Below are 109,690 nucleotides of genomic sequence, written 5' to 3' on the forward strand. Positions count from 1 at the left end.
CGATCATGAAATGTACCAGATTTGGTTTCTGTAATTTGTCCCCTTAAGTTCTTCCGCAATTGCTGTATTGACAAAACTGAAATTTCTGCAGATTCCAAATCAGTGTTTCACTTTTTAGTTTGCAGCAAAAGTAGGTCTTCACTCTCCACCTTTTGTGCCTTGGCTAAAGGAGAGAAGGTTGCTCTTTCATTGTCTTGGTTTTGTGCTTTTTGGGCATGGGGTCTTGCAATTTGCTGTCTTGCTCTTAATTCTTCTGTTTCAAAATCTTTTTTTTTTCTTTTTCAGGTTAAAAATTATAGTCTCATCTAATCACTTTTATTTTATCGTTGAGTGACATACTAACAATAAATTGTTATATTTAAAATTAATACAACTTTTACCGAACAAAATTAATAAATCTAACAACTAATTATGGGAGTTCTTTATTTAATCAAAAAACATGTTTTGTTGGCATTGATGTGATTATTACAGGAGTAAAGAAAAATTGATTATAGTATATTCTTAGATTTATCTAAAAGGAAAAAATGCAAAGAAAGAAGAGTTTGCGTGTATTCCTTTAATGGCATGTGTGAAAAAGAAATTGCAGACATTATAATGAATATTATAAGCACTATCTGTGGCATTATTAAGTATTATATTCTTCAATCATCATCCATTATTTGTTCAAGGACTTATGAAGTCCCTGTATAACTTTAATAGTCTAAGAAATCCTCATTTGTATATATATATATATATATATATATATATATATATATATCCATTTTTTGGTTTTTTTTGGAAGGAAGAAACAAAATTTAGTTAGTCACAATTTTTTACTGTAATATTGGTAAGATGAATTTTTAAGTTTTTAGTAGAATAGAAAATGACATAAAGTTATATTTATTTTTGTTGTTTTGTCTCATTGTATAAAGACTACATATAATAACAAAGTATAAAAATTTGTAAAATATCGAAATTAAAAATATAGACTAACAAACGTAAAATGAGGTTTTTTCATTCCTTAGTATGTCAGGCTTTCCGGAAGGAAGGAAGGAATGAGTATTGATTTTTTAAAATATTTACTATTTTAATTGGATCTTCAAATTTCTGTAAACGTGTATTTGGGACATCGATTTTTTAAAATTTTTAAAATTGAATTCCGAGACTTGGTTTAAGATGACTTATACCATAAAAAAGAAAACAGAAGAGCATTTCCTAAATTTTACTCCTTTTATAAATGCACACCCAAACCTTAATATTGTTTTGATTGATCTCAAACATCATTCTATATATACAAAGATACCTTTAATTTTTTTTATTTTAAATTGTAATATTTTTATAAATAGACACCTAAAAGATTTACTTTCAATTTTAATCTAATTATTTTTTAAAACTTCTTATTTTTTTTATTAATAGATTTTTTTCTAGTAGTTTCGAATTTTATAATTTTTTTTGTTGGTCAATAATTCATTAATCTTTTTCTTTTGTTTTCTATAATTAATTTTTTACATAACATATAATAAAATAAGATTTTAGAAATAAATGACATAAATCAATTAACAACATGATTTCTTCCTAGAGTTTATTCTTTGGTATCACTTCCAGAGAGTGTTTTAACATGTTTTCAGATCAATGATGAAAAACCATATTAAATGACCTTATAGAATGAATATCACTATAATTTTTTTCCTATATCAGTGAGCTAATATAAATTTTTAAACATTAATACGATTCACATAAAATAACATAGTTATCTAATATAAAAGTAACAGAATATCCATTAATTAAATTTAATAAGTAGGAGTACAATCTTCCACCAATCAATTAAAATATCAATAATATGGTTTTAAAAATAATTATAATAAAATTATACATTTTTCCTTTTTAAGTCTAAAAAGTAGGATAAATTTATTTATTGCATCTTGGAAGAAAAAATATAATTTAATGAGATGGGATTATTGTGTTTGAAGTTTAAGGGAGATAATTTTGTTTTTGGGATATAGTCTCCTTAATTCATATCCACAGGCTTTAATGTAATTAAGTCTATCAATTTGTATTTTCAGTCCAAAAGTCAGCTTCGTGTTGAACATTGATTGGGTTGTTGTTTAAAGGAACCTGCCTATTCTTGCCTTATATTTAACAAGAAGAAGGGTTTTCGAGATATCTCTATCACTTCATATTTTAGGATCAAGTATTTTGAGGAAAATAGAAATATTGTTGAATTTGTATGTTATTAAGAAGAAGAATGATTTGATAGAAATATTGGAGATGAAAGAATACAAAGTGTAACCGTCTTGAATAAGAGTATATTGTCTTGTCTCTTGTTCTCCCTAACACAACCTCCATCCCAATTTGCAAAATAAAAAGTGCTGATATTGTTGGAAAAATATGAATGGATAGTGAATAAGCCAAAATAACAATAATATAGTCAACAAGTCAAATTAGTTTAAAATTATTTTTTGTTACTCCTAATATATATTTAGATGGAGATTTGACATTATTTATAATTTTTGTTTTGGATATTATGTTAAAATAATATCTTTATTTATAATCAAATACGACAACCAACTTCCATTAAAAAAATTTCATAACAACTTATTTTAATAATTTAAGCAAAGGCATCTCTAAAGTAAATAATAATATATTTATTGCTAAATTTAAAGATTGGATTTTATTTTCAATTACTATCAATGAAATATTTTCTTTTAAATTAAATTAATTAATTAATTACTTAGTCTTTTTATCTATTGATATAGGAACAGTTAATAATGATGGAGGTGCAGGAAGCAAAAGCCGAAATTGATCTCTATTTCTTTTGGGTCTGCGAATATTTGAATGGCTAAAAAAAAAGTATGACAATGTGTGACTATAATACATATAATACGAAGCCCTAATCCTCCTGCAATGTCATTACAGTTACATAGTTACATAGGAAACTGAATAAAATAGCAAGGGATACATACGTAAACCTTTTATGAGCCACAAAACTGGTTATCGACTATAATTTAATAGAACATGATCTAATACAGACTCCGCTACTTATCTTTCCCCCCTCGCTCATCCTTTATTTTCGTCTTTTATTATGTAAGATTAAGTGATCAAAATTATTGTACGCCGGGGAGATGACACACATACCTCATTCTTCTGTACGAGGCAAGAGCATGTTGCAAAGCAACATTGATGCTAGCACCTTCCCTGAACAATGAATCATACAAGTGGCAAACAAAATTTGACAGCTCCTCTTCATCATCGTCCCAAAAAGACAAAGTGCGGTCCCCATATCTCTCGGGGTCACTATCTTCCCAGTCACTTACTGGACTGTTGGGTACGGCCTCATCATCTGCTTCATCCTCTCCAATTTCAAATTTTCCATTTTCCACCGCATTCAACTCTTTGTAACCATCAACATTGCTCGTCTGAGACTCTGGAGGTTCATTTGAAGGACAAACAATAGCTTTGGCACCGGAGTCTAGAAAGGCCTTTATAAGAGCAGCAGTAGGTCCATGTGTCCCTGTGCATATTATGATCCTGTCTCTCCAAGCTCCAACCTAGGTAATTCAAGATACCAGCAAAAGGAGACATAGAATGAGTTAACAATTCCACGAATATGACAGGATTTGACTACAAATTTCTCTCCTCCATATCCCTACGACACCAGGAAAATTATTGTTGTAGCAGAGAACATGTCATATAAAATACACATATTTCCCCGTAACCCCCTCTGCCCTCCTCTATCCCTCCCTCCATCCGACCAAACACTGTATATATTGAAACAACCAATGAGGGAAAGCATGGCTCCGATTTATATTAAGAACCTATACCAAATGATTACACTGGGAATTGACAACTATGGAGTATACTCCAAAGACAGACCGCAAAAAGGTAAAATGAAGATTATTATAACTTGAACTTTATAGCCTGTTATAATATGTGTATTATTTTATTAGAATATCACACCACTGACTTTTTTATCACGTTATAACTCTGCACTTTATCTTCAAAAAAAATATTCACTCTACAGAAGTTAAATCCATAATTGTGAACTGCTCACTCTTATTCAACCCAATGGCATTACTTATTTCTCTTGATATGATAAAACAATTAAAATGCTTATCCCTTCTTTCACTAATAAAAATAGACACCAATGGCTGTATATGATCTTTAAATTTACAGTGCCTACACAGTTCAGATGCTTCAAAAATAAGCCAAACCTAGTGTCGTGTCACAGTAAAGGTCTAATTCAAATAGTGTGATTGCTCAAAATTCTTCAAGGGAAAAAAAGGGAAATGGACTCTTACTCCCTCCACATATTCATATTCTCCAAAATAAGGCATCATATACAAAACCAGATTGAAGAATCACTCACGAAAGAAAGTCAGCAACAGAAACGAATTAAGCCACATATAAAATGGACCAAGAGCAATACAAGGAGGTGATCATTCTTAGGACATGTACTACACAACTTCTTTCACTGTATAAAAGTGAATCATGTATAATCAAGTGACCAACACCCAATCACCATTCCATATCTTAAAACTCCCGGTCAGATGATGACAGTGAACATTGGGTAACAGCCAATTTGAAAGTTCTTAGCAGTTTGAGTGAAGCTATAAAATGTACATCCAAAGGACAGTAAAGTGGAATCAAAGCACACATACCATCCATCGTACATCCTCAGGAGATAGGTGCATAGAAGGGACAGTTCTACGAAACATATATGAAGCAATTTCTTGATCATCTTCCATAACCTATAGAGAAAAACCTTAAGTTTGTAATAGATATATAAATCTGATCAAAAAATGAATAAGAAAACACCAGGGAAAGAAGATATACTAGGGTTTGACGGCCTAGATATCGGTGGACAATGCCTCCAATTTGAAAATAAGGTTTAAAGGCAACTAAATCAGAAATAGTAGAAATATTTGCCAGGAGATTTGCACCCTTTCTGCGATGGCTCCTCATTGTTGACAACAAACTGAATTTAACATTTTGTAGAAATTTCTCGGCAAGCTCTCCAGGTTCAGCCACCACAAACACATCATTGTGCCAACTAAATATAAGGACAACAGCATCAAGCTTCTATGGGCACAGAAAAAAATAACTAGTGACAGCGAACAGAAATTCATGGAAGAAATTAATCATACTAGTAAATACCTAACTATTGACCCATCAGAGTCGTTTTGAAGAGACAAATGTATAACACCCACTTGTGGCGAATTCTGCAATTTCTCGTGCAATGATTTAATGGGAAAAGAGAGCTGTCTAAGTCCTCGAGGTGACACCGGAGGCGATGCAACTGTTTTTCCCAATTGACCATCCAAACTCAGTGGTGGGACCAGATCAATTCGTCCAATCCTCTGACCAAGATCAGGACTATACATGAGGGGACTTGAAGGGAAGCTTCCTGTAAACAAAGGCGATGCAAATGGAGTTGGGAATGTTGTTGATGGCAATGTCTTTACAATCCCAGACAAACCCTCTACGAGGGACAAACGTATGCCATTACGAGCACAAAATGACTCAAGTTCCCTGGCATGGTGGATCGCTTTTCCAGAATCTGGATTATGTGCAGCTTCAACAAGTAGTACATTACGCCTCCACCCTAAGGTTGGGCCATTGGCTCCTGATAAAATAAAACAGAAGAGCCATAATGTCTAAGGGGATCAATGAATGTGAAATTTTACAGTGAAGACAACATATAATCCACAATACCTTCAAGTGATTCCTTTGTCTTGGGTAATTTTTGTCTCATATTTTCTGACCACTTCTCCTCATGATGGAATGGAAGGAGTAACCTCTCACACGCATTTTCAAATGCTTGATGATTCTTTTGTATATACTCTTCAACTGCAGATTCCAACTTTAGCCAGTTAGTTGGATCTGTCTCATCAAGTTCCATATCACAACGTTCATCAACTGCAAGGAAAGACACCAAGAACACTAATTGAGAATTGAAGTTCTTTCCAAGAATATCTAACAAAGAAAATAAATGGAGCTAAAATTTAAAGAAAATAGGAAATTACTGAAAATTGAATCAAACAGAATTTAAAGGCAAAGAAAGATTCTTCATTCCCGAACTCAAAATCATAAACAATATACCTGGATTGAAACGAAAATATTGTATCTCAGGAAGCATAGGTAACAATGTACTTAAAGCTTCCTCCACCCGATCAACAGAACATGAACTTTCAATCAATACCTGCCCCGTATCCAGATACCGCCAACCTCCTTTTCGTGGCTACAGAAGTATTAATGTACAACAGTAAAAAAATTAACTTACAAACTTTGGTAGTCAGCGAGACATCTCCAAAAATAAAAATTACTTATCACATTTATTAGAGTATATGGATTATGCAAATATCCAAAATTATCTAGTCATAACTTAGATTCTCGTCTAGAATAAGTTTCCTATTTCTGCATTTTAAGATAAGTTAACACATTTCCTTACCATGATTTATTTTTCTAATTAGTTAGGATTATGATCAGTATAAATAAGGGCTAGTACTTTAAATTTATAAACACGTCAAAAAATTGTGAAAGATCATAGTTAATATCAATACAGTATCTCATTCTCTTATATCACTATACCTCCTTCTATACTCAAAATTCCATAATTTCAATATCATTTTTTTTTAATATCATATTTACAGACCTGTGAAACAAGGGTTAGAATGAATAACTATCCAAACCCTTGATCTTCTTTTCCAAACACAGAATATTATTGTAGAGCAGAATTAAAACTGAGAAGATTACCTACCCTAGTTCGAACAGAACCGCATCCTACTGAAACCAGACAGTCAATTTTTGTGTCAGGCCACAGAAGTTGTGCTTCTCTTATGGCAAAAATTGTAGGATTGTTTGCCACTATTGCACCATCTTGCCAGCGATTAAGATCTTAAGGTACGTTGGAGCATGAAAGCAAATACATGTCAAAACAGTACAGAAATAGAAATAACTAAGACTTAAATACAGCAAATTTGATGCAAACAACAGCAGACAAATCAGTACCATCTGAGAAATCGTCTAGATAATATGGAGCAGCAGACGATGCTCTGATGGCCTTCCATACTTGATGCTTACAGCTTCCAATGAAAGCACTGCGCCTATAGCCAACCTGTTCACCTACAGTCGATGATAATACATTGATCCCTGAACCATCTGATGTTGTAAGAGCAACCTCAGGTGTTCCAGCAGGGTACTGCATTATAGATAGTAACAACATAAAGGCAGAGAGGAACAGAGAATTACACGTCATAAATAAAACCGCATAAAGAACAATGAACAAATGTGTTTTAACAGAATTTATAAACAACAACAAAAAATATGAACCTGATAATTGCGGAATATGAAAGGCTGTGCAGGCATCATGCTCACCAAGGTTGATACAACAAAGACTTTGGGTACATTTTTCACAGCAGAATCTATCATTAGATCTCCATCCTCATCAGCACACATTTCCTTCAATAGCCTCTCAAACTGTTCTGCACTGTGCTGCAAGTTAACAAGTCATAACACTCATCTTAGGTCAGAGAAAAATTACATACTTATACCATATCTTTGTCAAAATAACTAAAAGATCACAGAAAATTATATCTTTGTCAAAATTATATGTGTATTAGCAAGTGTTGGCAGGATATGCTAACGAACACCCACTTGTTTTTCAGAAGGAATGTGTTAGCAAACTAAGTACAGTTTACCTTAAAATATGCCGGGGTGTAACATTGATAACAGACTCTTATTAAAAATAACTGGGTGTATATTATGAGTCCCTATATAAGTCTGGGCGGGGAGGAGGATTCACTAATTTATACCCACTTGATTTTCAATGAATAAATTAGCAACCTACACCTTGGATATATTTTAAGAAATTTAAGTTATAGTTTGCTAACTTCATTTAAAAACAAAGTGGGTGTCAGCTAGTGAACCTCATGTATTTAATAACTTACATCCACTTGTTTTTCTAGAAAGAGTAAGGCGGAAGTCGCAATAATTTATTTACTTACTCCTAAGATTTGGTGAGTGAAAGTTGTCAAATGCCTATTATATACATATGACAAGTAAATGTCAATGCTAACATTTGGTTTGGTTCCCCCATGTTTTTTGTTTCTTCATTTTTTTTTTTTTAATAAATTTTCATGTAATGACAAATGATAGATGTCCTTTAGGGCATTAGTATAGCTGAAATGCCAAAGTACATAGTGATACCTAACATGAGTTTTATTAAACAAAAGTGTTAATGCAACAACATAAAGGAAAGAAATACATACTTTTGATCCATGAACAACAACCCTAAAGCTCTGTGATGAACTTTTATAAAGTTGATCCAATTTTTCTCGCCAAGTAGCAGCTTCATTGTCCTTGGGAACAGAGTCAGCGAAAACAAGCTTCCCTGATGCCAATTGTTTTGAATCAGTTCATCTAGAATTGTAAAAGTATGCAGATTGATAGAGAATAAATAAATGACATATACCATTCCTAAGCAACATCCTTACCGAGATTTTTGTATATATCTTCACATTCTTCCAAAGTCATTAACTTGATCCCAAGTGCAACAGCTAGCATTCCTCCTGTTGAAGTGCCGCAAATTAAATCAAACAACTCGTGTATTCGTTTTCCAGATCCCTTTTCAATTTCCTTTAGCATTTGTACAGTTGCTAGACCTTTCATTCCACCTCCATCCATTGCAAGTATGCGTAGTCCCTGCTTTGCCACTTGTCTCCCTTTAATTGCGCGCCTCAGGTTTTCATTTTCTCCTACAAAAGAAAAAAATGAAGAAGCCCATTCAGTGATCAAGACAAAACATCATAAGAAACAAAAGAATTTTATATACAAAGACAAACCAAGAATTGCCAAAGCACGAGCAGCAGCTTTATAAACACGTGGCTCAGTTGCAACAGTCAGGCGCAAGAGAAGTTCCCGTAAGCTTTCAGAAGTAACAAGTATGCGACGATTTTCCAGACAGAAGGCTAAATTCCCAACAGCTAACAAAGCTAGTCTTTGTACCTAATAGAAGGACAAACCTAAAACTTAAAGGACTATGCAATACAAGGAATCAATTAAATCATTATCTATGAAAAGAAACTAACTTGCCTCTGGATCTTTATGAGCACATAAGTTTTTCAATGATTTTAAAATATCCTTGGTCAACATCTTCTCAGCCACACTATCAGAAGTGAAAGCCAACTTGACCACAACTTGCAATACAGATATTACCTCTTCCAGACCACTAGATTTCAGAACTGTTCTAATTGGTTGCATGATGTCTGCTTTCATCAGATGCAATGCTACGGAATCACCAGATGCAAGGGATGAAAGAGCAGAGCAGGCTTGTTCAACCTGTAAAATATTAAGGACAATCACCAAATAGCAGCAGAAAAGGTTTTAAAAATTGTGATATCTAGACCCAGTAAAACATACCACATGACTGTTGTCACTACTTATCATGCTTATAAGTTGTCGCACTGCATTCTCATCTTTACCTATAAAGGCTCTATTTCCTTCGTCTTGCATTATCTTTCCCAGTGCAGATGCTAGTAAAGGATGATGACAAGAAGAAAAGCGGAATATAAGAGAGAAGAAGGCACTGAGTCTATGCCTAGAAGCACCAAAATAAGAACTGTTTTCCATCTGTACTGACAAGAAAAAACATGTTTAATTGAATGTGATAGGTTTTAAAAGGATAATGTGAGAAGTAGTTTAGTTAGTTTGTAAAGAGGTACCTCTATTTGCACGTTCACCGATCTCAAATTTTCATCTGCGACAATCCTAATATTTGCAAGAGAAAGGTGGCGAAGTTTATGGAGGGGCAAAATTTCAGGAAGAAACTCAAGAGGATTTCCAAATAGCCTAAGAACCCGTAGTTCAGCCATAGCCCTGCCATGAATGGTAACAATAAGACCAGAGGAATACGTGGAGTCTAGACTAGTTTATACAAAATCCTCTAAACCAAAAACCTGAAGTCAAGAAGTGGCCTAACAAGCTTGTTATGTTCCAGTGACAACTCCACCAACTGCATACACTGTCTCAGTTCCGCTGCTCAAAGAAATAAAAATCAGATACAAGGACTTATTTTATAAGAAACACTAATCTTAGTATCAGTTACTTAAGGAAATATCCCAAGTGTAGATACTGCACGGTTGAACATTGGGTGTGTTCCCCAACTCCATAAGGTTAAACAAGTATGCTGGTGCAGTAAATGGGGCTAGACTTCCCGTACCCAATGCAATCTTGTTTTCTAAGTTTTGTGTTAAGTTTGGAAGCTGCAAGTAATCTAACATTACTCATTACTTTCAAGTAGATCTATCTGAAAATGTTTACTCAGTATACTTATATATTAGAGGATATACAAATATTTCCACCACTGCTAGGCACACTTTAACACATTTAGTTTACTTCTATCATCTATGGTAGTAGTCAAACAATGAAAGCTTACCAGGCACCGAGACAACCATGTTGCTGTCAACCCTGAGCACTTTTAAGCTTCTTAGCACACCAAGCTCAGGCGGCAAAACACTTAGCCTGTTGTTATCAAGATAGAGTTTCTCAAGGTGGGGCAATAGTGTAAGCTCCACTGGAAATACCTGTACATAGTAACAACGTGCTCAAAACATCCCCGATCCAACTCAATGACATTTGACTTCAACTCCACCACAATTAAAAAATACAAAGCACTTCCTGAGCACCAAGGAGGGAAAAAGCAAGGCAAGAAAACATAATAATACAATACATGCAAGTGTATTTTTAGATGCTACTTGAATTCAGAAGTACTTTTGTTTCCAAAGAAACAAATTCTTCCTTCTTTATTTTGTACCTTGAAATTCGGGATCATGAATTAGAATTTACAAATGCATGTTCCTAACTTTTATCCAACGATAGCCTAAATCTTTCATATGTTACCATAGAATATAGCAGAGATCAAATGAAATCACTGATTAACTCTTCCAATTTCGGAAACTACACATATCACACAAACAACCAGCAGATTCAAGAAATTCACTTGTCTTGGCACAAGGTATAAACCACAGGAGTGAGAGTTCCATCAAAGAGTAAGCAACACTCACCGACAAGCCACAGCCACAGAGGCTTAGCACAGAGAGACTGGTCCAGTGGTTGCCGGAGCCGGCAACGGCGGCATCTGCAGCGACTGGCGGAGACGACGGCGGCGTCGGGGACGGCAAATCAGAGCGCAACAAGCGTATCAAAACGCCAGTGCCGTCGCTCTGCTGACCGGAGGCAACAACTTTGCTCATTGTGACCGCTCTGAGAGGCTCTCGTCGCTTGACAACCTTCATTTCCAAATCCACCACGTTCTCATCTTCGTCCCGAGGCGAGAGCTCAACCACCACCGTGTCCTGCGGCATCGGCAGCGCCACCATCAGCTGCGATTGAAGCTTCAACGCCACCTGATCCTCGTCTTCCGAAGCCGACCAATCCAATTCAATGCGAAACCCGAGGTCCTGATCCTGCGAGATGATTGAGGAAGTGGAAGCGGATGAAGACAACGAAGAAGTGGAGGAGGAGGAGGACCGGGAAGAGGATGAGGTGCGAGCGATATTCTCCGGCGGATCGTCGGTGCCATAGCTGAGAGTGAGGTGGAAGATCTCCGAAGGTCTCTTCCAACCCAAACCCCAAGACATTGTCGATTTTGGATCGAGAATTCACGATTCAGTTACGTAGTCACATTGAATTGTTGAGAATGACCTCTACGTTACGGTGCCGCATTCGGATCCGAATCGGATCGTGCGGTTGAATGTTGAATGCTGAATGATGAATGATGAATGCTGATTGATGTTTCAACAAATACCGGAAAACAGAATAATGTAATCAGCTTTAGCGCACACTAACTCAGAAGACGAACCCAAGCTGTGTTACCCGTCAACCCAAATACGCACCTATCCCATCAAATTCAGTGTTCTTTCTTTCTTTCCTTATTTCTTTTCTTAAAAGAAAAGGAAAAAGAAAGAAAGACACTGTTTTGGACAAATAAATGCTACGCATTAGTTAACGTTTGATTTTCAAGAATGTTCGATATTTATTATTTATTTATTTATTTTATAATACTGCAATTACAATATTTCGTAGATGTCGAGTTTGAAAAATATATTAGTTTATAAAATATTAAATTATTGAACGTAGGCAATAAGGCTGTTGAACTTTAATTTGGGTTAGAATTGCATTTTTTTAGTACATTTAAAGAAAGAAACCTTGGCCGGCTATTTGGTAGAAGATTCAAAAAGAACTTAACTAACTGGTTTCAAGATGAAAATGCATACAAAGCATTATTTTGCAGTGAAGTGGTGAGAAAAGTCTTATTTGAAATTTTGTAGATTTTATTTGGTTGAAGAAAATTATTAGTAGCGACTTAGGTTTAAGGGCTTGGATTCCCAAAAAAAAGAATAGTTTTTATTATTTTTTTTTTTTAAGTCTATCATTGGTGTAAAATGTTCTCGTTATCCTTGAATATCATAAGGCATATTACTAACGAATTTTTACACCCTATTGATGCATTCAAAAATTCGAAATCAAATTATTGATTTTAAAACTTATTTTTTCTGAACAACTTCAACTGTGACAAGCATATGTTTTTCCAAATAAGTTCAACACGACATGTCACGACTTTGACCATACTTAAGCATTCTTCCGCTAATGAAGGATTAAAAGCCGTGTGATTAGAAATTAACCAGAACTCTAGCGGTCAGAGTTTGGTATAGTGTTAGATATTTAGTTACTTAAACATAAAACACTATACATTTACGGAAATAAATGCAAACTTAATAATGATCATGAATGTAATGAAGTCCAAAAGATGCCGTGAGGGAGAAAAATCATAGTAGTCAATTTATGTTACCTTTCACATATGCCTATCTATCAACTTAACAGACAGGGTGGATTAATGCCTAAACTGTTTGGATTGAAGCCTCCAAAAAGGTATTTTGTTCGGTTGTCATGGTGGACTAGTTCATAGCCGCCCATTATTCCAACTGGTCAAATATAAAATTGGCTCAGAGGAGAGTCACTTCATCAACATATACCTAATAACATGACTATATCACTTCAGACTCTTAGCTTCTGATGCAAAAGTTTTTCTTAAAACCTCCTTCACTACATTATCTGCAAATATAAACTCGATGGAGTTCTTTGATAGCTCAAACATTTCCTTCTGTCCAAGGCCTAGATATTAGGCAAACCAAAAAACAATCAGCAGAAACCTTACCAAATGTGGAAGACAAAATTGAAACCTTACCAAATGTGGAAGCAGCAATCTTATATTCGCGGGTGAGACTGGTAGAAAATACGCCCGAGTCATCAGTACACAGAACTAAAGGATGCTTTGCATTGTATAAATCAACTGCATGAACAAACGCATCGTGGTAAGAGAGGTTGCCAAAAGTTGATTCCATAAAATCTCTTTAAAGTTGAACAAACACTAAGTTTCTTTTAGTTATCATCATCAACTTCAAAAATAAACAAATATCCTACCAAAATGATGTGCATCTATAGTTGGAACAGACAGTGTTCTAATGTTTGATGTCAAACAAATTTCAACCTGAAAATGAAATGAAAAACATGATGGATAAGTCATCTGTTTATAAGTTGTATAAAAAGACTGTATAATACAAATAATTCAAACTTGGCAGCAATCAGAAGCCCTGAAGGGGTAACCTTTTAATTGATTGAATACCAACAAATACATGTGGTTGTAACACTTAAACCATGACACTCTACCATTTTTGTTGCTTTAACATTAATATTACTAAAGTAACGGTCTAACCGGAATGTTAGACGACTTCAGCTTTCTCCAGTGTTCTTCCTCGAAGAAACAGGCATGTCCAATCCTCTGCGGAAGAAAGTCAAGCATATTGTGTATCTCCTTGGAATTTGATACCTGAAAACACAGTCAGAAAGAAAAAAAAGTACCATAGAAACACCAGGTAAAAGGTACAAAGAAAAGATTAATCACCTCTCCACAATGAAGAGTTATATAAAGACCTTGCTGTCGAGCAAACATCAATGCTGGCAGATATGTACTCCTACAAAAGATAAGACTGGTTCTAGCACCAATTTTTAAAACTTCAAATAAATCACTTCACTAGAGTCCAAGATCAATCTCATATACCATTCACCAACAGCTGGATTCCCAGAAAGGTCAATTCCAACAACACCGAAACGCCTCATTTCCAGTGCAAGCATGACCTGCAGCAGATAAATAAAGTGCTCCAAGTTAGTAACAAACAGACTTTACTTTGGCCAAAATAAATCTGCATAGAATCTCACCGTTTCCATTGCTGCTTCTGTTGTCTCCCTACGATCAATGCTCAAGAGAAGCCTAACAAATATTTTTTTTCTAGTGTTTCCATTACATTTATCACTCGCATCTGAGAGTACAGGGCTTGAAAGATTCACAGGCTCCTCGCTGTTAGGAATGAAAGCCACATCTACTGAACTGACAGCTCTTAGACCCTCCAGAACAGCTTCCACGTAAGAACGTTTGCTCATTCCTAGGGAATCATTTTTCTACACATAATTACGAAAACGCTTTCCTCATCCAGTCTATGAAACAAGAACAAACAAAATAACCAAACTAGCTCCACATGTTGTTACCTTTGGTGTGGTTCTCAGCTCCAGATATACAACATTCTCAGATGCAAAATCTTCAACAACCTGCTTGTATAAGTTGCTTGCATAAATGTAAAAGCAAAAAAGAAAATGGAATAATACAATACAGATGGTAGGTAGTGGGCACGAAGACAGTAACATACCTCTTTGGTAATTCTGGTAATACTCGAGTGATCGGTCGTAACAATGTGGATTAAGTCAAACAACTTGAATACCTCACTTAATGAACGATCATCTGTATTTAAATAACCGTAATCAAATCCAAGCTTTAAAACACAAATATGGGTATATATGGGGCTAAGTCCTGCTTGCAGCAGATTAAAAATAAAAATAAAAAATCAGGAACAGTCCATAAATTAAAAAATTTTGAATCTCTGGTTGTACCCCTTTTGCCTTTTTCATTCTGATATTCTTTTTCCTCTTTTATTGTCATGAATTTCGTACCCTTAAGAAAAATGAGGAACGCAGCAAGAAAACAACTTAAACGTGGAAGTGCAATTGGAAGTTAACATGAAGCACAAGAAGGATGTAGGAGAAGATAAAGGGGCATACTTTTAAGGATAACATGCTCGACCTGGGAGAAATCTATGAGACCCTTGTCACCCAAAGCTCTAGCGAGGTCTCTGTGGAAGAAAAATGGAAAATTTCAGAATGTTGGAGAATGGGAAAAGGCATAAAGAGTAAATGAAAATAAAAGAAAAGAAGTTACAGAAGTGTTAAGTCTCTGATGGATCCATTGAGGTGAGCATGTAGTTCTATCTTTGGCATTGAGACGCACCACTCCATTTCTCTCACTCAGCACTGGGGGAGTACCCTAGTAAATTAACTCTCACTTACCTGTATCTAATTGGTCGAAGTTCATCCTTCACATTTTCAAATATTAAAGGTTAAATCATTACATATCCCCATTTTTCTAGCGTCTCCATTTTTTAGTGAAAACTTAAGTAGGATTTTTCATCGGCACGTATTATGTTTTCGATTTTTTTAATTTTTATTTTATTTTTTTAATATTTTTTTAAATTTATTTTTAAATTTTTTAAGTTTTTTATAATTTAAAAAAAAATAAAAATTGTCAGGTGTCAATCTAATGTCACGTAGTAGAGACGGTGTGATGTGGTAGTGACAGTGTCACGTGTTATTATTAGATGTGAAAAGTCTCCATGTAATTTCTATATTTGTTATTTTGTCTCAATTTTGTCCCAATTTTTTTAAATTGAATCAATTGCATCCTTATATCAAATTTAATTTTTATATCAATTTTACAATGATATTTTTATTATAATTGATATTTTTAACAAAATTAAGTTTATTTAAAATTATATATTTGAATTTATAAAGTTTTTATTTTTAAAGCAACCTAACATTTATCTATAAATTATAAATTATAGATATATAAATATTTAAAATAAAATTTAAATAAATATCAGTGCAAAATATATATTTAAATAAACTTAATTTTGTTAAAAATATCAATTATAATAAAAATACCATTGTAAATTTATATTAAAATTAAATTTGATATAGGGATGCAATTGAATCAGTTTTAAAAAAATTGGAACCAAATTGAGACAAAATAATAAATACAGGGACTACATTGAAACTTTTCACATCCTACAATTTTAAATTTTTTTAAAATTATAAAAAAAATTAAAAAAATTAAACAAAATTAAAAAAAATCAAAAGAATCACGTGCTGACACGTGACACATAATTAATGCAACTAATGGACAAGAACTGATTGCAACAAATTTTCTAAAATAGGAACTCAATTTAGTGAAATAAAAATGGGGACCTACTTGAAATTTCCTTACACAAATGAAACCTCTAGAATGATCTAACCAATATTAAACCATCCAATTCATCTCTCTCGAATCAAGTATTCAATAAGTTGTTTAACTAAAAAAAAAAATAACTGTTGATCTGTTAAACATATTATATTTAAATAAATAAAAGTACTTTTCAAATAACTAAATTAGACAAACACATAAACTTAATTTATTAAAATAATTACTTATTTTTGAAAAGTAAACACAAAACATTAGTCTAATGATATGTGTTATTAAGTTTAGAAAATAATTTAAAGGATTTTTCAATATTTGTCAAAATTAGTTAGTATATTTTACAATAATTGAGATTATTTATATTTTTTATTTTCGAAATTAAATAAGAAAGAAAAGTAATACTTTAAGATTTAATGTTTTTCTAATATGAGATAAAAAGAATATAAGAGATAATATTGTTCGAATCAGATATAGTTTTTGTACAGGGAGAAGTCTTTATTTGAATAAAGATTTACATATTGTTTAAAATACCTGTAATGTAATAAAAAATGAAAAACACAAGTGAATATTTTATTTTAAATGACGTCTGAGCTCTGAAACTGAAACAAAAATGGAAACAATGTTTGCGAAATGCCGCCATAACTTTTTTTATATTTTTTATAAATACTAAGCTTATGTTTTGAAGGGAGTAAATTTGAGTGAATTTAAGAAATAATGATAATAATAATAATAATAATAATAATAATTTGGTTATTTAAATTAAAAAAAAGATTATAAGATTTGAATGAGAATGAAAAAAAAAGTTTATGGGTATTAGTAAGTAATGTGATAAATTGAAAAAATTAAATTGGTAAAAAAATAAAATTATTAGTGTACTTGTATATATAAAATTAATTTAAATTAAATTAATAACAGTGTATATTATATTATATCAAAATATCAATTATTATTTAAACTAGAAAAAAAATATATTTATAAAAACATGATTTTTAGAAATTAAGATGGAATAAAATTTTTTAGATTAGTTTAAAAATAATTAAGTAATAATTTGACATTATGAAATTATTTTAAATGAATATGTGTTAGTTTAAAATTAATATAAATTAAATAGAGTAATTTTGTTAAAAAAATTATACAAATAATTTAAATTGAAAATTATATATTTGAGATAAAATTTAAATACATTTAAAATGTAAAAAGAGTGTAAAATTGAAAAATTGAAAAAAATATAAAGATAAAATGATAATTACAGTAGGAGATCTCTAGTCTTCCACTCAAATCTTATCATTTTAGAAGATGTCTTTCTCTCCCCACTCTTCCAAATTTGTGCCTGCAAATTAGCTTAAATCAGTAAATAAAATAATAATTGCACCAAAAAGTATAAAAGTGAAAAACTGAAAAAAAAATATAAAAATAAAATGATAGTTGCACCAGGATTACTTGGTTTTTCACTCAAATCTTCTCATTCTAAAAAAGATCAGTCTCTCGTCCATTTCTTCAAATTTATCTTTACTAATCAACTCAAATCAATAGATTCAAACATCACACTCACCTTTATTTCCATCCTCTTCTACAATAAATAAGCAAAAATAAACAAAAAAGTTAAGTGAATTTTCTTATTACACATAACTTACTTATACTTTCTAAACTTAAAAATTATTGCGTGATAGTTGATTTCATACTTTTACATCTAAATTCGAAACACAATTTAAAGATATAAAAGATATATTCTTTGACTAATCATTTCTCATTTTTATAAGGAAAAATGGTTGATACTCTAAACTTTATCAGCTCTTGTGTTCATGATTGAGAGGATATTTCCACCATTCTTGATGGTTTACCTAATAAATATAATTCTATTGTTAATAAGTTAAAAAATTGCTGATTAATATTAGACTTCCCTGACAACTCTAGAACGAAGACTAGAAAGGTAAAAGAAAGAATAACGAGATGACCTTTTGGTGCATAATTAACAAACTAATTTTTTACATATTCAAAAGAATATAACCAGTTTGAAAAAATAAAAATAAAAAGACTAGAAAGGTAAAAGAAAGAATTACGAGATGACCTTGCGGTGTATAATTTACAAACTAATTTTTTACATATCCAAGAGAAATTGAGTAGAAAAAAAAATGATAAAGTTTCAAAGTCAAGGAAAAAAAACTAATTTCAAAGATCGTAATAAATGTTTTAGAAAATAAAAATCACAATGAACCATAATGTCTGGTATGTGACAACATGGGCTTAAAATTGTTGATCTTTTTGAGAGAAAATAATTACACTGATTTTATAAGTTTTCATTTTTGTATTATCTGCATTCAACTTTCTCAATTTTATTTAATATGAATTTAGATTTATACTTAATCCTCAACAATAATATTATCATAGATATAATCCTTGTTATGAAAAAAATGTCCAATCTAATACTCCATCTTCATATTCTAAAAGTCACGATATTATATTATATTATATTATAATATATATATATATATATATATATATATATAAATAATTCAATTTCATAGTAGAATATTTATACATTTATAACTATAACACTCTTTGTATTTGTGATTATATTTAATATAGTGTTACAAAGTTGAAAATAATCAATGACTAATCTTCTTTCTAAAGGGTCTGTTCACTTGAAGAGATGAGTTTGAGAGAAAAAGAATGTGGATGGTTTTGAGTAAGTATGAGAATGAATTGTGTGTTATTTTTTTAAAAGGGATTTAGAGATGATTATAAGTGAATTTGAGAATAATTTGATTGATGTGATAGTTAAAAAAATTATTTTAATAAATATAAAAGATAAATTACTATATTACCCTTCATTTAATTAGTATTTATATGAGTTTATATTATTGATATATTATTATTTAATTTTATTATTAATATAATTATTATTTTATTATTTTATTATTATTATTATTATTATTAAACTTCTTTCTACTGATCTCTTCTCATTTTTGCATTTCATGCTATTTACACATAATTCCAATATAATTTCAAATGATAACATGGCATTTAAGTAAAATAGATTTTATGAACTGTAAATACCATTCAATCTCTGAATTTGGGCGAGGATTCATCATATCCTCAATCCCTTAAATCCACTCTTTCAAACCTTGACAAATTAGCGCAAATGAACAAAGAAAATCATCGCCTTTCCATCCGCCGAAGAATCCATTCTTGAAAGTGAACATAGCCTAAGTAACATTGGTTAATCCTTTTTCTTTCTCTTTCTAAACAAATTATTACATGTTCATGAATACCAATAATTTGTTTAGTTTGTTAAGAAAAAATACAAATGTATGTTTAGTGCTACATATTGCAAATATATTTGAATTTTATAATACAATATAAGTCTCAAGATCCGTCATCCTTTACATAATTTAAGAAAATGGTTGAAAATGAAGTTGATTTAAAAATAAAATGGAGAAAAGTTCTTGGTGTGTGAACTAGGTAATGCATTTTATGATAAATGTATGTGTTATATAAGAAGATTAGGTAGTGGGAGAAAAGAAGAAAAAAGAAATTGATATTTGGTGGGAATGGATATGGTTGAGATATATCCAACTACCAATTTGAATCTGTTTATTTTGTTATCACTCTTTAAGGGTGATTCTATTTACTCCCCCCAACTACAAACACATCTTCCTCTTCATCAAATCAATTAACACAACCCTTCCTACACTTACTGCCACAACAACCACGTACACACCTCATCTATCCAAATTTATTATTTATATCAACTTTATATTTATGTCTTTTAAATCAAATATATGTGTATGGTGTGTGTGTGTGCTTTCTTTTATCTAGTTACTTTCTAATCAAATATCACACCTCAGTATTTTTCTTCTTTTCACCTTTTGTTGTTTTAATTTTTTAATTGGTAATTGTTTTCTACTATAAATTTTGTGTGCTAAGTAGAGAATTCTTTTGTGATTATTTTATTTACTTTGTAGGGAAATATATATATATATATATATATATATATATATATATATATATATATATATATATATATATATATATATATATATATATCAAAAAGTTAACTACCATAGTTAAATATAATTAAATTTAAAATTGAAAAAATATTTGTATCTATTAAACACCAAAATTTCACACAATAAATAAATCTATTAGTATTATTATTTTTACAATTTTAATATATATATATATATATAATATTATTATATATTTAATTTATATAGAATATTCCTTTTATTTTTATTAACTAAATAATTGTATTTTTATTTAAAAAATGAAATATTTAATATTATTTATTTTCAACAGTGGTATTTATCATTTATATAATTTTATTTAGAACTTTTATTATTTTTTTGCTGATTATATAATTTCATTGTGAATGATTTCAGAATTCGGCACTATTTATTAACTTTTTAATCATGATTAACTTAATTATGAAAAATATATAAATGTTATAAAATAAAGATAATAAGAGAGAGAGAAGAAGGAGAGGAAGAATAGATAATGAGAGAGTAGGAAGCAACTTCTGTTTGTATGTGTGTCTTGTTACTGATAGGACGAGTCCTAATCATAGATATAACATAGTATCCCAAAGACGATATAAAATCAAATAGTAAATACAAATATTACATAAAGAGTAATGAATGATGTGATTATCAAACATAATTGTATCACATCAATAGACAACCATTAATTCATAACAATAAATATTTTTTATTGTGATTAACTTATAAAAAAGTATACAATTTTTTTTATTGTGATTAATTTAATCATAAAAAACGGGTTGAGTTTCGATAACTTATATTTCATAAAAGAAACAAAATTCATCTTCATTCTTATATAAAAATTTGAAAAATATAAAATGTTAGTCTTATTTTCATCTCCACTAGATAAAAGATTTACATGTATCTCTATTTGTACTTATTTTCGTTGTTTTACTGTTTCAATATCAATTAATTATTTTTTACTAAATAATTAAAAATTATGACAAAAGAAACATAGTATTATCAAATAAATATCAAAAAGAAATATTCTCAGTTCTTCCATATCTAATAATTTAATGAGAACCAAAACATTTATTAAATTTGCAAAGGTTTATAAAACAAAGTTGATAAAATTTAAAATCATTTTTAAAAAACTATAAAAGGAAAATAATATTCAAATTAAAAAATATTTTAAATGTTTATTTACTTCAATCCATTAAATTTTAATTATTTTTTTATAAACAAATAAAAGTTATAATACAACAATTGAACATAGAGCATCATTAAAATAATAATAATTGAAAATTAACACAAATCTTTGGTCCCTATAAAAAGAAAATATTTTATAAAGTTTTAAAATAAAATATAAATAAAAGTACAAAAAATATATATAAATTAATTTTTAATTTTAAGGCTTAAATACACCCCTATTTTCTCTGTGTTTGTTCAATATGATCCTCATTTCGTGTTATGTTCAATTAGGTCCTTATTTAAATTTGATGAACTTGTGTTCAATTAGTTAACACTTTTGAATGATAAATCCCATGTGTTAGCTTTTGGTTTTTTAATTTTTTTAACCTTTTTTTTATTTTTTATTTTATTTTTAAAAAAATTTTCACGTGTCAAGTCACAATTGTGTCATGTCAATGTCAATGCCACAACTTACGATTTTATTGTTTCTTTTTGTTTAATTTAATCATGATATTCATTATTTTTATTCAATTATTTGTTTTTTTTAATTTAATCTCCTTTTTTTTTAAAATGAAACAATTTTTTCCCATTTATATTGGGACCAAAATTATTTTTTTATAAATGTTATATATTTATTTTAAAATTGACATTATTATTAATTATTTTTTAAATTCAATTATAAATTATTATATTTAATTATTATTTGAATATAATTCTCAGATGTTAAATAGAATATAATTATTTAAAATATTATTAAAATATATTTATTAAATGTTTTAAAAATATATATTAACATTTCAAATACAAAATACAAAAGATAATAATAAAATATCATCTCTTTTTAGTTTGCTAAAACATATTATAGATTACAAGATCCGTTAATTAAATTAAAATTTCTTGAAAGACACAGGTCCAATTCATGTTGAGTGTTTGAACATTCTATTTATCTTGAGTATCAAGTGGACCTCAAATGACCGGTCAATACAATACCTATATAATAAAGTATTGTCATTTCTTATTTTTAATTATAAAGAAGTGAATTAAATATGATAAAAGGAAGGAAATTTATATAATAGAATTATAAAGTTTACAGGCCCAATTCTTGAGCTATAAATTTTAGATCGATCTTTAAGCATTTTTTTTTATCTTCAAGTATTAGGTTAGATCTCAAATGACTAGGACAATACATTATCTATAATAAAACATGGTTATTTTTTATTTTGAATTATAAAGAAATGAAGTGAAAAATAAAAAATGAAAGAAATTCATATAATACAATTATAAAGAAACGAAGTGAAAAAACTATACTTATATGATAAAATGAAAGAAATTTATATAAAGTAATTACAGCTAAGAAAAATATAATTAAGAAAAGAAGAATAAGTAATAAGTAATGTTTTTTATTCAGTTTTTTTTTAATTCACAATGCAAAGCACGTCCAAAAACTTAAGGTGTGATATAAAAAATCATTTACACCTGTATTTATAAAGGATACATTTTTTTTTGTCCATATTTTTACTCTTTAAACAAAGTTTTTGTAAATTAAAAATCATTACTTTACCAATTTTATATTTTGAATTACTATATTTTTAATTTAACAGTTATTTTCAATTTAATCATTTCTTTTTAAATTTAATATTTTTTGATTAAAAATCATCTACAAAATTAATAAAAAGTTTTATAATTAAATTATAAAAATTATTTATATTTAATTTTATAATTATAACAATAATAATATTAATAATTTTATTATGATAGAAATAAGTAAATACCGGATTTATTTTCACTAGTAATTGTAATTGTTTTTGTTATCTTCCAATGCAAACATAACATATAATTAATGAGTGTAACACAAATAGTCAATCCCATGAAAATAATTTCTATAAAGAGGAAACAAATCATAAATGTGTAAACTAAACCCTTTCTAACTGTTTATACCTTTTACAAGCAGTTTTCTCAAACATTTGGCTACTTGAGACACTCTTTTATTGTGTTTTTTTTGGAAGTTTTATTTTTTCTAGGTTACAGAACAAATGCATACCATGTTTTTTAGAAGATCCCAACTGTTTTTATCTCTAACATAGGCATAGCCATTTTTATACGTGCTATGGTATGTCAAACACAGCCCCTTATCTCATCTCGCAAGACATGAAACAAGAAAATATTGTGCTGAGAACCGAAGACGAATTAAATAACCCTACTTTCAATTTTTTGACGAATTCACATGCAATTGCATTGCAGCATAAAAATTGGATACTATATCACATAGATATCACATTCACTACACACATTGGAAGCAGATCTTCTGCTCCTTTTACAACAAAATAGTGTAATATTTTACGCCATAAACTATCTATATGTATTAAAGAAGCAGCATATATTATATTATACGAGTGAAATGAGTAAGAAAAATGAGTAACAAAACGAAATGCGTGCAGGAGTGTTGATTAAATTAAATGGATCGTGGAACAATAACTGCCTTCAGAGGGTTCTTCATGACAACAGTGAAAGCAAATGTCTCAGCCGGGTCGGGTGGGGCGTTGGGATTGGGCAACCAGTGGAAAGCCTGCACCATCTTAGCCAATAACAAGTTTATATGCAACATGCCTAAACTCCACGCCGGACAGATCCTCCTCCCAATACCGAAGGGCATCATCCTCACACCTTTAGTTCCGGTCACGTCCACGTCAACCCCATCCCCGCTCAAAAACCTATCGGGTCGGAACTCATTCGGATCCTCCCACATATTCGGATCCTCCGTCAACCACGCCGTGTAAAACTCCACACTCGCGTTCTTCGGGACCGTATACCCTCCCAGCTTAGTATCCTCCGTCGCAGCGTGGGACAGCACGAAGTGGCTCGGCGGGTGACGCCGGAAAGTCTCCTTCACCACCGCGCTCAGGTAAGGCATCTTCTCCACGTGACTCTCCGTAACCACCCCGTCCTTCCCCACACACTCCACAATCTCCTTGTACAACCTCTCCTGAATCTCCTGATCCATCACCAGATGAAGCAGCGCCCACTCCACCGCGGTGGCGCTCGTGTCCGTCCCGGCGCTGATAACCTCCGACACGAGCGTCACGAGCTCCTCCTCCCCCAACCGCCCTCGTCCGGGAACCTCCAACCCGAACAACGAGTCCACGTAAGCAGCACCAACGGTACTCGCCATTTCATCGCCGGAGAATCTCCCCTCCACGTAGGCCTTTCTATTCCTTATCAACGGCGCCAGCAGTTCCACCTGTCTTTTCCTCAACTCCTTGGCTTCCTTCACCTGGCGGCGGAACAACGGCGTGAAGACGGGCAAAAAGTCTGGGAGCTTGGGGAGCGTGATGAGCATGACGTCCTTCAAAATGCTTTCTATGCTCTTGATCCGACTCTCCTCTATCTTGGCGCCGAAGCAGAGGCAGATGAGGATGCTGCAGATGGTGAGTCTGCAGTTGCTCATGACTTCCACGAAACCATGGAGACGGGCCTCCTGTTGGATCCTGCTCATGTGGGCCTCCATGGCCCATTTTCTTATCCAACTGCACTGCTTGATCCTGAGCGGGGTGATCATCTCGGTGACGAAGTTCTTCCGGAGGGTGCGCCAGAGAGGGCCGTACTCGGCGGAGTTGATGGCGCACTTCCCCATGCTGAAGATGAGACGGATGGGGGAGTCCTGGGGCCGGCTCGCGAACTGTGGGCCGCGCTGGATGAGGGCCTCGTGGATGAGGTCCGCGCTGGAGACGATGATCAACGTGCGCTGGCCCATCTGCATGGTGAAGATTGGGCCGTATTTCTTACGTAAGTCGCGGATTACGTAGATGAAGTGACGCCGCTGCAGCACCACTTGGAAGAGGTTCCCGACGATGGGCCAACCGGGCGGCCCAGGCGGGAGGTTTTTGGGCCCGCCCCCGGTGGCGGACCAGCGGCGCCACCACCAACGGAGGAAGAGGAGGGCGAAGGCGAAGAGAAAGACGTCCGTGAGGTGCATTGTTTGAGTGTGTTAAGAGCGATGCATTGGAAGTGGTTATATAAGAAGAGAAAGGTGGGGAGTGGAGTGAATGAATGTGGTCTACCATGGTAATTGTATTGAATGGTTTTGGCAGAAGTAATTAGTGAGTACGGATTGGTTCAGAATGATGGCAGAAGGAGGTGTGACTTTCACGAGGACTATGTTCCAATGGTAGTCTTAAATTCAACCCAACCGTCACTCAACAAAATTAATCTCTCTGTAACATTAACTCCCATCCCACCAAGTGGGAAATTTTTTCTACTACTTTATTTGATCTTGCTCCACAGCTGGTAGTTGAGCTATTGGTTGAGAATGCAGAGCTGCAATCAATTCCAAATTCATTCATTTTTCTAATTTCCATTTGCCCAATCAACTCACACTGCACACTGCATCGTCGTGTTTCCTTTCTTCACCATGCCCACCTTTAAGTAGGTCCACTTGGGCTGTGTTTTCCGTCACATCGTTTCATTACTTTTACAGTTTAATTCCTTTAAAATAACTATTTTAATTCATTCACTGCAATTCATCAACGTTAAACTCTGCAATATATGCTTCTATGCTTCTTCTGTCCCCACCCACATTTATTTGTAGTAACTCACATAGTTTCTAAGCTTAACCTAACATCGTAACATGCTCTAAACATCGTCGTCTGCATCCCAACAGCACCATTCTTCCCACACTTTCCTCATGTATGTCCCTCTTCCACCCCCTAATTTCTAATTAAGTTTTCTGCTTACATTCTAATACCTAATTTGTATAACCTCAGAGAGAGTAACAATACTACAAAATTAGGATATGAACGATGCCTCTCATCTACTCACCCATTTCTAGTTTTAAGGAACCCTTTATGGCAAACATTAAAAAAAAATAGTTGTGTTTATTATTATAATTATTATTTGGTGGTGCCAGCCACTGGACATTCAATAAATGATAACTATAAATATGTCAATTTTATGAGGAGTGAAAGTCAACAGAGTACTAATTAATTTTATTTTCCACCTGTAGTTGTGCTGGATTACTTCCTATTAGGCCTTCCATCAATGGTCACCTTAAAGTACTTCATTTTAGCTTCTTTTTTTTATTAAAAAATTGTTTTAAAATTATTAAACCTATTGAAAAATATATGTTAAAATTTACAAAAGCTTTATTCTAAGATGCTAAAGGAGGCTTTTAAATTAAACATATTCGTAGGTCCGGTAATACCTTTACAATTTTCTTGAGATACATATTTGTCAGATTCAGAAACTTTTTTTTGTGATAATGACATAGTCCTAGCAAAGTTTAGATCACGTCAACATATGGAAATTTTATTATTTTAATGTAATCATTTTGAATAAAGTATCATAATATTAGACTATTTGTAAATAAAAATATTGTTTTGGTATAAACAGATCGAACATCCACTTAAATAATTTGTAAATTTTCTAAATTTTTATTCATGTTGTTCTTTGGATGATTATGTTCGTTAGCCAATAAATGAGTACTTGTTAAAGGTGTTCCGATGATAAGTCAGTAAATAATTAATTTGTCAAAATAATAAATATTATAATTAACGTGAGACAAAATTTTCAATAACCATATTTTGATCTCTTTTTATAGTTTGGATTTTGCTAACCAGTACTAGTGCCTTAAGGACACTGGTTAAGGTAATTAATATGCATTGAATTTTATAACAAATACATAGGTAAGTTTAATATTAAATTAAATTTGACCTAATCACTATTAATGTAATTTTATTTTATTTAAAAGACATAAATGTCCATAATTGTTATACATATGTTTCATATTTTACTTAATGTTCATCAATAAAATTTAAAAAATAATTAAATAATAAAATAACTATGTTTTAATGTTGTTAAAAATTAAATATAAAGAAGTTTAAACTAACAATACAACCATAAAAAATAGTGTTAAATATCTACAAAATTTATAAAAAAAAAAACAAAAATAAAATGTTTTAGTAGAGATCTTAAAAATTATAAAGTCATTCTTCTGTATCAAAAGGTTATTGTCTGAAACTTTAAAAAGGTATTTTTGTCTTTATAAAATTTGTTATATGCATTTATACTATCTTAATTAATATATTTAATTATTTCAACTTTCAATGTAAAAATGAAGGAACCAATGCAAATTAATTATCTTTAACCAGTGTCCTAAAGACATTTGTTAACATTCTCCTTATAATTTTCTCCTTGAGTCCGTGCTCAGAATCCACATAATTACGACCTAATCGATTTTAATCACATATGTATAAATCTTCTTCAAAATAATCTCATACGAGCATCAATCAAGCATTCAATCACATATTTAGAGATCTTCAAAGTAATCTAAACTGGTTGGTCAATTCAGGCGTCCAACTAACCATACAATAAACAAATAATAAAAGTAGATAAGTTACATTTCAAAAACATAAATTTATCTCGACCAAATTGTATTTTACAAGCACAATTTTTACTATTTATATTTTACAAAAAATATATATATATATATATATATATATATATATATATATATATATATATATATATATATATATATATATTGTTCCGCACCTAGTCGACCTAAGCCGAATAATAGTAGGTGTACCACACCTGGTCGGCTTCCGCCGAATAATAAGTAAGCATCATATATATGCTAAAGGTACCCGGACCAAAATCACTAAGAAGCGACGTTGATTTAACAAGCCGAAAATAACTATAACGGCCTAAGCCGTTAAAGGGTAACCGGCTCAGGCCGACCACTCTATACAAACAACCAAGGACTTAGTAAAAAACATAACACTCCAATACAAGTCACGAGTCTCCTACAACCGAACTAAGGGCTTGGGCTAAGGCCCAGGCCCACCCATGGCCCAGCCCATGATGTGGCCAGACATAATTAATGATCTATAAATACACATGGACTCCACGAATTAAAGGTATGCATTCATTACTTCCTTAATCACTTGATTTGACTTTTTGAGAGCTTTGAGTAACTTGAGCTTCGAAGCTCCTGGTAACCCCTCCCGGGTCCAAACAGACATATGCCAACTGGAAAGAGGCCTACTGAGGAGACAGTGGACTATATGGGTAAGGTGATACTTGTGACTAACTTATCTTATTTGTTCTCTGCAGGAATATATATATATATATATATATATATATATATATATATATATATATATATATATATATATATATATATATATATATATATATCCTTAAATAATATTTGATAAACACAACTTTTGTTTATTTTTTTACACTAAACATACTTCCTAAACACAACTATGCAGACATAAAAATAAACATCACGACAATTTTAATAGAAAAAAAGTCATGTTTACTTATTCACGTAATAATTACACAACCTTAATAAACACATTACTTTTATACAATGCAAATATATTAACATTGATATATATATATATATATATATATATATATATATATATATATATATATATATATATATATAATTTATATACTTTTATAAAATGATACTGAAATTGTACATCTCACTCATATGTGGCATCCGATCTAATACTTGAGGATGAATATTACATCTAAATATCTATCTAAAGTTTATAGACCTAGAAATTGAGGCTAAGTTTATTACGTAACTAGATGTAATTTCATTAACAATTGTTGTAGCATAGAAAAAGTTTTAGCGAAAAAGAAAAGAATTTATATTTATTCATATTTTTTATTATTTTTATATTTTGTAATCGAAATATTATTTTCTAATTGAAAAATAAACCATTTGCAACGATTTTATTAATAAATGGAAGAACACTCTGTATTTTTGTTATTCAAGACACTCAGTTTTGTACGAAAATATAAATATTAGAACTTAAGAAAAAATATTTATTTAAAATTACAATAAGTTTTTGAAAATACTTTTAAATTAAAATATCCCCATTTAATATTTTTGAACCAGCATTGGCCTGGACATTGGATAGTGAAGAAAAGTCTAGAATCTATATAATGTAGATTTTCAGATTTTCATGGCCGGTTTACAATTGGCCTAGGTACGGATGCCTAACTTTTCGATAGAAATAAGAAGTATTTTTGAAGGTGAAGTACATTAATTTATATGATTAAAATTAATATATTAATACCTTGTGTATTAAATTTTAAATGTTGACAATTTATTTTTAAAAGTATTAACATTTATTCAAAATATTTAAATTCAGTAGCAAAAAATATTTAAAGTAAATAATATAAACCGGTTAATTTGTTATTTATTATTATGAGTAGTGCTAATGCATGAGATACTGATTAAGAGTAAACTTTATATTACTATTTGGATAAAATTACGACTAATTTTAAAACTTTTTTTTTAACACTGTGATGTAATCTATAACCATGAAGGTAATGCAATTTTACAAATATTTTATAGATTATACATATTTTACAGATTTACTGCTAACATTATAATGACTTTCTTTTTAATGTGATAATATTTTTTTCATAATTGTTTTCACTATTTTAATAGAAAAAATGTGAACACATGAAAATATCTATGTTGAGAAAACGAGTTAGTTAAATCTCTTAAGGGTTATCTCTTTATAGTTCATAAAAAACTGGTAAAGTTAGTTTGGTTTGATTAAGATATGTCAGAAGTTTTGGTTCGCTCCATCAATGAATAAGCCAACAGATCGGTCAAAATTTTCCTTGTGTTTTCATTACTATACCGTTATTTTTTACCTTTAATTTTTCTTTTTTATTTTTAAAGACGTGTTATCATCAGTTTTAAATTTGTATTATTTTGAATAACTACAAAGCACATATAGTCGTGTTATTTAATTTAAAATAAAAAATATAAAATTATGAAAACATTTTAAAATATTAGATTAAATATGTTTTGATTCCTCAAGTTTTAGTAAAATTTGGAATTAGTTCCTCCTCAAAAATTTTGACCAATTTAATCATTCATCATTAGAAATATGTGAATTTAGTTCTTTTAACCAAATTTTGTTAAGTTTATCTGACGATTATAGTATTTGAATTGCTTACACTTTGACACATTTCCATTTCAATATTAATTTAAATATTATCATAAAACGTGTTTAAAATGTCAAATAAACTTAATAAAATTGAGTTAGAAAGACTAAATTCACGTATTTCTAAAGATGAATGACTAAATTTGTCAAAGATTTTGAAGAGGAATTAATTCTAAATATCACTAAAACTTAATAGATAAAAACATATTTAATCTAAAATATTTTATGAAAAGATCAACAGTTATTTAAGAAAAAATGATTTATAATAAGTTAATGAATGAGTATAAAATTGCTGAGCGCATCTGTCTCATTTATTGCATTAAATATAAAGAATTCCAAATTTGTGTGGATGCATTCTCTATCACGCTTTTTCTCCATACTGTTTATCCAACCAAAAACTGAAAAGTGTTAATCAATGTTTAGGAATGCTAATTAACACAACTTTTGGAGAATTCGAACAGGTTGTTAGTTGCATGTCTTTCTAATTGATTTTGGCATAAATCAATTTTTTCGTCTATTTAATAAATGTCCATTTCCGACTTTAATTCTTCTCAACTTTCTGAAAAATCTTTTATTAGAGCCTTAAACATATTAGGTAAAACGAATGTTTGTGGACTTCAATTTTCATATATTTATTAAATTGATTTTTAATTAATTTTATTTAACTTTTGAATAATATAATAAGTTTATTTATAAAAGATTTATATAAGTGAAAAAAAAAACTAATATGTCTATTAAAGATAAATCAGACTATATACAAATTTTACTTTTTAAATCAATTTTATAAAAATAATTATTTTTTAATATCATATTAAAGTTTGTTTTAATAAAAAAATTATTAGACTTATTGTGACATATAACATTCTAAAAAATATTTTAAGTGAAAGATAATTTTTATAATAGACCCTCATTATTTTATTATTAAAATATTTAAGTGTAAATTAAAAATTATTTAAATCGAGTTTATTTTATAAAAATTATTATCTCTTTATAAAATATACTTTATTTTTTCTCTAATTTCTTTCTGACTTTACTTTTTTATCCGTTTATTTGAGTATTAGAACATATCATAAGATTTATGGAATCGAAGTCTATATAAATTTCTTATGATATACCAATATATTTACATATCATAAGAAAATAATATGTAAATATATTCTATTTTATTAATTTTTATTAAAATAATTATTTTTCCAATTTACTAGTTTAAATATTTTTTATTAAATAATTTTAACTCATCTAAATATAATTTTAAATAATTGTAACCTTTTTAGATTACTTTCAACCTCAAGGACAATTTGATAATCTTATTTTTCTTTCAATTCAACTTAGTTTTTAATCTATCAAATCAATTAAATCACTCATAAACTTTTACAAACTTTACTTCTAAAGTCACTCGGTTTCACATCAAAATTCCTTTAAAAAAACAACATAAACATCACCCTCTAATCCCCTCAAATGCATCCCCTCTTTCTCTCAAATCAATCTTCATCAGTGAACACACTCTTCCGGTCTTTTGGTCTTTGGTTTGCATGTAAAGTGCCTTGGATTTTCATGTTTAGTCTGAGAGTACTGAATGAATATTTGTTCAATTAAATTTTTTTGAGTATGATAAGATCATTGATTTAATTTTGAGTATGATAAGATCATTGATTTAAGCATTCCTCGTGCAAATATTATTTTCTTAGTGGTTATAAGCTCTTAAAGGCACAAGATAAATTATGTTGTGCTCGTAATTAGGTAAAGAAATAGATATTTAAAAAAACTAATTGAATTATTGAATGATATCGTTGTGAATTACTTATTAAAGTGATTGGATTTGATGTTCGATATGAAATTGTGATTTAGAAAATTGGTTGGATTAATGATTACATTAAATTTGATATGTATAATTTGAAACTTTGATGATGTGAAGTTTGTTTCATAAATTTTGTTCGACAGTTTTTATTTTATTTATTTTTAATTTAAACACAATTTCTTTTGCAAAATTTTATCTCAAAGTAATTGTTATTTTTTTGAAGAAAATTTTTATCGAAAGAAGTACACAGTACACCAGAAGGACATAAATATATAATTAAATCTAACAAAATATAGCAATACTTAAAAATTAAACATGTCATGTAATTCACACATGTGTGAGACCTTTATTTCTTGGATGTTTAACATTATGGATTTGAGCTCCAGGTTTCCTTGTAAAGAGGGTTTTCTCACGAGACCCAACTCTATTTGTTGTTGTGCTCAGTCAAAATGTCAAAATATGTTGTCTTGTCTTTTCTATTTCCATGGTTCACCTATTGTACTATGACTCAATTGCATAATTGATATTTTTTTCACTGCAAAACCACAAAATATCATTATAATTCATAAAACTCCAATTCTAAATACCTCATTATGTATCTAAGGAGGTTTGTTTTATCCACAAATAGGACCATTTCATACATGATAAATGCCAATTTCAAATGGAAAATTGACTTATTCTTGACGCTTATCATTAATCTAACATTTTATCTATTAAATTTTTTTAATATATCACATCAGTCAATTCGGTTACAAATTTTTACAAATTTCACTTCCTACTGAATCTCTTAAAAGGAACAACACCAACTTTATCATCTAATCCTTTGATCTCTTCCTCTCATTCTCCTTCAAATTATTATTTCCAAAAAGAACACAACCTTAATGTTGTTATGATTTAGATAAATTTAATATGAATATCGGTAGTAACGTGGCAAACAAAAAAAGTTACCCTTCTAAAATTCATCGCACTTTATCTCTTTTTCTTTAAAAAATTTGGATATTCTATCTTTCAAAAGATTAAATTAAAATTTATAAAAAAGAAAACTAGGAGTGTACTAAGGGAATGGCTGTGGTGTAAAAAGAGATCTCACTAACACAAATTAAATATTAAAGAAAAGTTATGTTATTTACGTCTTTAACTAATATAAAAGAGACGTGAAAAAGGAAGTTTACTACAAATATTTGATTTTTTTTTTTATAACGGATTATCTTTATTAATTAACATAGTTATAAATTTTTTTATGATAATTAAATATAAGACCACGCACAAAATTTATAATAATCACTACAAAAACTGTAAATAATATTGTTTGTGTAATTGAGTTTTGGTTGCTATTTTATTATTTCACATGTTATACTTTATTTTGTATTCAAAATTGTTACCTTTAGACTTCAGAGATGACAACGGGTCGGGTCGACTACGGATTGTGTCTATCACCGATCTGACTTGTAAAAAAAATTCACCCACCAACGGTATTCATTTAAAAAATATTTTCAGATTTTTTAAAAACTAGTGAATACCTGCAAATATTTTAAAATGATATATATATTTTTTATTTTTTTAAATAAAATTAAAATAAAATTATAAAAAAACAAAATATAAATTAAATTAAATTTTAATTTTAATTAAATTTAACATATAATAAAATATAATTTTAATTAAATTTAACTTAATAAAATATAATTAAAAAATTTTGTGGGTAACAGTGACTTGCAGGGGTAAAAATAATATGATATCCGCATCCAATCAGTTTATAAGTGGATATTAAAATACCTGCTACCGACAAATTATAAATATATGCCTATACTAATTACTCCTGTAGATACTCGCGAGCAGGTATATTTGCCATCCCCAATTAGCTTTTTATTTTTAAGTAAGAATTAAATATGTTTTTGATCCCTTATCTTGCAGCATTGAATTTTGGAATTAGTCAATTTCAAAATTTTGGATCAATTTAGTCATTCATCTTTCAAAATATGTGAATTTAGTCATTTTAATAAAATTTTGTTAGATTTATTTGATGTTTCGTACGCATTTCAGGATTGTATTTGAGTTGTTTATAGTGTTTGATACATTTTTGTTTTAATGTTAACTAAAATACTATGAAACATGCTTGAAATGTTAAATAAGCTCAACAAAATTTGATTAAAATGACTAAATTCACATATTTCAAGAGTTGAAAGACTAAATTGGTCTACAATTCTGAAATAGATTCATTTCAAATTTCACTAAAATTAAGGAATCAAAAATTTATTAAGTAATTATTATCTCGTCAAGTGTTTTTTTTTCCTGCATTCCCACAAAATGTCTTTCGCAGCTATTTTCAAATGTTAACAACAACCTTTTCAGGAAAACCACATGCTTTACATTCTCCAGTAAAAAAACAACAACAAACGGATACAGAAAAAGATTAACCGTGTGAATGGATATATGGAGACAAAGGTCTGCAAGGACAAAAAAAAAAACCGAGAAAAATGAAAAGAACTGTTTTGGTATCTTGGGTCGGCCGATCTCGTTCTCCAAGGTCAGTCATCCAATATTTCTCCAAGCACTTCTCCTATTCATTAACACGATCGGTACCTGCTATTTAGAAGTAATAAATGCCTAATCTACTATCTTATCATTTTTATTTATAGTTTTTATAATAAACTTTTCATTAAAACCGTCCTAATTACGGTTAAAATTCCTCTAATATTGATTAAAAATACAATCATAATAGTTATCTATTAAAAACCGTTTTACATTCAGTCTTTTAAATAAAAAGCGTCATATTTACAGATATTTATCGTTCGATTTAACTTACGGCACTACATCTTGCAAATTCTTAAACACCTTTTCTTCTTAGTGTCTTTTATACACATTTCTCAAGTATCTCTTGGTTTCAAGATTTGAAAGTTATTTCAGCATTTCTTATCACATTGGTATTACGACTGGTTTGGTGCATTTCATGAGAGAAGTGGAAAGAATGTGTCACATATAATAGGTGAGAGTAGAGGTATGAACCTTGTTGTTGCATATGAAGCTTTTATTAAGAAAAATGTTGTCTCAAGTGTTTTGCAGGAGCTTTTCTTGCCTTGTCATCTCCTTGTACTTAACAAGTAATTGTTTGTACCAAGTTGCTGACAATCTTGGAGTTCTTTTGAGGGTTGCAAAATCGACATGATGGAATCCATATCTTATTGTATATCCATATATCCACTCAAAGCTGTCGAGCAGGGACCAGGCAAGGTATCCCCTCACATCTGCTCCATTCCTACAACCAACACAGGGTTGGAGACAAATCAGACACAAATCTATTTGTTTTATGTCACAGTAAACACAAATAATGGTGTTCCTGCACTTGGCCATTCTATTACGATGCTATATGAATATACTAGATAACAATTTAAATACTTGATTGGTTTTTATCCATAAACTGCTGGGTTTTTTCTAATTGTCTTTTTTATCTTCTTACCTTATTGCCGCTACCATAGCCTCTATGTGATCCATCATGTACTTTATTCTTTTAGAATCATTAAGATGTTCTTCGAAAGTGGAATTTGGATCATCTTCTTGGGCATACCCTATAATTTTTTTTGCATTATCAGCAGCAATGGACAGAATGTGCGTAAAAGAAAACAATATGCTTACCATTTTCAGTTATGAACATTGGAGTATTGTTGTATCTATCTCTCACATATGTGAGTGCCTTTTCCATACCATCTGGGTAAATATTGAACCAACTAAATTTAGTCTGCAAAATATTAGAAGATTCAGAATTGGTTAAGCATGGAAGAGATTGTGATCATGATCTTTGAAAGAAGTTTGAGGACACGTACTGGTTCACCGATTGGGACACCATTTTTTGCTCCACTTTGAATGTATAAACCCTCTGTTCTGGAGTTCCCCTGTCCTGTCTGACACGTTGAGTACATGCAATCTTGGACATAGAAAGCCGTGTAGTAATTGACACCAATGAAATCCAATCCTTTCTTGAGTTTCTCTTTTTCTTTGCTGGAAAATTTGGGTAAGAGGCTTCCAACAAGATTCTCCATTTCTGTTGGGTACTTTCCCAATATGATTGGGTCCAAGAACCTGAATTATAAGCAAGTTTATACTCTGAAGCAGTTGAATGAGCAAGAATAGAAAAAACTGTTAAGGGAGAACAATACCAATTGAAGGTGAATGATCTTGCTCTTTCCGCAGCCAATTTGTCAGCTGTTGAATTGCTCAATGGTTCATACCATTCATGCTGAAGGACTATCCCAATGCTTCCTTTTTGCTCGGTCTAATGATCCATCCACAAAGTACATACAATTCTTTTGTAAGAAAATTGAAATGTGTAATCTCATGTTTTTGATCAAACGATTCGATTTCAAAAGTTTTGCAAATATTATCATAAATTTGATCTTGTCTTTTAGGATAGTGAAGTCATGATGCTGAGAAATGAGTCACATACCTGGTATTTGGTTCTGTAGATATCAACTGCAGCTGCATGTGCCAGGATGACGTTATGAGCTGCTACAAAGGGCTCCTTTTTTGAATCACCTTCACTGCATTGAGCAAGAGCTAATGGGCCAGAGCAACGGCATGGAGGATATATACCTGAACGGTAACCAAGTGGCACTTGGAAATTAGGTTCATTGAATGTAACCCAGTACTTAACTCTGTCACCAAAGGTCTTAAAACACAGGTCCGCATAAAAAGCAAAATCTTCCCTGTTCATACAAAACGTGAAAATATGACGGTATTTAAGAGTTCCTATGATCAATGTGGTATTGAAACATCTTCAGGTAAGCTAAAAAACTTGTTGCTTACTGTGATTGGGGACTTAACCAGCTCCCATATCTGTCTTCCAGTTCTTGGGGACTGTCATAGTGACTAAGAGTCACAAAGGGTTGGATCCCTGTTGAGAAAAGAAGATTCATTTCCAATTAATTTTTATAGAAAAGCTCACTAATTGTATATTTTGCTTACTGGTGAGGTTTGTGAGGAAACTACTCTGGGTACCTATCATGAATGAAAATAAATTTATTTTGTTACCTTTGAGTATTAGAACATCAATTAGTCTGTTGTAGAAGTCAATACCAGCATGGTTGGCTTCTCCAAATCTTCCCTCTGTTTAAAGTGATGCATACCATGAATCTATGATACATTCTTAGTTGGAATATTAATTTATTTCAATTTTATAATGCATAGGAGCATACTTGGTAGAATTCTTGCCCATGATATGGATAGCCGGTAGCTGTTTACTCCCAAAGCTTCCATTAGATCTATATCTTCCTGTGTTTTAAACCACAATGAATTAAAATTATAAAAGTTATAATAGGTTTTATGATGAATTGAAATGTTAAACATTTTGTTAATGTTTAAAACTATATAATTGTTATTTTTAAGATATACATCAGATATTCAAAAAATATTCTTTTTGTTATAAGTTCAGTCATAATCTAATTTATATACTAAAAGCATTTATCATAAAAATTTTCTACAGTGTAATACTATTTGAACCTTAATTTTTGGTAAATTGTCGAGTAATACCTTAAATCTTTGTTAAACACAGAGATAAAGTTATTTTTAGCAATTTAAGAATCTTGCCTTAAATTTTTTGGTTTCCTTGTTTTTTTTTTTTGTTTTTTAACAAAAATAGATTTTCAATTTTGGAGAGAAAGTGATATATTTGTGAAAAGTTTTTGAGACTTTTTGGTGGAAAATTTTAATCGATTAATATGACTTTTGAGTATTACAAAAGGCATAGTATCATATAGTCTAAATTACACATTTTTAAAAGATTTATATATCAATATATTTGTAACACTTTTAAATAATTGTTTAGAATTTAGGATTTAGCTTCATTTGACTTTGTTTTAAGCAATATCTAAATCTTGTCGATTCCCTCCGCCCTCTACGTGTGCGATTAAGTATATTATAGAACCTCATTTTTAATTAATTTCAAGTATGATAAAGTTGAGTGTCACCGACAATGAATCAATATAATAATTTAATTATAACTTTTTATTTAAAGATTAAAATTTTTTTTCTTTAATTTTTAATAAAAATTAAAATTAATCATTTTAATCAAGTTTAGAATCGTAAAGATTTAATTTCTCAAGTTTTAAATTGCGTGAATTTAGTTCATCAAGTTTAAAAGTTTTTTTAACCATAAAATTAATCATTTTAATAATTTTAATAATATTTTGTTAAATTTATTTGACATTTATTTCTTAATTAGTATGAAAGCAAAAATATGTTAAAAAATATATAAAACAGTCTAATGCTATAACTGAAAAATATTTGAAACGTTAAATAAAATTTTAACACAATCTAGTCAACAAAATTAAATTCAAACTCTAAATTAAAAAAAAAAACAAATTAAATCAAACTAATTCAAATTTTTACACTAAAATTAAAAAACAAACATCATATCTAACCCTTTATTTAAATATTTTTACATACTTTATTATGTCTTGTAATATTAATTAATTAATAATAATAAATAAACAAAATAGCCCGGTCATGTTAGGTGCTATTGTGTATACTAGTCGAGGGCGTAGATAGGAAAGACTAGGCTTTAGCTAATTAAATGCATATGCATGGCATCTCATCAAAGAGTTCAAAAATATAAAATAAAAATGAAAACTTTATCTTTCATTCAATTAAATTAAACCTATATGCATTTTTTTATTTGTAAATTTTATAATTAAATTTTGATATTTTTTTATAATTTAAGATGATATTTTTTAAATAATTTAAAAAAAAATTATTTAAAAGTATTATTTATAAAAAAATTGTAAAAAATTAGTTGTTAAAATTTATTTTGTTATGAAAAGTTGAAGGCTCCATTTCCTTTTTTATTTAATGGAATTTAATGTCCCTCCGTACAGTTCATTTAACTAGTCCAGGTCCAACTTTATCATTTTAAACTCCAAATATTTCAATCTGGGTCCATACAATCAACCAAAGTCTAACTTCACAATAAGAGGATTGGTCTAAATTCGTAAATCATTCTTACCTCAACGACTTGATTAATAATATAAAAGGATTGGTGTAAGTTCTTAAATGATTTTATTATTCTATCTTATTTCAAATTATAAAATTCAGAATTTGGTTGATACTTTGTCATAAGAATACTGTTCATGGAGCTGTTAAAATGGATTGTAATCTGCGAGCCAATCTGGTTCATCACGATTCGGGTTGGGTTAAAATTTTTTTACAGTTTTAATACGGGTTGATTTTTGACCTGAGTCATCTAGAACGCGGCTCACCCGGGTAACAACTCTAAGTAAAGTGACAAATGGTTAGAGCAGTCAAAACGGGTAACCCGACCCGATCCAGTTCGACCTATCACGGAGTGATCATTTAGTGAGTCAACTCAACCCGGCTCACTTCTTAGTGAGCCAAAAAAATTTGAATCCGGTCCGGCCCACCACGGATTGGCTTGTTAAATAAGTTAGCTCATGGGTTTACTTAATTAAAAAATCCAAATTTTTTATTTTTTTTTCAATCAAAACTAAATTATAATTCTAATTAAAATCTAAATAAACTTTAATACAATCCAAATACAAACCAAAATAAATAAAATACAAATTATTTATGTGTTGGCTAAAAAAAACAACCTAACATCACTCAAATGTAAAACACAACTTAATCAAAAAATACTTGTATTACCATTTTATTTACGGGTTGGTGAGTCAACCTGACTCACGACGAGTTCAGTTCAATCCAGGTGAGTCGGATCAAAAAATCAACTTTATTAAAATTTATAAAAAAATTTCAACCTAACCCAATCTAAATCCATAATGAATCGGATTAGTTCACGGGTTCCAACTCGTTTTAAGAGAAACTTTATTATATCAAAGTCTTTTTACTCCTTGGCTCGAGACTAGAGTTGGGTAGTGTCATAAGGGCGTAGGTCATCAATATATAATCTATCAATAACACATATCTAGACGAACAAAAACAAGTTAAGTTGGCGGGAGTAAAACTAATAATATTTAAACTAAATTAAATATTTTCGGAAAAAAGAGCAAGATTAAATTTAAAAAAAGTAAATAAATTGTGAGAGCAAGGAGGTGTCATAATACCAGATAGCGATGGTAATGATCATTCGCAATATCCCCATTTTTCCCACCGTATATTACATATCTACCTGCAAATACTCATCGTCGATAAGATTAATTGCAACTTCAGAAAGAACAGTGACAGAATTCAATTAAAATGAAGAAAAACTTGAACACCTGTTCCGTGAGTGAAGTTATCCCAGTTGCTCATCCCTTTGCCGTCGCTGTTGTAAGCTCCTTCATACTGTAAAACAGTATAATGTCATAATAATATTGAGAAGTGGATTGAAACTACCAAAATTAGGTTTCGTTATGCGTGTTGAGATCGAAGGTGGAGACGTGATACCTGGTAAGAGGAAGAAGCAGTGCCGAAGAGGAAACCAGTTGGCAAGGGCGAGAGATCCAGATCCAGTTCATTTGAAAGAACTGCAACTGAAAATGGTGCTAACAGATGCAGCAACAATATCACACCAAACAGAGCTTTTGCTAACATTTTGGAGCACAACCGTTGCTGTTCGTTGCGCTTCTTCGCGGATGTCAACCATCCATGGCTTTGCATCATTGTATATTGTTATGAACCCGCGCAACGCGTGGACAAAAAACTATTTTTTTAATAATTCTTTCTTTGTTAAACTATCACTTCCCTTGTTAAACATGTCCCCCGAAATTAAGTATAAAAAAAAAGTGGAAGAGACATGTTTCTGTATTTAAAAATTGAGATTTCATCACGATTTTCACACAAATAGACTATTTAAATTGAGACTATTATCTTGAACCGATTCAGAATCTTAATGGAATAGATACTGCATCTGATTATCCAATTAGAAGAAATAAGTTATGAACCGATAAAAATGTTTAAAAAGTTATGCGTTTATTATATACATATGGATATACGAGATAAATATAATGATAATATTTACATTGTTAGAAATTTAAGTGTAAGTTTAAGTCTTATATCGATTAGAAATGAGAAAATAAAGTACCATATAAGGATCAAGACTCATAAACCCATTACCTTAAAATCTTGGGTTGAGAGTGATATCTATGCATTATGTGGTTGAATTCAGGTTTCATTGGTGTTTGTTCTCCCCCTAAAACCAAGTTAAGAATTTAAAGAAGGACATCTAACGTCACAAGTAGCAGTAAAAGATACCGTTATTCAATTATAGTATGTTAAGAATATTTTTTGACAACTTTATTGTATACAGTGATAGATATTTTATGTGATTTATAATTCTTCTTGGATATTAAAGCATGTAAAGTAGCAAGCAGAATGATGAAAGTATTATTTTATGACTATTCAACCATGATGCTTTGCTTATTTACTGTATGCAATTTATATCTTTCTGAATTTATCACATGCTAGCCTTGTATGTAGCTAAATTTCAAACTGGAGCAATCACTTGATAGCTCAGAACGCACCTCGTACTGATACCAATCAAATACATTTTTTTGTTTTTTATACAATAGGGTAGAACAAGGAAAAGAGTGTAATACTTGTCTAATAACTACTGCTGTATTGGGTACGATGTAGTTGTATTATTCTCTTCCCCTGTTTTTCTGAGAATGCTTCTTTGTTTTGTGTTGTCTGCCATATACTTTTCAATGAAAAACTTGTACCAACTTGCTGATAGTTTTGGTGTTCTCTTCAGTGTGGCAAAATCGACGTGGTAAAGTCCAAATCTTACTGAAAACCCATAGATCCATTCAAAGTTATCCAGCAAGGACCAAACAAAGTAACCTCTCACATCTGCTCCTTCCCTGCTCACATGACCAAAACAGCAATACTCACGTATTTTACTTGTGTACAAGGTCAAGTGTAAAACATAACAAGAATGCGATGATTTATTTGTTTCTTTTTATATCAAAATATCACTCTACCTTATTGCTGCCATTACATTATCCAAGTGACCAGACATGAACTCTATTCTCTTATGATCATTCAGATATTCTTTCTCAGTAACATTTGGATCAGACAAAGTAGCATATCCTACAAAAGTTTGGGTGGTTAGAAACACTCGGAGACTTTAATATAAGGTGTTAACATGCCTTGCTTACCATTTTCCACAATGAACATGGGAGTGTTGTTATATCTGTCTTTTAGATACATAAGCATTTTCTTCATGCCTTGTGGGTGAACATTGAGCCATTCAAATGGAGTCTACATAACAATAGAGGTTTCAGAAGAATCAGCAAGGTTTCGATGAAGATCATAAAAAAGGGTGAAGTACTTACAAGCTCTCCAATTGGGACACCATTTTTTAGTGCAGTTTGCTCATATAAGCCCTCTGTTCTGGAGACTCCTCTCCCATGTCCACACACAGATGATATGCAATCTCGGACATAATAACTTGCGTAGTGGTTGATGCCGATAAAATCCAGTCCTCTCCTCAGTTTTACTTTGTCATTACTGGAAAATTTAGGTAAGAGGGTTCCTAGAATTATCTCCATCTCTTTTGGGTACTTACCGAATAAGATTGGATCCAAGATCCTGCAATAGAATAGTTGAATACTTATTTTCTATATGTTAACTGTGAACAATATTACTGTTGTTGATTCAAATGTACTGAAAATTATAAATATCTGTTCCAATCTATCATAGTGCCTAACTATAACCTATTATATCAATATCTAACTGCCTTTAACATTGGTATTCTGCAGTAAACAAGGAAGTTTTACCAATTAATGCTGAATGATTGCGCCCTTTCGGTTGCCAACTTATCTGCTGTGGAATTGCTTAATGGCTCAAAGGAATCACAATGTAAGACTATTCCAATTTTTCCGCCTTGCTCATTCTGGATATGCCATCAACAATACTACAATTAACAATACTACAATAGAGAAAGTTTATAATGTTTTGCACGACTGTTTCGTGCTATTTCCATTTTGATTTGTAGTATAACCAGCATTTTTCATAATGTGATGTTGTAGTGAAATTACCTGGTATTTGTTTCGATAAAGATCAACTGCAGATGCATGTGATAGGATCATATTATGGGCAACCACAAAGGGTTCTTTCTCTGAATCTCCCCCGCTACAATTTCCAAATTTGCCAGAGCAGCGACATGGTGGAAATGTACCTTCGCGGTAAGCAATTGGGATTAGATAATTTGGCTCATTGAAAGTCACCCAGTACTTGACTCTGTCACCAAAGGACTTAAAACAGATATCTGCAAAGAATTGAAAATCTTCCCTGCAAATATCAAATTATGTTTAGTATCATTATCCAGTTTTTTCAAGTCAAAATCAAACACAAAAAAAGGGAGAAGTGGCTGCTTTGCTTACTGTGATTGGGGACTTAGCCAAGCTCCGTATCTGTCCTCAAGTTCTTGAGGGATGTCAAAGTGAAACAATGTTACAAACGGTTGGATACCTGCGAGTTGCACAGTTGAGAACAGATAAAGATCAAAGAAATAGAAACTGTGTCTGGAAAACCAATAGCATAGGAAAATTGAAATGAAACCTTTGAGTAGCAACGCATCTATAAGTCTGTTATAGTAGTTGATACCCGCCATGTTAACTTCTCCAAATCTACCTTCTGTTCACAATCATTACAAATTCTGCTTGTGAATTGACCATCGTATACAGGTATTTAGTGTCTTTTAAGGTAATATCAGACAGATTTTGTTAAAACAAGAATCGTACGTGGTAGAATTCTTGCCCATGATATTGAAAACCGGTAGCTGTTCACTTTTATAGCTTCCATTAGATCAATATCCTCCTGTTTTCATTACAAATTGAAATTGGGAACATCTATTACTCAAACAAATTTAATGCCATTTTCTTCCTTTGGTATCTAACAAAACTTTTACCAAACAGTTACTTCTTTTTTTCTTCCAAAATGATACAGACACTAGGGTTATAAGTTTGATGTTTGGGGACTACCAATTTTACATCAATCACAAATATGTCATAGTAGATGCAAACTCCGTATATAGAAATAGGTAAGATTTATGAACATGATCTATAGAACTGAACAGAAACTTACCTGATACCGGTGGTATTGATCAACGGCAACGTCGCCATTACTTCCATCATCTATACTACCTGCAGTACATTGAGTTGCGAAAATTGAAGTTTGAACAATGTGTAAAAATTAAGAAAATCAGAACTGGAATACGAAAACTGGCTTTTGAGGCTGTTGGTCTGGTCACCTGCTATGTGAGAGAAGACATCCCAGTTGCTCAACCCTTTGCCGTCACTAGAGTAAGCCCCTTCATACTATGAAGAATATTAAATTGATAATGTTTAGAATAGTTGAGTTAAGTTCTTAGGGGTATTCCGAAATTTGATTAATGGGGTCATTAATATGGCAATAGTGATTGGTGAAAACTCAAGAACTAAACATGAAGATGATGGCAAACCTGGTAGGAAGAAGAAGCAGTGCCAAAAAGAAACGGTGGAGATGGATCTAATCCCAGTGAAATTGGCAACAGAGAGCACATGAACAGGAACAACCTTATCTCCATAACCAATCTTTCCTCAAATGCACAAAAACCCCATTGCATTGTCTTCCTAATTTGCCAACTTTCTTCTTCAATCTCAATAATGTCAACAATTCAATTTTTCATGTGCTATAAAAAGATCTTCACAACTGCCAAAGTAACAAAACATAGTACTTACCAACCAAATGATAAATTTAGTGAATGATTATCAAAAAACGATTATTTTACAATAATTAGTGAATACTACCAACCACTCCCAACTACTCATGTCTCCTACTTATCATAAATCTTTCAAGATTAGGTGGATGGTGACATTGAAAGAAAATAATATGATTTATTTTACTTGTAATTCTATAGTAAGCAGTGGTTAGTATAATTTTTACTCATTTTAATTAAAAGAAATATTGTTCAAAAGGGTTCAAATAAACTACCTTTGAGCATGAATTATATTTTAGGAGACATTTGAACTATATAACCACATCTTCAAGCAAAATTTCAGTTTTTAACTTGCTGTATAAATGATGAAATGAGGTAATTTTATATCAAGTTTTTTTTTTTTTTTGAATGTGTTTTAACATTTGTTTTGTCAGCATTAAAATAAGTTAAAGTAGTCAGTACGATAAAGAATCGATGTCACCATCGTCTTTGTTACTATTAATATTAATAATAATAATAATTATTATTATTAATCTATAATAATATATAATATAATAATCTATAACCATAATGCATAATAATATATAAAGATGATTCTTATTTTTGTCCATATTTCAAAATATTAATTTTACTCTTTAAAATATAATTTTTTATTAAATTTTTGAAATAAATTATTGAAAATTAACCGTTACTTTTACAAGTTCTTTATAAAATAGTCTATCTCTGCTTCTTCTCTTTTTTTCTATTTATCAACAGTTATTCTCTCATCTTTTCTGATATATTTTACTTTATTTTTAATAAATATTTTTATTTTATATATTAACTTAATAAAATTACATTATCCACCTAATAATATAATATCATGCATATTTAAAAAATGCGTACACACATGCGCTGTCGCGCCTGAGCGTACACTAGTTATATATAAAGAGAATTCATTCTTTTGTATCCACATTTCATAATTCCAATTCTACCTTTTATAATATAGTTATTTGTTAAAATTTTAAAAATTAATAGTTACTTCTACATGTTTTCTATAAAATGGTCTATCTTTTTCTCCTTCTTTCTTTCAAATTCATAAACCGTTACTTTCTCGTCTTTTTTCCGTTTATTATACTGTTTTTTAGTAAATATAAATTTATTTTGTATATTAATTTAATAATATTATAATATTATCACTTACTAATATAATATCATACATATTTAAAAAATACATACACACAGATGCGATAGCGCATATATTTACACTAATAATATATAAAGAGAATTCACTCGTTTCCATCCACATTTCATTTTTCAATTTTATTCTTAATTATTATTTTATAAATATTTGTCTTTAACTGTTATTCTAAAATCTTCTTTTTATTTTTAACAGTTATTCTATTTAACAACTATTTTAAAATTAATTATATTTCGAAAGTAAATATTATTGATTTTAACTTAAATTTTTGTGGAAATTAAAATATATGAACACATATACATGATATTTATATAATAACAATTTTTTTCTTAAATTTTCATATTAAAAAATTGTATATCCAACATGAAACATTTGGTACCATTATGTTTTTCTGTTGTAATTTTTTGTTTTTTATAAAAAATATTATTTTACTAATATTTAGAACATTAACAAAGATATGTATGAATATAGATACCCGTTATCCTATACAAAAGAAAATTATATGAAAATTTTGTAGTAATTAGATAAGCTTTTACTAATCAAGCTCGCAACTACCACATAAGTCATCCATATATTAACTCAAGAGAAAGAGACTTCATGTCCCTATATATTTTAAACAATATATTAATAAAAATGGTTGCATAAAAAAATATTTTAAAACTAAATTTATTTTTACTATACAAATTATAGGTACTATGCTCTCCATCCCTTTCCAGTGTCATTTAAGAGAAAAATATAGTACATTTTCTTGATTTTAATCGAATTCATTCTCTTCGAATTTTACATCATAATAAATGAATGATGTAAATTAATTAAAAATTAAGATAAAGTTAAGAATAGTAAAAGAATAATTAAGATTGTCTCAAATACTGAACATAACAATTAAATAGGAACAAAATTTGTACCACTGACACTTAAAAAGCACCAGAAGGAATACTATATACAAATTATTTAAAATGACATCCGGTATTATAGGAAATAAACAAAAGAACTCATCAATTATACTTTGAAAACCAGATGAAATGATTATTTGAAATTCGATGACTTGGACCTCAAAGAATGTAGTTTGAAATCCTCTCGTGACAGCTTCTTAAACTACACTTCACTCACTGTTTAGCCTGCTCAAATAATCAACACAAACTTATTAGCTGTAGCGCAAATATGTAATTTAATATTCCTAATTTGAAAAGGTACACACTTTCATCAAGGAATAGTATAGTATAAATAATCAACATAAACAAATGGTCATTGTTATTTCATCCAAATCACTGTCAGGACATAAAATATTGGAAAGTAGCAACAGTCCTGAAATTCACTTTACAAATTACACAATGAAAGCACATTAACACTATGTTCGCATGAGGAAATTATATTGCTGAACTGAATATGAGAGAGCCCATTTTCATAGTTGAGCGTGTTTGTTTGTGATTATTTGAAGGAATATATGAGAGACGATTTGGGGATGGATGGTTTAATCTATCCCCTCAAAAGTGCGAAGATATTGCATATATTTTATACAGATTACGAAACTATCTTTGTTGTCGTTACGGTGTGTGTCTATGTGATTGTTGAGTGCATGAAGAGGAAGAAGAGGAGGTGGTTCGGGCTGTGGTGGTCGACGAAGAGGATGAAAGGGTGGCGTGGTTGCCAGCGGTGGTGGCTAGGTGGTGGCTATGGTTGGACTATGCACGTGGTGTGGTGATATGCACAGTACAACACCGGTGCTGTAGTGTTTTGAGAAGAGGATGGCACCGGTTACGTAACCGGTGCCTTGATTTATAAAGGGATGACACCGATTACGACCCCGTGTCGTTGGTTTTTTTTTTGACCTTTTTCCTGACTTTTTTTTAATATTTTTTTAACTTTATTTAACTTTAGTTTAAAATTTAATTATATAATTTTTTAAAAATTTAATTGTATAATTTTTTAAAAATTTAATTGTATAATTTTTTTTACATTCATAAAAATTTAATTTAATTTAATTTTAAAATTTTATATAATTTTAATATTTTTTTTAATTCGTATTAATTAATTATAATTATTTTTATAACATCAAATTACAAATCCATTAAGGGTATTTTGGTAACTTTCTAATTCTATCTATTTTTACAATTTATTTTATTTATCACATCAATCAAATCTTTCACTAACTTTCATACAACTTATCTCCAAATCTACTTATTTTACCCTGTAAATCCACTCAAAAAAACACAAAAATTCATCCACCCATATCTACACAAACTCATCTTCACACTCTCTCCCATATCCATCATCTCAAAGGAACACACTCTAAGTGTGTTTGGTTTGGCAGCAAAACCCAAATTTATTTTGTATCGCTAAGATATTTGGTAAAATTTTGTTATATTTCGTTGAAATATAAATGTAGGTTATTTTCGAAACAAAACTATACAATTAGTATTATTTAAAAAAAATTAATTTTTCTAATTATAATCCAAATAAACTTTAAGAATAAGAGTCTAAATTTTTTATTGAATTTTTTATACTGTATATATTATATTAATATTTTTTAAAAATTAATATATTTTAAATTTTCAAAATTAGAGCATAAATACATTTTAATAAAAATAATTTTTTAATAAACAATTTTTTGACAAAGTTAACTAAGTTACTAAACAAAGTAGACATGTCAAAGTTAGCCAATTTGGTTTACACGGGTTGGCTTACCACGAGTCAGGTTGAAAATGAGTGAATCAAATCCGGCTCACTTTATGGTGAGTCAGAAATTTTGCAACCCAGTTTAACCCAGCACGGATTGGTGGGTTAAGTGGGTTGGTTCACCAACCCACATAAAAAAATTATTTATGTATTTATTTTTAAGTAATCAAATATTTAAATAAATTTTTAAGCAACCCATGATATGACAATCACAGTAAAATCAAGAATCTATATTTTCAACATGCTCACCACCAATATATGATGAATTGTTTCTAAAAAAGTGTTCATATAGTCCAAGAAAATATAGCTAATATTACACATTTTCTGTCATGCTATTCAACAAAATATAAATAAAAGACTACACATTTTTCTCATACTAATTTAGAAAAAAATTGTTTATAAGACAGTTGTTTGAATAGCTTACTAGTTAAAGATTAAAGTATCAACATATATAACTTGAAAATCAAATTAATTAAATATTTGAACTATTCAAATATTATTGAACAACATTCTAACATTTAAAAATATGAAATTGTGAATATATATAATTAGTAGTAATAAATAATTATTAAAAAAATTAAAAGAATTGTAAAAAAATGTTGGTGGGTTAAGTGAGTTGAGTTGGATTCAACACACTTTTGAAAAAATTAAATTTTTCTCAACCCAATCCGACTTGAACCCGTAGTGACCCGGGTTGGCTCACGAGTTGAAACTCATTTTGACATCTCTAAAACAGAATAATTTTTTACTTTTTCTGTAAAAATTACAAAAAATAAAATAATAAATTTTAATATTTCTTTCAACAAAAATGGTTATTTATCAAAATATCGTTTCTCATATTTTAAAGACTTTATTAAAAAAATCAGAACACGAAAACTCGTCGTACGAGTTTAAATCTCGAAAGATATAAAAATCTTCATCACTGCTTTTGATTAGTCTCGAAGTGTAAGGAAACAGAAATAAGAGAATAAGAGAAACGAAAATGTACCTGTGAATAGAGGAAGGTACCAAGAATTGCAATGGCAGCACCAAGAGCATTGACGGGGTGAATTGGTGTGTGGAAGATAAGGATTGAAGAGACAATAACCGAAATCCTCTTCATCGTGTTCCCTATGCTAAATGTTAAGGGTGAAATCTGATCCAGGGACATGTAAGATACTTGGTTGTACAAATGGTAAAACACACTCTGAGCAGCCACCCACCTATAAAAATTAAAACCCTAAATCTAAAATTACACTTCCACAATAACTTGAAGAGATAAAAGATAGTAAAATTACCACACAAAATTGGGACCAATCTGAGACAAGGCTTTTTGCCAGCCTGCAGCCCATAACTCTGGGCCCTCCACAGCAATGGCCAAAGGTGTGAGAATGAAGAGAGATAACATGGAAAGACAAGCATAGTAATTCATTCCACTAACACGCATCCCTTTCATTCCCTTCTTCGAGAATATATTCCGAAACACAAAGGCCAAATTCGATATCATAGCGCCCAGAAATCCTGAAACATGATTGCAGATTCAACATCTTCATCTTATCAAAACTTAGTCACCATTATTCAGTAAATAGTTTTACCAATCATGTTGAAATTGAGCTCTGTCACAGCAGCGAGTGCGCAACCTCCTATAATCGGAAGCAGTGAAAGGTAAACCTGCACAGGGAATGCTTCCCCTAGCAAGAACCTTGATACCAGAACACTGAAAGCAGGTTCTCCACTCTTGATGATGTGCGTGAATGAAACTGCAACTTTGGACATACTCACAGTAGCTGCAACATGCCCAATGGTGTGTGCCACAGCAACCTATCAGTAAATAACTCCATAAGTATATCCAAACTTCAAATCTTGCTGTGAAAAAAAGAAAAACAATGAAATGAAAATGAAAATGATTACAGGAAAAAGGGCCTTCCAGAACTCCAGATCAACATTGGGAACTTCGGCAACCCTTGTGGCCCATGAGATTAACATCAAGAGAGAGCCAGCAGCAAGGGAGAGAGTGGAAACAAGCCAGGGGTAAGGAAAGGCGTTCAGAACCTTCTTGTTGTATATGTTGAAGACCACATTCAAAGCCCACCACGTCGCAAAATACAAACCGATTTTGAGTCTCTGGGTTGCTTCGATCCCTGTTTCTTCGTGGTTAAGCTCAATGTTAAGCTCCAATGGCCGCGACCTGTCTGCTTCATAGGCCTGGCACTGTGTGACCCTTGTTCTGAGTTTTGGCGACAAAGCAAAGTTGTGAGCGGATGAAACGTGAAGAGGTTTGAGGGAAGAGAGAGAGGGTTGAACGGTGTGGTTGTGGATAGAAGGGAAAGTGCAGAGTTGAGGCCTTGGCGCGTGACTTAAGGAAGCAGGGTTGGTGAGAGGCCATGCTGAGTACTTCACCAATGACATCATGATGCTTGAGTGGGTGAGTGTGTAAAACAAAAAGAGGTGAATTTGTAGGTGAGAAGAGAAGAAAGAGTGAGAGAATGTGGAAGAGTTTAACGGTTACTGCGAGGGAAGTGGCGAGGGAAAAGAGGTTGTCGAACCTTGGAGAAGTGGAGAAGAAGGAAGACAAAGAGAAGAGAAGGAGGAAGCGGGTACTCCTATCTTAGGATATCGACTACATGTTTGGTCACAACAAACATCCTTTGGAGTTTATCTAGGAAAAACCGAATAACTCAATCTAATCTAAATCTAATCGATCAAGTGTGATTAGCGATGTTTTTTCACTGCACAAGATTTTCATGCTTCATGCGACGCATGGGTTTGATACAGAGTGGATTTAAAAGTGACGGACTTTTTGTTTGCATTGGGGCGGTTTCTTGTTTCTTGTTCTAGCCATCATAAAAATGTGTTTATTAACTCCACAAACCCAAGCGCAGTCGATTTCTTAGTTTCAAAATTAGGTGAAATTGATTTTATTAGAGGTTTATTTGAATGCTTACTTTTTATTACAAAATATCAAAACTATTTTCTAACAATAATTTCAAATTTATATGTTTAAATATATATATATATATATATATATAAAAATATATATAAAGCTAAATTATAAATAATTATTGAATGATTAATATTTTATTTCTAATAATTTTATTTTAATTATTTAATTTTTACAAATAAATATTTAAATTAAATTTATTATTATTAATGAGTAAAAAAATTTAAAAAGTGGATCTCTTCCATTATGGATTTTGGATAGGGGCAACTCTTGATGAGATAATTCACCAGCTTTTTTTTTTGGTACACGTGAATGTTCCAAACAAAACCTAAATTCTGTATTTATTTTGGTAATTGTATATATAGTAAATTAGTTTCATCAATATTTTAATACATTTCTACATAAGTTTTACTCGATAACAAGAGTTTAATTCCCATACATTATTATTAGTGTAATTTTTTTATACAATTAACTAATAAAAATCTTTCATATAATTTTTAAAATAGATACTATAATAGTCAATAATGTTATTATTTGAATTATGATATAAAATTTTATATTATGAATGAATCCTAATTAAATTACAATAATACTGATTTAAAAACACATCCTATTGTGGTACTATCATACCCATTTCATTTTAAGTTAGTTCAGCTAAAATTACTAGTAATCATCATTGATTTTAAGCTCTGGATATTCTACCGAATCATCTGACCTAGCTACATGCTTTAGAACTGGGCTTTTGCTTATTCCACCCGCACAATTTCTTCACTACTCCCCTCAAATTTGTGAAATGACCATTTTACTTTTATGTAAAAGGGAATTTTAGATTAGATATTTCGGGAATTTTTTGAAAAAAAGCTTTCCAGAATTAAAAAAATAAAATAATAAATCATCAAATATTTACTTTATCATTAAAGAAATGTTTCAAGTGTAGAATTGATTTTGTATTAGAGCTACCCTCGATTGTTTGTTTGTTTGATTTTAACAGAATGACATTACTCATATGTTGTATTTATCATCTTACTCTTTAAAATCAATGGCACTGGAAAGAAATTGTTGCCAAAAACCACCAAAAAATAATCACACATATCCAAACTAAGTAATCTAATCCAATCACAGTTTTTAGACATTAATAAAAAGTTAAACTCGCATTCATGACATGAACGTGTTGTTTGGACAATAAAATTAAATGAAACCATAAAAGTAATTATGATATACTTTTAGAATATAAGTATAAAAAAATAGTAAAAAGTGATGATACATATTTATATATAACATTAACTTGTAAAAAAATATTTATGCTAGCACATAATGATTTGGAGAATCTAACCAGTGTACTGAGCCACTAATTAAGGAATAATAATTGTATTTTGATATCATCATTTTTACATTGAAAGTTGAAATAATTAAATGCAGTAATTAAAATAGTATAAATATATATAATAAATTGGAGAATGCTAACCAGTGCCCTAAGATACTGGTTAAGGAATAATAAATGTGTTTTTGTATCATTATTTTTATATTGAAAGTTGAAATAATTAAATACAGTAATTAAAATAGTATAAATGCACATAATAAATTTTATAAAGACAAAAATACCCTTTTAAATTTTTAGACAATAATTTACTGTTACAAAAAAGGACTTTAGAACTGTTAAGGTCTCTGCTAAAAAGAAGAAAAAAAATTTAATCAAGTCTCAAATTGACACTTTAATTGTTCATTTTTTGTTGTAACATTTTTAGATATTTAACACTAAATTTTTTGTTGGTTTTTCATTTTTTATAATTTCTTATGTTGTTTTTTGTTTTTAATTTGTAGATGTTTAACACTATTTTTTCTGTTGGTTTTTCTGTTAATTTAAGCTTTCTTATATTTAATTATATTTAATTTTTAGCAACATTAAAATATAGTTATTTTATTATTTAATTAGTTTTTAACTTTTATTTCTGAATATTAAATAAAATATTAAATACACATGTATAAGATTTATGGGTATTTTTGTCCTTTAAAAAAATAAAGTTGCATTAATGGTTATTAGGTCAGATTTTATTTAATTTTACACTTATCTATGTACTTTTGTGCGATCCAATGTATATTAATTATCCTTAACCAGTGCCCTTAGGGCACTGGTTAGCAAGACCCTAATAAATTTTAGGTTTAATTATGCTTTGATCCTCATTTTTTAGTCAAAATCTTAAAATGATACCCAAATTTTTAAAAGTCCCCTGTTTTGTTAAAACTTCTCACGTTTACCCTTTCCGTTAAGTCAAGGTTGACGCCGTTAGAGAGAGTGCCACGTGTCAGTTCATTGATTTTCTTATTTTTTTTTATTATTTTTTGAATTTTGAATTTTGAATTTTTTTATTTAATTTTGTTAAAAAAATAAATAAATTGTCACGTGTCAAGCTGTCATCGTGCCACGTGGCAGTGGTAGTGACACGTGTCAGTATTATGCCAGGTGTCATTTCCTTAATCTCAATTTGGTCCCTTTATTTTAATTTGTCTCAATTTAATCCCAATTTTTGTAAAAATTAGCAATTTTGTCCCTCCAAATTGAAATCAAATTTAATTTTAACATAGCTAAGTTTATTTAAAATTATGTTTCACATTCAACTTTACTTAAAATTGTTTTCAAATTTTAAATTTATATGTGTTTTATTGTTACATGAACTAGTTAATTTATGAATTTTTTTCTATTAACATTATTTTCTATTAACAACAATTAAACCATTTTAAATAAAGTTCAATGTAAAATATTAATTAAATGAACTTAATTTGGTTAAAAATATTTACTTGAAATATCAATTTTTATGGAAATATTTGTGTACATTTATATAGAAATTAAATTTGATTTCAATTTGGAGAGGGACAAAATTGCTAATTTTTACAAAAATAGGGACTAAATTGAGACAAATTAAAATAAAGGAACTAAATTAAGATTAAGAAAATGACATCTGGCATAATACTGACACGTGTCATTGTCACTGCCACGTCACTTTGTCATTGCCACGTGGCACGATGACAGTTTGACACGTGACAATTTTTTGATTTTTTAAAAAAAAATTAAAAAAAATAAAAAATAATTAAAATTCAAAAAAATAATAATAAAAAAATTCAAAAAATCGAGGAACTGACACGTGGCACTCCCTCTACCGACGTCAACCTTGACTTAACGGAAAGGGCAAACGTAGACGTTTTAACAAAAAAGATGACCATTTTGAGACTTTTAAAAATTTGGGTACCATTTTGAGATTTTGACTCCAAAATGGGACCAAAGGCATAATTAAACCTAAATTTTATAAAGACAGAAATACCTTTTTAAATTTGGAAAATGCGAACCAGTGCCCTAAGGGGCACTGGTTAAGGAATAATAAATGTGCTTTGATATCATCATTTTTATATTGAAAGCTGAAATAATTAAATACAGTAATTAAAATAATATAAATGCACATAATCAATTTTATAAAGACAAAAATACCTTTTTAAATGTGTAGACAATAACTTATTGTTACAAAACAAGATTTTGAAATTTTAAGGTCTCTACTAAAAAGAAAAAAAAATTAATTAAGTCTTAAATTGACACTTTAATTATTCCTTTTTTGTAACATTTTTAGATGTTTAACACTATTTTTTTGTTGGTTTTTCTTTTAATTTATACTTTCTTATGTTATTTTTTTTAAGTTTTAGATGTTTAACACTATTTTTTTGTTGGTTTTTTGTTAATTTAAATTTTCTTATATCTAATTTTTAGCAACATTAACATATAGTTATTTTATTATTTAATTAGTTTTTAAATTTTATTTGTGAACATTAAATAAAATATTAAATACACATGTACAATATTTATGGGTATTTTTGTCTTTTAAAGAAAATAAAGTTGTATTAATGGTTATTAGGTCAGGTTTTATTTAATATTATACTTATCTATGTACTTTTGTAGGATCCAATGTATATTAATTATCCTTAACCAGTGTCCTTAGGGCACTGGTTAGCAAGACCCTTTAATATTTTATTTATTTATGTACTTTTGTAGGATTCAATGTATATTAATTATCTTTAACGAGTGTCCTTAGGAAATTTGTTAGCAAGACCGTAATCATCTTGGTGAAACAAGACTCGAGCCATTCTTTGAAGGAAAAAGTTACTTTGACACTACTATTCCCAAATAACTACCATTTTGACACCAACTTTTTCTAATAAAATATTATTATTTAAATAAAATATTAATTTATATGAGTGTCAAGTCAAATGAGAGTATTGGTGTCAAACTAACACCGTCCATCTTTGAAATGAAAGTGTGCATTTTTTTAAACCATCAAAGGGAAACAAGTGAAATGATTGGGTTATAATAATTTCTATAGTGAGAAACATATTCCATAATTTTACATGAACAACGAACATACCACAAGAGGTGACATAAACCAGTTTCTCCCACTGAAAACCAAATTTGAAGTTGAACTGAAGCATTTCAAACTAAGGTCACCAAGACGAAGTTACAATTTTGATGATTTTTTTAAGAAATTCGTAAAAAGACATAATACTAATGAGATATAAGATATAAACTTAGACTAATATTTCCATATATAATAACTTGTATATGGAAGATAAAGTGGTGATAATTCCATAATCTAAACCCATGGAATATTCGTCAATTGGTGATGCCAAACAAAATGTAAGGACTAAAGTGTGACTGAACATGTGCACTTATTTTGTAAAACCAGTAACAAACACAAACTAAATTGGTGGATGCTGTTGAATTTGGATAACGTGGCCCAATCTTCCAAAATAACCGGATATGCATGTAAGCAAATCTGCACACACACTACACATTACACACATCGCTGGTTGCTCTCTGCTTCTTCTGTACGACATAACAAAATACACACACAAGACAACCTTGAATTACCAAGTACGTAAATTCCCATTTTCTCCCCGGAAAAAATGGCAGCCTCCGCCGGCGGCCAGATAACGGTGTCCTCAACGGTGCAGTTGCATGGAATGGGGTGTGGTCGGAACTGGAAGGTTGTCAAGTTTTGCAATGGTGAACTCATGGGACGTAAGCTTCACTTAAAAACTGCTTACTCTAAGAATCTCAACCCTCAACACCATATATGCATGTCTCTCGCAACCGACCTATTATCCACTGAATCCAAGGTTTACCTTACTCCTTTTATATCCTTCTCTTCTACCACGAATTCTATAATTCATTCACATACTTTTGATTTTCACTAATCTTTACGTTTCACATCATTTTCTGCAAACAAACTGTTAGGAAAAAATCACGCACTAAAAATAATAACCTCTTCAAAGCACACCTACGATTAAGAACAGAAAAAATAAATAAAAGTACACAGAAAATTTAACATGATTCAACACCTCAAGGCCTACATCCACAGACACTCAACAAAATTTTTTTATGGATAAAAATTGCAAACCCTTCATAGTGTAATTTTTCTGGCCAAAATTGCAAACCTTCCAAAGACAGATAACTATCCAAGCCTTACCAAAGTCCCCCGTACACCCAAGAATTGCTACTCTCTTCTTTATATTATTGAATGTGGAACTTTGGTGAATACTCACTTGAGAACCAACACAAACAAGGTCAAACATGTCAACAAAAATTTAGATTCTTGTTAAGGTAGAAGGGATACAAGAGTGTTAGGGAAATAGCTTGAATGGCAATAAACTTTCTTGCCCAGGATTTGTTGTTTCGAACGTGGTTCATATACACCATAACCACGAGCTTACTTTGTCAGAAACAAACATTCATAAAGTTGAAGCCAGTTGTTCAATATATATATTGGCCCATGCATGCTGCAATTGGATACTTAGGTCCACCACATCACCAATATAACGTAACGGGACTCATTTTTTTTTGTTCCTTTATTTATTTATTTATGTGGATATAAAACCAATTTGACATTCATTTTAAATTTAATCTATTTAGATCCGATCGACTAGAATTTGTTGCTTAACTCACTTGAAAAATAAGAATCATACATTAAGTTTTGAAGTTAGTGTATATAGCATTATTGAGTTTTGAAGAAGATGAATGGGGTAGTGCAGTTGAGAGACTTAGAAATGGAAAGAAGAAACGCAAGAACAGTGTTGGCAGTAATACTTGGTGGAGGAGCTGGAACCCGTCTCTTCCCTCTCACTAAGCGACGAGCCAAGCCTGCTGTAAGTTTATTTCCCTTTAATTTACCATTTTTATACTTATTCTATCAACTATGAACATAATGGTGCATAACTAAAAATTGAACTCTTGAGTGTTACATATAAATTTATAGCTGAGGAGTTTGGTATGGTATAGGTTCCTATTGGAGGTGCTTACAGGCTGATTGATGTGCCAATGAGTAACTGCATCAACAGTGGTATCAACAAGGTCTACATTCTAACTCAGTTTAACTCAGCCTCACTCAACAGGCACATTGCACGTGCTTACAACTCTGGTAATGGAGTCACCTTTGGAGATGGCTACGTAGAGGTATCTGCCATCATGTTTCATCTTTTACTTCTTCTTAGTCATCTTCAAAAATAGAGTTCCTGAAAGGTTCTTAAACAGTGCATGCTCTCTTTCAGGTTCTTGCAGCAACCCAAACCCCAGGGGAGGCAGGTAAAAAGTGGTTTCAAGGTACTGCTGATGCTGTGCGTCAGTTCCACTGGCTCTTTGAGGTATTAAGTTACACTCATTCATGTAACTACAACATTTAGACTCAGATCGTGTTTGCTTCAGCGTTGAAAAATTTATTCATAACACCGAAGCATTAGATGCTTCTCATATGACATGAATTTTTTATCTTTTAATTGATTTTGGAAACTAAACAGATGCTGATTCTGTATTAGAAAATCAATTCTAACCAATTCTACATTATTTTGACACATAATCATATATATGTAGAATTAATCTCCTTTTCTATGATGAAATTCGTTGTGTAAGTTTACTTGTTTGGCTGTTGTAGGATCCAAGAAGCAAGGGCATTGAGGATGTGTTGATTCTTTCTGGGGATCACCTCTATCGAATGGATTATATGGACTTTGTTAAAGTAAGGCGCTGTGCCATAAAACCAAATAATTTTCCCCCCTTTCAATTCAGTTGATGCAATCAAATTATTGACTCTCAGATGTTTGGACTCATTTTCATATGCAGAATCATCGGGAGAGTGGTGCAGATATCACTCTTTCATGTCTGCCAATGGACGACAGGTAGGTTGCTTGCATCACACATTCTACCTTTCCAATTATTTCAACATAGAACTTAGTGCAAATGTGTTGATTAATGGGCTGTCGTAAGGGTTTGGTGGACAATGAATTCTTATTCAAAGTTAGTAGTATTCATGTGATTCTTTATATCGGCAACTGGTAAAACAGAAAGATTGATGAAAGAATCAAAAGAAGTCATACAATTGATAAAAGAATAGTTAACAAAAATTTTATTTGTTTGAGTGAACAGAGTTGTCAACCATGACTATTTAAGGTTGATGTAATCACTTAGATCTTGTAAGTACAGAGCGTTGAGAAATTATTTGAAAGTGTGTTTTAATCCAAACTCATGGTATCATCTCGAAAAGATGAATCCATCAACAAATATTAGTGTCTTCAAGAGGTGACACATTTGGAAGAAGTACTAAAAGAGGAGGAAACCCCTCTAGAAGAGGAAATAATGGGATCAAACAAATCATAAAGAAAAAGACTATTGGAATAAAGGCAAATCACAGTGTTATAAATGCAAAAGATTTAGGTATGTTCAAGAGGATTTCCATTTTGGAAATCAATATCACAATTCATTTGGTGAAGCGGGAAATGGTGAAGGAACCTTGTTCTTTATTTGCAAAAGACAACTCAAGAGCATAAAAACTATGGTATTTGAATAACGATTGCGATAACCATATAGCCGAAGATAGAGAAACTTTTATTAATCTGAATTCTTCATTTACCTAAAACATTAAATTAATTGATGAAGAGTATGTTGAAGTAGAAGGCAAAGTTAGAATTGGAGTTGCAACAAAGCAGTGAGGTAAGGTAATTCATTATACTTTTTATGTGCCAAACTTAAATGAAAATCTGTTGAACATTGAACAACTTTTGCAGCATGGTTATTCTCATTTGATTTGAGAATTGAGAGTTCAAAACTTTGTATCCAAAAGGAATAATTTTTGTTGTGATGAAAAGGACAAATAAGAGATGTTTCATACTTTCTCTTAGTTATGAGAGAAAACTCAACTTAATGTTAGAGAAGAAAATGACTATCATCTATGACACAACACAATATACTTGAAATGTTAAATTACAATGACCTTATGTTTATGGGATATATCGTGTTGTCGAGTTTCTTTTAGTTGTATGATCAAGATGTTCAATCTTCTGTGAGAACATGTGCGTTGAAATCTTACATTCATTAGATATATGGCTAATTAATAATAATATATAAAAGAGTGGAAATCTTACATTACCAAATTAGTTTTGAAAGATTAAGTTTCACTTTCTTAAGATTGCCAAATACTTTCTTAAGAGAATACGGGATTTAAACTATCCACGATCGAGAAGAAAACTTGAGTATGTGAAGAACATGTGCTTGTTTAAAATCAGCATCAAAATTCCCAAAGACAGGAGTAGAAGCCAAGGAAGTATTAGAATTGGTGCACAAAATGTATATGGTCCAATGAGTAGCCTTTCTAATGCTCAAAAATAGGTATATTATCATATTTATTAATGACTTGAGTTGACTCACATGACATGATGAGAAACAAAGTTGTTTGGAAGAAGACACCATTTGAATCATATAGTTAAAGAAAGCCTTCCGCTAACCATCTTAAAAAAAATATAGTAAAGTTCTCAACCAAAAGAGAACAAGGCCTAAAGAACCAATTGTGAGATTTGTTACACTTTTGTATCAAAGGACTATATTTACCACTTAAAGTAAAAGGTAATCATTAGTTGCGATATTTGATTAGACGAATTTTTGGAATTGACAAAACAGAGAGGAGGGGAAAACAGTTTCAACAACTACTTTTACAGCAAAATTCGAACACCTAAGAAATGAAGAATTAACTTCGAATACACGAAGGTGTAATTATTTTGGAACCATAAATTTTTTAAGAGGCAATTAAAGAAAAAGGTGGGGGTAAGGTAATGCAAAAAGAAAGTGAGGTGATTGAAAAGAACAACACATAGAAGTTGTCAGAGAAGCCAAGTAACAAAGAAACTGTTGGTGTGAAAATGAGTAAATAAAGGAAAATATAACCAATCAATTTCATTTTATTTTTCTTTAGCATTGTTACGACTAAAACCCACAAAGAAAAATCAATCCAAAACAATAGCTGAGTCAACAATTTCAATCAATAATTAAGCTTAATGATATTTATTGTATATTAATGCTCTAAACTCTTCTGTGCAACGATGACAGCCGTGCCTCAGATTTTGGTCTGATGAAGATAGACAACAAAGGAAGGATCCTTTCATTTAGTGAAAAGCCTAAAGGAGAAGAGTTGAAATCAATGGTACACTTTATGTTTATTATAGTAATCACTCCCGAAAAGTTCCAACAGTTAGAACCACTGCTAATACGTTCTGCCTTATAATTTAGAAAGTGGATACAACCGTTTTGGGCCTTTCGAAGGATGAGGCTCAAAAGAAGCCATACATTGCTTCCATGGGAGTGTACGTCTTCAAGAAGGAAATCCTTCTTAATCTACTAAGGTACTGACCAATATCTAGCTAAACGTTTGGCTTTTTCCTGTGGTTCACTTCTTCTATTAATATATTCAATAAAAATACAGAAATATGCACTGAGAATAAATTGATCTTGTTGCAAAGCTTGATTGTTAAGTGCTACAAATTACTTTAATTTAGATGGCGCTTTCCCACTGCAAACGACTTCGGATCAGAGGTTATTCCTGCTTCAGCTAGAGAATATTATATGAAGGTATGAATGAAAAAATCATTGCATAGGAATCTTTTCTGCTTATTATTTACCTATGCTGTGACAATCTCTGTGTGCAGGCTTATCTCTTCAATGATTATTGGGAAGACATAGGGACCATCAGATCATTCTTTGAGGCAAATCTTGCCCTCACTGAGCATGTGAGTGTCAAATCACCTTGTTGAGCTTCAATGACTTGAATTTGTTGAATTCATTAGTTATTTGTGGGAGGTATGCTATATGTGAACATAAGAAATGAATTGAACTGTTAAATTGAAATAATTAACAGCAAAAAAAAATTCATTTAATCCTTTCAAATTTCATGTCATAGAACTATTTTCCTTGTTCAATGATTGAGATCCAAAATCTTTCTTGCCTAGAAAAGCTTACTTCTGTAATTTTTCAGCCCCCCAGGTTTAGCTTCTACGATGCAGCAAAACCAATGTACACATCCAGGAGAAACTTACCACCATCAAAGATTGACAATAGCAAGGTCAGTTCTTCAAAATTGCTCGTGATGAATTTTGTTGGTAATTCAAACAAGACGTGCCAAAGCCTTACTGCATGGAGAAGAGTGAACTTAATTTGTTAGGCATACAGCAAAAACAATTATTTAACATACTGTTGCATGCCTATATTATCACATGCAGAATGCTGTACCCACAAGTATGGAGGAATTCATGTGTTTAGATGTTCAACAATTATTTTACTTACCTGTTGTATCCCCATCCCCACACCAGAAAACCACCTCTTTTCTGCTTTTAAATATCAACCATAACATTGTTATTTGTCCTTTCATGCAGATTGTTGATTCAATCATATCACACGGAAGCTTCTTGAATAATTCCTTGATAGAGCATAGTGTTGTTGGAATCAGATCCAGAATAAACTCAAATGTTCATCTAAAGGTTTGGTGCACCAATTCTACCATCTAACCATGTCTGTTTAAAAAATTATAGAAGATGACGATGCATATTGTTATAAACATTGCCATATATACATACTTTGTTGCTATTGTGCATCAAGTCTCAAATTTATAGGTTAACATTCAAATTTTTTGTTCCGCAGAAATATAATTGTATTTATGGTAGAACATAAATTTGGTATTTTTCTTAGGTGCGCGCTCATCTAGTTCTATAACTTCTGGTGCGTTACACTTCTTTGCAGGATACGGTGATGCTTGGTGCTGATTTCTATGAAACCGATGCAGAAGTGGCAGAGCTCTTAGCTGAAGGAAGGGTTCCAATAGGAATAGGAGAAAATACAAAAATCAAGTATGCATTATAATGCTCACTATTTTAACCATTACTTCCTCACGCTTTACTCACTTCTCACATTTCTGCAGGGACTGTATCATTGACAAAAATGCTAGAATAGGAAAGAATGTTGTTATAGCAAACTCAGAGGTATGCTCTTGACACTACTCTAAATATATATAGCATTACAAGAAGACTACGTGACACACATACCAATTGATAACCAACTTTATTTGGGGCTATGATGCTCCTAAAACTTTTTGTCAATTCACTAAATCACTGTATAAGAACTAATTAACCTCGCTTGAATTTTCTCTTACAACCCTCAAATAAGTGAGACAAACATTTTCTTTTTACTGGAACACCATGAAAATTCACAATAGTTTAAACTATAAATAAAATCATTTAGATATGCTGAAAAGTGTACTAAATCTGTCTTTAATTACTTACAGGGCATTAAAGAGGCTGATAGATCTTCAGAAGGGTTTTACATCCGTTCTGGGGTTACCGTTGTATTGAAAAACTCAGTAATTGAAGATGGACTCGTCATATAATAAATTCGCCCGCGATTTGTTTGCCCCGGTTTACCAAGAATTTGAGGATGGGAATGTTCTAATTTTTATGAATAATAATTTTGAAAAAAGAAAAAGCATTTAAAAACTAAATATCAATGTGCTGTCGAAATGATATATCTGGACAACTTTTCTGAGAATGTACTTATATATAATACTTATCAACCTCAGTTATACATTTTCACAGCAGTAAAATATGTACAGCTTTACATACCCAATTGCACTGAACTTTTCTAGATCGGGCTCCTTTAATGAGAAAAATCATTCACTTTTTCGGAATAAGAGTCGAAGTATGAAAAATAATGAAATGAGTTTAATGATGATGAGAAATGAGTATAGAATTTAAAGGATCACCTTTTCAGTGGTAGTTTGCATTGTAGCCATGTTGCACGCATCTCTTCGTGGTAGTCATTATTCCTTAACTGAACAGGAGGTTTTTGATATTGTACGTGAGTTCACCTGCCAAGAGTGTCAAAATCCCTTTTTGTCTCGTGAAAATAATAGTATTTTTTGAAAGGTTACCGAGAATCCTCCTTTAATTGCTGAACACACTGTGAAAGTTTCATTTAATTACCGAGAATTTCAATTTTACATCAAAGTTCAGGAACTATATACATACTTAACCATTTTTCTTATCTCCAGTAGCTTGTTATTTTAATATTCTATAGTTCCCCACATGATGAAGATCATCCAGAATATAAAACGTTTCTAAAAGCGAGATAACTATGAAAATACAGTCAATTTGAGGCACACCGTATTTATATTAATAAGCTCAAGGTTTATGGAACAATAAGCTCTTCACAGTCAAACATCAACTCGTTTTCATATCTCTGCAGAACAAATCGCTCATCTGGAACAATAATGCTGGTAACACTACAATTGATGTCAGAAAAGGGCTTTCTACATGTTCGGCCTGCTCGATGAAGATAATCAACAGCAGTCCTTGGCAGATCAAAGTTGTAAATGTGAGACATTTCTGGAAGGTCAACCCCCCTAGCAGCTATATCTGTTGCTACAAGAAGATAGCCACCTCCTTTTCTAACCTCCTGAATCAAAGAAACAACACACTGTTGTTACCAACCATTTTCCCCTTCTCAATTTTAACTTGTCATATATTCACAAAATACACATTTTAATGCTACTGCCTCCGACAGACTTAGGAACTCTGACGAGAAGGTTTAAATAGAATTGAATTAAGAATTCGAAATCAAGTAAGTCTTAGGCAAACGACTGGGGTGACGCTTGAACTAAATTTTCCCCACTTGTAGTCAATGTTATCATCCTCAGCCAATACTCATCAAAGAGTTCCCTTAAATTTTGGTTCACTAATTTATTTGCCAAGGGCAAGGGAGTAATGTCAAGGATTCAAGGCTGAAGAGTGCTACCAACACACCTTTTAACACTTTTCAACACACTATTTCCTATCAATTGTAATTATGTGCGTCCCACTAGTTTGGGAGTAGGATCCGCCAAATGGAGAATGAGAGTCACATAGCAAGACTCACATGAATTTCTTCCAATAGGAAAGGAAAATGTGTTGCTACTATTCTTGCTAAGGTTTTATTAAAAATTAACTAGAATCCAAACTTATTTCGAACCAAGCTACAGTTTATTAGACTGAAGGATGACTGTTAAAATGAATTTAGATGCAGAATACAGTGGTAAAAAATGCACAGGGAACAGATGACTAGGGGTCTACCAAAAAATCTCCAATCAATATCAATCCACTGGATGGCACTTACCAACAGTGAAGCTGCTCGTGAATTGAAATTCATTTTGTCTTCAAGGAGGAGGACATCCAAATCACCTTGGTATGATGTCTTCAAAAAATCAATCAGAAGGGATGTTGATGGAGCCTTTCCAGCCTTTTTGGACTTCTCAGACTGCATAACAGAATATGTAATATTTAGTCGACAGATTTCACATAATACATGACCAAGTCTAACAGATATTAAATGTAGATATATGGGTTAATCATTTGAAGGGCACTAACTGTTAAGTAATGATCAATAGATGCAACCAAGTCCTATAAATATGAACTTTAAGCAGATTTACAGGGAAATTATCATAACAGAAGAAAGGACCTCATGAGAAAACCATAGTTATGCTAAATCTATAGTCTGTCACCCCAGGTGCTTGTATTTTGTCAAAATTAAGCAAGATTTGAATCAATGATCATCAACAATGCACTTACTCACAAAAGTGAACCTTGCAATTTAGAGGATCTTGATTCGAGAAACTGTTCAACAGCTCAAGCACTAATGACAATCACAAGTTCACAACTACTAGAATATAAATTGTCAAATGTACCAGCAGATAATAGTAATACAACATGGGAAAGTATTTTATCAAGGAATGATAATTATACAATTTATACAGTTTCTCATGCCTGGGACTACCCAAAAATTGTAAAGGAAAGTAAGGCATATATTAACGTAAAATGTTAAAATTTAAACTAAACTTCCTCTACTCCCAGATCGTTACCTATTGATTGCATAATCTCATTGATGCAAAATTGTTATTGCATAATCTAATTGAAGGAGGAAAAGAAAGTTCTTAGCATACCTGCTCAGCAACAAATATAATACCAGACTCAGGTGCATCAGATTGTAACAAGGATAACAGGGTTTGTAATTTTCTTTTGGTTTCACATCTCTGATAATTGAAGTAGCAAAAGAATTTAGTTAGTAGCAAAGATAAGTACTTAATAAACAAGTGACTAAAAGTTGAAATTTAAACAATTTTAAATACATCTTTCTAAGATCTATGGGGACAGGCAGATATGTTAACCAAGCATTGAAAGAGAAAGACGCACACATTTTTACATGGAGAATTAGAGATACACAAGGCTTATTTATTCAATAAACAATATTTCTTACTATAAATCTATGATATAGGCGAGATGGCATGGGCTCCACTGCACTGACATGAATATGGACCACATCTCTCTGCAAAACAAATAAAGAAGTCAGACAAAGTTTACGGTACCTGAAAGACAGACATACAATCGGACCAACATACCTTTGTCCATTTTTGCTGCACAGAGTCATGAATAAATCGGTTATGCTGTGGTATAGATGCACTGGCAAAGATTGTCTGACGGTTATTGCAAGATGAATATGAAGTCAAAATCTTTCGAAGAGAACTCACTTGCTTTGAAGAATTGAAAATACAGTCAACCTAAGCAGAAAACAATACAAAATAATAAGAAATAAATATTTATAAAGTTGATGAGGGGCAGAGAGAAGAACTGGTGTTGGCAATATATAATCTCAAGTCTTGTATTTTCATATTTCACAATTGGTAATTTCTAAAAGGTGTAATACTGTTTTCCACTTTCCACTCATGGTAATGTGAAATAATAAAATCTAATATGCTAAAAAACACTTTCGAACTACCTTTAACTTATTTCACTTAGCTGAGCCCTGATATACATATCTTTTTAAACCAATTATAGTTGGATGGTGGTGCGCAGTCATATTTATTACTTCTAAACCATGCAGAGACAACAAAAACAAGACATATCTGGAAATTTGCTTTTACATTTTACTAAAAAATGAAAGACTAGGTGACTTAAATTTGAAATTCAAAACTCTTGCCTCGTCAACAATCAGCACACGCACAGTTTCAAGCGAAAAAGTATGTCTTTCAAGCATTTGGCATAAACTCCCAACTGTTGCAACCACTATTGTTGGTGGCTCTGCCTGAAACCTGAGAAAGTTAAACGAGCAAAAAGGGTCTTTTCTATAAAACTTAATGATGCAAGCGACCAGTTAAGAGAATATAAAAATCAAAGTAAACGAAAGCAATGTTCAAAAGGAGCAGTCAGTCGTATATCATTCTCATGTCATATGTAAAAGTTTGGGATACATTTGAGTAAACAACTTAATTAAGCACTTTTTCAATAAGCTTTTGTCAAAGTGTTCATCCATAAACCAAAAGAGCTTATCTTGATAAGCTTTTCCATGAAGCTTATTGAAAAAAGTTAAACAGAGCTAAAGATAAGTCATAAGCCACTTCCATGAGAACAAATAAGCACTTCCAATGGAAAGAATTGATAATATTTAAAACATAAAATTATCTATACTACACTGTACAAGATGTAAGGACTAAATGGGCTTTTAGAATATTCAAACCATTTTCCTATAAAGGTCTAAGGTATAAAAAAGACACACAAAACTAAAGGATTTGGTCATTGATGCCTAATCTGCAATGGTCAACACTAGGGGTGGGCATGGATTGGATTTTTAATGATCCAATCCACATCTATTTTAGATCCAAATAATTGGATTAGATTTTTGACCCAAATCCATAATTTTAGCAAAAGTAGTTTGGATTTTTTAAAAATCCAGATCCAAATATTTGGATCAAGTTCAAAATCCAGAATCCATTTTTTATAAAAGAAATTTAAATTGAATTTTTTAAAACTTGTGTCATTAAGGCCCGGATGACCCGGATGGACCCGAGGACCCGGACGACCCAGATGGGCTCGACGACCCGAACGGGCTCGACGACCTGGACGGGCTAGACAACCCGGACGGGCCCGACAACACGAACAGGCTCAACGACACGAACGGGCCGAACAACCCGAATGGGTTCGACAACCCGGATGGGCCAGACAAGCCAGACGACCCGGATAGACCCGTCCAAACAGTCCGGGTCATCGGGCCCGTCCGGGTCGCCAGGCCCATCTAGGTTGTCTGCCCCATTCGGTTCGTCGGGTCCGTTCGGGTCTCTGGGCCTGCCTAACCCGTTCGGGTCTTTGGGCTGCCTGACCTGTTTTCGTCAGTGGTCCCGCCTGGTTCGTGCGGGTCTTCGGGTCCGCGTGACCCTTTCAAGTCTTTGGGTCTGGCTGACCCGTTCGGTTCTTCAAGCCCGCTTGACCCGTTCAGGTCATCGGGCCTGCTTGGCCCGTTCGGATCTTCGAACCTGCCTGGCTCGTTCGGGTCTTCGGGCCCACCTGGCTCATCTGGTCATTGGGTCTGCCTGCCCCGTTCAGGTCATCGGGCTCACTCGAATTTTCCGGATCGTTGGGCCCATTCGGGTCATTAGGCCCGCCTAGCCCGTTCATATCTTTAGGCTCGCCCAACCTCTTATGGTCGTCAGGCCTGCCCGATCCGTATAGGTCGTTGAGCAAGGCCCGTCCAAGTCTGAATTTAGCATAGTCCATCTCAACCTTTAATCTAACCCAACTAAAAATTTAAATTGAAAATTTGGATTGGATTTTTTGGATTATCCACATTTAAAAATCTTGATTTATAAAATGGATATCCAATCCATAAGATATATAAAATGTAAATTAGATTGAAATCCAGATCCATTAAATGGATTTTAAATGGATTGGATTTTTAATAAAATGGATTATAAATGGATTGGATTGGAGCAAAAATGGATTGGATCAAGAAAATTAGATTTTTTGTCCACCCCTAGTCAACACCCCATCCGCTAGCCATTTGCATTATAAACATTAAGAACAAATAAGCACGTCCAATAGAAAGAATTTATAATATTTAAAATATAAAATTATCTATACTACACTGTACAATAATTAAGGACTAAATGGACTTTTAGAAGATTCAAACCATTTTCCTATAAAGGTCTAAAGCATAAAAAAACACACAAAACTCAAAGTAAGGTTTTACAGTTTATTTATTGGGCCAAACAGCAAAACAACAGAAGACTCAAAATATACCAAAGAACATAGGTTAAGTTATCGTCACTTTGACCGATCAATCACATCTACAAGCTTCGATAACAACTACTCCCGTTAAAGAACTCTCTTAAAAATCTCAATTGCTTAACGAATCCAAATAACTTTAAGCTGTTTAATGTTTTTATTCCAAAAATGATCAGTACCCTAAAATTAATTCACACTACATATCTATAATACAAAGCATTTTGCATCCATGAATATCTGTGGCTTCCAAAAAATGGAACAAAGTAAAGTAAGAAATTAGAGAATGAATTAATTGCATCAACAGTAGGAACATAATTAGATATTGTACAGAAGAGTCAATAAAATTTACTCAGAAGGTAGAAAAGTGTGAGAAGCAAGAAGAAAACCCATTATCTCTCAAATAATCTCCAAAAAGATTAAAAAAGAGGAAATCCTGTTGTGTTAAGAAGATTTCAAAAATTGCAGCAGCATTCATTTGGTAATCACTGAGAGTATTAGGTTAAAAATACTATAATATAACTCATTAAAGAAAAAGACAAAAGGGTTCTACCTTTAACCAAGTCTTGTGTCTTTTTAGTGTTCCTCCATCTAGCAGAGCCATGATGGAACATGACTTTTGCTCCCCAACAACTCCAGTTGGCTTTGCAGCCAATGCCCTGGCGACCTTAGTGACCTTATAATTGAAATTTGTTTATTCTTTAGCACTAGTAGTGGCCCTTACCAAGGGAATTACCCCTTACGTGTTGTAGTAAAAATAAGCAACATACTACTATGACGTCACAGCTCAAAAATATTCTTACTTGCATTCCGAGTTCCCGGGTGGGCACAACAACTAGGGCTTGCACAGAGGATTTTGCAGCATTGATGAGGGAGTGAATCAAAAGCAGGTATGTGAGTGTCTTCCCAGAACCTGTCTAGAGAAGAAATGAAAATAAGCCTACACATGAACATCGATCAGAATGCAATAAAAGGTGTAAAATATAAATAACCTGAGCATGAAGAATGCAGTCACGCCCGGAAAAAAGGTAAGGCAAAGCTTCCCTCTGGATATCTGTGGGCATTACATATCCAATCTCTTCCATCCTGAATAACATTCTTCAAATTCTTAGCACAGAGCAGAGCAGGAAAAAGAGAAAGGAAAAAAAAAGGAGAAAGGTCTTGAAATTGCCTTTGCAATATATGTTGAGGAACGTGAGCTTGGCATAATTCTCTGAGAGTGGAAGTGGTGAGCGGTGTTGGGGTTATGGGAGAGGTATCGAGAACGGCTTGTGGAGTTCTGAATTTGGAGTTGCGATTAAGGTTAGTGGCGTAGGAGAAGTGTTTGACAAAATGATTGTGAGGAGGAAGGCCGTAACAGGTAGGAGTTGGTTTTTCAGATGAAAGAAAACGAAGAGTGGGAAGAGACCACAACAGTGAGACCGTGCTGCAAGCCATCGCTTCTCAGATAGACAACCTGATTTACGGAATTTCTGTCATGATATTAATATAGACAATAATATAATAATTACGTTTAATAAATATAAAAATTTAATTAGTCTGGATGATATTTGTTTTATGTCCATCAGGTTGATATCATTTTTAAAAAAGTGTAAATCGATCAATTAAAAAGAAAATTATCAAGGTCCTCTCTAAAAAAAAATTAAAATTGTTAATATTCATTATTTTTATCACTAAATCTTAAAATAAATATTAATACTTAATCTTATACGTAATTTTAAGATAAATATTAATATTTAATTTTATATGTAATTTTAAATATGTTAATAACTTTTTTAAGAGACTTATTTGAGATATTTTTTAAAACGTTACTCAATTAATCTCTTTTAAAAACAGATATTAAAATAACACATCCAAATTGATACATCTAATTAATTAAATCTATATTTAATTAATCAAAATTTCAAAACTAAAATAGTAGATGTATACGGGATATCTCATTCTCTGTATAATCTCTCTATTATTAATAATATTCTCCATTTTAACTTTGGAATTTTGGTGAATTAAATTTGCCTATTATAAATACTCGTAGGATTCTGTCATATATATTATATTTTCTCGATTAACTCATACATAAATTTAGTCATAATCATTTTCATAATTTATTTAATTACTCTTATTTAAAGTTAGTTGTTATATAATTTAAATGTATATATATATATATAATTTTTCATATAATATAGAATTAAGAATTTAAATTTAAATTTAAATATAATTTAACCTGGTAAAATTGGTTTCTAAAATAAAATTTATATTTTATATATTATAAATTGATTATTCCTTATTTTTAATACACTTACATCATGTAGAGTATTAATCACTGGTACGAGAGTAACAAACAAAATTTTTTATAATAGGTTTTAATTTAAGGCTGATGTCAGGCTACAAAATTAATATTAAACCTAATTTAACCTTATAAATCATTTTATATGATTAAGTTCAATCTCTCTGACATTTAAGTTTTATATTTTTTGATCAGTTTTTATTTTTCTTCAATTCCAATAATTTCATGTTTTTACTATTAACAAAAATAAATCATTCAACAACTTATATTAGTTTTCTTTGTTTTTTTTATTTCAAAAAATATGAAAAATAGAATTATATATATATATATATATATATATATATATATATATATATTCACAACATTGATTACTAACATAAATACACGTGAGTCTGTAAGTCTGTACATATGTATGTGTTTTTTAAATATATATAATATTAAATTATTAAATAATTATGTTATAATATTAAGTTAATATATAAAATAAATTTATATTTGTTATAAAAGGTGGAATAAACGAAATAAAGACGAGAAAATAAATATTAAGGAATATAAAGTACATTACATTTATTAAAAACAAAATGGAATAAAAAGAGAAAATAAAAAGCATTGTTAATGAATAAGAAATAGTTGTTAAAATAGTTTTGTAAAAAATATATAAAAATAATTGTTACTTTTTTAAAATAAATAAATAATTACATTATAAATTATAAATAAATAATTAACAGAAATTGTTTTTAACTTTAATTTAAATTATAAAATTAAAAATAATAAATTATAAAAATATAAATTTATAAATATAAAATTACAAAAAATCAAAATTATAAAATTTACAATTTGATAGTTTTATAATTTGATACCTTCATAATTTTTGTGTTTTCATAATTTCACAGAGTTTGATAAATTGATAATTTTGTAATTTTGTAATTATTTAATTTTATAATTTTATATTGGGTTAAATATATTTTTGGTCCCTCAACTTTAAGTGAAAGTTGAAACTAGTTTTTCCTCAAAATTTTGTTTCAATTTAGTCCCCTAACTTCAAAACCGTGTGAATTTAGTATTTTCAATCAAAGTTTGTTAAGTTTATTTAACGTTTCATATACATCTCATGGCAATTTTAAGATTGAGGGATTAAATTAGTCGAAAATTTCTTAAAAAGACTAATTTTAATTTTCATTTATAATTGAGGGACCAGAAACATATTTAACTATTTTATATTTATATATTTTATAATTTTATATTTTATAATCTTTTTATTTTTTAATTTTTATTTCATAATTTTATAATTACATATTTTATATTTTTAGTATTTTACATTCTTATATGTGTTATCTTTAATTTTATATTTTTAATTAAATTTATTTTATTTTTAAATATATTAAATATTTGAGAAAGATCTCATCATAATTTTTAAAAATTTTTCATAATATTATGTAACGACATTCGAGAGAAGTTATTTTAGATTTTTCAGAATATTACGTAACGACATCCAAGAGGAGTTATGATAAAGTTAACGATATTACCTAACTGTAAATATTGGACTGAAAATGAATTTGAAGAATTTAATAAATAACAAAAATATTATAAAGAAAGTTTGAGATTAATTATGAATTCAAAAGATAATCAAGCCTAATAATAAAAAAAAAACAAAATAACAATAATAAAATGCAGTAGGAAATAGAAAATAAGTGAAAGTGAATAGGGTTTGATGTGAAAGTTTTTAGGCTGTGGCATGAGGAGCGAAGAGACACTTGCAATCAGAAAAGAGCAGAGAAGAAGAAGAAGTGCATCGGTTTCAATTTCTGATCCATTGTCTTCCTAGGGTTCGGCTCCGCTTCTTCTGGCCATTACCATTTCAGCTTCCCACAATTTTACAATTCCAAACAATAAGGTTTTCCATTGCTACTCACTTCTCATCTCACTCTCAATCTAGGTTTTCTCACATCTCTTTTTCTTCTTCTTTTATCAACCATGTTTCTTTGCCACTTCTCAGATTGCTGAGCGAGATTTCACTCTATTCAAACTGCGGAAACATGGCGAATTTAGCTTTGACTGGCATACTCGAAAAGGTATGCATATACATGTTATGATGTTCATGTATTGATGCATTATAGCTGTTTATGTTGAATGCTGACCGATTTCTTGGCGCAGATGACTGGCAAGGACAAAGATTACAGATACATGGCCACCTCTGATTTGCTGAACGAGTTGAGCAAAGCGACGTTTAAGGCCGATGCTGATCTGGAGGTAAAATTGACAAACATCATCATACAACAGCTTGATGATGCAGCTGGAGATGTTTCTGGACTTGCTGTCAAATGGTACGCATTTCCTCTTTGCTCACTCTTTTACTTCCCCTCATATGTAATGTATGCACAACATTTCAAATATTTGTATTCTTTTGTTTTTCATGGTTAAGTTGAGCGGGACATTCATTGCTCTAGAGTTTAAAAGGATAATCATGGATATTTTAATGACAAGTTTTTAAAGGTTTTGAAAGTTCAGTACCAGAACTGTTGCTCGTGCAATATAGGGCACATTGAAATTACATCACATAATTTAACAAGTCATAGCGTTTGTTATTGCTGCTAATGATTTGTATGTATGTGTTTGTTTTATGTTCTAGTGCATTCAGTTTGGCACATGAAGATAACAAATGATAAAGCATTAGTGTTGCTATAGTTTATTTATTAGTTCAAATTTGTTTGAAATTGCAGTCTTGCTCCGTTAGTGAGGAAGGTGAGTGAGGTAAGGGTGGTGGAAATGACCAGTAAATTATGTGACAAATTGCTAAATGGGAAGGATCAGCATCGTGACATTGCTAGCATAGCTTTGAAGACAGTTGTTGCTGAAGTTTCTACTCAGTCTCTTGCACAATCTATTCTCCAAACCCTCACGCCACAATTGATAAAAGGAATCACTGGTCCTGTAAGTTCGTAGTTTTGCTTAAAAGCTGTAATTGTATTGTGGGTGCTGTATATAGCCAATCATTGACTATCCGCACTTTTAGTTAACAAAAGGAGTCTAGCAAAAGTAAAATGCAGTATTGGCACTTATAATCCATTTCCACATCATCTAAAATTATCTGTATAGTGGCTCAATCAAAAGGTCCTGTAGGTTTGCTTGGTCTCTATGCAAGGCTGAGTGCATCGGGCTGTGGTTTTGTCATAGGCTGATGCCACCATTAAACTTCATTGTGCATATATGCAGATTACTTAATCTGTGTTCCATGGTTTCTCATCTGTTATGTACCTGTTCAAGATGACGAGAATTATATAAAAATTTCAATGTCTTTCATTTTTAATCTACATATTTATTGTTATACTACCCTTGTATATCACTATCCATAAATCTGCCATCTTGAAAGCATGAGTTATTAGGTGAAATTATCCATCCCACTCTATCATGCAAGATGGATTGTATGAGGTTTAACTGTGGGCAACGCACTGGCCCACGTATTTAACTTTGAGATTCATCTTCTATAGATGAATAGGAGTGATAGGGATTGAGCTCTAGACAACTGGGTCATAAAGCACTGAAACTGTGTTATGAACCAACTATTCAAACCAGCTATTCAAAGAGAAGTTTGAATGGTTTTATGTCTACATTGTCCAAGACTTCATTGACTTGTGAGACAAAGGGGATTAGATTTATTTTTAGCATTGATTTTAGCCTTGAGGTTTGGTTTGGGTCTACTCACGCTCACTGGCCCAGGAGTGATTATTTATGAAGTTGTTTAGTTTGGTCCTCCTCCTCCTGTACTTAATTATTAATCACGAACTGCTTATTTAGTGTTTTTCTAAGTGACATCGTGTTGTAATATACTCCTCATCTACAGGGAATGGGCTCTGAGATTAAATGTGAATCTCTAGATATTTTATGTGATGTGCTTCATAAATTTGGAAATCTAATGGCAGCAGACCACGAACTTTTATTAAGTTCCTTGCTTTCTCAGTTAAGTTCTAATCAAGCTAGTGTGCGCAAGAAGACGGTGGCATGCATTGGTAAGATGAATTTAAACTTTCTGTATTTGATTTTCATAGAAAGATTTGTTTATTACTTATTATTGGAGAGTTAATGTTACTTTTTGCGTTTTGAGTGTTGTCAAGTTTCCTTTTTCACCTTGTTGAATTCCATTAATGAATTTGTTTAGAGAAAAATTGTACTCAAGTTGTGCCATCTGTGGCTCTTCCATATTCTGATTTGGAACCTTTTGAATTTTGAAAATTCACTTAGATTTTCATTATAACTGGAATGTGGGGTAAATCTGACTTTGAACTTTATTTGATAAACATGGTTGACTCAGACTAAATTGGTAATCCTTAATGTATTCTATTATATTGAATACTATCTTTAAATTCAATGTTTGCTTGCATGTTGGAACTTATCTCAAATAAGGAATATTGTCATATTATTGATGTCTTTTATTTTTAAAGTCTGTTATTTAGCTATGAGCAAATAATTAGAAACACTAACTAGTACATGAAAAGACTGATGATGGCCTCCAGACAAATTTACAAAGTTCGGGATTTAAATAGATTAAGCAAGTTCATGTTTATTTTGTTTGTGATGGAACTTAAATTAATTGAACCCAATACATGTAATTACTAATTTCAAAATGAAAATACCTTGAAGCAAGCTGTTTGTAAGCCTAAAATGGTCTCAAATTTAATTTGCTTGAAGATGTTGTCAATGAAAGCAAAACTGTATTCATCTCGTTAAACTTTTCATTTTGTCAGCATCTCTCTCTTCAAGCTTGTCAGATGATTTGCTGGCAAAGGCAACAGTTGAAGTTGTTTCTAACTTAAAAAATAAAGTTGCCAAGTCTGAAATGATCCGTACAAATATACAGATGATTGGTGCTTTGAGGTTAGTATTCTCATTAATCCATTCCTTGTGCTTTGTTTTATTTTTATAGAGAATATTGAGAAAGAATCTTTTTCTTGTTATCAACAAGTTTGAACTAATTTTCAGTCGGGCTGTTGGCTATCGATTTGGGCCCCATCTTGGAGACACTGTTCCAGTGCTAATCAATTATTGTACTAATGCCTCGGAAAATGATGAAGAGCTTCGTGAGTACAGCTTGCAGGTGCCATGTTTGTTTATTATCAGTAACCTTAGTACTCTGAAGTATGTTATTCCGTCATCTGAATGATGTTAAAATTTTGTTAAGGCACTGGAAAGCTTTCTTCTAAGGTGTCCAAGGGATATTTCTGTTTACTGTGATGAAATTCTTCATCTGACACTGGAATATTTAAGTTATGATCCAAACTTCACTGACAACATGGAGGAGGATACTGACGATGAAGGTCTTGAAGAGGAGGAGGATGAGTATGTTTTTTTTTTGGTTCATTTAGCTGCAGTATGTTTTTAATGTTTGCATGACATTCATCTTTTTAATCATCCCAAACATGCTACCTTTTGCAGTGAGAGTGCAAATGAATATACAGATGATGAAGATGTCAGCTGGAAAGTTCGCCGAGCAGCAGCTAAATGCTTAGCAGCATTGATTGTTTCTCGTCCTGAAATTTTGTCAAAGCTGTATGATGAGGTAGCTATGCTATGTGTGCCTAATTTTAGTAATTGCGTTTATACTCAACTCAATTTCTCAAAACTTGTTTGTAAGGTGAAGTTTGTCATATGCTATAATTTGGTACCATCTCTAGTTGATGTAAGCTTTTTAACATACCTCCTCACATTGATGAATGAACATCTCGAGTTGTGGGCAATCTAGCGGGAGCCCTTTAGGGAATGGCATAAAACCCCCAATGAACTTTACTAGAATAGGTTCTGAATAACTTTGATACCATCCTTATAAGTAGGTTTATGCCTAACTTACCTCACAAAGCTTGTTTGTAAGGTGAGTTTTGTAGTCCACTTATATAATATAATTTGGCTTAATATTTAGTCAATGTGGGATTTCCTACAAAAATATTGCTGTTCTTATATCATTTTATCTATCTCTTGGTATTAGATAAACATTAGAGTTACTAGGTCCGTAGTTTGATTAGATATTTTTAATAGTCTTATGTCCTAATAAGTTTTTTATTCTCTAGAAAACCCGACTGTGTTTGCTTGTATAGCTGTTTGCTCCTTCATAATACTTAGTTGCATGACTATCTAACTTTGAAATTTTTATCCATTGTTTAGGCTTGTCCAAAACTAATTGACAGATTCAAAGAAAGGGAAGAAAATGTCAAGGTAGGCCCAAGTAGAGATATTAATTGTCGTCTTTACTGCACAAGGTTGCTTTTTAACATGAATATGTTGCAGATGGATGTATTTAATACTTTCATTGAGCTCTTGCGCCAAACTGGAAACGTCACAAAAGGGCAGCTTGATGCAAATGAAATGAGGCAAGTGGCTCATCCTTTTCCTAGTGTAAAATCTCTTTATTTCTTTTGATGAATGTCTTTACTGCTTGTTAATAATTTATAATTAAATTGATTGTGAACTTCTAGACATATTAACTGAAGATGCACACTCAGTAATATTACTATATGTAAATCTTAGATGAATATTTTAAACGACCGAGTAGTAGGCTCCTTAAGATTTGTTATCTTGTAGAAACTCGGTTATGATAGGTACCTATATATTTATTGCTCCTTATATGGAGGTGTCAACTAAATAAATCTGTATCCGAATATTGTTCTTTAGTGCTGGTGTATGAGAAAATTAATTTTTAATATTATCTTATCAGTGTAACTATAACGACTGCTTTTAGAAGCTCATAAATATACGTCCAAATTTTACAATGCCACGTTTGGTTTATGACTTTCATCTGTTTTTTTAAGAGCAATATGAATGAACATCCACAATGGTTATTACTTCAGCTTTTCCTGTCGACAAGCCTTGGTTTTACTATATGTCATAAAATATAGCAATTATTGACTGTCTTAGGGCTGATATGTAATGCAGTCCTCGATGGTTGTTGAAGCAAGAAGTCTCAAAGATTGTCAAATCTATAAATAGGCAGTTGCGTGAGAAATCTATCAAGACAAAGGTAGTAGTCATCAAAAGTTGGTAATTGAATTTTTTATTTTATTTTATTTTTTTTAAATTATCACCGAATCTTAAGCATCAATGTCTATGCAGGTTGGAGCCTTTTCTGTTTTGAAAGAACTTGTGGTTGTATTGCCGAACTGTCTTGCAGACCACATTGGATCTCTCATTCCAGGAATTGAAAAAGCATTAAATGTAAGCAATATTCGTTTCAATTATAATTTATCATAAACTCAGCTTGTTTTCCAGTACTGATTGCTTGTCTTTTCTTTTAATCGTCAGGACAAATCTTCTACCTCGAATTTAAAGATTGAGGCTCTAACATTTACAAGATTGGTGTTATCTTCACATTCTCCTGATGTTTTTCACCCTTACATCAAGGTAAACAGTATTACTTGTTTAATTTAATCTTTGAATTGGTGTTTGTGAAGCTTTATGACTTGTGTTATAGCAACAATTCAGGTACAGTAATGGGTGAGCTTTATCATGTGAAAACATAAATATATCTGCTGTTAGCATTTCTAAAGAAACTAGATCAACTGAGAGAGAAAAACTGAATCTGTAATTTGTTATGGATTTTCTCTCGTTGAAGAAATGAGTACAACAGTATCCATGTTCAAAGTATCTGGGCACTAATTGTCTTAATCTAGCTAACAGAGGAGAGATAGAATACAGCAGGTTTACAGTAAGAGACTGTTCCCATGGGTACGCTAGGCTATATTCTCTAACATAACCCCCTAAGCCGAAGGTGACTCTCCTGAAATCACTTTCAGCTTGTTCCTCAAGAACCAGAAGGGTGTAGGAGAAAGAGCTTGGTGAAGAATCAACACATCGTTTGTTGATCAGAAGGGAAATGCAGAACTTTCAAAGTGTTGTCTACAATTTTCTCGGAAAAAACACCAAGCTCTACATGCTTCGCTTGAGCATGAAGAATTGGATTATGAGAGAGAGAGCAACTCTGCTACAGTTGTCACACTAGATATTAGGTGCTGAAATTGGCATTTTTAACACCTTGTTTAGTTTATGATTTGTGGGTTGGACTGTTTGTCACACAGCGCATCATAATTTAGATTGGAAAAACACTAGAATTGATGCTTGAAAAAAGTGGATTATTTTGTGATTTTCCAATCTGTGATGTGTCTATAGCCTTAATGATTGTGTTGAATTCAGAGAAGACCTCACAAAATATGCTCCCTTGAAATTATTATTACTCATTCTAGTGTTTCCCTCATCTTGTCCGGATATTTAATTTTCTCTTCGTATTCCACTTATTGAGTATGTTGATCTTTTGAAAGTAGCTACTACCTTTGGACTCAATTATAAGCAAAATTAACTACTTTCACATTGATTACGAATAGTGGTTAAGTTTGTTTAATATTCTTGTTTCCATAGAATAAAGAGGTACTTCACTTAAATTACCCTTAATTATATTTGTTGAGAATGTGCTTAGGTTTAAAGATAAGGGTATTTCTGAAAGAGTAGCATTAAATAAGGTTTCATGGAATTGAAATATGTTTTATATTTTAGTCCACCTGACAACCCTTTTTTGCTTATATTTTAGTCTAGAGGGAGTGTATTATATGAGGTTTTTGTTCCATGGTTTCTTTGACATAGTGTCATTCCTAGTTAACTGAGTTATGTAAAATTCAATCTCTTTGCCATTCCAGTGTTTTATGGTTCTGTTTAGTGCCAGACCAGACCAACACACACAATAGGCAGTTATAAAGATCTTGTTCTACACCATCTTTTATACACAGTATTGGGGCTTCATGAGGGGGATGTGTCAAAATAAAATCCTTCCCTTGGTTGCATAATTCTTTACTTGAAGCAATTCCTTGACACACATTGCTTAAATTTTCCTGTCAAACTCTTTGATGCAAGGCAGTGACATGTATGTGGTATGTTAGTTTCCATGTATATGGATAAACATACGGCTGCATTTTGTGATCAATTACATTTATGTTTCTGCTTGTAGGCTCTTTCTGCTCCTGTTCTGTCAGCTGTTGGTGAACGTTATTACAAGGTCACTGCAGAGGCCTTGAGAGTATGTGGAGAACTTGTTCGGGTTGTGCGACCAAACATTGAGGTATGTCTTTGTTTTTGGTTTTAGAAATAATGTTTAGGCCTATTTCTAACAATCAGAGTGGCATTATTGTGTAGGGGTCTGGTTTTGATTTCAGACCATACGTTCAACCCATATATAATGGCATTATGTCACGCTTAATAAACCAAGATCAGGATCAGGTTAGTTGGATAACTGTAGAAGAATTCTTTATATGTTTTATCATATATAATAACCTTTTTCCTGTGCAGGAGGTTAAAGAGTGTGCTATTTCCTGCATGGGACTAATTGTGTCAACATTTGGCGACCATCTAAATGCAGAATTACCTGCATGTCTTCCTGTGCTTGTTGATCGTATGGGAAATGAGATAACTCGACTTACTGCTGTTAAGGTTGGTCTGTTGAATATTGTGCATTAAGATGATTGTCTTGGCTTGCAACTTGTCTCTTGTGCTGTTGAAAAACTGTTTATTGTATAATAATAAGGGAATTTTTAAGGTTCAAGAGATTGACTTCTTCTAGTGTATCCAAAGTGGATACTTTTTTAGTAGTCATGATTTTAATTCAGATAAAGGTCTAAATCTGTTTCATATAAAATAAATTTTTAAATATTAACTGTTGTGTAATGAATGTGAAATATGATATTCATTTTATTTCAATATAAATAGTTAGAATTTATCCCAAATTTGGGATTTTTTTGCTGCAATGCTCTTTAGGTGTCCTTCCCTCCTTTACATGATCCACAGGCTAGGGGTGTTCGAAATCGAAGTAAACATGTTTGTGGGAGAACTTGAGAAAAAATAATTGGGTTGATTTTTTTTTTGCTAGATCAGCTGGTAGGTTAAGTATCTAATTGCTTGATTATTTTTTTGTATAGTTCAGTGAATTTTAACGCTGACTAGCCTTGATCCACCGTCCTTGTATTACTAGGGGGGAAGAGGCACCCTATGTCTCCCTATATTTTTTAAGATGTAATATGGAAAAGATAGCTTGTAGATGTTTACATACATTTGAAATCAGACTTTACATTCAATTATTTTAATGTATTTTTTCATGCAATGAAAACATCATACTGGTGTGGTTATAATGTTAGTCAAGGGACAACAAATTATAATAAAATATCGAAACAAATAGTTTATATATACTTTGTGTGATTTGTTTTAAATAATATCAGGTTTTTCTGGCCAGTGAAGCTTAGTGAGATTGTTTTTTACTGCTTCACAACTTCGCCTTTTGTTTGTGGAACCAAGTGGAGCAGTAGAGATCAATCAGAGAGTAATTTTCTGTCAATGCCTCAAGGATCGGGATATTAAATCCGTTTTGTGCAAATTTTTCTACATACCAAACCTAACCAATCTGAGGATGAAATTCCCCTAATACAAAGTAGTAGGAATTGAATATGCAATTATTTAAATTGAAATATTTTAATTGTGTTTTCTGTAGAAGTTCTTGTGTAGCTAGATCCTGTTGTCTTGAATGTTACCATTGTTATGCAGGCATTTGCTGTCATTGCCGCTTCTCCACTTCGGGTGGATCTGTCATGTGTTCTGGAGCATGTGGTGGCAGAGTTGACTGCATTCCTTCGAAAAGTATGCTACTCCTCTCACTAATATGTTTATCAGCTTATGGTGTACTTTATTATTTCATGTAGGCAATTTGATTTTTAAGTTCAATTTGCTTATATTCTTGAGAGTTTCTCACTGTAACACGTGAAATGTGCTAAGCCTTGTTTTACTGGTTTGCAAACAGGCTAATCGTGCTTTAAGACAGGCTACCTTGGGAACCTTGAATTCACTTATAGTTGCTTATGGTGATAAGATTGTGTTGTCTGCTTATGAAGTTATTATTGTAGAACTGTCTGGACTTATTAGGTTTGTCTTACTTGCCTACTTTCTGCAGATTGGTAATAGGTGATATGGAATAATTGATTCCATTTTTTGTTGCTTAATTTTGTTGCTTGTGTTTCAGTGATTCTGACTTGCACATGACAGCTCTTGCCCTGGAACTCTGCTGCACATTAATGGGTGATAAGAGGTCAAATCAAAGTATTGGTTTGGCTGTTAGAAACAAAGTTCTTCCTCAAGCTCTAACATTAATTAAAAGCTCATTGTTGCAGGGGCAAGCACTCTTGGTAATTATTACACATGTGCCTGCTCTTGTCCCAATTTATATGAAGTATAATATATGTATTATAAGGGTTTTCTTTTGATGATTGCTACAGGCTTTGCAAAACTTTTTTGCTGCTTTAGTCTACTCCGCAAATACTAGTTTTGATTCTCTGCTAGAGTCACTACTTGCCTGTGCTAAGCCTTCTCCTCAGTCAGGTGGCATTGCTAAACAAGCTTTGCATTCGATTGCCCAGTGTGTGGCTGTTCTATGCCTTGCTGCTGGTGATCAGAAGTGCTCATCTACAGTGAAAATGCTTACTGACATTCTCAAGGATGACAGTAGTTCTAATTCGGTAATTTTTTTCTCCCATGTTTCTAATTGTGTTATGAAGCACCGGCACTTCAATTTACTTCACGTATCCAATACCAATATTTATCCATAAAGTACTCAAACTTGTGAAGCACCAATACTCTTATTTGTTTCCCATATCCTACGTCCATACTTTTGGATATTTCACTGATTAATGTTGGTGATGTGTCTCTTTTAAATCATTTTTAAATTATATCCAATAAAACTACAAGAAACATATAAGTGTGGGTAATATAGAATTATAGAAACATTGTCTCGTTGTAAAACCAAAGTTGTCTTTATGAATCACTTTTGAAAAGCAATGAGATTGATAGTGTTATTTCTATATGTAATAATAGAAAGTAATTTATGATGACAAGGATTTACTATTTTTGACTTAAACAACATCTGAGAAATGTGATTCTGGTTGAGAATATACTGCTTCGAAATTCATGTATTCTGTAATTAGTGATCATTAATGCTTTTCCCTTTTAATTTTCAAAGGCTAAACAGCACCTTGCCCTTTTATGCTTGGGGGAGATTGGTAGAAGGAAGGATCTAAGTACGCATGAACACATAGAAAACATTGTTATTGAATCTTTCCAGTCTCCTTTTGAAGAGATAAAGTCTGCTGCCTCATATGCTCTTGGTAACATTGCTGTTGGTAATCTTCCAAAATACTTGCCATTTATCTTGGATCAGATTGATAATCAACAGAAGAAACAATATCTCTTGCTCCATTCTTTGAAAGAGGTATGTTGCATTACAATTGGATGTGATTTCTTTCTATTATTAAATATATACGCAATCATGAAATTTCAAAAATGTTTAATTTAATATTAATATACACAATTCTCTTGGCCCCTACCTGACAGGTTATTGTGAGACAATCCGTTGATAAGGCAGAGTTTCAAGAGTCCAGTGTGGAGAAAATACTTAATTTACTCTTCAACCACTGTGAAAGTGAGGAAGAGGGAGTGCGCAATGTAGTGGCGGAGTGTTTGGGCAAAATTGCACTTATTGAGCCTGTAAAACTTGTTCCTGCACTCAAGGTATCTAAATTTTCTTTTGGTATCCTGTACATGGGACTGTTTTTTACATCTTTCATACTTGATGATTGTGTTTGTATGTTTTGAAACTTCTATAGGTAAGAACAACCAGCCCAGCTGCATTTACTCGAGCTACTGTTGTCATTGCTGTGAAGTACTCTATAGTTGAACGTCCAGAGAAGATAGATGAGATCATATACCCTGAAATATCCTCATTTCTGATGCTTATCAAGGATAACGACAGGGTGAGTTTTTAATCACCTTAATGAATGTTAAGAAATATAACATGCTATGTTCTTTTTGTTGGTTGTGTATTTGTTCCTTACATTGCGATGGTGTATTAAGCTTGAACTTATTTATTGCTGGTTGTAAATATGAGCATGCAGCATGTTAGGAGAGCTGCTGTTTTGGCTCTAAGCACATTTGCACACAATAAGCCAAATCTCATCAAGGGGCTTCTTCCTGATCTGTTGCCTCTTCTATACGATCAAACAATTGTTAAGGTAACCTTGGGATACACTTGTTCCATATGTTTCTGTTGAGTATATACATACTACAATAAAAACACTTTCTATTTCCTCTGATTCTTTGAACATTTAATTTAATTTTAATATATTCTGTAGTGGTTTTTGAGCCCACTTTAAATATGGGAGGTGATCTGATTTTTATAATGAAAATTTGACAGCAAGAGCTCATAAGGACGGTTGATCTTGGTCCTTTCAAGCATATTGTGGATGATGGACTTGAATTGAGGAAGGCAGCTTTTGAATGTGTAGACACATTACTGGACAGTTGTCTTGATCAAGTGAACCCCTCATCATTCATTGTTCCTTATCTTAAGTCTGGTTTGGATGGTAAGCATTAGTTGTAATCTATTCTCCATCACTGCGGATTACATTTGCTGGTTCTGATTCACTTGTCCTTAAGGGAACATGGTGCACAATAATACTCTATTTGTTATAGCCGTACTCCTGCAAGCAGATAGGCTGCTTCAAGGGAAACTGTGAATTTTAATTTCGTGTTGACAGTTGATATATTTTCTTTGGATGAACTCTATCTTTCATCCGTTTTCCACCGCAATGTCCTCAAATGTCAAACTTTTATGATGATTCGTGTACTAATTTTAACGAAAAAAACTAGTTTTCTGCTATTGCTACTGAGCAGCACTCAAATTGTTTTCTAGACTCTGTATATTGCCGTTGCTTTTAGCACTATGCTTCCCCTCTTTCTGAATTTGTTGAATATGTTTTTGTACTGGAAATGCACAGAGGACTGAGAATCCAACTGTATCTTTCCCTTTCTTTGTTGGTACTAATTTTAAGGATATATTTGTGTTTTTTCAGATCATTATGATGTTAAAATGCCGTGCCACTTGATACTTTCAAAACTAGCTGACAAGTGTCCTTCTGCAGTCTTAGCAGGTTAATTTTGCCTCTGGCGTAGTATCAAGCTTTTCCCGTGTTGCATCTCTCTTTTCTAACTCGTATTTTTACCTTTCAGTGTTGGATTCATTGGTTGATCCTCTCCAGAAGACTATTAATTTTAAGCCGAAGCAAGACGCTGTCAAGCAAGAAGTAGATCGTAATGAAGACATGATTCGAAGTGCACTTCGGGCTATTGCATCCTTGAACCGCATAAGGTATGTGTTTTGACCTGTTTTCGAACCGAACTACTCGTCTTTTGCTGACGCTTAATAAACCAAATGAAAAATGCTTCTTAGAAATCTAGTAAGGTAGTGTATAACCAGCTATTAATAGGAAAAAATGGACCCAACAGTTATAGAAAAGCTTTTAGATAGAAGCTATTTTTTTCCTCTTTTCTCTTCACTATTCCAGACTGATGACCTTAAATTAGAAGTAACCGTGAAGCTAAAAAAGCTATAAATTACTAAATATCTTTAATTGTTTTTTCCCCTTTAAATCAGCTTTTAAGACCTAAATAGCCAAACACCACTTAAGAATACTCAAATCAGCCTGTGATCTTTTCTTGTAGGCAAAGTTTATGTTTTGCATCTTAATTTAGATTTCTCATTGAATATTATGTGGTAATAGTATTATTATAAAAACAGTATGCTACAAATTGTAACAAGGTTTAATTACTTCTTTTTTCCCTGTTTTTGTTCAAAAATATGAAATTGATCTCCAATTTTAAGTCTCAATTTGGTCTTGATTTTTGAAAAAATTATACAATTTGGTTCTTTTTTAGCAAATCAATGATTTTTCACTAAAATTGACAATAGAATTACGTTAATTACACTAACAAAGCAAATCACTCTTATTAACATCTTCAATCTTGATGAAGGGTTCAATTTTGATGAAAAATCCTTCATCTGTGTCAAGAAATTTAACAAAAAGGACCAAATTACATCAATTTTTTCAAAAATCTGGACCAAAGTGAGGGTAAGAAAAATTAGAGGATCAACTAAACATTTTTGGACGGAAACAGAGACAAAAAGTAATTAAATCTTGTAACATGCTCTGTTTAAATTTGATATATTTTTCACTGCATGTAGCCATTTTGAAAACACCGACTATATGCCGAGTTTTTTGCAACCATATTATGTAGACAAGAACAATTTACCTTTTCTGACAAATATAGTTGTCGCGTTTTACAATTCCCTCATTTTCTGGTAGTGGATCTGTTTATTATTGAAGTGAATCTTTCCTCCTTTATGTTTCTCTTTTCATTTTTGTCTGTTTATATGTGAAACGTATATATATACATTTTAACTTTACATTTTGCAGCGGAGGAGATTGCAGTGTTAAGTTTAAGAATCTTATGAACGAAATATCGAAATCACAAACTCTGTGGGATAAATATTATTCAATCCGCAATGAATGATTCACATACAGATGTAATTTCTCTCAATCTCTCTCAATCATAGTTCTGGAAGGAGTTTTGAAATTTTACCTACCAAGACATCTCGCTGTTTGATGCAGAAGCCTGGAAAACTTGTTTATTTTATTGTAACATAGGAGAAATCGATTCTAGCAATCGAAATACTAGTGGTGATTTCTTGTATAGGACGAAATATTTTGCCTTTTTCTGTATTTTTTTCTTGTTTTTACTACATTATCTGATAATCAGTTGCCGGCCTCGATTGCCTAGGGAAAAATTTAAACCAAAAGGAAAAAAAATTAGCATACTACGAAATCATTGGATATTTTTGTCATACTTTTATTTTTCGAGTTTACATCTACTGAAAATCCCGTGAATAGCAGGTGAAGTTCTCGGTATCAAATTTTTGCTTACAAATTAGATTTAATATTACAACCTTTTAGAATATCTCACTCGGAGATTTTCTCGTTCAATAATTTGAAAACGTTAAAAAATCTATTTTCATTATGTAGCATGCGTTGACCATATCCTTCCGAGTTGACTATAATGGACCCACTTCCTATTATGTAATAAATGGTTGATGGTTGATACTATGTTGCCTGATAAAAACACATACCAAATCCAAAGATGGACAACAACTCTTGGTGTCATTATGACATTTAAAAATGTTTTATATGTTCTCCTATTAAAATGTAATTTATTTCTCTTTCTCAGTTGATTGAAGATTTAAATTGTGTAGCCATGGGATGCTGTGTAGATTGTGCAAATATTTATACTATCTTCTTCATACTGTTTGCATCTCATTTTCATTAGGATTTGTTTAATCTAATGCTTAATGCTGATTACTTGTTCCCTGTTGTACATGTTATCCTTCTTCATATTCTTGTGTATGATCATTGCCGAAAACTTTCACATGAAAGATTTGGGAGTTGAAATATTTTATTGGTATTAAGATTACCTGCAGACCTACTAACTTTCTTTTTCAACGTAAATATGTACTTAGATATTCTTTTCGAAGTTGGTTTGCTTAGTGCAAAACCTTGTGATTTTTCCATTATATAAATGGTTGATACAGGACTTGATTACAAGGGTCGTTTGATTTATCTCATCATTGCCTGACATTGTCATGTGATTTATACTATAGCACAATTTATGCAAAGATCCAAAAAAGCACACTACAATGTTCTCCCATGAGTTGCTTATAAAAGTCGGGGCAAGGTATTTTGCTTTACATCTTACTAATTAATGTGATTCAGAATACACCACTTACCTTTTGACTTGTCATCAAAGGTAGATTATGAATATATAGTAAATGTTTTGTTGAAGATAATTACTTCTAGAAATTTACATGTTCTATGCATTAATACCCGTATTTTTAAACAGCATTTAACTAATATATGAACTTATTTTTACAATAAATGTAAATTTTGAATTAATTATATTAAGAGTGTACTACTTTAATAAAATACTAGAAATATACACATTAACTTTTAACAAATTAAAATCAGATTACGGTATTTATTATGTTAGATATAAATAATCATTTTTTTTCTGAAAAACAATTTTAATAAGTTAATTTTAAAGTATTTAACCTTTAATAATAATAAAACTTTGAAAATAACGTTGTTATAATATGATATCATAATAGTTATATATTATTATGAAATAAAGTGAGCTAAAAGGAAAAAAAAAATGTATAAAGGCTAATACCATAATCTAGAACAGTCTCCACATTTCACAAGATAACATAGCCATGAGTGACAGTGAATAGTTTGTTTGAGCATGTTATACATACACTTGAAAGGCTAATAGGTGAAAGTATCATATGACCCTAATCATCATTTTCAGTTGTACCATCTTTGAGGTGAAAATGTTTTTCTCTCTTCTGGAACTCTGTCAAACCTTTCCCACTTCCTGTCACGCCAACCTTTCCCTGAGGATCATCAGGAGATTTAAAAATACTCTCTCGTTTTCTTCCAGAGAAGAAACCAATCTGTATCACATACCAGAACAAAAAAGATCATTTTTAAAACTCAATTTAAGCATGTAAACCCCACCAAGTTGTATACAAAAGCAACGCAAAAATCAAAGGAATTAATGCTTCAATAAAACTAGAGCAAATTGTAGATATGTAACTTTCTACTTCCCCTAATTGCAAAGGCTTTAACAAATTTACTCCTAACCGAGCACTACTGTAACCTAACGGACCAAATGGCCCAGTTAATTTTCAATATTTACAACTATAATGCATATGGAAAAGTAATTCATTGCAATTCTATCATGAAAACTACCGTTTGTACGGTAAAAGAGAACCTAAAAGAAAAAGATAGCACCAGGGCATAACATCGTATCCAATCAAGCCTTGTTGTAACCTAATGAACCAATTGGCATAGTTCAATATTTACTATATACTATAAAATGCATATACCAATAAAAATTCAATACTTACAAGAAAACTACCATTCGTCACAGAACCTAAAATAAGGTGCAAAAACTAATGTGACAACAAAAAAAGTTGAAAATTTGAGAAAGGCACCTTCTTCGCCTTTCCTTTGGTTGACTGGAATTGCTGCCAAGCATTTTGCCGCTTATTTTGTGTGACTTCAAGTTGCTCCATCCGCATCTTTGACTTAAAGGCATGTATTTTCTTACGTTTAGAAGCTTTCTGTGATTGAGTCAGAAAACATGTCATCAGTGTAATCAGAGCTAAGTGGTAGGTAAACAACCAACAAAAACAAGTCCCGAACCCACTGGCAAACATTTTCGTTCTTGCAAGAATAAACAGGAGAAAAGACTTATCAAATGATAAGTAGAATCCTTAAAAACACCAAAAAACTCAAGCATTTCATCAACATAAAAAGCAACTATACGAAGATTTACTGAAAACATCTCACCACATCCTCAGGATCATCAGCCTCTATACGAAGTTTGGCAGGTAGACTGCGAGACTGTAAATCAATCGATGCAGCTTGTGCAATTTTTCGTTTGATAGCCTGTTTTGTAGCTTCCGCAACTCGCTCAGCTTCTAACAAAGCATCTACAGAACCTTCCTGAATTGGCCTTATATTTGCAGGATCAACCTGTAATAAACAATCACCATCAACGCGTGACTATTATCTGTTGGTTCTTTCACAGAGAATAAACCAGGGAGATTCAATATCAACTAGTCATGAGTCAACACATATAAGAGACTATAATACCATGTCTAACCCAAAACCTTAAAGCAATACAGGTCTTTCTCCTTATTTGTTACTCAACTTTTTCATTACTGCTCAATGTGGGACTCAAACTCGATTATGAATCCCTAACATTACCATGTATAAGAAACAAACTTGAGAAGTGTATAAATATTTGACTATAACCAAATATTCTCTAGAATATAATTTACAAACATTGATTCATTATGGCATTGGTATATAGGTGTGGCCAACCAATACGGATCCCCCAAACAAGAGATTCATAAAGTTGTCAAACAATCAAGTTAAATCTTAAAATCAATCCTACACAAAGAGGAGTTAACTCACTATCAAAACTCTTTCCATAAACTATCAAGTTCACTCGAATAAGCTAGTGAAGAAGCTAGTACAAATTGGCTCAACACACTTTATTATTACGATTTGCCTCTTTTATTTATTATCATGTGGAAATATTGAATTATTGTTGTATCAGGAGTATTATGTTATGCTTGTATGTCATTAACAAATTTTTTAATATTAGTATTAATTTTATATTAGGTAAACTCTTACCAGTTGAATCTACAAATTGATTTTACGAAAGCTTCATGAGCTTATGTAAAGTTTAGAGTTTGATCACGCCTTTATAACTCAAACCCTCCACCCACTGTTTTCCTAGGTGCGGAAAAATACCCATAAAAAATAAAAAAAAGCAATGAAGAACTTAGAGGCAAAATTATGCAGACCTCGTATGACATCGCATGACTTGCAATGAGATCATCATGTGTATATCAAGTAGTTTTTACAAGCCTTACCTCTTCTTTATTACCCCAATTGTCATAGGATACATAATAACCATTTGGTGTATAAGCCTCAATAGTAGCATCATACCTGCAAATTCATAACACATCAAAGTGAAAACACAGTAAACATAGGTAAATGAAATTGAAAAAAATACAGTGGTAGACAAAAATACCACTCCCCATCTTCACTCCAAACTGCCTGAACTTTGGTGCCAATAAGAAATTTCTCTTGAAGATCAGAACTGCTATCAAGCTGTTATACGTTATTGAAAGTATTAGTGACAAAACAAGTCACAGACGGTAAGATATTTCCCTACCAAATCATACCATGTCTCCTATGTAATGAAATCATATCTCTAATATAATCAAATCATATGTCTAACAAAAGTGAAACCAAAAAACAACACACCAACAATCACCAGAAAAGTATTGAGTATAGAGATACAATTAGGGTAATAGTGACGAAACAAGTCATCAGATTTAGAGATGATTTCAATCGTTGCCTCCACAACATCTGCCAGTTCGTAATTACATAAATAAGTGTTGGATAAAACAAATATCTGATACAGGTGTAGGATAAGACAAAAATTATATAGAGACTATGACTGTAAGAAAAAATTATGACTGTGATATGTATGTGTGTGCGTGTGTGAATATATATTAGTGAAATGTTATAAATGAGACTATTTTAGGAAAAAAGGGGATTGAGTGTGTGATCCTTGTGTTTTGTTGTACCAATAAGCAACCGTTGTAACTTATAAGCACTCTTTCTACCTACATTAAGCACTCTTTTGATTTTTAATTGCTAACACTTTACAGATAAGTATTTCAAAACGTATGTGTCAAATACATTGAGGACACGAATATATTTTGTGCCTCGCATCATACAGAGATTATTTCAATTACTTCCCCCCACCACTTTTACTATTTTAATTTTATCTATTAACAAATGAAAGCAATTAAATGAATCATGAACAGGCAGTTCTACCTACTCAAGGTTGTCAAACTTGAAAGTCTACATAGACAAGTAGAGTTTTCAGTTATGAGTTTAATTATCATAAAAACTAATATTAAAAACATGCACGCATTATTACATAATACTATTAACACGACAATAATTCTATGTTTTATCTCCACAAGAGAAGCAAATTGGCAAACGATAATAATAAAGTATATAAAGTATAAAGTATAATAATACATTGGGAAATCACCAATGGGAGTTTCTTACAAGAGTTCCTTATTGATAAAAAAGAAACATTATTTTAATGAGTATCCCACAAATATGGACTTATTTAAGCAGCTATATTAAATTTTAAGGAAAGTTTTTTGAGATTCACATTAAATTAATGTTCTTGTTGATAATAAATTCTTGTAAGAATTTCCCATTGAAGATGCTCATAGTACTAAACAGAATCACACTCCATAAATTCTCAAATAACACATATATTCACACAGACAAATTCTTAAAGTGAAAAACACTTCAAAAAGGAGTTAAATTCTTTAAATCATTCGCGCCATAAGAAAACAATAATACTTGAGACCAATGAGAAGCAAAGTTTAGGTTGGACTTCAATATTGAAAACTTGTTTAACTCAAGCTTGATGTGAAAGTTTACCAGAGTTTATCCAGAAATGAGTTAGACCATGGGTTGACTTACTTTCTCTACCTAGAATTGTACCTTGGTTCTGCTTTAGAATATAAGAATGCAATGACTTGCAGATACATATCAATGCAAATAAGATCATCGGCATAGTTAAATTATAGCCAAAAGCAGACAGACGCCTGGCATATGCCAATGCATATTTTGAAAAATAACTACCAAAATAACTCACAAGCAGGCCTAGTCATCATAATATAGGCAGAAATGAAAATGGGACCCCAGGAAAATTGGCGGTAGGAAGAAGTGGGGATATGACAAGACCCTTATCATGCACACAAGAACATCAACTTGGTCAGAATTAAAATTCATCTGACTACATCTATATAAAAATGAGGACATAACTCACTGCAGTAAAAATTGGGTATGACAAGAAATTCTCTCTACTTTTTTCTTTATTATAATCAGACTATGGCAAGAAAACTGCTTCACTTTCCGAAGGAAAACACAAGATCCACCAAAAGAAGGATGTTAAATGTATAGGAGAAGGCAGACGTCGTATGAAAAAATACTAGGCAATATTAGTCACATGTTCCCTAATCATTATTTTCGATTTCCCTGACAGCAATAGTGCAAGTAAACTCCAAAATCAAATGAGAATGCAGAGAACATACCATTTGATTCTCCTTATGTATCGACAAAGTTGGAGATGTACCAGCATTAGGAGCAGCCGTTGAACCTGACATCTCATTTTGCTTTGCAGTTGCAAGGAGTTCCTCCGTCAGAGCGATGACCTGTGTAACACAATTTTAGGGCACATATTTGGAGTTCAGTAAAACAAATTGTTTTCAGAAAATGTTTACATTATAAACCAAAATTAATGTCAAAATTCTAACTTAGGTGAATCTCAGTGTGAACATCTCATATCAGGTGAGAGGGAGAAAGCATGCTGGACATCACGACAGAGAGCACACCTGCACAAGAACCAAGATAGACGTGATGTGCATTTTGACGAGGTTGTCTTTGGTTTTTTGTTTTGTTATGTAAGATTCACTTATTTAATTGATCATGGTCCTCATGTTGAGCAATTTGAATCATGTTACAAATTGCCTGAAGTGCAGTTCCTAATAAAAACTAGTACCCTCAGCACCTTTTAGAAGCAAGAAAATTCAAGAAATGAATTTGCCTACAAGGATCCTCTGATGTCTTTATGGTAGGGATCTGCTTTCTCGAGAAAGAAGGTATTGAGATCGAGATAATGAGGAAGTAGGACAAGTGTTGTATTAGTTGTCAGCATGAAAAGAAAAAGGGGACATACCTCGGAAAGTTCCCTCTCCATGTCAACGTATTCTGAATTCGAAGGTTCATCGTTCAGGAGCTGTCTGACCTGAATTCATTGAAAGAGGAACGAATGAATGAAACGAAACCCGATACTTCACCAGAGTGAGTGAACAGTTAAATTGAACTTACCTGGTGGAGTTGATCTTTGTAGAGGGAAAGATTCGAGGCCAACTCTTCTATACTCACTTCGTCACCGCCTTGCATCTTTTCTCTCCACAACCACAAACCCTAACCCTAATTCTTCTTCTTCCTCTCTCAATCTTTCACAGCTGCCACCACGCCTCCCTCCACCAAAACACAAACATAAACATCATATCGTATCTTCGTCGTGGACTTACTTTCGCCCTTTTAAAGCCCAAATCAATGTTGGGCCTCTTATCGGTCAATACTATTCACACCTCCATACGCTCCCGTACAATTGACGCAATGTTATTGGTAGTAGTAGATGAAGATATATGTTAATCACCTTTCATATTAGATTATATTATTGATAAAATATTGAATAATAGTGAAATTCAAATGTTAGCTTATAAAAGTACTTAACAAGGTAAAAGATTTCATGGGGTAAGAGATTAGATATTAAAACTGAAATTGTTGTAAAAAAATAATTGTCTTGAAAAAAGAAAATAGATCTACACATCTCGATTGTATAATGATTTTTCTATGATACAATAGATTGATTTATATTTTGTCAAAGTATACAGCCTATTAAATTAAGAAATAAAATCGAATACAAATAAAAAACGAAACACGTTTTTAATTGATTAAACCTTATTATTATTTAATATGATTACAAAACTTCCATAATAGATTATAAAATAGATACACACTTTAAATTTAGTTGAAATTACAATATTCCACTTATATTACATTATGAAGTATTAGAAAGAGTGTCTTCACAGACATTTTGAGATCAACACGTATATAATGAAATTATCCAATAAATTTTACATCATACTAAATTAAAATTTGAAGATGTTTCATTAACTTCGCTAGTGTAAAATCAATATTTGTCACAAATATATGTTTGCATTTTTTTAAAAATTATATTGTATTATATGTTAATACATAAAAGAAAAAATAAAAAAAAAAGTAAAAAATATGTAGTGTAAAAACATGCGTGTTGCTCATATGTTCACTTTTTTTTATTTTTAAAATAAATATAATTATTTTTTTAAAATTTTGTTATAAATATTTTTTAATTTATTTCATAGATAATTTATCTATTAAAGATGTTTATTTTAGTTTAAAAGTGATTAATTTTAAAAAGAAAAATTAAATAAATGACACAGTTAAATCTAATATAACGGGTTACTTAAAAAGATAAAAATGATAAAATAATTAGTTTAATTTAAAAAATGATTATTTATTAAAGAGTATAATTGGGAATAGAAGCGTAGACAACAAAATGGAGTATACCATTATATTTTATATTTACTAAAGATGCTTTTTAATTTAAAAATGATTAACTTAAAAAGAAAATTTAAATGAGAGAAATTTTTAAATTTAATGAAACTGTTACTATGGTACTAGATTAATTTAAAAAAATATTATTTGTTAAAGGGTAAAATTGAGAATGAAAATGTGAACATCAAGATAGAATATCCTATTATATATATATATATATATATATATATATATATAAAGAGAGAGATGAGGAGAAGTAAATAAAATATGTGAATATAAAAAGATAAATCAGGCACAAATGATACAAAATAACAATTTAAAATAAATCAAATATTTAAGGGTTGAACATGTATTTTTGTTACTTAATGAAATTTAGAATTAATCTCTCATCGAAACTTTAGACTAATATAGTTTTTATTTTTTAAACATGTATGTGTGAATTTAGTTACTTTTAAAAAGATTTTATTAACTTTACTTGATGCTTTACTCTATTAATATTGAAGCATAAATGTTTTAAACAAAATGATGTTTTGATATGTGTTTAAAATATTAAATAAATTTAACAAAATTTGGTTAATATGACTAAATCTACATATTTATAAAATTTTTGAAAACTAAATTTAACTGAAAGTTCGAAGATAAATTAATCTCATTTTTTTGTGAAAAAAAAATATTTAACCCAATATTTAATTATGAAATCAATAATTACAAATTAAATTGCATTTACAAATTCATTCAGATTCAAATATCTTAATAAAGAGATTCGGAATATGCTATCTGAAGTTTATATATGCGTACATAAATATATATATACATATATATATATATAATACTTATTAATCACAAATATGGTTTATGAAATATATCTATAATATTATAACTTTTATAAAATCTGGAATATAACTAATTTGCTATGAAATTATTAGTTTTCATTTTTTGAATGTAAAACTATAAAAAATGGCACAAAAATATCAAATAAAATAGAAACTAACAATTAATCTAAAATAATGTAACTTGAATAATTAAAATGAAAAACAAAATCGTGTATCTTGAATTTTATTCCTCCCATAATGCTGCACAAGTTTATTTATTGTAGACCATCAACGTTACAAATTATTAGAACCCTAAGTAATAAAATAATATAATTAATATCCTTATATATATGGAGTTAATTGAAGTTAACATCCTTAAATTTTCTCATCAATTGCTATCGAGATTCTTAAATCTGTCTTTCAAATTATCCAAGATAAAAAAAAGAAAAAAACACTAGTTTTTCATCTCAATTATTATTGGAGAAGTAATTTATATATCTTTTTGAGAAAATAAATTATAGTGATTAAACAAAGTATAGTAAATAATTTTTGTATTGTACTGCTGAGGTAGGGCATTGGATTTAACATCAACATACTGAAATCAACAAAATAAAAATATTATTATAAGAAGTTATTTGCTGCAAATGTTTTTGTAGTTGTTACTTGAAAAAGCATAATCATATGAATGAGTTAAATTAATTACATTTTCACAATAACTTTTATAACATGATAAAATATTATCAATATTAATAAGTTCTGAAATACATTAAAGAAGGATAAAGTCATGCTGGAACCGTATAGTTAATGGTATTGTTGATGATATTAGAATATTGAAAATAAGTTAATATCGAGATTAAAATTGTGCATTTTTAAAATATATATACTAAAATTAAGCAATTAAAATCTTGAAATGAAAATAGCCTAGAGAAACCAAAAATTAGAAATAAACTTAAAATTGAAAAATATGCATAGAATAGTTTGATGAGATGAAAAGAAAAAGTAAAAAGAAGGAAGTAGAAGAGGATATGATATGAAAGTAGGGAGTTTTACAGAAAGGATGGATGATGGAGAAAACAATCATAAATTTGAGACCAAAGTGGGCTCGGTGGCATGACCAGAGCCATTTTTGTTGGGGGTAAGTGGGGAATCTGTTCATCTTTTAGCCAACAATATTTTTATGTAACTATTGTCCTACGAGGATGCCATTTTAAATGTTTCTGCCCTCAACACTAAAACATGTCTCAGACATGTCTCAATACACAACCCTACATCATTGTAAAATAGAACAACAACAACCACAACTTCCTCTCAACTATAATTTTTTCACCCATAACTTTTCATAAAGTTTACAATCAAAATTTAACAATTAAATGAAAAAAATAAAATGCTCTTTCTATCCCCATTGATGTCGATATTTCAGAAGTCTTCGGAACCCTAAAGTCCTCAAACATGGAGCATAACTCATGCTTCATATGCTCCTGCATCTCATCATGTACTTTGAAATATTTCTTTTGGATTCTGTCAAATTTCGGTTCAAACTCTCTTTATTGTTTTCAATGTTTGTTTGTCAGAATAAACTATTTCCCACGAGATCGGTTACTCGCAGTCAAAGAGTATACTATTATATAAAATAATTTATTGATGACTTGAATTATAATCAATTGATTAATTCTGTTCTCATTCTTCATAATCGTCAAGTAAAATCACTTGTTTCGTCGCCACCAAATTTCAAGAGTAATAATAAGCTTGTGAAATAAGGATACTATTTTCTGGGCATTTTTTTTCATATATAATTCTTTACAGTAACTGTAAATTTGAAGAGTATACAAGCAGAGTTGTCCATAGCTTTATGTATATTTATATATAAAGAGAGAGATATAAAAAAAAAAGAGTAATTTAAGAGTCTAGGGAATATTGTCATCTTCTACGTATGGGTTGATTTCCTTGGCATTGGGTTGGGACAGGGAAGGAGCATGAGAATAACGTTTGGACCAAAATAAATAGTTGAGGAAGTTGAGGAAACTCAAGACAGCGAGTAGCCAGTAGAAAAGGTCGAGCCTGTCCTGGTTAAGGTTGTTGTAGTGAAGCCAACCACCATTTGAAGAAGTTGAAGTGATCTTGTTCACCAAGGTAACCAAAACTGTGCTCAAATAAAACCCAAATGAATAGGAGCAGTACGTGATGGCTGTCAAGAATGCTTGCATCCCTTTCAAAGACTGTTTGTAAAAGAACTCAAGGAGACCAATGGCCGTAAACATCTCTGACAATCCAAATATTAAGAATTGTGGGGTTATCCAAAAAATGGACAAGGTCTCGTTATGCTTCACAGCTGCATCCCTTCTCTTTTTCTCCATCACAGCAGCTGCAACCATAGAAAAGGTAGCTAGAAAAAGACCAAAACCTATTCGCCGCAAAGGTGAGATTCCAGACTCATGTCCGGTGAATTTTCTGGCAAATGGGACAAAGAAGGTGTCGTAGAGAGGGACTAAGACGATGAGCATAATGTAGGGAATGGACTGAAGCGACGCGGGAGGGATGTTAAAGGATTTGGTGAGATGGGTGTCCATGGCCCTCCCTTGTTGGACCGAGAATGTCTGCAGTTGTGCTAAGATTGTGTTGAAAACGATGGTGCACGAGAAAATGGGAATAACCGATAGCAATATCTTCACTTGTTCAACTTGCCCAACACTGCATAATCTCCATGGGCTTTCCTTTGTGTCTGTCCCCTCTTGGACGACTCTGATACAAGCCTTGTCCAAGAACCTGATCAAACATCAGTGAATCTTTCAAAATTGGATCAAAGAGTTTGAATCTTGAAGTTTATAAAGACGATGACAAATGAAAACAAGAACCAATAGAAGAAGCAACATTAAAAGTACCTGAATTTATCAGATAGAAGAGGGCCGGTATGGTTTTGGTTTCCATAAAACATTTGTGGGTTAGATGGTCGAGCCAGCTTTCTTTTCGAAATTGCAGCCACAAGAACCTAAGACCAGCCAACATGACAGACATTATTATTACTTAACAACATTAATCCGGTACATGCACAACTCAGCAATAAACAAACAACTATACATGTTACAAAGATTTTCGGAAAATCAAAACAGTGTTAGTGGAAGAGACTGTTTTCTAGTGTTCCTGACAGTAATGATGAATATGATAAAATAAGAGTGAAAAAAAATGGTGGAATGGTTTAAGATGGGTACTTGAGCAATGGGCGTTAAAATACTGCCTTGTGGGGGCTTGTTCCTGTAATAGAGAGTGCCACATATCAAGCTTATGAGTCCCATTGCCATTACAGCCGCGGATACACCAAAGCCCACGTCCATTCCCGAATGGGTTTGAACCCAAACAAGAATGGTCAGGCTGACCAGTTCTCCCAGAGAGAATGCAAAATACGCTGCATTGAAGTAAGTGGAGAGTCTCTTCAACTGCTTCGGGTTGTCTTGGTCGAACTGGTCTCCTCCGTAGGCAACCATGTTGGGCTTCACACACCCACTCCCTAAAGCCACCAGGTACAGCGCCACAAAGAATATCGCCGCCTTCAACCCCTTTGCTTCCACGCACTGTTCTCCGTCGGTTAACACATTGCACGCCGCCGGCTTCAACTGAGGAACATGAGCTTGGACCGATAGCAGAATGAAACCCTGTGTAAGTAGTAAAATCAATCACGTCGGTATAATATTAAAAATTATATGCAGCAGAGGCTCTGAAGGAACAAGACAAGTACAGATGGCCCAAACAAACAACAGTCCAAAACTCATATTTTTAAAGGAAAAAAAAAAAAGAATTGAAACTGAGTGGGTGAAGATTCCACGTGAATGATTTGAAAGGCAAGAAACGCCATAGATGTCCAGCTGTGACAGTGGGGGTTAGAGGCAACACATAAGAGTACGGAGTACTGGAGATAAAAAGAAGAAAGTAGATGATAAAGTGGGTGTGGCTATGGTGATACAGAGAGGAGAAGAGAAGTAAGGTAGAGGCTTACAGAAAGTTCTAGAAAACCAAAGATGAGCATGGTCCAGAAGCTGCCGAGGTGGGAGTCGGAGAGATAGCCTCCGAGGAGAGCGAGGAGAAAGATAGTTCCAACAAAGTTGGTGACAACGTTGGCAGCCTTGGAGAGAGGAAAGTGCATGTCATTGGTGACATAAGTTATGAGGTTGTTTCCCACTGCTGCTATTGCCATTATCTCAAATGCTTGCAACCCTGGCGTAGACACAGATATGTAAACTTAAACCATGCATTCATCATGGAGGAGAAGCAAAGAGAAAGAGAGAGAGAGAGAGAGAAGTAACCAAACCAAGAATAAAAGCAGCGGGAATGATTCCACCGTGTTTGGCAGGATTAGAGGGTCTGCCTCTCCAATCGAGAGTGGAAGATTCTCCCTGTGCGTGACGAGGTTGTCGTTCCTCTTCACCAACTTTAGCTGTCTCCATTGTTGTTGTTGTTGTAGATGATGAGAGTGGAAGATTGTTTTATAGTGGTTGAGGTGCAGAAGAAGTGTTGTGTTGTCTTTTGTGAGGGAAAGAAAAAGCAAAGATCCCAAGCGGTGTAACAATCTTTTTCAGTTCTCATTCTTCTTCCTTCAGTTCACACCACTAATATTTTTGCTTTCTGTGGGACCCACCCCTCCTTTCCTATCCTATCAAACCTTTAAACCTCTCCTGTTTCTCTTTTCTGTGTGCGGGCCCACCACCCCCTCATTCTTCATCTAATTATTATCCTTCCTTCTAAATTCAATATTTCTTTAACTCTATCATTAATATACTCTATTATTATATCTTATAATATTGTACTCTCATTAATACTTTATTATTATATTTTTATAATATTCAATTTTCATCATTGCTTTTTATTATTTATTTTAAATATTTAAAAAAAATTAAAGTTTCCATTAATCTGTAAGGAAAGACAGAAAGTTTATTAATTTGCGGTTGCTTATATAATACCGGTTGTCAAACGCATTATAACAAGATTGTTCCAACATTGAGGAGACTTAACCAAAAAGTTGTTAAAAACCAGCCATCACACATGCTTCACCCCTTCACCACCACAAATTTTTCTTGTCTTCTTCATGGTTGTGCTTCCACTTCAACTGGGAGGCGTCAAAATTTATTCAAATGTTAGGATAATGTTATTTTTTCTCCTGTTGTTATATATAATACGATATTAATATTCAAGAAAATTAATAACTTTATTATTATTCAACAAATGTACAACTGGCTGATTTTTCATATAAGTACATAATTTTGACATCTTAATCAGTTAGGATGATACTTCAAAGTTGACGATTGCTATCACATCAAATAATTATTACAAACAAAAATAAAAGAAATGAAACAAAAAAAACATGAAAACGATGTCAAAACTATTATATAAAATTACACCTTATAAAACATAGATAGATAGCATCTATTATAAAAAATATTATAATAATTACACATAAATGATTGATAATAATAACAAATATGTCAAACTTCAGGTTTGTTTTATCTAAAAACAACAATCTAGCAATCTTAGATAATATCATTAATCAATCTTCTTCGACAAAAACGTCTAAACCTTATTGGTACAATTTAAAGAATTTTGTTTCGAAAGATTGATATTAAGTTACTTGTTAGATTTATACATTTTTAAAACTTAAAACTAATTATTTATTACAAATTTATTATTTTTTATCAATAATTATTAGTTGTTAATTTTTATTAGCGGAAGAATTACCCTTTTTTCTATGTCTAACTAAACTAACCTTATTTCTTAAATTTCCTCTTTCTTTATTTTTCAAGGATCACACAATCTTATCACTCCTATTATAAATTTATTGTTAATAGTGTTACTTTATATATATATATATATATATATATATATATATATATATATATATATATATATATAATTTTTAAAACCAAAGCAATTTTATCCTTATTCAAATTGAGACCAATTTAAATTTTTATATAAATTTTACGATGATATTTTTATTATAATTAAGATTTTAAATTAAATTAAATTTATTTAAATTTATATTTTTTATTGAACTTTATTTAAATTTTATTTTAAATATTTATATATCTATAAATAAATTTTAGACTTTTTTTAAAAATACAAACTTTATAAATTCAAATATAAAATTTCAAAACAATTTTATAACAATTTAAAATAAATATATTTATTTAAAATTTTACATTTCTATTTATAAAGCTGTTATTTTAAAATTAACTCTAACATAAATTATTCATATATAAATATTTAAAACAATATTTAAATAAAGTTTAATATAAAATATAAACTTAATCTTATTAAAAATATCACTATAATATTCATATAAAAGTTAAATTTTGTCTCAATTTGAATAAGAATGATTGCTTTAATTTTAAAAAAAATTGGAATCAAATTAAGACAAAAAAAACAAACACATATACTAAATTGAGAATTTTTATATTCAATAATAATACGTGTCACTACCACATCTTACTGTTTTTGCCACGTGATATAACGTCAATACATGACATTTTTTTTAATCATTAAAAAATAATAATAAAATAAAATAAAACTCAGGAATTGACACATGACATATAATTAATGCGATTAGTGTATAACTAATGTAAATAACCTGATTGTCACAAATTAATCAAAAATAAAAACTAAATTTAAACAAATAAAATGAAAGGACCTGCCTAATATTTTCGTAAAAAGTGGAGATTAATAAAATAATTTAACCTCTTTTAAACTAAAATTTTATCTTTTCAGAAAGCTTGAACCTGAGATTTTTAATAGACGCGACAACCCACACTGTAGGTCAGTCGCTCCTAAAACAAACTCTTCATATTTATGTCATGCATTTTAAATTAAATATAAATTCCTTTTTAATCCTTAATCGTTTTTCTTATAGAAATTAGTCATCCAAAAATTGCAATCATTTAAGGCTATGTAAATGTAAATTTATTACACTTGACAATTAAAATCGTATAATTAAAGAATTGGACAATATAAAAAAAAACAGTACTTAAAACAAAACTAGTATATTTAAAGGTATTATTGTTATTTAATCTGTCATATCTAGAAATTATAATAATTACGAAAATATTAAAATAAGGTTAATATTTTAAATAAAAGACAAAATGATATGTTTATTATAATTTAAATGATTTTTTTAAGAAATAGGATATAGTGAAAAATATTTTAGGTAAACGATATGAAATATTTTAATATATAATATACAATAGTGATAATATATATATATATATATATATATATATATATATATATATATATATATTACATAATATACAAACGTGTATATTTTTGGGAGTGAGATATAAGGTGAGATTTGTTAAAATCTTAATTAATTTATTATAGTAAAGGATGAGAGTAGGAACATTCAAATAATTTGGTATTCAAACTCTATAATTTTCATGTGGTTTAGAGAATGAAAGATGTGAGTTGTTCAAATAAGGGACATGAGTAAGTTAAATATTAAAAAAAGTTAAATTAAATTTGTCGATATCAAAGTGAGGGGAGCCAATTCTTTTTTTTTCTTAATTGTTTAACATGTTTTAACTTGTTTTTTATCGGATTAATATGTTTTTAATCTCTAAATTTTAATGTGAAATTGAAATTTGTATTTGTCGAAAATTTGATATATTATAGTCCTCAAATCTTTAAAATGAGTGGATATAGTCCTTTTAACCAAATTACTTTAAATTTTTTTACAACATTTTATGTTAGTATTAGTACTTGAGTTGTTTATATATGTTGACACGTTTCTGCTTCAATACATCTTATGAAAAATGTGTTTGAAACGTCAAATTTTTTTTATTGTAATTGGACTAAAAAGACTATATATATTAATCTTTAAAGTTTAGGGATCAAAATATATCAAAGCTTCAAATATGGACGAATTCCAATTTTGTATCAAAATTTAGGGACTAAAAACATATTTAACTTTTTTGTATCTTATTTTATAATATATAACGAGCTTTGGTGGTGTATTGATGTTGTGTGATAAACCTTCTGTTGATAAGAGACAATTGTTGAAATATTTGTGTGTCTCTTAGCAAAAGGTGAGGTGAAGTCTTGGATTCTTGGTGAGACATGTATACTTTATTAGTCTCTAATGAAGAAGGAGTGGTGGTACAATTGGGATTTCCACGTTATATTATTATGTTTTTTTTTTTTTGTTGATATGGTGATTCTTGAAAGTAAATACGGTTCCAACATTAAGAATGTATAGTTTAAATTTATTCATACTTGAAATATTAAAATCGTTTAGTTAAAGAATTGTGGCAATATCAAATTACAATACTTAAAAGACAAAAGATATATTTAAATGTGTTATTATTATTACTAGCGTAACACAGGCGCTTGATCGCAAGCGCCTGTGTGTATATATTATAATATTATTAAGTTAATATATATATTAAAATTATATTTATTAAAAATAAAGTGAAATATATCAGAACAAATAAAAGAATAACCATTATAAATAAAGAAAAAGAGAAAAAGCAGAGACATTTGATTTTATAAAAAGTTTGTAAAACTAACTGTCAATTTTTAAAAATTTAATATAATCTTATATTTAAAGGGTAAAATTGGTATTTTAAAAAGTGGACACAAAAAAGGAATCCCTTTATATATTGTTATAGATTTTTATTTAATCCCTATTATCATTTTGTAATGTTTAGAAATCATGTTATCCAGAGTCTTGTAGTGGCTTCAAATTAATATTAAGAATATACAGTTAAACATAGGAAATGATAAATTAACAGTAAAAATGAATGTGGAATAGTCCACATGAGGTTGACTTGAATGTTGTAATCTGACCCACATTCATTTCCATTGAATCCAGAGGAAACATTTTACTTTTTCTTGACAACACTCATTTCATAACCAAAATTTTCCAACTTTATGCTCCAATTAATGTAGAAAGCAAAATTATATTATTACCGTTGCCATTATTTTATCTTCTAAAGTATACATCCACCAATTAAAGGTCAAATTTCCTCAAAAGAAAAAGTTGGGTGGATTCCACTTTTCAATATGGCCTTTCATACTTTCTACCTTTCACCTCTTACATACTTCAAATTACTTTTAGTGAACATATTGAAAATTATATTTGTATCGTTAAAAGATTAAAAGGACTAAAGTATATTAAGTGACTTACAAATATTTTGATAAATAGTTAATAAATTTGCAATAAGTACTTTAAAAATCATGCATGTTCGATTTTTTTTTTTGGGTTACTGGGTAAATGATTTTATACTCAAAAGCCACAAAATTGGATTATTAAAATCATAGTTTACAATTTAAAAGAGATTTTTTTTTCTATTGAAAAGACATTTTCCTCGAAAAAAGAGAGGATGAGTTGAGAATGATGTTGTTAACAACCCTAGGATTCGAATCTCACAATGAATTACTAATGAGGTTTGTTTGGTGTGTTACAATATAATAGGACAAAAAGACAATTTCAAAAGGCTGTCTCTGCTTAATCATTTATGAACAAAATAATGCTCACATTTTCCAATCTATTTCCTTTTCATAATATATATGCTCTCTCTGTCCTTTTTCTTTTATAGAACCCATAGAACACACTTTTAGTCCATATCACATTAATTAATAAAACAAAAATCCATTGCAATTTATATAAATAAATAAATAAATAAAAGCCATTGGAATTGACTATTGACAAGGAAATTGGATAATACATAGAAAGTTGTAGATCGAAAACCTCAATAGAAAATAGTAAAAGTGTTATTTTGATACTTAATCACACAGCTCTTCCACATTCTATAAAACTAAATAAAGTATTCAACACTATGTCAATTTAACTATTACACGTAACGTGTGATTTGAGTGATGTTTAGACTAAAATAACAACAATAGAGTTTATGAGAAAACAAGCACAATTTTAAGAATTTTTTATCCTAAAAGGAAGAGTAAAAATGTTATTTTGTTTAGCGGTTTAAAAGACTAAAGGACATATTATAAAAAGTAAAGTGTCCTTTTTCAAAGTGTAACATATTTTTACACAATTTGTTTATTTTTATTTTGTAATATTTTTTTTGTTAAGATATTCGTTCATCTAAATCGGTCAATAATATTTATTTAACACACTCTGATGTGACGTTCAAATTAGTTCGGTACTGAACAATCAAACGAGTTAAAACAGTGTATTAAATGTACAAACAATCTCTCCTAATCATATTTATTGTCTTCATTAATATAATTCGCTTATTCGACTAATCGATCTTAATTTGGAATACCCACCATTTGATTATCAAAGTGATAGACTGAGCGTTAATGTTTGGTACACAAAATCACATAATCATTTTGAACAAGGTTGTTGTATTATGCATTTTTTTATGATGTATTCTCTAAATCTTATTGTACGATTACCATAGATTGTAAACAACAAAACCCACTAAATCTTTATTGTTCAATGAAACTTTCAATTTTATTCACATGTACATACCGTACACAAATTATAAAGATGAAGTAGAATAATGAGATTAAAAGAAGCTTAAGAATTAAAATTATTAAACAAAATAAATTTGAGTAATGATGTAGATAGTAGGAGAAAAACAGAAAAATAAAAATTTGAATACTAAAGTTAATTTGTAGTTATCCACGCACACTATATTCTTCAAATATGCATGTGTACTTTTGAAAAAGAAAATTATGAATAAAATATAAGTATTTATATTAATGCAAAAAGATGTTTTGATAGGAAAGTGGGAGACAAGTGGAGACACACCACATGCATCCATTCTACCTAAGCTCACTGTGATTTTACCATTCACCCTTCGCATTATAACTATAAATTACTTTCTACATTTTACTTATTTCTAACCGTAAACATAAAATTCGTTATAAAAGATCGACAAATATGCATTACTGAATCAATTTGCAGTGAAGAAAAGTTGGATAATAAAATATTAGGTAGGATTTTTTATTTTTTTTTTGTCATTGAAGAAGGAAAAAGTGGAATCCCTTTCTGAATTGAGAGAAATATTTGGTGGAAAAAGTTGAAGTCGGTTCTATATTTTTGGGTTTTGCTGATGTCCTTATCTTCTTACTTTCCATTCATACCAAGTTTTTTCAATTAAATTGTGTTATTTTATCCGAAAGTCAATAAAGGCTATTTGGCCTCTCTTTCGTTCCGTCCATTAAAAATCATTATTTATTCATCCATAATGTGAATTTGTCATCGAACAAGACATCAATTCCTTTTCTTCAAATCAACCCTAAACCAATACATACCGAAATAAAAAAACTGAGTATAAGAAAGCTGGTTATAAAAAATACATTAACTTTAAAAATGAAAAAAAATGAAAGAGAATCTAAGAACAATAATACTATATGACTCTCATATTTTGATTTTGGGTTAAATATATTTTTAGTTCTTGAACTTTGGTCAAAAATTAAAATTCGTCCCGGGTTAAAATTTTGATAAATTTTGGTCCCTAAATTTTAAAAATGAATGAATATAATCCTTTTAACCAAATTGCGTTGACTTTTTTCAACATGTGGAATGTATTTCAATTTAATATTGAAGTTGTTTACGCCGTTTGACACATTCTCGGCTCAATATTTACTGAGAAATACGTTCGAAACCTAAAAAAAAAAAGGTTAATAAAATTGGGTTAAAAGGACTATATTCATTCATTTTTAAAGTTTAGGAATCAAAACTTATCAAAGTTTCGACTAGGGATGAATTCCAATTTTGGGTCCAAGTACAGGAATTAAAAACATACTTAACCCTTTAATTTTTATCCTTTATTCTTTATTGTGACTTAGTATAAATCATTGATTAATGTATCATTATCTTTTTCTTTAAAAAAAGTCAATAATCCATAATAAACAACGTTAAAGAATAAAAAATAGAAATAAAAAAATAATACTTTTCCTTATTTTAAATCGGAAGAGTTAAAATATATCAAAAGACAGCAGCCACAAAGGGTACACCACAAAATAAATAATTACCAACAACATTAATTTTATTTCACCAGACATGTTAGTTATAATGCAATATTGACAAATTCTAATATATATATATATATATATATATATATATATATATATATATATATATATGTATAATTTTAAAAATAATAGAATATAAAATAAAAGAAGTTTTTTTTTTTCAATTTGAAGTCAAAACATACATGTATACCTACATTCAACTTTACACATTCAGAGAATGTTATAATTGTTTTTATATGGGTGGTAGACCTATCCCTAGTCACTCGTGTACATTTTGTGACACAAAAACACACACACATATACATATTAATTATTAATTAATATATATATATATATATATATATATATATATATATATATATATATATATATATATATATATATATATATATATATATCCGTAGCGGTGGACATGTGCTGATATTTAACAGAGTAATGTATTGAAGAAGTTGCTTTATTGATTCAAAAGATTGAGTTAGGTTTGTACTAGCTCTATATCACTCAGCTTTGAAATTATTATGACTACAGTGTTTGGCCAACCCATCATACACTGTGTATACATGGGGGCGTAGACTAATTAAGCAAAATAAAACATTTTAAACAATCTTTTACGTAAGGTATTTATAATAAGAAACTTATTTGATAGTACACGTGACTATAGTAATCCATTATTGAAATGATGTATATTTTTACAGGATAAATGGTTGCAGTTTCATTGATTTAAAACATATTTGAGAAAGTAGGAAATAATTGATAAAATGGTGAAAGGGTGGTGAAAATTGATTGAAAGTGAGTGGTGGAGATTAGGTAGTTTGAATGAAGTGGTGAATTTGAAGTTGAAATGAGAGAGAGATTAAGGAGGCAATGCATTGGCATTAATATTTTATGTGTGTGTCGGTGAATGACATGATACAATTCTATTTCATTTTCAAACCTTCACTTTACTTAACTTAGGTTAGCTTTCACCCATCCACCCACTCACCCTAACCCTTCTTTTTCAATTCATTGACTCACTGTATACATGCATATATAATATGTTCATTTCTGAGTCATTAGTTGTGGTGCAAATTTGAATGTTGATGTTAATGAAGTCAACTCAAAGGAACATTGAATTGGATGCAATCCCTTGAACCAGGTTTTGTCAAAGCAAAAGTGATAAATAGTGAAAAGGAAGAATGTGATAATGTTATGATATGATATAATATAATATGATGGATGTGTGTGTTGTTGGTTGGTCGGTTAATGGCTCATCCTTTTCTTCATCTTCTTCCTAACATATCTTCTGCCTTCACACACTTACCATACCAACACAACAACATTCTATTTCGCTTAATATTTTAAAAGTCAAACAAAATTTCAACTTGCAATTGCCTTGCATTCAAATTTCTACGCTTTGACTTACGCCCCTGTACTTTCAGAGCATGGTTGATGGTTGAAGTGTGAGTGGGTATGAGAGTGAGGTGTCACTTTTTTGCATTTCACATTTCTTTTCTTTTCTTGAAATAAAACGTCAACATATTTGCCTTATTTGGCTCGTGAGCTCTGAATTCAACATGTGAATTCCTATGACAAGTAAAGGTGAAGTGCAGTGTGACCAAAAAACTGGCTACACGTTAAACCTACCCACTTGCTAATCAACACCGGTTTAATTTACTAATCAGCACATAATGATAATGATTCACTTCATATGCAGCATCATAACGTAACTCCTCGTGCTGATA

General features: G+C 31.0%; 10 protein-coding genes across 14 annotated transcripts; 2 read left to right on the plus strand and 8 right to left on the minus strand.

Annotated features, from left to right (window-relative positions):
* Positions 1 to 2,792: 2,792 nt before the first annotated feature.
* Positions 2,793 to 11,937, minus strand: LOC114179864 (phospholipase A I). Of its 2 annotated transcripts, XM_028066344.1 has the most exons (19): positions 11,040 to 11,937; positions 10,412 to 10,559; positions 9,933 to 10,011; positions 9,699 to 9,852; positions 9,397 to 9,606; positions 9,070 to 9,315; positions 8,820 to 8,982; positions 8,640 to 8,732; positions 8,472 to 8,546; positions 8,247 to 8,368; positions 7,309 to 7,470; positions 6,988 to 7,177; positions 6,737 to 6,873; positions 6,079 to 6,217; positions 5,692 to 5,895; positions 5,134 to 5,602; positions 4,813 to 5,029; positions 4,638 to 4,727; positions 2,793 to 3,527 (listed from the first exon to the last, which is right to left on the minus strand). In XM_028066344.1, exons 1-19 carry the CDS (start codon positions 11,613 to 11,615, stop codon positions 3,084 to 3,086), a joined length of 3,918 nt encoding a protein of 1,305 aa, XP_027922145.1. In that variant the 5' UTR covers positions 11,616 to 11,937; the 3' UTR covers positions 2,793 to 3,083. The 2 variants fall into 2 exon arrangements, with proteins under 2 accessions (XP_027922145.1, XP_027922144.1); XM_028066343.1 differs by having other exon boundaries at positions 8,472 to 8,732; positions 11,040 to 11,936.
* Positions 11,938 to 12,728: 791 nt separating this feature from the next.
* On the minus strand, positions 12,729 to 15,492 carry LOC114179865 (adenosine deaminase-like protein). Its single transcript, XM_028066345.1, has 11 exons — positions 15,305 to 15,492; positions 15,148 to 15,218; positions 14,739 to 14,830; positions 14,581 to 14,640; positions 14,254 to 14,493; positions 14,096 to 14,172; positions 13,940 to 14,009; positions 13,751 to 13,864; positions 13,459 to 13,525; positions 13,223 to 13,327; positions 12,729 to 13,149 (listed from the first exon to the last, which is right to left on the minus strand). Exons 1-11 carry the CDS (start codon positions 15,379 to 15,381, stop codon positions 13,028 to 13,030), a joined length of 1,095 nt encoding a protein of 364 aa, XP_027922146.1. The 5' UTR covers positions 15,382 to 15,492; the 3' UTR covers positions 12,729 to 13,027.
* An 8,340-nt stretch (positions 15,493 to 23,832) lies between these two features.
* LOC114177144 (cytochrome P450 77A1) lies at positions 23,833 to 25,691 on the minus strand. The gene has a single exon (XM_028062398.1). The coding sequence runs from the start codon at positions 25,514 to 25,516 to the stop codon at positions 23,996 to 23,998; it is 1,521 nt and encodes a 506-aa protein (XP_027918199.1). The 5' UTR covers positions 25,517 to 25,691; the 3' UTR covers positions 23,833 to 23,995.
* An 8,946-nt stretch (positions 25,692 to 34,637) lies between these two features.
* On the minus strand, positions 34,638 to 40,961 carry LOC114176097 (beta-glucosidase 46-like). 3 transcript variants are annotated; one of them, XM_028061025.1, is made up of 13 exons: positions 40,705 to 40,958; positions 40,536 to 40,602; positions 40,383 to 40,447; positions 37,506 to 37,581; positions 37,342 to 37,416; positions 37,117 to 37,204; positions 36,758 to 37,016; positions 36,471 to 36,586; positions 36,138 to 36,393; positions 35,950 to 36,052; positions 35,774 to 35,882; positions 35,323 to 35,572; positions 34,638 to 34,876 (listed from the first exon to the last, which is right to left on the minus strand). In XM_028061025.1, the coding sequence occupies exons 1-12, from the start codon at positions 40,918 to 40,920 to the stop codon at positions 35,365 to 35,367; spliced, it is 1,638 nt and encodes a 545-aa protein (XP_027916826.1). In that variant the 5' UTR covers positions 40,921 to 40,958; the 3' UTR covers positions 34,638 to 34,876; positions 35,323 to 35,364. The 3 variants fall into 3 exon arrangements, 2 of the variants coding, with proteins under 2 accessions (XP_027916826.1, XP_027916825.1); XM_028061024.1 differs by having other exon boundaries at positions 34,638 to 34,899; positions 40,705 to 40,957; XR_003602966.1 differs by lacking the exon at positions 35,774 to 35,882 and having other exon boundaries at positions 34,638 to 34,899; positions 40,705 to 40,961.
* A 671-nt stretch (positions 40,962 to 41,632) lies between these two features.
* Positions 41,633 to 51,420, minus strand: LOC114175584 (beta-glucosidase 46-like). Its single transcript, XM_028060339.1, has 16 exons — positions 50,706 to 51,420; positions 50,390 to 50,615; positions 50,093 to 50,315; positions 49,804 to 50,017; positions 44,723 to 44,917; positions 44,513 to 44,579; positions 44,347 to 44,405; positions 44,004 to 44,079; positions 43,822 to 43,896; positions 43,644 to 43,731; positions 43,299 to 43,551; positions 43,038 to 43,153; positions 42,594 to 42,849; positions 42,417 to 42,519; positions 42,240 to 42,348; positions 41,633 to 42,119 (listed from the first exon to the last, which is right to left on the minus strand). The coding sequence occupies exons 1-16, from the start codon at positions 51,204 to 51,206 to the stop codon at positions 41,867 to 41,869; spliced, it is 2,814 nt and encodes a 937-aa protein (XP_027916140.1). The 5' UTR covers positions 51,207 to 51,420; the 3' UTR covers positions 41,633 to 41,866.
* A 5,125-nt stretch (positions 51,421 to 56,545) lies between these two features.
* LOC114178485 (glucose-1-phosphate adenylyltransferase large subunit 3, chloroplastic/amyloplastic) lies at positions 56,546 to 63,701 on the plus strand. Its single transcript, XM_028064419.1, has 15 exons — positions 56,546 to 56,892; positions 57,805 to 57,918; positions 58,052 to 58,225; positions 58,321 to 58,413; positions 58,701 to 58,784; positions 58,889 to 58,944; positions 61,145 to 61,238; positions 61,325 to 61,437; positions 61,591 to 61,663; positions 61,741 to 61,821; positions 62,067 to 62,153; positions 62,464 to 62,568; positions 62,828 to 62,934; positions 63,006 to 63,066; positions 63,369 to 63,701. The coding sequence occupies exons 1-15, from the start codon at positions 56,680 to 56,682 to the stop codon at positions 63,468 to 63,470; spliced, it is 1,557 nt and encodes a 518-aa protein (XP_027920220.1). The 5' UTR covers positions 56,546 to 56,679; the 3' UTR covers positions 63,471 to 63,701.
* Positions 63,702 to 64,220: 519 nt separating this feature from the next.
* On the minus strand, positions 64,221 to 70,614 carry LOC114178486 (DEAD-box ATP-dependent RNA helicase 58, chloroplastic). Of its 2 annotated transcripts, XM_028064420.1 has the most exons (10): positions 70,334 to 70,614; positions 70,155 to 70,248; positions 69,966 to 70,079; positions 69,716 to 69,838; positions 67,088 to 67,192; positions 66,510 to 66,668; positions 66,368 to 66,436; positions 66,054 to 66,143; positions 65,231 to 65,371; positions 64,221 to 64,534 (listed from the first exon to the last, which is right to left on the minus strand). In XM_028064420.1, the coding sequence occupies exons 1-10, from the start codon at positions 70,597 to 70,599 to the stop codon at positions 64,268 to 64,270; spliced, it is 1,428 nt and encodes a 475-aa protein (XP_027920221.1). In that variant the 5' UTR covers positions 70,600 to 70,614; the 3' UTR covers positions 64,221 to 64,267. The 2 variants fall into 2 exon arrangements, with proteins under 2 accessions (XP_027920221.1, XP_027920222.1); XM_028064421.1 differs by lacking the exon at positions 70,334 to 70,614 and having other exon boundaries at positions 69,966 to 70,075; positions 70,155 to 70,250.
* Positions 70,615 to 73,149: 2,535 nt separating this feature from the next.
* On the plus strand, positions 73,150 to 87,191 carry LOC114178484 (cullin-associated NEDD8-dissociated protein 1). Its single transcript, XM_028064418.1, has 29 exons — positions 73,150 to 73,340; positions 73,443 to 73,518; positions 73,601 to 73,770; positions 74,167 to 74,377; positions 75,288 to 75,453; positions 76,189 to 76,318; positions 76,424 to 76,538; positions 76,623 to 76,780; positions 76,877 to 77,000; positions 77,600 to 77,650; positions 77,723 to 77,805; positions 78,368 to 78,452; positions 78,545 to 78,646; positions 78,734 to 78,832; positions 80,427 to 80,537; positions 80,612 to 80,695; positions 80,765 to 80,905; positions 82,010 to 82,102; positions 82,263 to 82,384; positions 82,482 to 82,644; positions 82,735 to 82,974; positions 83,475 to 83,723; positions 83,846 to 84,022; positions 84,118 to 84,264; positions 84,406 to 84,522; positions 84,705 to 84,873; positions 85,363 to 85,440; positions 85,520 to 85,658; positions 86,764 to 87,191. Exons 2-29 carry the CDS (start codon positions 73,483 to 73,485, stop codon positions 86,858 to 86,860), a joined length of 3,657 nt encoding a protein of 1,218 aa, XP_027920219.1. The 5' UTR covers positions 73,150 to 73,340; positions 73,443 to 73,482; the 3' UTR covers positions 86,861 to 87,191.
* Positions 87,192 to 88,550: 1,359 nt separating this feature from the next.
* On the minus strand, positions 88,551 to 94,100 carry LOC114178149 (survival of motor neuron-related-splicing factor 30). The gene is made up of 8 exons (XM_028063885.1): positions 93,901 to 94,100; positions 93,749 to 93,817; positions 93,105 to 93,224; positions 91,007 to 91,086; positions 90,846 to 90,921; positions 89,752 to 89,937; positions 89,394 to 89,522; positions 88,551 to 88,850 (listed from the first exon to the last, which is right to left on the minus strand). The coding sequence occupies exons 1-8, from the start codon at positions 93,973 to 93,975 to the stop codon at positions 88,689 to 88,691; spliced, it is 897 nt and encodes a 298-aa protein (XP_027919686.1). The 5' UTR covers positions 93,976 to 94,100; the 3' UTR covers positions 88,551 to 88,688.
* Positions 94,101 to 97,744: 3,644 nt separating this feature from the next.
* Positions 97,745 to 100,551, minus strand: LOC114175737 (protein NRT1/ PTR FAMILY 4.3). Its single transcript, XM_028060523.1, has 5 exons — positions 100,291 to 100,551; positions 99,979 to 100,196; positions 99,197 to 99,637; positions 98,870 to 98,976; positions 97,745 to 98,753 (listed from the first exon to the last, which is right to left on the minus strand). Exons 1-5 carry the CDS (start codon positions 100,424 to 100,426, stop codon positions 97,895 to 97,897), a joined length of 1,761 nt encoding a protein of 586 aa, XP_027916324.1. The 5' UTR covers positions 100,427 to 100,551; the 3' UTR covers positions 97,745 to 97,894.
* Positions 100,552 to 109,690: the final 9,139 nt, after the last annotated feature.

This window comes from Vigna unguiculata, chromosome 3 (assembly GCF_004118075.2).
Source record: "Vigna unguiculata cultivar IT97K-499-35 chromosome 3, ASM411807v1, whole genome shotgun sequence".
NCBI lineage: Eukaryota > Viridiplantae > Streptophyta > Magnoliopsida > Fabales > Fabaceae > Vigna > Vigna unguiculata.

What these genes read in the sequence shown, in the direction of transcription:
- LOC114179864 (XM_028066343.1), bottom strand. Translation starts at nt 11,615, where the DNA reads ATGTCTTGGGGTTTGGGTTGGAAGAGACCTTCGGAGATCTTCCACCTC. An exon ending in GTGCTCATAAAGATCCAGAG is followed by an intron (nt 8,983 to 9,069) that starts GCAAGTTAGTTT and finishes TCCTTCTATTAG; the next exon opens with GTACAAAGACTAGCTTTGTT. An exon ending in TTGTTGTTCATGGATCAAAA is followed by an intron (nt 7,471 to 8,246) that starts GTATGTATTTCT and finishes GTTAACTTGCAG; the next exon opens with CACAGTGCAGAACAGTTTGA.
- LOC114179865 (XM_028066345.1), bottom strand. Translation starts at nt 15,381, where the DNA reads ATGGAGTGGTGCGTCTCAATGCCAAAGATAGAACTACATGCTCACCTC. An exon ending in AATCCAGCTGTTGGTGAATG is followed by an intron (nt 14,010 to 14,095) that starts GTATATGAGATT and finishes TATCTTTTGTAG; the next exon opens with GAGTACATATCTGCCAGCAT. An exon ending in TAACTCTTCATTGTGGAGAG is followed by an intron (nt 13,865 to 13,939) that starts GTGATTAATCTT and finishes CTGTGTTTTCAG; the next exon opens with GTATCAAATTCCAAGGAGAT.
- LOC114177144 (XM_028062398.1), bottom strand. Translation starts at nt 25,516, where the DNA reads ATGCACCTCACGGACGTCTTTCTCTTCGCCTTCGCCCTCCTCTTCCTC.
- LOC114176097 (XM_028061025.1), bottom strand. Translation starts at nt 40,920, where the DNA reads ATGATGCAAAGCCATGGATGGTTGACATCCGCGAAGAAGCGCAACGAA. An exon ending in TAACTTCACTCACGGAACAG is followed by an intron (nt 40,448 to 40,535) that starts GTGTTCAAGTTT and finishes GAGTATTTGCAG; the next exon opens with GTAGATATGTAATATACGGT. An exon ending in AGATCATTCACCTTCAATTG is followed by an intron (nt 36,394 to 36,470) that starts GTATTGTTCTCC and finishes CTTATAATTCAG; the next exon opens with GTTCTTGGACCCAATCATAT.
- LOC114175584 (XM_028060339.1), bottom strand. Translation starts at nt 51,206, where the DNA reads ATGATGTCATTGGTGAAGTACTCAGCATGGCCTCTCACCAACCCTGCT. An exon ending in TCTGGAAGGCCCTTTTTCCT is followed by an intron (nt 50,616 to 50,705) that starts GTAATCATTTTC and finishes ATTTACTGATAG; the next exon opens with GTTGCTGTGGCACACACCAT. An exon ending in ATCAATACCACCGGTATCAG is followed by an intron (nt 44,080 to 44,346) that starts GTAAGTTTCTGT and finishes TAATGAAAACAG; the next exon opens with GAGGATATTGATCTAATGGA.
- LOC114178485 (XM_028064419.1), top strand. Translation starts at nt 56,680, where the DNA reads ATGGCAGCCTCCGCCGGCGGCCAGATAACGGTGTCCTCAACGGTGCAG. An exon ending in CTAGAGAATATTATATGAAG is followed by an intron (nt 61,664 to 61,740) that starts GTATGAATGAAA and finishes CTCTGTGTGCAG; the next exon opens with GCTTATCTCTTCAATGATTA. An exon ending in CAAAGATTGACAATAGCAAG is followed by an intron (nt 62,154 to 62,463) that starts GTCAGTTCTTCA and finishes CCTTTCATGCAG; the next exon opens with ATTGTTGATTCAATCATATC.
- LOC114178486 (XM_028064420.1), bottom strand. Translation starts at nt 70,599, where the DNA reads ATGGCTTGCAGCACGGTCTCACTGTTGTGGTCTCTTCCCACTCTTCGT. An exon ending in ACTGCATTCTTCATGCTCAG is followed by an intron (nt 70,080 to 70,154) that starts GTTATTTATATT and finishes TTTCTTCTCTAG; the next exon opens with ACAGGTTCTGGGAAGACACT. An exon ending in CCCGGGAACTCGGAATGCAA is followed by an intron (nt 69,839 to 69,965) that starts GTAAGAATATTT and finishes TTCAATTATAAG; the next exon opens with GTCACTAAGGTCGCCAGGGC.
- LOC114178484 (XM_028064418.1), top strand. Translation starts at nt 73,483, where the DNA reads ATGGCGAATTTAGCTTTGACTGGCATACTCGAAAAG. An exon ending in GAATTGAAAAAGCATTAAAT is followed by an intron (nt 78,647 to 78,733) that starts GTAAGCAATATT and finishes TTTAATCGTCAG; the next exon opens with GACAAATCTTCTACCTCGAA. An exon ending in TAAACCAAGATCAGGATCAG is followed by an intron (nt 80,696 to 80,764) that starts GTTAGTTGGATA and finishes TTTCCTGTGCAG; the next exon opens with GAGGTTAAAGAGTGTGCTAT.
- LOC114178149 (XM_028063885.1), bottom strand. Translation starts at nt 93,975, where the DNA reads ATGCAAGGCGGTGACGAAGTGAGTATAGAAGAGTTGGCCTCGAATCTT. An exon ending in ACAAAGATCAACTCCACCAG is followed by an intron (nt 93,818 to 93,900) that starts GTAAGTTCAATT and finishes CAATGAATTCAG; the next exon opens with GTCAGACAGCTCCTGAACGA. An exon ending in TACATAAGGAGAATCAAATG is followed by an intron (nt 91,087 to 93,104) that starts GTATGTTCTCTG and finishes AACGTATAACAG; the next exon opens with CTTGATAGCAGTTCTGATCT.
- LOC114175737 (XM_028060523.1), bottom strand. Translation starts at nt 100,426, where the DNA reads ATGGAGACAGCTAAAGTTGGTGAAGAGGAACGACAACCTCGTCACGCA. An exon ending in TTGGTTTTCTAGAACTTTCT is followed by an intron (nt 99,638 to 99,978) that starts GTAAGCCTCTAC and finishes CTACTTACACAG; the next exon opens with GGTTTCATTCTGCTATCGGT. An exon ending in CTTCTATCTGATAAATTCAG is followed by an intron (nt 98,754 to 98,869) that starts GTACTTTTAATG and finishes ATGTTTGATCAG; the next exon opens with GTTCTTGGACAAGGCTTGTA.